Source organism: Pseudorca crassidens, chromosome 13 (assembly GCF_039906515.1).
Source record: "Pseudorca crassidens isolate mPseCra1 chromosome 13, mPseCra1.hap1, whole genome shotgun sequence".
In the NCBI taxonomy this organism is placed as follows: Eukaryota; Metazoa; Chordata; class Mammalia; order Artiodactyla; family Delphinidae; genus Pseudorca; species Pseudorca crassidens.
In genome coordinates, this window is record NC_090308.1 from 14,585,787 (window position 1) to 14,729,965 (window position 144,179).

Here is a 144,179-nt window from a genome sequence, read left to right on the forward strand (position 1 = left end):
TGACCACAAATGGGTCTAGATATTGTCTTATCCAACTTTTTTTTACAAGGAGGTAGAAAAGAGGCTAAGGTGTTTGCCTAAAGATGACACAAATACAGGCTATATAAACCTAGATTATTAAATATTAAGAGGTTTCTACCAATTTCATCTTTTTTTAAAAAGACTACTCTAGTCTCCACTTATCTTCAGGGGATACGTTCCAAGAACCTGAAACTGTAGACAGTACCAAACCCCATATACCCTATGTTTTTTCCTATACATACATACTTAAGTTTAATTTACAGATTAGACACAGTAAGAGAATATCTAAATTGCCAGCATCACTGCTCTTGCATTTTGGGGCCATTTATAGTAAAATAAGGGTTATTTGAACACAAGCACCGCAATACCCTGACAGTCGATAACGCAGACGGCTACTAAATGACTAACAGGCGGGATATGCTAGGCAAAGGGGTGATTGACGTCCCAGGAGAGATGGAGTTGGCGGCACAGTATTTCATCCTGCTACTCAGACGGCCACAATTTAAAACTTATAAATTGTTTATTTCTGGAATTTTCCATTTATTCAGATGGAAGTTGACGGCAGAAAATGAAACCTCGGATAAGGGTTCTACTGTATATTCACATCTCCCAACTTAGATGAGAGTCTTGTGCCTAGTTAACTCCTCTGAATATCTGAAAGGGATAATCAAGGTGTGCCTCCACAGCCCTTCAGGCAGACGGGGTCTTGAAGACCAGAAAGTCATGGGAATCACAAAGGATCTGGTGGATGAAGAGAGAGGGGTGAGTGCCTGCACCCTGATGGAGAAGGAAGGGTAGGTGTTGTGTTCACCTACTCATGCTGGGGTGTAGGGGCTCTTAGCAGCTTGTGGCCACCTCCTCCACGTGGCAGACCTGGACAATGCCAGTTGCCTCCCCAAACCAAAAGCTGAGTACAGATAAGGAAGCCCACCCTACCCTGGGATACTCGGTACCTATTTAATCCCAAGAGGTTATAAACTAATAATTTATTCTGAGTTTTTGATGGTACCAGTTTAAATAAGCTTTGGACATTTCAGTTGATGGTATTGTTCCTGGTGATTTTGAGCTTCTTGACGTCTCGTCGCAGAAAGAATTCAATGAGAGACAGAGTTACAGATAAGAAGTGGATTTATTTAGAGAAACACACTCCACAGACAGAGTGTGGGCCATCTCAGAAGGCAAGAGGGCCCTGAAATACAACGTCGTCAATTTTTATGGGCTGGGTGATTTTATAGGCTAATGAGTGGGAGGATTATTCCAATTATTTGGGGGAAGGGGCGGAAATTTCCATGAATGGGCCATCACCCACTTTTTGGCCTTTTATGGTTGGCCTCAAAACTGTCATGGCGTTGGTGGGTGTGTCATTTAGCATATGCTAATGTATTACAATGAGCGTATAATGAGGTACAAAGTCCTCTGGAAGTCAAATCTTCTGCCATCTTGGACCTAGTTTCTTCTAACCAGTTTTTGTCATGTCCTATGGCTAAGTCATTCTTTTATAGGTTGTGCCCTTCCCCCTTTCCTCCTGTTTCATTAAGAGCAATATGAACACCTAAGCTTTAGAATTAATTTGAGCTGTCATTCTCCATGCTTTAGCCCTTATTAATCCCACTGGTTCTATTACTTTTCCTTTCTTCGGGAAAACAATAAACGACTCATTCAACAGATGTTGCTAAATGATAGATTCGTAAAGAACTGTAGGATTTTATTTTACCATAGGAAATATGGCTTTAATAGGAAGAAAGCATTCCATTAAAATATATTTATCAATTATTCTTCAGTAAAGCTGAAAAATAAATAAACAAGGTAGCTTGGATAATGATAGAAGAATGGAGAGTAGAGTGGACCCCAAACCTCCTTGTTAAAGTCATAAGAACTAGCCACCATTCTTTTTTGTAGTCTCACCTTGCAAAAGAGGGGAAGAGCTGAGACATCCAAAATAAACATTTCAAGTTCAAAACGTCAGACCTCAGTCATGCGTTTCAGGTAAAATACTAAATTGCTTCGTTTAAAAAGATATAGGGGGCTTCCCTGGTGGTGCAGTTGTTGGGAATCCGCCTGCCAATGCAGGGGACGCGGGTTCGTGCGCCGGTCCGGGAAGATCCCACGTGCTGCGGAGCGGCTGGGCCCGTGAGCCATGGCCGCTGAGCCTGCGCGTCCGGAGCCTGTGCTCTGCAACGGGAGAGGCCACAACAGTGAGAGGCCGGCGTACCGAAAAAAAAAAAAAAAAAAAAAAGATATAGGCACTTAGAAGGATGATTGTGGAGGATGGTATGTGCGTGGTACCTCCTGAAATTTGGCTAGGAATTGAGATGGGCGAGGGGGAGCCCTTTTGTACTTATTCACTAGGAGTGAATTCTAAGACAAAATTATGTGTACAGTGAGTACAGTTTATTGTAATGAAATTTAACTTGCTCTTCGGGTTGACTTTGCATTTTTATGACAATTTTTGCTTTGGTTTACTCCTCCATTTTGGTCTAGAACAAATTATTGCTATATATCACTTGCGGGTAAGCAAGATTTAGGCTTGGAAATCTTTAAGTAAATAAAAAACTAATTATCTTAAGATATGATCAATGAAACTCCTTTTTCTAGAACTAGCTCGTAAAACACAACTGGAAGACTATCACTAAACTGTGATAATCACTAAACTGTGTAATAGCTCTCTAAATAAAAGAAAGACTAGGGGCTTCCCTGGTGGTGCAGTGGTTAAGAATCCGCCTGCCAGTACAGGGGACACGGGTTCGAGCCCTGATCCAGGAAGATCCCACATGCCGCGGAGTAACTAAGCCCGCGCGCCACAACTTGAGCCTGCGCTCTAGAGCCCACAAGCCACAACTATTGAAGCCCACGCACCACAGCTACTGAAGCCCCCGCGCCTAGAGCCGGTGCTCCGCAACAAGAGAAGCCACCGCAATGAGAAGCTCGCCGCAACTAGAGAAAGCCCGCGCACAGCAACCAAAGACGCAATGCAGCCAAAAATAAAATATTTTTTTTAATTAAAAATAAATAAATAAATAAAAATGAGACTGAGAATCTCAGTGTGGGAAAAAAAATGGATCAGGATGAAATGATATTGTGGCTTCATTCTCCTCAGGCAGATCAAAAAAGAAATTTTTTTTTGGCGCCTTGTGGGGCATGCCGGATCTCAGTTCCCCCACCAGGGATCGAACCCCGGCCCCCTGCCGTGGAAGTGCAGAGTCCTAACCACTGGACCACCAGGGAATTCCCAAAATATTTTTTAACATAAGGAATAGTTATTAAATTTTTGACTCAAGCTTGTGCTATTCTCTGGAAAATATTCAAAACCTACCCTACCTAAATTCCCTGGTTGTTGTGAAGATCGATCCTTATGAAGAAGGCATTACAAACTGAAGGGCTGAACCTGGGGAAGCAAGATCCTTATTTTTATTTTTATTTTTTTATCATCTTTATTGGAGTATAATTGCTTTACAATGGTGTGTTAGTTTCTGCTTTATAACAAAGTGAATCAGTTATACATATACATATATCCCGGTATCTCTTCCCTCTTGGGTCTCCCTCCCTCCCACCCTCCCTATCCCACCCCTCTAGCTGGTCACACAGCACCGAGCTGATGGGGAAGCAAGATCCTTTATAGGGTGTCTGTGTGCTTCTCCCAACACTACTGTCAGACATGTGTCCCATGTTTACAGTTGAGGGAATTGAGGCCCAAAGAAGTTAACGAACTTTTCTGAGGTTACCCAGACAGGATTCAAACTCCCATGTGGCTCAGATGCTGTATTCCCCAACGTGCAAATATTTCTGTGGGCTAGAAGCCCACAGGAGAGGTGTGGGAATCTGGAAGGGGAAACCTTTTCCACCTGTTAACCTATTCACTCTGCTATTGAGGCGATTAACTTAATTCTGTTTTATTGCCTTTACTACAGTAGTCCTAAAACTTCAGCACATCAGAATCTTTTGGCGGGCTCGATAAAACAGACTGCAGAGTATCTGATTCAGTCGGTCCAGGGTGGGGCTGAAGAATTTGCGCTTTAAACAGGTTCCCAAAAGATGATGATGGAGATGATGATGCCAGAAGCAACATTTTGAGAACAACAGCAACGCTATACAATTTGCGTTGTAGTATTACTGCCTTTTCTTGGTTCTACTTTCTTCTCAGAATTGAAATAACCAGGGGAGGGACTTCCCTGGTGGGCCAGTGGGTAAGACTCCGCACTCCCAATGCAGGGGGTCCAGGTTCGATCCCTGGTCAAGGAACTAGATCCCGCATGTGTGCCGCAACTAAGAGTTCACATGCCGCAACTAAGAAGTCTGCGTGCCACAACTAAAGATCCTGCATGCTGCAACTAAGACCCGGCGCAGCCAAAATAAATAAGTAACCAGGGGAGCTAATAAAGGGCCAGAAAGGGGTCTGTGCCATTTCTAGCATGCTTCTCTCTTTGAAGCAGAGTGCTCCTTAATGAGATGTGTGCAACATACAGATTGATGCATGAACCCTTAAAAATGCATGTTTGAGAGGCCCTAGAATTTATTTTAAACCTCCCTGTTCTCATTCTAAATGCCTTTGTAATCTCTGAGCACAGAAAAGATCATAGCCATAGTAACCAAATACCCTAACTAGTTTTTGAGGAGGTCACCTAGACCATCCTCCTTACTCTAAGAGAGGCAAGGATCTGGATGAGGAAAAAAAATGGTGGTAATTACAGAGTCCACGTCTCCCAATCCAGGGCTCTTTCTGCTATCGTTACTCTGCCTAGGAAACCCTTCCTTGCCGTTAGTCATTTAAATTCATTTCTATAATTTTTTTTGATTAGCAAAAGAAAAAAGACTAAAGAGTCCTTTTATCTTTCCATTTAGATTAAGATGCCCAGAAGCAGACAAAGGTCACAAGGTAGCCAGCCAGAGAGAACTGGGCGCCAGGAGGATGCATGGTCTAGGGAGTCCCGGGAGTGACCCGGAAGAGACTGCAGGTTTGGTCCCCTCCCAGCCAGAGTCCCCTACCCCATGTTGCATGCCCCCCACCCCAGTCTCCCTGGGGAGATGTGCCAGCAGGCCACAAAAGCTGAAAAGGCAACAAAGAGAGGAGGAAAGGTAAGAAATGCAGATGACACACAGAGAGCATGTCTGAAAAAGATGTGTATGATATTTTTAGAAAGATCAGTATCATTATTCTGAATCTTCCAAAATACTTAAGGGCATAACAGTCATCAGGTTGCTTCTAATGGGTGGTTTTACTAAAACTTCTCCTCTAATTACTAATATTAATGTACTATGGTGGATTTTGCTTTTTACTTTGTCAAGCACCTTCACAAGAGGAAAATCTTGCGAAGCACCTTGTCATGGATTCTGAAATGAGGAAACGGCTGTGATGGTAAGTGAACGCAACAGCCTCACCTTTCTTAGTCACCAATGTTGGTGCATGAGCTTTTAGGAAACGTCGTAGGGATCTGTGTAGGTTATCTCCCCCTCTGCGTCTCCAAGGACGTAGAGAGGACAGAAGAGCCATTGATGTCTGTGCCCTGAACCCTTTTCTGTTTATAAGAGCCATATAGCCAGCTACTGGTCCTGCATTTTCCCTTGGGGATCTCACGGGCCTCTCAAATTGAACATTACCCAAACAAATATCATCAGCTACCTCTACCCATGTCGGTACATGGCTCCATACCCAGGTTGTCAACATAGAAACTTCATTTAAAAAAAAAAAGTTTGTCATTTTATTGCTTGGGGGGCAGCGGTGTGTGTGTTGGGGAGAGGGGTGGGGGTTGGTTGTTTATTTGGGGTTTTTGGCTGCACCTCGCGGCTTTGCGGGATCTTAGTTCCCCAACCAGGGATTGAACCCAGGCTCCTGCAGTGAAAGCGCCGAGTCTTAACCACTGGACCGCCAGGCAATTCCCCGGAAACTTCATTCTTCAGGCCAAGCTGTTCCTATGACAAATAATCAGGTATCCTGCCCTGAGGCCACCTCCTAACATCTGTCGACCCCCTCACACCCCTCCAGCCAAAGTGTCGCTACTTTAATAGAGGCCATTTTCAGCTCTTGCTAGGTTATTATAGTAACATGTTAGCTAGTCTCCTCCCAACCTCTGGTCTTTCATTCTTTAGAAGCAATTCTCTAGAATGCTTGGCATTTTAGGTAGAAACTCTCTTTTTAAGAAGGGCTGTTCTGGGGCTTCCCTGGTGGCGCAGTGGTTGAGAGTCCGCCTGCCGATGCAGGGGACGCGGGTTCGTGCCCCGGGCCGGGAAGATCCCACATGCCGCGGAGCGGCTGGGCCCGTGAGCCATGGCCGCTGAGCCTGCGCGTCCGGAGCCTGTGCTCCGCAACGGGAGAGGCCACAACAGTGAGAGGCCCGAGTACCGCAAAAAAAAAAAAAAAAAAAGAAAAGAAAAGAAAAAAAAAGGGCTGTTCTGGACCTTGCAGCATCACAAGCGTTTGGTCCCAACTCAAATTCAGTAATACCCTAGCCATTGCGATAAGCAAAAACTCTACAGGGGAGTGGGGCAGAATCACAACCGCTAACACTGCCTTGGGAATGGCAGAAGGATAGCATCATTTCTCTGCTAAAGTAATGATATCTTAGGATAAATCCCACTTCTTAAAATGGCCCGCTGGCCAACACTGTAAGTACCCTTTCCAAAAGGCCTTTACAAAGAACCCTAATTGTATCCAGGTCTCAAGTCCTAGAGGCAACCCCACCTGCTTTTCCAGGAATCAGGTGAGCTCCTGAGGTTGACAGTGGTTAAGTAGCATCAAGCACAATGTGGGTTTTTTTTGTTGTTTTTTTCGGGGGATTGGGTACACGGGCTTCTCGCTGTTGTGGCCTCTCGCGTTGCGGAGCACAGGCTCCGGACGCGCAGGCTCAGCGGCCATGGCTCACGGGCCCAGCCGCTCCGCGGCATGTGGGATCTTCCCGGCCCGGGGCACGAACCCGCGTCCCCTGCATCGGCAGGCGGACTCTCAACCACTGCGCCACCAGGGAAACCCCACAATGTGGTTTTTAAATTGGCCTAATTTAAAGGATTGTCGTTGTGCTCACAATTATACCAAGTTATTTGGGATTATTAGACAAACAAGAAAACGCACAGGGGTGAGTTAGAGCTAGGACTTAGCACTCAATATCCTGCTGTGGGAAAATAACACCTTGGGTCCTAATTTCATCATTTTTGAAACGTTACTCTACCTCTGGTCTCCAAATATGAGTACTATCTATAAGGAAGCTTCTCTTAAGTTACATGTTATACTTCTCTTGTGTTAAAATTTTTCATGTCAACAAGAAATGGGAGAATACGCAAAGTCATGAGATTACCTCAGTCCTAAGTGTAGGATACTGTACAGATGGCCTGTTATATTTAAATATCAAAAAAGGGGGTTGATTTCTAAGCTGTGACAGCACTAAAAAAAAAAAAAAGTCATGATTATTTTATCTTCACCACCATGCCACCCCCACGTCCTGGTCACCTTAGCTAAAACCTGTGCTATCACATAAGGGCTGGTGATCTATATCTCAACTTCCTTATTTATAAAAGGAGAGCCAGGTCATTTTCCTAATTGTAAGAGATGGTAAGGACTTTGGTGGTGAGGAGAAAACTTGCATTTGCACAAAAATTGTGCCAGGCTATCCATCAGATTCATCTCCAGCGTCACATTACAAATGAAGTCATGTGACATTGGTCACGTTCAGGTGCCAACTTCTTCCTGGGAATCCTTGGACTGTGTCCATTTCCTTTCTTGCAGTTGGATGAGGGGTTTCTAACTCTGGTTCTGGTTACCGTTGGGATTTCAGAGTGTGGCTATCCAAAAAACGACCTGAAACTGTGTTTATTTTAGGGAGTTGGAGGTGAGCCAGAGCTTTAATGAGAGTCTAATTAAAGGGGCCCTGACCCAAAACGGTGAAGAATCACTGAGAGACTTCTGTGCACTCAGAATCCCAGATACATTCCAAACTCCCACGAAGCTTTGTGGCCAGTGTCTCAAAGGATGATTAAGTAGTTAAAAGTAGAAGTGAAATGTGTGATGAATCTCATAACAGTTAAGAGCAATCAAAACTGAATTATGGTGCAATTATAGAAAGAAAATCCATGGCATTTAATTAGGTTGCATTTTATTTAGATAAATGAAAATTTACCCCCCAAACAGAACTAGGAATCAAATACTGTCTCAGATTAAAAAGGAAACTGCTAAGCTTGAAGCTTACACTGAAAAGCTAAAATTTCCAGCCCTTCACTACCTGTAGTTCCAAACATCAAAGGAAAATACCGGAAAAAAGTATCTGTGTGACAGAGAGAGGCAACTCGGGTGTACCATTAGCAAAAGAACCTGAGGGGGAACATTTTATATTCTTCGATTACAAGAAATGGCGAGAGTTTACAAGTCTTGCATTGCTTTCTATTGAACACGGCTCCACAGTAATGCCAAAAATAGCAAAGTTTAGGCACTTGCTCCAACTTCTGCAGTTTGCATTTGATTATTATGTACTTCACAAATTAACAGCAGCTTTACAGTTATAATACAGAATTGTATTTCATGCTACTGTTAATAGCATTCCTCCTGTTAATAAAACAATGATGCTTAATGGACATAGGTCCAGAGCTTGTACGGAAGTAATCCAGGGCACATCAAGGGCACAATCATGAAGCAACCACTACTGGAAGACCAATCGTGATGGCCAGAATGACCTGGCCACGTGTAATAAGACAAGACCAAATACAAATGGGATGAAGTGGCAGGATGGAATTTAAACCCCCCAAAAATGATTACCACAAACTACACAAATCTTTAATCTGTTCAAAATAGCACGAAGTTACTTCCTGCCATAGAAAGGAAGTTAGTTGATATTTAGAAGTGTAATGAACTCCTTAAAAACTGCTACCATCTCCAAATTTCAGTTGATCTTCAAAAATTGACACCAGCATTCGGATTTTTTTAAAGTATCAAGTTGGTGAAAAGAAATATCTTTAGATCAGAGGGTGATTTTTTTAATTTGGGGATTTTAAAGTTTAGTAATTAAGCACAAGTAAGTGGCTATTATATGTGTGAAAAACTCCCAAAAAGATACTAAATGTTTTCCAACTACCATATGCTCTTACCATGAGGGGGTCTTTCTAATAATGGCCAATTTTTTATCATAGTCAGGTTTGTTGGTTTATGAGAAACTACTTTCCAGTTTTGTCAGCAAACTGTCTTTCTGCTAAAAGACTGTTCTAGTTTTGCTAGAATGTTATACTTCAAAATAATTTAATTGGCAGTTGAAATTTAAGTTCTCAAACTGGAGTACTGAGTGTGAGTACAATTTAAGAAGTGTGCACACCAGGCCAGTGCTACCCATGAAAAAGTGGGACTTTCAGGTAGATGGGGGACTGTCCTTTGTGTGTCACCTGACAGAATCCTTTAGGTGTTAACGTGAATCAGAAATCATTTTGACACTTAAAAATTTTTTTCCAAGATCACCTGTTAGGTAAGGCATTTTTACCACTAAGCCTTCTTAAAATGTCATTCTAGAGACATTTGTCATGCACAGATATTAACAAAGAAAACTGACTTTTTCAGGAAGGCACCACCAGATGGTAGCATTGTTTCAGTACCGTCAATCTAAAACGCTCCTGGTTTATTTCAGCGGATCCCCTTCTGCCTTTGACTTCCTCTGATCCCCAACTCAAACTGGTGTAAAGTGGTGACAGCGTGTAGTGACTACGTTAGAAACTTCTAGCTTCTCTGCTTTTAGAATGCAGTAAACATATGTCCCAGGCTTCCTATTATCTAATAAATCCAACAAATCTAAGTGAAGCAAATGTTTTATTGAAATCAGTTGTCAAATCACAATTTATCCAAATGACAATGCTACATTGTTCTTAAAAGAGTGGGCACAAGTATGGCACAGACACGATCCAGCATCTATCAAAATACCATCTGTAAAGAACCTGACTTATTTCGTGCTGTGTGTGGATGTGGTCCAGCACAGAAGGTAGACTCAAAACCAGTCGATTTTTTTCTTGATAACATGAAAAACATTTCACTACTCTGCCTCAAAACCAGTCGATTTGTTTCTTGATAACATGAAAAACATTTCACTACTTTGCCTCAAAATTAAGCACACTCATCTGTCCGTAACAACCGTATAACAATTAGCGGAGAAGACTTTAAATTAATCTGCTACTGAAGAAAACTTCCTTCCAACCTCCACTGGGGGATAGAAAGAAAAATTTCCCAGTAACAATGGAACATTCTGTATGTTTCCCTCCAAAAAACACTTTCTATTTTTAGTGCACTGTGCATGATAGGAAAGTGACCAATTTCAGAGTGATACTAAACACTCTGAAAGGACCTAATCCTTAGTGAATTTTAAAACAAGAAGTGTAGCTTCTGATCAGGAATGTTATTTCTAGGAAGCTCTGTTTTCAAAGGTTGTAACTGAGGCAGACAGCTTCCTGAGACTTCACCGTGGTTGCATGCCCCGTCGTATATTGTGTGATACAGAAGGAATGCACTATACTGTAATTTCCTTAAACATTAAGAAAAAAAATATACAATAGATACAGGAGAATTACTTAAAACATACATATAAATACATAAAGAATGATACTCCAGTTTGAGAAGCAGAACTAGGTATTGCCAACTCCAGTTCCGGGCTAAGAATTAAGGACCTTGAATCAGAAACATTATATGGTACCGAGGGAAAATATCAGGGTGGTCTTGAAAGGAAGAAATGTTATCTGGCTACAGCTCCCGATGAAGCCTCAGGATTGTCAGGGGTTCTCTAGAAATGAGAGCAGTTGTTGTGTCTGTTCTTCCGTTCCCAAAGTTCTGTAAGATTGGTCTCGTCAGCAGCATTCGTTTTCTTCTCCCACTCGTCTTCACATTCTGGTCTTGCAAATACACAACAGTAACTGTAGGAGGAAGCCAGAATCAAAAGTAAATAACATACCCTTCACCTCCCTCATTTATTCAACAACAGAAGAGCTGTGAAAGTGAGCTGCAGCCAATGGGAGCCCTAGTGAGAACCACAGTTTAACTGTGTGAGAAAGAAAGATGGTGAAGGTCCATAATACAGCATCTTTTGCTACTTGAACACCAGTAGGCAGGATCTCACATGCACTGGAAATTTTTTTAAATGCTTCTTACTACTGCTGGAAGAAATCCAATTTTTTCCCAGAGAGCTATAAACTATAAATTTCAAGCACGACCTTATAAACCTACTTTGGACTTCTAGTTATTAAAAAAAAATGCAACAAAGTAGCTGTGAGCACAACGTATTTCTTATGTCTTTGAGCCAAACACACACACAGTCACACTGGGGGTAAAACGAAGTCATTACTTTCAGGACACCAGTAAGACTGAAGAGCATGTCAATGAGAAAAAGGAAACTAACCCTGGGGGCTTCCCTGGTGGTGCAGTGGTTAAGAATCTGCCTGCCAATGCAGCGGACATGGGTTCGAGCCCTGGTCCGGGAAGATCCCACATGCCATGGAGCAAGTAAGCCCGTGCACCACGACTACTGAGCCTGCGCTCTGTAGCCCGCGAGCCGCAACTACTGAGCCCGCGTGAAGCCCGCACGCCTAGAGCCTGTGCTCCGCAACAAGAGAAGCCACTGAAGTGAGAAGCCCGCACACCGCGACGAAGAGTAGCCCCGTTCGCCGCAACTAGGGAAATCCCACGCGCAGCAACGAAACCCAATGCAGCCAATAAATAAATAAATTTTTAAAAAGGGAAACTAACCTGGATCTCCTAGTCTGGTTGGTGGTTATTTCCCCAGATGTAGGTTCTGCATAAAATCCTAATTATTTGAATTCCTGCTTCCCTCATAACAAATCTGCCACCAGATGACAGAAAAGAGGGCAAAATTACTTTCAAAGGAAGAGAAGTTACTTACGTGACATTTTAGGATTCTGTGGGCTCGGGTTTTGCCGGTGCTCTCTCTTGGTCCTGTGTCTCCTCCTGTGTTTGTGTTTTGATCTCTTTTTCTGACTCGCTCTGCACTTTTTCTTCCTGAAATTCTACTTCCTGGCCATCTCCCTTCTCTTTCAGTTTGGGTCCAATTGTATCTGGAGACTCTTTGGTCGAGCCTCCTGATGCCTCAGCATCTTCCGGGGCTGAGGTTTGGTTCCCGGGGTCAACAGCAGCATCACCTTTTTCATCTTCTCGGGATTCAAACGGTGACTTCTCTGTTCTTTCTCCAAACCCGGCACCACCGTCGTCTTCTGGCACAGACTTTGTTTCAGGGGCTTCTCTCTTCTCCTTGGATGGGGAAGCTACCTCTTCAAGCTGCTGGCCATCTACCGGGGAACTTTCTACCCTAGTGGCCGCCATCTTCTCTAAAGCTTCATTCACATCTCCGGAAACATCTGGATGTGTGTGTTCCCCGGCACTTAGCGGGGACTCCTCTTTGGCTTCGATGGTTTGTGTTTCACCCAACGTGCAGGGCTGAAGTTTGCTTTCTTCTTTCTCGATTTTCTGCCCAGCTTCCTGGCTGTCGGCTTCCGTCAGTTGAGCCTGGGTCTGAAAAGCAGAGGCCCCTTCTTCTGTACTCCCCAACTGGTCAACAACTGTCTGAATTACGTTTTGTACAAGCTTGCAGCTCTCTGTCTCAAGTTTCAAAATCTCATCTTCAGCCTTTAAATCTTCCTCTCTTGTTTTGCTTACTCCGCCTTCCTGACAACCAGCCCGCTCACCGTCTCCATCTGACTCCCATTTCTGTGATGTGGTTTTATCTCCTTCCAGGTCTGCGCTGATGCCTCTTTCAGGCGTAACAGATACTATTACCGGGATTGATTTGGCCTGAGACTCAGTCCCTGTGGGCACCGCGTCTTCCCCTGGCTGAGCAGGAGAGCCTTCGTCTTTTTCTGAGGACTTTTCTTCCGGTACTAAACGTGCCTCTGCAGATTCCGAAGTTTCCGCTGTTTCTAAAATCTTGATAGCTTCTCCTAAGACCTTCTCCCCCACTGCTGCAGCTGTTAGAGCTAATGGTGCCTCAGAGCTCTGAACTTGAATTTCTGTGCATGCCTCTTCCTCGTGAACGGGCAGAGAACTTCCTTCAAAACTGATGACTTCCTTTCCCCCGTCTATGACGGTTACATTCACTGCCTGAACCAGTTGCTTACTGAGCTCTTCACATGTGGTAACAGCTGGTTTGCACTCAAGTTTCTCTTCATTTACTTGAGTTGGCTCTAATTCCGTTTTGTCCCTTTCCACTTGAACTACCCTCTCTCTCTCCACTGGGGTTGGAAGAGACTTAGCAGGTCTCTGGAGTTCGAGATCATCATTCTTTTGAAACTCAGCTTTTTTCGTAACTTCGTCCTCAAGGGCAACTTCAGTTATCTTTTTCTCGGTTGTTTCTGTGTCAGCGGACACCACAAGTCCTTCGACAGATGGTTCCTCTTTGGCTTCCTCATCAGCACATCGGCCAGCCTCTTGAATCACCTCAGTCTTTGAAAGGATGGGTACAGTTTCCACTGTTACCTCTTTATCTGTACGTTCTAGAACCTCTTCCATTTTTGAACGCTTTTCTTCCTGGGATTGAAAATTGGAAGGTTCTGGAGGCATCTCTTTCAGTTCAGGAAGTGCCTCACCTTCTGTGACCTGGTATTGGGTACCGGATGGAACCTCACCATCTTCATCGATCTCCATGATCGTGGTCTGCTGGCTTACATTTGTGGCTTCAAAATCTGCTACTGGGGTGCTTCCATTGGCCTCACTGTCTGTGAGGGTTTCAGCTGAGTCAGGAGCAACAGCCTGTTCTGGGACAGTCTCTGGTTTTACTGCAGCCACGGTTTCAGCTGGACAAGTGCTTGTAAGCTCCCTGGCCTCTGCACTCTCTGTGCCTGGAGGAATTTCTTCCAAGCTTTCCGGGGTGGCCTGTACCATGGCGGTCCCCTGTGTCAGAGTCTCAGTTTTCGTTTCTTGTACACGTACTCTGGGTGCTCCATCCATTGCTTCCTTCTGATCGAGTGCGTAAGAATCCTCTTCTGCTTCCTCCACCTGCTCCAGTATTTTCGCTTGTCCTTTCTGGGTTGTCTGGATGGTGTCATCTAGCCCTCTGGCGTCAGGCAGCTGTGATTCCTGTTTAACTTTTTCTGCAACGGCCTGCAGCACCTCTCGGGTCCTCTTCGCCTGGGCTTCCATGTCGGGCATGCTGCCCTCCACCTCCTGAACCGGTGTTGCTTCCTCGGTGGTATCTGGAAAGTCGGTTAACTGGGAAACAGCCGAAACCATGTCGGTGGTCTCTTCAGCACCAGAGGCTTCTGTGGCTTCTTCAGCACACAACGCCTCTGTGGTTTCTGCGGCCGTCAGAGCTTCAGGGGTCAATTCCACCTTGCTGGCGACTATGTCATCAGCGGCCTCCTGGCTCTCTGGCAGCGTTTTGGTATCGACGGGGATTTCCTCTGCAACGACTTCTTTTTCAAACACCTCCCCAGATGGTGGCTTGTCTTCGTCTTCTGCTTGTTCAAGAGGTTCTGTCACCGAAGCAGAGATCCAGGAAGGTGCCCTTTCTTCAATGCTAGTAACGGCCCTTGTCCCGTCCATGACAGCCACAGTCACGGTGTGAACAAGACTCTTACTGAGCTCCTCCGACACGTCGACAGCCACCTTCTGCTCGGGGCCCTCCTCGCTCTTCGGAGCCTGCTGTGCTTCTGTTTTCTCCCTTTCCACCGCATCGTACTCGGACAGAGGCACCACGGCTGGGACGTCCGAATCGTCCTCGTTGACCTCCGTTGGCCCCGTATCTTCCATCGCCGCTTGTTCTTGTTTCCCATCCAGCCTTTTCTTCCTTCGCCCAGGAATAAACTTCCTGATTGAAACCCAAGACTCTTCTTTCCCCAGCTCAGCATCTGAGGCTGAATATTCTAGGCTGGACCCAGCTACCAAGTCTTCGTTTTTCTCTTCCACTTTTGACTTCGGTTTTTTTCTTGAGGTGACTAATCTTTTAAATGACTCCCAGGTGGAGACCCCCTCCCCTTCGGAGGGGCTGCCGGCCTGCTCGGGTGAGGAACTTCCTGGGGGTTGGTCGTGGTCTTGGGAGCCGGCAGGGGGCGCGTCTGGGCCCGACTCCCTGTCTCTCCCTGCTTCCTCTGGTTTTTGGCTGTCTCCTCCCGGGGGTTTTGGTCCCCCTTCGTCGTCAGAAGAGGATGCTTTCCTTGCTCTTTTCTTGGATGACCCCACACAAATCAGAGCTTCCCAGGACACGGAGGTGTCAACCTTGCGCTTTGGCTCTTCCGGCTTCTGCTCCTCTCCGTTTCCTTTCCCCTCCTCCTGCATTTCAGAGGTGGTGCTCTCCGTGGAGGACAGAGTGGCGCTCTTAACCTTTTCCACTTCGTCCTCCTTGTCACTTTCAGAGAGCCTTCTCACGCGTTTCTTGGGTGTCACCATCTTTTTGAAAGATGCCCAGGGGGTAACACCTTCCCTCTTCTTCTCTCCGTCGGAAGTGGTCCCTTCCTCCGTCTCCCCGTCCTGGGGGGCCTCGGCCACGCCTTTCTCCAGGCACGTGATCTCCTCGGGCTCTTCGGGGGACGAGGCCGAGCTCTCACCCTTGGGTTCGTCTGGGCTGTCGGGAGAATCCGCTGAGGCTGGATGCTGCTCCCCGGACTCCTCATCTCCTCCTCTTTTCCCTTTCTGTTTCTTTCCAGAGAGCTTTTTTAAGCCGCTGCTAGTGAACAGTTTCTTTAAAGGGCTTCCCTGCACCTTAGTTCTCTCCTGCGAGGACGGCACTTCCACCTCCCCCGCAACGCCCTCAGGGGGCGTGGGAGGCGCTTTCGCGGCTGCGCAGAGCTCCGGCTGGGCGTGGTCCCCGCTGGGGGCGCCCGCCTCTTCCTGCATCTTCAGCAGCGCCTCCGGGGGCTCGGCGTCCGGAAGGTCGGCGTCCGTTTCAAGCGATCGCTCAGGTGGCGAGGGCTCTACTGCCTCTTCTACCTCGGCTTTCTGCGCCTCCGTGCCCTTCTCTGCAGTGCTGACGTGGACCTCCGCGACAATCTCTACTTTTTCATCGAACACTTCTGTTGCTAACGGGGCGGGTTTCTCTTCGGGAGGTGCTTGCCCTTGGTCTTCGGGGGGCAGCTCCACCTTTTCATACTCGGCCGACAGCCTGGCATCCTGGGTGCTCTCGCGGGCCTCCTGTGAGGACGGCTGCTCGGAGAGATCTTCCGTCTTCTCGTTTTCTTCTGTGTCTGCCTTTTCTGCCTCTTGTTCCTTTTTCTTCTCTGAAGCCTCCAGCTCATCCTCCCGAGGCTTCCTGAAACTGGTCTTTTTTCGCCAGCCGGCCCAACCTTGAGTGAAGAATTTTTTGAAGGGTGATGCGGTTTCGCTGGCCACTGGACTAGTCGGAGAATCTGGAGATCTGGCGGGTTCTTTCTCTTGTTTTTCTTCTCCTTCATCTTTGCCTTCCTCGGCTGGTGGACTGGACTCCGCCTGAAGGGAGACTTCTGGGCGGCTCAGCTCGTGTCTGGGCGTCTCTTCGGGCTTCTCTGTGGACTGTTTGAGTTCAGTGTCTGTGGGTGTCGCGTCCCCCGTCTCCCGGCTGGGCTCCAGGCGGTCACCAGCCTCGTCGGACCCCCCTGGCCCTCCGCCTTCATCCTTTTTGACGGTGAGAAGCTGCACAGTGTCAGACTTCTCTGTCTTATCCTTTCTCACAGTGAATTTGAAGCCGACAAACTTAAACACCTTCTTAAATCCTACGTCGTTAGCCTGGGGATCAGCGGGTTGCATCAGCTCGTCTACACTGCTTTCTGAGGCAGGGATCTGTTCCATCATCTCAGGCACTTCCTCCTGCCCCTCCTTCGTGATGTCTTGAACCGCCGCTGAGTTAGCAGCCATGTCTTTGTCTGAGTCCCTTTCAGTCACATCTTCAGACTCTCTCTGTCCAACTATTAACAGAAAAAAAAAAAAAAAAGAGGGGGTGGGGGTGGGGAAGAAAAAGATTGAAAATGATTACAATTCAAGAAAATTAAATATTTAAAAAACACGGCCAATGAATACTTTCTTTAACATCAGGCAGTTCCAAGATCGGGTAACGGTCTTACCAGTATCTGTAAATCTCAATAGATTGGGCAAAAAATTAGTTATAGGTAAGTGGCCACAACATCACTAAGGGTAGGTCAACCAGATGGCGTATGCAAAATGGAATCACACATCACACCTAGGATCTAGAATCCATCAAGCTTTAAAGATGACTTCCACTTTATAGGAAATATAGGGTTAGAGAAACTAAGCTAAATAAGTACCTAGACAAATCTAAAGGAGGGGCATTCTATGTGATAACTACCTGGCCTCTTCAACAAGTCCCCAAAGGCGACCAGAGCTCCTTGGGGAAATTCTGGACTAGGTCAGGGAAAGTACAAGGAACATTTTATTGCGACAAAAGGGGGTGCTCAAAAGCTTGTGTGTGTGTGTGTGGGGGGGCATATCCAAAGGACACAGGAGCCAGCTTGAAAGGGCTCCTGCTGGCCAAACATTGAAGCGTAAAAAAATAACAATGATAGGTTATAATACATTGACTAAAAATAGAATCTATGAACCAAGAGTGACACTACAAATACAACATTGTAAATCGACTATACTTCAATTATAAAAGAGTGATACCAAAAAATTAAGTGAGGAGTAGGGGATACTTCCTTATGAAAAAACGCCAATCAATGAATTTAGATATAACTTGCACTTTGATCCGTAGGGCTATTTCTTTAGAATTTAGAATTCTACCACATCAAGATTCATATTTATTAAGGACGAGAGTTAAGAAAAACGGTTCTTTTATAGACAGTTGTCCAGGCTCTTCCTAGGCCACAGCAAACAGCCGTTCAGCCTTGAAAACGCAGAGCATCACTGTCTCTAAACACGTATTTGTATCATTCATCAAACAATTAACTTAAAGGAAATAATATAAGTGGATTTTCGCTTGCAGTTAATTTGGAGAGGAGAAAGCCATGTTTTAATTCGCTTCAACTGTAGGGTCAACTGAACTGAACTTTTTCAATTGCTTAGAAAAATAAAAATAATTTCTCATTATATAAAATAAATGCAACACTGTTTCATGGCCAGTGAGGTTACTCTTTTGAATGTGGGCCTGACTGAAGGCATTTGGAACTAGTCATATCACTATTAAAATCAGCTATTCAGAAACACATTTTAAAAAGACAGGAATTAGGGGGAAAGTTTTTAATAGATGAGACTTGGAAGCAAAGCAAGGAAATTGGCTGTAGCTTAAGCGGTTGCCTTATTTGGTAAAGCCTAGTTGGCTGTTCATCAGTAGACTTAGAAAAACCACGTTTACTAATAACACCATTCTAATAACTCATTCAGTCAAGAATCAAGAGATGCTAAAACTTTGGGATGAAAGGTTTCCAGCACACTTACAGTTTTAGAGTATCAACACACAGATTACTTCGTTTCAAAAGCAACAACTCCCTTTATAATGCAGAAACCTGCCAGGCACCACCTTAACCAAGCGATCAGAATTAACATCTCCAATAATGGGACAAAACTGTCATCATGCTTCATGATGTGAGGCACTGAGAAGGCCAATAAGTCAGCTACACAGTACTCCTGACAAAAATGTTTAACAGAATTGAATCGTGTGGAAACAGTCAGACAACAGCCCACATGGAAGCCTGGCCTGAAATATAAATGTCGCAAAGGACAAAAATCAACATAAATACAAACGGATTGTCTGCAAGTAACTTTCAAAAAGTTTAAGGGGAGAGAATGACGGGGTACGGCTAGAGGAGAAAGAAAATGTGGTAAAGTATCAGTGAATGGTGAATAAAGTCAAGTGTATATGGGTGTTCACTGTATTTTTCTTTAGGTTTGAATTTTTTTTCTGTTTTTTTTTGCGGTATGCGGGCCTCTCCCGTTGCGGAGCACAGGCTCCAGACGTGCAGGCTCAGTGGCCACGGCTCACGGGCCCAGCTGCTCCGCGGCATGTGGGATCTTCCCAGACCGGGGCACGAACCTGTGTCCCCTGCATTAGCAGGCGGACTCTCAACCACTGCGCCACCAGGGAAGCCCGGGTTTGAATTTTTTGTGTGTTTTTTTTTAACATGTTTATTGCAGTATAATTGCTTTACAATGGTGTGTTAGTTTCTGTTTTATAATTTAGGTTTGAATTTTAAAACTTGGGGGTTAAAGAAGCAAGTCAATGTTATTTAATAAAGGGTGGGATTCTGTGCTAAATTTAAAAATTTAAGAAACATAACAACCAGAGACACCAGGCACGGTCCTGGGTTGGTATTTGTTAGGGCAAGGCAGCTTAATGACATTTTTGGGTCTACTTGGGATACTCGATGTCAGATTAGAGGAGATGAATTCTTACCAAAATGAAAGGGTAGAAATTTTGACTGAAGAAAAGCAGGTTACCAAACAGTGTATGTACTATGACCTCATTTTGGTTTAAAAACTCTCTCTCTCTCTCCCTCTCTCTCTAGGCTCCAGCAAACAGCCGTTCAGCCTTGAAAATGCAGAGCATCACTGTCTCTCTCTCTCTCTCTCTCTTTCTCTCTCTCTCTCTCTCTCACACACACACCCCTCACATACGACTTCTGGAGGATGGGAATGTGATATAGTTTAGTTTTGCTTATCTGAATTTTTTCATTTTCTATTTAGTATTGCTTTCTGTAATAAACAAAAAGGTCAATTAAAACTGACGCACAAAAAGGTCCCAATAATGTTGGAACAACATACTTAATGCCTGCTGCACAAAATGAAGCTTAATAGTTATAACCAGTTCCAATACCAGTGCTTAGAACGTGGCAATAAGTATTTGAAATACAGAACAATGTGGAAATACAGAAACCATGTGCATATCCAAATCCATAAATTCCTCCAAGAAAATAATTTTATACTTTATGTGAAATATTACAAACCTATGTCTACAAATTTCCATTTTACTATTTATTGGGTTTCATTTTGAAAGCGAAGCCTAGAAAGTTCACTGAAAAGCTGTCCAAAGTACCACCCAAGTGAAGACCAGAGCCCGCGTGCAGAGCCCTGTTTGAACATGCCTTGTACTGTGCTAGAAATCAACCTAAAGTCCTTTGCCCCTTCCTTTTTCTTTTCTAACGTTACCAGATTTATGGATAATCACAGATAAAACCTGTGACCATCTGGACCTCCTCTTCTGCAGAGAGGAAGGAAGGATACTGAGGAGGCGCTCTAACGCTACCCACGTACTTACAGGGCTGGGCGGGGCCTCGGCTTTGGTGACAGTGCGTAGCTGTCTCTGTAAGAGTTTTGGGAGTTTCAGCCAATTTTCATTTTTTTCTAACTGATATCAGCATCTAAGGTAGCATTAAAAAATAATAATAATAAAACCGAACTGAACATTTATATATTTTTTTGGCCTCGCCACAAGGCTTGCGGGATCTCAGTTCCCCGACCAGGGATTGAACCCAGGCCACGCCAGTGAAAGCTCGGACTCCAGGCAACCAGGGAACTCCCCAAACTGAATATTTTTTAAAAAAATTCATTTATTAATTTATTTATTTTTGGCTGCGTTGGGTCTTCGTTGCTGCCCGTGGCCTTTCTCTAGTTGCGGTGAGTGGGGGCTACTCTTCGTTGCAGTACACGGGCTTCTCATTGCAGTGGTTTCTCTTGTTGCGGAGCACAGGCTCTAGGAGTGTGGGATTCAGTAGTTGTGGCACACGGGCTTCAGTAGTTGTGGCTTGCCGACTCTAGAGCGCAGGCCGAGTAGTTGTGGTGCACAGGCTTTAGTTGCTCCGCGGCATGTGGGCTCTTCCTGGACTAAGGTTAGAACCTACGTCTCCCACACTGGCAGGCAGATTCTTAACCACTGCGCCACCAGGGAAGCCCCCCAAACTGAACATTTTAGATAAAGAAGGTTTGAAGAAAAACCAACTTGATTACTTTCAAGTATGCTTCTTAAAGGGAAATTTCTCCTTTCCTTTTTTAAAAAAATCAATTTGAGAACCAAACACTGAACTCTAGTTAATAACATGCATGCTGAAGTGTTTAGCGGTGAAGCATACTGATGCCTGCAGCTTACTTTGAAATGCATAAAAGAGAAGTAAGACGGACTCATGAACAGATACAAGGATGGATAGTTGAAGAGATATGTGAGAAGGCAATTATGGTAAAACATTAATTATACAATCTAGATAAATATACATGTCTAATATTCACTTTTCTTTCAACTTTTTCATATCTTAAAATTTTTCATAAATAAATTTGGGGGGAAAAGCTCCCCAGGTGATAAAAAAAATCACTTTGAAATACACATTTGTGACCAACTTTAGACTTTATAAACAATAAAGGAGGACTTCCCTGGTGGTGCAGTGGTTAAGAATCCGCCTACCAATGCAGGGGACATGGGTTCGATCCCTGGTCCCGGAAGACCCCACATGCCGCGGAGCAACTAAGCCCTTGCACCACAACTACTGAGCCTGCGTGCCACAACTACTGAAACCTGCGCGGCTAGAGCCCATGCTCCGCCACATGAAAAGCCACTGCAATGAGAAGCCCGCGCACTGCAAAGAAGAGTAGCCCCACTCGCCACAACAAGAGAAAGCCCCTGCCCAGCAACAAAGACCCAATGCAGCCAAAATTAAATTAATTAATTTTAAAAAAAGACCCAACGCAGCCAAAACGAAATAAATTTATTTTTAAAAAATAAAGGAAAAATTACAACCCACATTAAATACTGAGGCAAATATCCCAAGAGAAAGAAAAATTCAGACATATGTGATAGACTGTTCAGAGTATCCAACCCTGACATTCCTTTCCTTCTGGGAACACTCTCTCCCCATTATTTATTTAAAAGTATGTATAAACTTCTGAAATAAGAATATGCTGTTTATTTATCTCTTGTAAAAATAAAATACAGTGTGTGTGAAAAAAAATATGCCATAAGTTTCCATTTGTTCCTATTATAATCCAGTTTATACAGTTAAGTCTAAGGGTTTCTTGAAGTTAAGTGCATTTCGATGAAATACTTTACAAATTTTCCCAATTATAAAAGCATACTCTTCAGAGAACTTTCTGCAAACACTTCTAATGCAACACAAGAGATGTGACCTTCTTGTTTTCAAAGATGGATGATATCATTGGAAATACACTAGAGGAAAAAGTCAAAGCCCAAAAGTAAACTCTATTCTACTATAAATTTACTAGTAATGCACACATATAAAAATTAAATTTCCTGCCAGCAAGCAGGAGGTAAAAACACTCATTAACTAACCTCTCTAGAAACCATTAGAAAATGCAGAGACGTTTTGCTAACATAGTAGGAGAAAGTAGGTGTAACACACCATTTCCCCCGTTTCCCCTCCAGGCTCCTAAATCTGTGTTTCAATTTGAAACACCTTTTATAAAACTCTGGGATGACTGGAATGTTTACAGTCAAAGCTCGGGACACAAAGCTGAACAGCTGCTAACTGGTATCACAAAACAACTACTGGTGGTTCCTTATAGCTTAGCAATATCCAGATGTTCTCTTTAGAGTGTTATACGGCTGAACCCATTAAAAAAGAAAAGTATTTAAGATCACAGGAAAATTTAAAATCCTAACTGGTCAACTGGTCTGCAGTCTCTTTTTACCTAAGTAATCCTAGGAGCTACTATTGTCAGAACAATCTTCCAGACTGGGCAAGGCCCCCGCGGGCCCAGATGGCGCCTTTGTGCTTTGTGCACAAGGCTGGACAAACCCAACTCAGCCCTGATTTCCACTTGCCTTCTGTACCAGCTAGACCTGTACAGACCTTACAGAGAGGCCCTGTTTCCTAAAATACCCCCTGGATCACACCACGCAGCTAGCTACCAAACATCCCTAAGCGTTCCAGCATCTAGGGGAGTGTCTTCTACACTACTAACCTGGCAGCCAAGGCTGTCTAAATTACATTCTAACATATAAGCCAACTTAAAAAAAAATTTTTTTATCGGATATATGCATATGTATAACTGATTCACTTTGCTGTATACCTGAAACTAACACAACATTGTAAATCAACTATACTCCAATAAAAATAAGCCAACTTTGATCGCACACTTGCACTTTAGAGGTCTGTAACCTGCCTCAAACCACGTGCGACCACGTGGCTACCCACTCAGCTGGGAACCCGCAGGTAGTGAAACTTAGATCCTTTTTTTTCAGCCTCGTTTCCGATGAATGGGCCAGGCGCTCGGCGTGCTGCAGCCCAAGTAGCAAGGCCTGCTCCGTCCTGTTCTGCATCCCCCATTTTGCTCGCCTGTCTCTGGGCTCTTGGGGAGGGGTGGGGGGCGACTTTCTGGTCTTGGCTAAATCCTTGTGATTTTTCGAGGCCTGTATCGTTTTCTACCTCGCCCGCCTGCCGGGCAAAGACCTTCCTCGGTGACCCCAGCCCGCACAATCTCTATCCCAATCCTCACGCCCCTCCTTCTAGGTCATTGTCTTCCCGATGTGCCTCTTTCTGGCAAGAAGCGACGTGCAGCCTAGGGCCTCCCTTGAGCTGCGGTTCTGTTTTTCAGTTTCCGGGCGAGGTGCTGGCTCGGAGAGCGCAGGGTTCGGGCACATGCTCCACGGGCCTCAGCGAACCGTATGGAGCCCAGAGGGTGGCTCTGCAGCCCTGGGCATGGTGTCCTGTGGTGTCCCTCCCTAACACCCCCCCACCCACCCTGCGCGCTCCTGTGCCGGCAGGGTGATGAAAGCAAGGGAAAGGAGGAAGGATGGAAACCCACACACCCATCTAACTGACACTTCAGGGGGCGCTCCCGGCGATCCGGCCCGCCAGGCCCCGGGGCGAACCGCCGCTGGGGGCGCACGCTACTCACAGCAGAGGATACTCCACCAGGGCCTGGCGCGCGCCGCTGGCCGGCAGGGGCAATCCGACAGAGGCCCCGGAGGCCCCAGCCTTCCTCTGCCGGCTGCCCCATCGCTGCATGGAGACGCCCCTGGGAGAGTCGCGCACGTCTCAGAGGGCTCAGCCTCCTCGTCAGCCTGCAAGGGAAAGCCAGGAGGCCCTGAACATCACCCCCAGGGGCCCCTCTTCCAGGCGAAGCACACTAGATGCCGGAAACCAGCCAAACCTCCCTGGCCAAAGGCGGCCAAACCTCACTGCCGCAGCGTTCCTGTACTGCCTCTCTTATCCGCACAACATTCCATCGAGTAGTTGATCCAAAACCCGCATTGCCTATCAGTGGCCCAGGGCATGGCAGGCACCTGTGCCTGGGTGGGTTTGTTTGTAGGTACTTTAACTTCCTAAGTATTAGAATAAGAACTGGGTTCCCATTACGAAGCTATCATCTCCAATCATAGAGCCTTAGAGCTGGAAAAGCAGAGGTCACCTGGTCCCCCCAGCTGGTTTACAGGGGAATAAACTGACTTCAAACATGGTTGTATGTGGGAAATGCAAAACGGTATAGCCACTTGGGAAGACAGTGGGGCAGTTTCTTGCAAAACCAAACACACTCTTACCATCTGATCCAGCAATTATGCTCCTTGGTTTTTCCCTAAATATTCTTGGTATTTACTCATACCCACATTTGGTATGAGTTGAAAACATGTCCACACAAGAACCCACACATGGATGTTTATAGCAGCTTTACTCACAATTGCAAAAACTCGGAAGCAACCAATCTTCATAGGTGAATGGATAAATAAACTATGGTGGTATATCCAGGCAATAAAATATTATTCAGCACTAAAGACAAGCTAGCAAATCGTGAAGACATGGAGGAGCCTTAACAAGCGCATATGGCTAAGTGAAAGAAGCCGAACTGAAAAGGCTACATACTGTACGATTGCAACTCCACGGCATTCTGGAAAACGCACAACTGTGGAGACAATAAAAAGATCAGTGTTACGGGGGTAGGGAGGTGGGAGGGATGCACAGGCAGAGCAGGGCGGACTTTTTAGGACGGTGAAATACTCTGCATGATACTCTAGATACATGTCATTATACATTTGTTCAAACCCACAGAATGTACACCACCAAGAGTGAACCAATGTAAACGAACCCACACCAATGTAAACTATCGACTTTGAGTGATAACGATGTCAGCGTAGGCTCATGGATGGCAACAAATGTACCGCTCTGGTGTGGGACGCTGATAGTGGGAGAGGCTAGGCATGTGTGGGGTTAGGGAGTGTATAGGAACTGTACTTTCCACTCTTTCTTGCTGTGACCCTAAAACTGCTCTAAGAAATAAAGTCTGCGTTTTACAAAATGGTAAAAGAAAAATAAACTCCATGTACTCTCAAAGCATTAAAATTCTTATTCTCCAAACACTGTAACTTTACAATTTGTAAATGCCACTTATGACAAGGAAAATTATTTAGACATGTCAACACCTACACTTAAGAGAAAAATTGCTATATGTCTGATGTGGACAGCAATTCAAATTCTATTTCAGTGTAAAAAGCGTTTTTTTCATGGTTACAGTCATGCTTTAAAAAAAGAAATAACACATATATCCTATACGCCCACTCAAAGATAATGATTCAAAAGATCACCTGAGTACACCTGTAACTTATATAACATTGTACATCAACTCTACTTCAATAAAAAAATTTTTAAAAATGTTGTAAGATCACCTGACCATCATTTTGTCACTTTGTCAAGGTAAAGACTGGATAAAAGCAAGAATCAATGGGTGCTGGACTTCCCTGGTGGTGCAGTGGTTAAGAATCCGCCTGCCAATGCAGGGGACACGGGTTCAATCCCTGGTCCGGGAAGATCCCGTGGAGCAACATGCCGCGGAGCAACTAAGCCTGTGCACCACAACTACTGAGCCCGCGTGCCGCAACTCCTGAAGCCCACGAGCCCTAGAGCCTGTGGTCTGCAACAAGAGAAGCCACTGCACTGCAACGAAGAGTAGCCCCACTCGCCGCAACTAGAGAAAGTCCGCATGTAGCGACGAAGACCCAACTCGGCCGTAAATAAATAAATAAATAAGAATCAATGGGCGCTAAATGGGGGAGGGGGGGAGTTGGGCTGGATACTTACATGCCTAATAGTCGAAAGGGTAGTGAAATCGAACAGCTCAACATCAACCTACGAGGGACAGATGGACATTGTGTACAATACCTTGAGAAGGAAACAATGTCATCTGCGGCTAAGAATGCACAACCTAAATTCAATTAGGAGAAAACAAACACAAAATAAGGAATGTGGTAGAAATGGGAAAAGAACTATATGCTTGGAACATGCCAATATCTAAAAGACAAAGGTTATACAGATGTTCCAGATTAAGAGGCTAAACAGATTATGATGTAATACCTGACCTGAGGACGGCTCTTGCAGTGCAAGGGGAGAATGCTAAGAAGGACCTTATTAGATAACTGACAAGATGGAAAAAAGAATGGTAGATTATAAAATAAGTATTGTAATAAGGTAAATATCTGACATTGATAACGGTACTATGATTATGAAAGGAAATATCTCTATTCTTAGGAAACACACACTGAAGCATTTAAGAGTGAAGGACCATGATGTACATAACCTTTCCTCAGATGATTCAGAAAGCTCCACATCTCATGCCTACATAAGACATAACAGGAACCTGTATATTGGTTTTTTATTTTGTTTTGTTTTCCAACATAGAGCGAGAGAGTAAATAATGAAACAAATGAGGCAAATGTTAAGAAGTGAATCTAGGTGAAGAGTACATGATGTGCCCTGTACCATTTTTATTTTTGTTACTTCCTCTAAGTTTGAAGTTATTGTTTTAAACAATCAGAAGAATGAACGAGTGCAGATGACTAATGAAAATATAGAGAACAACAAAAATGGAGACGGTAACGATTCACCCTACCTGATTTTAGCGGCTCTTTGCCTCACATTATATACCATAAAACAAATTTTTACCAATGAATTAAATAACAGAAAAACTCTTCCCCTACCCCTCAAAGAAGAGACAGAATTCAGGTAGAAAGGAAGAAGATTAAAGACCAGAAGTTCTAGAGACAGACTGGTGTTTAAATTTCAACTGCACCACCTACTAGCACTGGGCCCTTGGGCACATCTCTTGAAGTTTCTGTTCTCAGTGCCCTCACCTGTAACATAGGTCCCCTCCGCTACTAGCAAAGGCTAGTTAGGAGGGTAAAACATCAACTGGCAGTCTAGAATAAAAATAAAACAAAAGCCATTAGAACGGCTTTTTTTTTTTTTTGCTTCACGTTTTCCTCAGAACAGAAATACTTGCTTTTAATTACTTTTTACCAATTCCAACAGTGATCTATATGAATTGCAGAAGATTTAAAAATACAGAAAATTGGGAGTAACATCCATAAAGACTATGTCCAGTGATGACGGCTATTAATATCTGTATTTTCTTCTGGATAAATTATCTAATAGTCTTCACAACTATGACATACTGGTTGCATAATTTCTTTTTATGTCCCCTTGTTTTTAGACAATTTATGTTGGTCCAGTTTTTCATTATCACACTCACATGTATAAAGCCATTGCCCAAACCCGGGAAGGAGTTTTTGAACAGAAGAGGGCAGTCTTGAGCAGCCTTCAGCTCTCCTGGCAGCCTTGAGACACTCCTAGACCTTCAGCACCACAAGACGCTGCAGAAACCCATCAATACATGACGTTTAGGTGCTCTTTCAAGTTCTGTGAAGTCATATCACACCTGTTTTTACCTCTTCGACTCCCAGCATAAACACTTCAAGGGGGAAAATGGGCATTCTGAGTTAGCTCCCTGTCTGCTCTCTTCTTGTTTATTTGCACCCAGATCTAGATCCTTTTCCCCGATTTTGGACCAAGTTAAGGTCACACGTAGATGAGCTCTACTTTCTGTCTGGAACTCCCTTCCTCCCCTTCCCTGCTTTCCCAGCCCAGCTGTACACAGTACAGCAAAATCACCCCACATTTCCCAGGTTCCGGCTGAAGGCAGAGACTCCCAGACCATCATCCGTCCCACCCACGTTCCAGTTTGTGGTTAGCAGAAAGCTCTTTAAAGGTGTTTCTATGAGCTGTCTGCATGCAGGTTCTAAGTGAGTTCAAAGATCTCAGCTTGGTGAGCAAACAAGGAGGCTGTTAAACGCATAAAAGAACAGATAAATAAATAAATATCAGTGTAAAAATGTAACAATACAGCTTATAATCCATGAAATTATAATCAACTTATCAAAAAAGAAAAAAGAATAACAGCCAAAAAATGTGGGGTGGGGCTTCCCTGCTGGCGCAGTGGTTGAGAGTCCGCCTGCCGATGCAGGGGACGCGGGTTCGTGCCCCGGTCCGGGAAGATCCCACCTGCCGCGGAGCGGCTGGGCCCGTGAGCCATGGCCGCTGAGCCTGCGCATCCGGAGCCTGTGCTCCGCAACGGGAGAGGCTACCAACAGTGAGAGGCCCGCGTAGTGCAAAAAAAAAAAAAAAAAAAAAGTGGGGTGGTAGGGAGGGGCGGACCACGCCAGCAGGTCCAGCTGTTGGGAGTGGAAGAAGCAGATGAGTGACAGGAAGCAGATAATAATGGTGGAGACGGCTTTCGGGGAAGATAGTCCAGCGTTCACCTGTTCAGACTTAGCATAGCAGAATCTACTCACAACCACACTTACAAGCATTTCATTAATACGTTTACTTTTAAATGACTTTAAAACCTGCTCTGCTCTAATCTGACACATCAGCTCCCTATGGAATTGCTGTCTGCCTTAGATTTGTCCAGTTGGATAGGAAGAGGAAAATCAAAAAGCTTCATCATCTAAGCATCACTGATTTGGGGATGCACTTTCTTGGCATCCAAAAAGACCTTCCACAAAATAACTGGTTTAGGGTGGGCCTTTCTGATACAATGTATAATTATCCCGCATGTGGGGCTTTGAATTATCCAGCCATTTTGCAGAACGCTGCTATTAATCCTGCAAGTTTCTCAGATACCCATAAAGTCCAAACACAGTGCTCACATATTCAGTGATGCTGCGGTTTACCTAGAAACTCCACGTTCTCGCCAGTCATCAAAGATGGCCAAAAGGTTGGGAGAGGGAGTCGGTCAATGTGTCAACTGGGAAAGCTCTAGGAGGCGGAACCAGCAAATGCTTCATCTCCATGCAGTCCTGCTCGTCACTGGTCCTCTCCCCACCCCGCAGACACTTCAAAGGGCAAGAAAATACTACAGTTCTTGCAAGGATCCCCACACTCATCGGCAGCACCCTAAACATAGTCTTACCTGGACACGTGATTTGTGTCAACATGGTTTTCCACTAAAACCGTTAGTGGCATCAACATCATAAGTCTTGCTTCGTAAATAAACATCAACATAGAAACCAAATATTTCTAGTCCCTTTTTCTGGGAGGAGATTCTAGTCATATGCCTTTGTGAGTGAGTGTTACTACGTTGGAAACATTACTTGGAAAAGAAAAAGATGATTTAAAAATGACATAGGAAGTGCTTTCACTCACTTAATTTTCTGCATATGCCCCAGAAGGAGCCTCTTTAGGGTGGACATACAGCTTTATAGATGCAGAAAAGATAAAGGCGAGTGACGGGTGAAGCGATGGTGCAGCTTCTGAAGTTTTATCAAAGACTTTGAATAAGCTTTTTGTTTGTCTTTATGTTTTTCTAAGACAAATGAAAGGTCTCCTTTTCTTTTCTTTTTTTAGTCACACTGCGCCGCTTGTGGGATCTTAGTTCCCCAACCAGGGATCGAACCCTGGCCCCAGGCAGTGGAAGTGCGGAGTCTTAACCACTGGACCGCCAGGGAAGTCCCGAAAGGTCTCCTTAAAGAAAAAAGTGTGGAAAGTGAAACGGAGAAGAAAAATGACAGCTGGTAGTACATACTTTCTGCCCCTATATTTTTACTTTTAAAAGTATAAACTATCCTTAGGTACTACATAATAGGAAAACTTATAGCATATCTGTAACAGTAATAACCTATGAGTTGTTTAATGTTTTGAACAGCTTAACAAGCCCTTCCAAGGCTAAAAAAAACTACAGCAGAACATTAATGAAGACAAATAACTGTGAAAATATACGAATAGTTATATCTTCAGTAGCGTCGAAAGAAACCAAAACTTGAAAGCATTTCATGGACAGAAATTCCACTTTGGAAGAGAATTGTCAAAGCTTTTCCTTTTTCGGTGTTATTGTCTACTAAACTATGCTTATCTGCAGATAAATGTCCAGTCAATGCCAATTTATAAAATCAAGCACAGGAGATCTATGAGTATGGGCGAATATACATTTTCCCTGTGAATAATTTCATAATCCTCCACCTTCCAAGTCCCAAAGGGTCCATGATCACAAGAGGTTAAAGGTCCTGTACTGAACCCTGCTTCCCATGCAGACACCCTGCTCCCAAGCTCCACAAAATGCAACAACCATTTGTGGGTCCAAAAGCTGCAAGATCAGCATTCTTTTCTCACTCTTCCAAATACTCAGAGATTAAGAGATAAAAGTATGACTTGTTTTCTTTTACTTTAGAGGTTTAAAAGAAAAAAAAAACCTTTAAGGAACATGTCATATTATAGATTACAAGATGTTAATGTTTTTATCCAAACTTAGATATGTTTGTCAAATAAAAAGTGCAATATTGTAAACAGCTATAACATTGATTCTTTTTTTCGGTTTAGTATAACCCATGCTCTCCGTTCCCCACGCAAATTGGGGCTGCTTGCTGTGACATCTGGAACTGGTTAACTTTCCCCCATGATTTGCAGCGTTGCCCTGAAATTTTTCCAGGAATTCTCCACATTCTAAATCCATCTCTATATCTTACACACCCAACCAACTATTCTCATTCTGATCAACCACGAAACCTCCAAGGGGAGACGTGTAACTGGGGTTGAAACTCAGAGAAGCAGAACCCCACACAGGAGCATACAGGTGATGCTCATCGTCGGCCCTGGCCTTGACAGTGACGTCCCGTGGTCGCTTATACACCTGGGCAGGCACGTAAAACTGTGGGCACCACGAAGTCAAATCAGCATCCGTTACACAACGAGAAAGAGGTCCTTTACAAGCTATTCTACAGCTGTGCTTTTTTTTTTTTTTTTTTTGCGGTACGCGGGCCTCTCACTGTTGTGGCCTCTCCCGTTGCGGAGCACAGGCTCCGGACGCACAGGCTCAGGGGCCATGGCTCATGGGCCCAGCCGCTCCGCGGCAGGTGGGATCTTCCCGGACCGGGGCACAAACCCGTGTCGCCTGCATTGGCAGGCGGACTTTCAACCACTGCGCCACCAGGGAAGCCCACAGCTGTGCTTCTTAGTAGCTGTGGAACACAGAGAAACTTAGTTTTCATGTTAAAAAGGGGGTTACAAAAACCACTTTTTGCAGGATTTTTGTGGGAAATCATGATAATGGCCACCTCAGAGTGGGCACTCGGTACACGGCAGTTACTGGGCCAGAGTTGTGAGGGTATTAATTTCAGGTCTCACAAATCCCTTGATAACTAGTCTGCCTGCACAGCAGAGAGAAGCAGCCATGTGGGGGGGGGATTTTTTTAATCTTGTAAAGTGATTTGCATAAAGAAGTGCATTATCAATCATCTAGAACTTTTGTGAATATTGGAGGATTCTTTCTTCCCAGTTTACTTTAGACATAAAGAATACTGTTGCCCTAATTCCTCATGATAACTCTATATTTGTCTCAATACTGTGTGAGTTAGGGAAAACAGGAAAGAGATTTTCCTAATTCAAAAAGGTGGCGTTTTTTTGTTTTTTTTGCTGGCATGCCACTGATACAGGGGTGGGGGGGGATACCTCTTTCATCATCGTGTCCAATCACTTATTTTCTAGTTCTTAAACTAAGCTACTGCTAACATGATGTGAGGGAAAGACTTCAGGAAAGGCAACAGAATGTGATGTGAATAATCGACCATCTCCTACTTGAAGGTCTGCTGTGTTCACTTCAGGGGGTTGTGCGCACAGGGTCTGAGGAGGGGAGAATAATGGTCAGTATTAGGTGACAGCTTTCCGTGCTTCACAAAATGAAAACTCATTCCTAAGCAGTTCTACAAAAATGTCATCAATCCTGCTCCCTTCCTATTAATTGTGAAACTGAAACACATTCTCACGTAAGGCAGTCCTACTAAAGCAGCCGAGAATAACTTTCTCCTATATTATTTTAAAAATATTTTTATTTATTTATTTAGGCTACGCTGGATCTTAGTTGCTGCATGCGGGATCTTTAGTTGTGGCATTCAGGCTCTTAGTTGCAGCATGGGGGGATCTAGTTCCCCTACCAGGGATGGAACCCAGGCCCCCTGCATTGGCAGCGAGGGGTTCTAACCACTGAACCGTCAGGGAAGTCCCTCTCCTACATTATTTAAATGAGCAATCCCGAAGTTACAAAAACCTTTGCTATTCAATTAATCCTGAATGCCAATTTTAAAAGCCTTCATTGCTTTTCAAGATTCTGACCAGTTATTTAAAGACTATTGATTGTAAATCTTCCTCATCAGAATAACTTGCAGAAGAAAAAAAAAAAAAGACGGTTGAAACTCCTTTTTAATTTTTACTTCTTCCATTATGAAATGTTTATTTGCTATGAACCTTTTGGAGTTTAAGATTTTCTGCACACGTTCTTTTTACCAGGAAAAAACGCAATATTTTGCCACATCCTTCATACCAACATTGTAATAAAACTCAGAAGGCAATTGACCCAATTATTTAAAGCTGCCTTAAAAATCAGACAGCCCTTGCAACTGTTTCCATTCATGTAGCATCCCATTAGGATTATCTGAACCAATTTTTTAAAGCCCCCAAGTATCTCAAGTTTGTTAACTTCTGCTTAAAAAGGATCACCTTCCTTTCCCATAAGAAACTGAGCATGTGCTAAACTCATCAAATAGTGAATATAATAAAGATTACACTGTACACAAAAAGCACCTGGAAAAAGTCATGATCATAGAAGCCCCACCCCCAGCTGTGACACCGCACAAACCACGCCCCCAGGCAGGTTATCTCAGGGTTGAGCATTTATGTATCTCACTCATAGAAAAATTAATGATCTGGGGAAAAAATGAATTTTGTGTTTTTAATTTTTAAGTTTTGTGTAGTCTAATAATACTTTCTAGGTATCGTGTAAATTTTCACGCTACGTACAGGGTAGAAAGGCAAGTTGAGTTAACTTGGGGAAGGAATTTTAAGGAAATTTCAAAGTAAACAAGCTCATCTATAGGACGTGAGAGATACGGAGAAAAATTTTAAGTCCTAGAAATTCTATGCTGCCGTTTTAAGAAAACATGTATTTGGGGAACAAAGATCTCAAATATTTAGAGAAGAGCTGGTCTTATAAACCTAAATTAGCAAATGGAGTTGAATTTTGATGGGGGCAAAAGGCAGAAAGGAGGAGAAAACAGGCAGGTTCCTAAGGAGTCAGGCTACAGTACATCAGCATGAGAAGATCACATGACAAGCAAGAGGGGCTCTGAGTACGTTCCACAAGTTTGATGTCTGTAACTTATTTGCTGGAGGTAGGTATTAAATATTATCATTCACACTCAACAGCCAGATTTCTAGAAAGCAAGCTTAAGAAACATACATTTTTATTATTCACTGCCCAAATACTGTTGCCTGTTAGTCACCAATTTTACAGTAACTATGGCTTTATGAGAACCACCACACAGGCCTTTCTCAACTTCTGAGATGGGCCACACTCTGTCCTGTGGAGTGTGTTTCCCTCTAAATAAATCCGCTTCTTACCTATCACTCTGTCTCTCACTGAATTCTTTCTGCGATGAGACATCAAGAACCTGAGCTTCATTAAGTCCTGAGACCAGGCAAGACTCCAGCCTCCATGACCTTCCCTGAGTTCCAAAGGGTGGATTCGAACAGTTGCTAATCAGCGCAGCCAAGAAACCATCCGAGGCCAGATTGAAGGAACCAGAGAAGCTCCTCAAGATTAGGAAACCAGCCACCCGAGACCCTGCGCACACTCTCATCTTGTCAGCAACCCCGCTCGTGAAGTATCCTTATGAAGCCCCTCATTAAATTCTGTCCTGGGTTGGGACACAGTTTTTCAAGGCAAGACCTGAAGTGTCCCCTTTTGCCTACCAAAGCAATAAAGCTATCCCTTTCTACTCCCCCCCCCAAAAAAAACACCCACCACACAAACCAGAGATAACATTTTCATCCCCTAAATGGCCAAGTGTACCTTCACTGCCAGTTCCTAATAAGCAGGTCAAAATGTCAAATACTGCAGGAATTTACCTTTTTTAAATGACTATAGCAAGCAATTAGGCTTTCACAACCTGTTTTCAAATTCACCCCAATCTAACTTGCATCTGTTGGGGTGGGGTTGTCGTTCCCCTCCACCAGGGGAAGAGGTGCAACCCCTCCCAAAATGCATTCCAGGTCTCCCCTGGGCCCGGGTCAGGAAGATTCCTGCAGAGGCAAAAAGAAAACGTTGGGTTTGCTTGCTGCCTGCTGAGCCCAAAAGAGAATGATCTTCTGATCAAAAAGTCAGCACAGTGAGAGCGTTAAACGCCCATCAGGATGTCCAGCCGCTGCCCTGCGGCCCCCGACCCGCCCATGTCCAAATGCAGGTTCCTCCACCTGCCACGGAGGCAGGACACAGCTGACCCGGCTTCCGCCTTACCTGTGATGGTGATGATCCCCAGCATCTTGGACGGCGCACTCCGAGCGGGAAGAGCGGCCGCCCTCGGCCTCTTCGGGCGGTTGGCTGGGGCCGCACGGGGTCTTGCCGGCGCCCCTCCCCCTCCCCCGGCGGTCTACGCTGTGATCCGCAAGAACGAAGCGCCAGGCCACCTTCGGAAGATCTGGGAGAGCCAGAGGTGCCTGCGGAGCTGCAGCCGGAAGCGGACTGAGGCTGCATTTCCCTGGCTAATTATGCAAGGACTCACCCACCCATCCGGGCCGGCGGGCTGGGGGCCCGGGGCTGGCCCGCCCTCCCTGCGCTCCGGGACTGGGCTCGGCGCTCTCCAGTCATGTGTTTCGCTTTAAAGGAGAGGAGCCCTCCCTGTAGCCGGCCTCTGTTCGTGGTCAGTAAGGCTCTGCAGAGAGACCCAGGGAGGGTTTCCGAGTTGCTGGGATGAATAAGACCAGAGTCAGCGGCATGTTATCTAAACCGTTACTTCATTCCTGGCACCGACTTACTTGTCTCTTAGCTCTTAACATTACTTAAAGGAAATAACCACACAGATATTAAATCCCACTGCCATTAAAAAAAACTGTGTTCCGTACCCTTATGTTTGTTTAGAGGCTGATGAGGTGGAAAAATGCTCTTTCCTTTTTAGTACCTATAGCTTTTTATATTTTCACCACCTGCTTCTCACACAGGCACACACACTGCGCTGATCCGGGGTTGGCAACCCTCAGCTGCCCTGTTTCCTGAACTCTGAGAAGGGCTGTTACAAGGCGAACATGTGTCTTCAACACTTGGTCCAGGCAACTTTTTCGAAGTCCAAATACATGAGCATTACGTCTGTTCCCCGCCCCTCCCCGCCCCACGCCAAGCCATGGTAGAAGTTAGTTAACTTTCAAACTACGCCGTATTCCAACTTAGAGACACTATGGCATCTCTAACATACAGGCACACAGCATGAAAATCAGTCAGAGCCGACATTTAAAGTTCAGAAATTTTCAAGCAGCCCTAAATTTGTAAAATCTTTTTTTCACTAAAACTTCAGATTTGTTCTATATAAAGACACAGGATAAGTTGGGGGGTTCTTACGATTTTGACACACTATTTCCATTTAGGCCCTCCTGGGTTTGTTTCTTTTTTCATCCTTTTTCTCTTTATCTCTTCATGCCTTGCCTGTCCGACCCCATTAGCACAGGCTCTCCCCCTAAGTAAACAAAAGAAAGGTTTACTATTGCTTTTTTTCTTCAGGCAGTGAAGATTTTGTTCATCATTGCTCGGGGGCAGGGAGGAAGGTGGGGGGCTTGGAGTGGACCAGATTGGGCACAGGAAAGAGAGGGGGGAGGGGAACAGAATTATCAAGAAAGGCTAGTAAGGGCTTCCCTGGTGGTGCAGTGGTTAGGAATCCGCCTGCCAATGCAGGGGACACGGGTTCAAGCCCTGATCCGGGAAGATCCCACATGCCGTGGAGCAACTAAGCCCGTGCGCCACAACTACTGAGCCTGCACTCTAGAGCCCGCGAGGCACACTACTCCCACGTGCCACAACTACTGAAGCCTGTGTGCCTAGAGCCCATGCTCCGCAACAAGAGAAGCCACCGCAATGAGAAGCCTGTGCACCGCAACGAAGAGTAGTCCCCACTTGCTGCAACTAGAAAAGGCCCGCGTGCAGCAATGAAGACCCAACGCGGTCAAGAATTAAAAGAAAAAGAAAAGAAAAGAAAAGAAAATGCTAATGAGGACAGACTTGTTGGCTGGCATGGCATGTAGTTGCTCCCTCTGGCCACCAGGGGGCGCTACGCACCCTATCAGGCCTACACCGAGCAAGGTTAAGGCGGCACCGTTTCTGGCAACCAGACCTTGTTACAGAAATCAGTTCAGCCTCCATAGATTGGATTTCCCTCATGTTCTGGCGAACGCCCAGCCTGGCCATACGTCCAAGTGGGACCAGGGAGTGATGCGCCTTGTCCTGAGGCCTGGGAGCTGATTCCCAGAGTGAGCCACTTAGCAGTTTCCTAACCTTTATCTTCCCTAGCTGAAACGTTGCTGGTGTTAATGGTCCCTGTGCAGTCCATAGAGTTAAGGGGTCTGGGCAGCTCCACATTCCTCTCTCCGCCACCCCACCCCCAACCCTCGAGAGTCCTAGCTGTGCAAATCATGGATAAAGCCGACCCTGAAGGCTGCATTTAATGTAGACCACTGTACATTAAATGAGTGGTCTACAGTCTTCCCAAGCGTGTGTATCGGCCTGGGCAACCTCCAGGGTCTGACCTCCCAGCTCTGCATCATTTCTCAGCACCAGCAGTTGGGGACCACAGATGGCTAGCATCCGGCGCCGCCTGAAATACACATATTCAAGTTCTGGGTGCATCTGTTGATTCTCCCCTTGCTTGGCTGTGCCACCAGCTCCTTTCCTTTCTAAAAAGTCCAAATTCTAACAATAGGACAGGCATCAGCTGTTGGCCTGAGCTGAATGGAAGAAACATCACTAGTTACAAATGCAAGGTCCAGGGCTTCCCTGGTGGCACAGTGGTTAAGAATCTGCCTGCCAATGCAGGGGACATGGGTTTGAGCCCTGGTCCCGGAAGATTACACGTGCCGCGGAGCAACTAAGCCCGTGCGCCACAACTACTGAGCCTGCGTGCCCAGAGCCTGTGAGCCACAACTACTGAAGCCTGCACACCTAGAGCCCATGCTCCGCAACAAGAGAAGCCACTGCAATGAGAAGCCCGCGCACCGCAATGAAGAGTAGACCCCGCTCGCCGCAACTAGAGAAAGCCCGTGTGCAGCAACGAAGACCCAACGCAGCCAAAAATAAATAAATAAAATTTAAAAACAACAACATTTAAAAAGGTAAATGTATCACTATTCAGCTTTGGTGCATAAACTTTCTGTTTCTTTTCAAGACATTGGTGAAGACAGTGACACAGCCCGTTTGATATTCTTGGAGTGGTGGTTTAAACCAGAAAGCAGAGCAAGGGATCACGTGGCAAGTTGTTGCCTCTCTTAGCAGACAGTCCTCCTTTGACCTCCATCCACCTTGAAGAGTAATCAAGGACAGGGCATGTGGCAGGCTGCCCGATAAGCCGCTGTGTGTCTTGGATTTACAAAGAAAGGTCATCAATCAGGATAAAAGCTGGAGTAAAGATCAGACTTGAGGTCAGTGTACAATGCAGGCAACTTTCTCTGGTTACTACTTTCATTCCCTATTTGCTTGTTTTTGTTACATCAGAATTTTTAGAGGAAGACGTCATCACCCAAAGCAAAAATGATGGGAAAATGTTTACCAATATCATAAATAGGTGGATGAAAAAAACGTGTTTTCCCAAAACTTCATGGTTCATTCAACAAATATTTACCAAGTTCTTACTCCATGTTAATTATGCTAAGCCCCTAGGGATACAATTGGATACTGTCCTTGACCTCGGGGAGCTCAGTCTTGGGTGGTAGACACACCAAAGGAAGAAGCACGCACGCTCCAGTTTAACCCACCTCAGGTATCATCTCTGCTAGCCTCTGAAAGGATGGGGGATGTGAGGGGATAGCCCTACCTGAGGCACAGAGGAAGGCAGTCCCACAGAGGGAACGAACAGCATCCTGAAAGGCACGACGGAACACAACATTTAGGGAATATAAATGAGTCCTTTATAGCTACAGGCTCAGCGTCTACTTGGGGAGACCAGAAGGGAGGGACAGAGGTGACAACCGGAAATGAGACAAGAAAGATTACATTGGAGGCCAGATTATGAAGAGCTTTGAATGACATCTTAAGAACTTTGTAACAAATAACCCCATTAAAAAATGGATCAGGAATTCCTCAGTGGTCCAGTGGTTAGGACTCAGCGCTTTCCCTGCTGTGGCCCGGGTTCAATCCCTGGTCAGGGAACTAAAAATCCCACAAGCTGTGCGGCGTGGCCAAAAAAAGAAAGGATGAAGGATCTGAGCTGATGTTCCTCTAAGGTAGATAACACAAATGACTGATGAGCACGTGAAAAGATGCTCAACATCGTGAGCCATTAGGGAAATGCAAATCAAACCCCACAATGAGATACCAATTCACACTCACTAGGATGGCTGTAATCAGAAAGACAGACAATATAACAAAGAAAGGAGAAACTGGACCCTCATACATTGGTAGTGGGAAGGTGAAAGGTCAGCTGCTTTGGAAAACAGTCTGGCAATTCCTCAAAATGTTGAACAGAGATTTACCGTATGACCCAGCAATTCTACTCCTAGATATATACCCAAGAAAAGTGAAAACCTACGTCCACACAAAAACTTGTACAAGAATATTGGTAGCAGCATTATTTATAGCAGGCATAAAAGTAGAAGCAACCCAAATGTCCATCAACTGATGCATGGAAGAATAAAATCTGGTTTATCTTTCCAATGGAACATTATTCAGTAACAAAAAGAAATGGACTATTTATACATGTTATAACATGGAGAACCACTGAAAAAATATTGCTAAGTGAAAGAAGCTAGTCACAAAAGAGCACACAGTGTCATATTATTTAATTCCATTAGAAACAGGCAAATCTATAAAGATATAAAGTGGAGTAGCAGTTACTCAGAACCAAAGAGTTGGAAAGACTGCTAACAGGTAAGGGGGTTCTTTACGAGGAAATGAAAATGTGCTAAAATTGACTGTGGTGATGGTGGTACAATTCTGTGAATATACTAAAAACCACTGACATGTATACTTTTTTTTTTTTTTGGCCGCCTTGGGTCTTCATTGATGCATGCAGGCTTTTTCTAGTTGCGGCGAGCAGGGGTTACTCTTCGATGCGGTGCGCAGGCTTCTCATTGTGGTGGCTTCTTTTGTCGTGAAACACGGGCTCTAGGTGCGCAGGCGTCAGTAGTTGTGACACGTGGGCTCAATAATTGTGGCTTGCAGGCTCATTAGTTGTGGCGCACGGGCTTAGTTGCTCCGCGGCATGTGGGATCTTCCCGGACCAGGGCTTGAACCCGTGTCCCCTGCACTGGCAGGCGGATTCTTAACCACTGTGCACCAGGGAAGTCCCAGACATTATACTTTAAATGGATCAATTGCATGGTATGTGAATATTTCATTAAAGCTATCTTTTTAAGAAAAAAAAAAGAATTCTGTATGAGTTCTGGAGGCTGCAGGGAATCATTGGAGGTTTTAGAGTAGAGTTGGTGGCACAAAATTTGAACTGTGATTTAGAAAAAGTAAGCAGGCAGTAATGACAAGGAGGAAGATGCTCGAGAAATAAAATTGATGGAAACCGTGGTGACCAAGGAGAGGAAGGAGTCAAAAGTTACATCACCCACTGTTGGATGCAGGAAGGCAGCAGCAGCCACATGCATCTCTGAGATCATCGGAATGGTATGAGGCAGGTGAAGTCAAAGGTCTGGAACCCTGAGGAAGAGGAATCTGAAGAAGGGCTCTGAGAATGGACAGAGATTAGCAGCCATCAAGGAGAAAATGGCATCAGAAGCCCAGAGTGGAGAGGATTAGGAGATGGAAATAGTGGAAACATTCGGACACAACTCACAAAGTGGTGACTCAGGATGAGAGCTGAGGAAGCCTCGCAGTCAGGGGAGGCTGGACTAGTGGACAAAACGCTGCAATAAAGACAAGGACCAAGACACCAGGATTAGCACTGACACTATGTTCATTAACTTCTTCCAAGGAGGCGTGAGTACTTAACCCAAAACTGAGCATCATCGGAAACTGTTGACTTGGACTCACACCAAATCCAGCCCCCGCCCATCACCCCATCCTTCCGTTTTCTTTTCACCTCAGTTTTACACTCGGAGGAAGATAAACCCAAACCCAGTGAGGTCACTTTTCCTCTGGCTGCAAAGGGCAGGTGAGATCTAAAGGAGCATCTATGCACTGTTACCCCTTTAAAATGCTTCAGAGATAATCTCAGGTTGAGTTAGAAGCTGCTGCAAACTAATAACCATGAAGAAGATGAATATATACACTGAATTAAATGCATTGGGCAGGTTCTCCTGGGCTCAGTGTATTTTCAAGTCTCTGCTGCTCTGCTATGAACACAGACAAATACCAGCTAATTGGATTTTACGGTCCAGTTGAGTTGGACATGTTTGTGTAGACATGGTTATTTTGATTCAAAATCCTCAAGACAAATAATCTGAAGACCAGCTCCTCAAAGGGACTATTGTAATACAATAGAAAAGCTAAGGGGGATTTAAAAGTCACTTAAGATAATTTATCCAAAAAAAAGAAAAAAGAAGAAAAAAAACGAGTCAAGGGGAAAATTATTAAAAAACTCAATCCAAGTAATAAAAGTGATGCAGAATAAGTTTATTTCTCCTCTTACTGAGTTCACATGTTTTTATATTTTTTGCTTTGGCAATTCTGCTTTTATTAGCTATACCAAATGAAAGTATAGATTTATGTATGAAAATTTAACTGCTTGGGACATATAATATTTAAAGAACCTAAGTGTCCCAATACTAGGAAAATAGCACATTTAACTCTTCAGTGGACTATCTGGCAAAACAACATGTTTGAAGCAGTTAATGACAAGGAGAAATGTTTACATGGATATTGAAAGCCACACACCTCTTTGTTCAGTATATAAACTATATATTCAATAGAATCTTTGCTTTCTAAAATGCATATATATCTGCACATAAGTGAGGGTGAGGAAGAAAAGAGCCCAGAAAGAAGACTAACAGAAGCCAACCACAGTGGAATTATGGGTAATTTCTGCCCTGATATTCTCCAACACTTTACACATCTTCTACAACAACCTCTGTTACTTTCACGGTTAGAATGCAGGCACCTTTGACATCCAGCTTGGGGTTGCACGGGGTGGTCCAGCACTGCTGGACTTTGAACCTTAGAGCAATACCTCCGATTTTCCATTAAAAATGCAAGGCAGTCTAAACCATGATCAACTCCCGATCATGGAATATATAAATTAGCAAGCAGATTAAAGTCAAAGTGTGATCTTTTAAAAATTAGGAAATAAGCAAAAAGATGTTTCACTACCAAATTTGGTCAAGTATCTGCATAGATTTCAAATTCTTTCCTGAGTGCTTTGTGTTCAACTCTTCTTTTCCTCTTAGGACTCTGAACTCTCATCTTTGGTTTAGTCTAAAGAAGATTCCAAAGTGTTGAGAAACTAATTGTAGTTCTGGTTCTTCTGATAGCAATGTGGTCGGGGTAAAATATTCTTTTAAATCTCTGGGCTCTGGGCTTCAACTGACGGGGGAATAAATACACCACCCATGTTAATGTTATTCTGAGGTGCAAATAAAGGTTAGCCTCAGCACTACTGAGTGTATTCTAAAAGCATAATAAATGTTAGCTATTGTGCTTACTTTAAACTATACATTCCCCCATGGGGTAAAAATTAGTTCATAGTTCATCTTACTCTTTATATATGAAGCACAGATTTTATATATATATATATATGTATATATGTGTGTGTATGTGCGTGTATATGTATATATATACATACATACATATTTAGATAGATATAGATATAGATATTACATAAACTGATATACAATATATCTCTTCTATTAAAATTTTAGGTGGGGGGCAGGGACCATTAGGGAAAAAAATGTCTGAAAAGACTCAGCGGGGCAGGGCAGCAGTAACGAAAAGAAGGTTGAGAAATACTGCTTTAAATATAGTTAAGTCTCATTTTAAAAAGTCCTTTGAAAAATACTTCTATAAAAAGCAAGAATACCCTTTATCATCAATTTCTCAGAAATGCATCCTAATAAGAGAAGCATCATCTTGCACTAAAAGTAATTAACCTAAGGCTCCCTCTCGATTTTTCAGAAGAGAATGAGACAATCTTTGATTTGCCTGAAGTCTTTCTCAAAAGGAGTGGGAGCGAGGGGCCAGCTGAAGGTTCACACTTGGAAGAAATAATGATAATTACCTACCCAAGACCCACTGACATTCCACAGTTGTCCATCTGAATTGTGATGTGAGCCCGTCAGCAAGCCACATGCAAGGCTTTACATTTTCTTTCTTTTTTTGGGCGCCCAGCATGACTTGCAGGATCTTAGTTGCCGCCCGGGCAGTGAAAGCGCCAAGTCCTAACCACTGGACAGCCAGGGAATTCCCAACTTTAAATTTTCCAGTAGTCACATTAAAAAGAATAAAAATAAACACTTGAGGTTAATTTTAATATATTTTATCAAACCCAGTATGTCCGGTTACGTCAATAGGTACTCAATAAGAAAAATTATTAGGGAAATATTTTACATTCCTTTTCTGTACTATTTCACATGTAGAATCAGCCACATTCCAAGGGTCCAACAGCCAGAGCACCACTTCTGAAACTACAAAAATAACTGAACATCCCTCCTTTATGCTAACTCATTTCCCAATGACAATTCATGTGGGATCTTAGTTCCCCGACCAGGGGTGCAACCTGCACCCCCTGCACTGGAAGCACAGAGTCTTAACTACTGGACCGCCAGGGAAGTCCCCCACAATGACAATTCTAGCCCTGCTTCCATCTCCTTGCCTCCTGGACAGAAACAACCAAGCTATCCAATCACAGAATTGCCCTTACTTCAGCATCCAATCCAGAGATGACTCCTTTGTTTTCTCAGAATCATCCAGCATAAGCCCAAATCCTATAATAAAAGTCCTCCCACCTCCCACATTACTCCATTACTGAGCCACCCATGCCTAGAATCCTCCCTCGGTGCAGCAGAGGCTAAATAAACCTAACTTGGCTTGACTACACATGAGTTCCTGCTGGTCTCTAAGCGGCAAGGAATTAAATTGCCATTGATAGATTTAATTGGTACATCTGTCTCTTTCATTATCTCTTAATTTGAGTGAATATATTCGAATCTATTATTTTCCCAGCAACTTTTACTGTAATCATACACAATGATAAAGTGCTTAAAATGACTTTTTTTTTTAACTTAAAAGGTCAGCTAGTATATTTAGACTGGCTTCAAAAATAATTGCAAAGCAAAAATTTATACTTGCAAGAGTAATACATTTATTTAACCTGTAGTCATATGAATTAAAATTTACTTGTAAAGACAACTTTTCTGCAAATCTAGAGTGTGATCTTTAAAAGTATATCTTTTTTTAAAGTCAAGGTGGAATTCACTGCCTAGACAAAGAGTAAATTCTGGATGACAGAATTTACTTCTAATCCCTCCAGAAAACATAGTCCTGCTCACCAAAATTTATTGCATAAACTCCAAGGTCATGGGAATTCCCTGGCGGTCCAGTGGTTAGGACTCCCAGCTTTCACTGCTGAGGGCCCAGGTTCAATCTCCCTGGTCGGGGAACTAAGATCCCGCAAGCCACTCAGCACAGTCCAAAAAAAAAAAAAGGAATGAATGTTTAGAACAAAAAAATCAGTTCTTAGAAATTAAAAATATAGTGACAAGGTGAAATCTATTCTCGAGGACGTTCTCCAAGAATAAAGAGATGCAAACTAGAGGAAAAAAAAAGTTTTACTTAGAATCATTCTAGTTCTAAAATCTGAACAATAGTAATCTCGAAAAGAGAGCAAAGAAAAAGACGGAAATGGAAGACATAACTTCCTACAAATGAAGTGCATGAGTTTCTAGACGGAAAGAGGTCACACGAACCCAGCATGTTGAATAAGTGGATTCACATGAAGATCCATCATTGTTAGATCTTCCGAACACGGAGGACAAAAAGGACTCCGTGAGATAATGGGCTATCCAAGGGATTAAGATCAGAGTAGCATCAGATGCCAGTAGTAATACATTTATCAAGATGACACTGATAGAATCCTACTGTGTTAGAACACTGATCAGAAATCAACACAACTGGGGGAACGGTCAGGGCCAAGATTTGACAAGCGTGAGGAAGGCATCACATTTCCATACACTGAGCTTTACTAAGTGAGGCCACAGAGCTTGAGATGAATCCCGGGGGCTCTCTGCAAGAGGCTGCTTAGGGGCAAACCGTGGCTCTGCTAAGGGGACCTTTTCGACCTTCCACTTTATTTACAACTAACAATGACTTGAAAAGTGGGATTTCTCTTATTCTTATCTCTAGCTACTGTTATCGTGTAAAGGCTGTCTGCTTATGATCATGCTGGGTGAAGTACCGAAAGGGTGACTAAGGATTCCAGAGTTAGAAATACCCACGTGTATGGGTATTTTCTTCTATTGTCTTCATTCTATGTGGCAGTAGCTCCTTTAGCAACATCCTTGATAGGGGAACTCCTTTATATACTTCTGAATCAATTTACTTCTGGCCTCCAATCAATTCCTCCAGTACGTAATCCTTGGTTTAAAGCAAACTAAGCTGTTCTCGTGTTTTAAAGAGTCTGAGAAATAAACTCTTCTTTAAAAGTGGGAATATTGAAATTAATACCCCGTTATGCTTGGCAAGCTTCCATCAAGCACATCCATATCTGAAATATATATATCAGCCCTGGCATTTTTCTTTGAATGTGAGACAGCTTGTCTTCTCTGGGGAGGTTCTGCCTAGAAGAGAAAAGATTAAAGGAAAGACACGATAAATGTTTTCAAATACTCAGAGGGCTGCGATGTGGAAAAGGGAGGTGAGTTTGTTCTATGTAGCCCCAGAAGGCAGCACCAGAAGCAGGGAGCAGCTGGAGGAGGCATATTCTCACTCCAGTGGAATAACTGGTTTCCTTTTATGGAGAAACTCCCCAAACCTTCCCGTGTTTAAGCAGAAGAGCCTTCTGAGTGGGGGCAGGAGCCTGGCGTAGACAGCCTCAGACTGCCTTCCCACGGAGGCTTCCTGGTCCCAAACCTGGCTTTCCAGCTGACAATCATAAAGGCAGGTGTCCCGGGCTGAACTGCATCCTCTCCACATTTGTATGTTGAAGCTTTAAGCCCCAGCACATAAGAACGTAGCTGTATTTGGAGAGAAAGTTTCTAAAGAGGTGACTAAGTTAAAATGAGACTGTAAGGGTGGACCCGAATCCACTCTGCCTGGTGCCTTATAGAAGGGGATTAGGACACATAGAGACACCAGGGATGGGCACACACAGAGGAAAGACCAAATTCTGGATGACAGAATTTACTTCTAATCCTTCCAGAAAACATAGTCCTGCTCACCAAAATTTATTGCATAAACTCCAAGGTCATGGGAATTCCCTGGCGGCCCAGTGGTGAGGACACAGTGAGGACACAGAGAGAAGCCGGCATCCACAAGCCAAGAAGAGGCCTCAGAGAAACTAAACCTGAGGGCACCTTGATCTTGGTGAGAAAATAAATTTCTGATATTCAAGCCACCCATTCTGTGATATATTATTATGGCAGCCCGACCAAACTAATACAGCAGGATAACTGCCTGGTACTTGGTGTCAGTCTAAATACTGCATGTCCGGTTTAAGACACATTAAAGCAACCAGTTCATTCAATTAATTCAATCCAGCATATATCAATTTTCACCAAAATAACTAATGCATGCATTGTTAACTGGGGGGCAGGGGGGTCTACTTGATATCACATTGTACCGACACATTAATTACGAAAACAGTTGGTAAAAATTCAAAGTATGGTGCTCAAGAATAAGACTCAATTGATAGGCTAAAAAGTTGTAGAACTTAAGCTCAGAGAATACACCTTCCAGAGATATACACAAATATCGATCAGAGGATTTATGTTATCAAAGCATCCTTCCATATAATATAGGGACATTGTGCTCTAGAATATACATTGCCAGGACCATTTGGGGGTTGCTGTATTAGGTGAAACTGGAGCTGTTTTAAGAACGTCCTTCAGACCTAAATGTCAAAAACCAAAATTTTTTTTTGGCTGCGCTGCGCAGCACGCGGAATCTTATTTCCCCCAACAGGGATCGAACCCGTATGTCCTGCAGTGGAAGCATGGAGTCTTAACCATTGGACCGCCTGGGAAGTCCCCTAAAGGATTTTTATTAAATAAATAAAATGCTAAATTTAATGTTTCCTTTCTTGGCTTAGTTACCATTAGAAAACCATTAACTGCCTCGATCCCTCCAAGGGAGAGGGTCTGAATCTTGGTATGTTACTTGGACAAGCTATAGGCCATCTTACCTATGCTCCTCAAGGGGGCCATCCATCCTATTCATGGGTGCCCTGGAGTAGCCTCAAAATTACAGCCGTTTATAGGTAAGTCTTTGCAGTAATTTAAGATTGACTGACAGTCTTTACGGCACTTATCAACATCTTGCACTCATTCTGGGCCAGAACCAACCCCTATTACATGATTCTGATCTCCTCCCATGTAGGCAGAGAAAAACGTTACTTTGTGGCCACATTTATGAAGCTCCTTATCTTTCTTTCATACCTAAATAATTACATATGGAGACATTCTTGAATGTTTTCCCCTCCTGAACTTTTTTTTTTGTTTTAATGTACTTATTTTTGGCTGCGTTGGGTCTTCGTTGCTGTGCGCGAGCTTTCTCTAGTTGTGGCGAGCGGGGGCTACTCTTCGCTGCGGCGTGCAGGCTTCTCGTCGCGGTGGCTTCTCTTATTGCGGAGCACGGGCTCTAGGTGCGTGAGCTTCAGTAGTTGTGGCACGTGGGCTTCAGTAGTTGTGACTCGCGGGCTCTAGAGCGCAGGCTCAGTAGTTGTGGCGCACGGGCTTAGTTGCTCCGTGGCATGTGGGATCTTCCCGGACCAGGGCTCGAACCCATGTCCCCTGCATTGGCAGGCGGATTCTTAACCACTGTGCCACCAGGGAAGCCCCTCTTTTGAATTTTTTGTTCATTAAAGTAAAAACTTCAAATCTAGAAGATGGCTTTTAAGATCAAACTAAAACGAAAAAATGTAAAAGTGTTTTTATAAAAAGGCATAATGAAATTGACAAGTAGATTCCCACCTGCCTAAAGTCACTTGCATATCTTCAACAGTTAAACCATCATTGTTTTTTTTTAATGCCTATATTACCAGTACTGCTGATGTGACTCAGTCACAGAATTTCAGAGACGGACAAGGATGTTCATTTTACAGATGAAAACTGCTGCTCAATGAGATAAAGGGATGTATTCAAGGTCAGACAGAAAACCACTGAGAAAAGCAGTCTCACCAGTGTTTTACTCTCCTGGAATGAACTGATTATAAAAGGGAGGGAGGATGGATAGAAGTCTTACTCCTTCTTCCTTCACCCACCCCACCCCAAATTTTCAAGTTAGAAAAAAATAAAGGTTCATTGCACTGTCAGACTTAAACAGACTTCAGAGGGAAAAAAGCTCTATATAGCTTGGATGTTAGTTACTGAAAAATAAATCTGTGTTTCTTTAAAGATGAAAGCAGTAGAGTATTTGTACCAGAAATTTGTCAATGACATAACTAATTTCAGAGAAGCACGCTAAAAATATTGCTGTGGAGCAGAGGACTGAATTAAAACCAGTTCCCAGAAAGTGCAGACTGTAGGGCTTTTGCCTAAGTTCAAGGCCTATTTTGTGAGTGTTTCAAAACATTACAAAACAGGATACAGCTTGAGACAATGTCATGTATTAATATTGTATTTGAAGTACCAAAGTGTTGGAAGGGAGACCCCTCTCTGTCTATCCAGCCCTCGTATTTGGTAGCATCACTGGGCGTTCTTATTTAATTGCAGGCAGGTCAGGGTCTGATTTCATGTTTCCAGGCAACAACACCTGGACAACCAATGGTGGGCACCTGTGACAGCCCAGCACCGGAAAGTACCAGCTTTGTCAGTGCTGATGCAGCAAAGGAAAGGGAGCCTCGGATACATCTAGAAAGCTCTGGTATTTACGTAGGGAATGAACTGATATAAAGGGAAAAGCAAACAGATCCTCCTCTCCCATATGAGTGAAAATGTAATATTGTGAACTCTAATTTAAAACTGTGTCTTCACTTATTCAAAATTTTTTTGAGCACTTACTATGTGTCAGACACTGTTCCAGGCTCAGGGGATTCAACACTGAAACATATAGATCCCACCCCGACCCCCCCATCCCAAGAAATCTCTGCTCTCTTGGTTCTTATATTTTAGCAGAGGTGGGAGGTAAGAGACAGGCAGACTGAACGCCAGATGTTGACAACTGATGTAGAGAAAAATGAAGGAGGCATGGAGGGTAGTATTTGTGCAACACACATGTCTTCATGAGAATACTAACAAGGTACCAATTATGTCACAAATTGAAGGAGAAAAGGGATTGACTCATAAAAACATTTCTTCCCAGTTGGGAAAACTGTATCACAGAGAAACAAGTGTTTTGGAGGGTCATCTTTTAACAGCATCCTAGAGCAGCACTTGGGGTACTCATTCTTCACATCAAGTTTTTAAATGATCAAAAAGCAAAGAAGAACAACTTTTAACTCCCAGATGGATTTTCTGTAAGGTAACAAGATCCACGGGGAGGGCTGTGATCATATCCCAAAGGCACTGTACACCAGCAAATTCAATAAAGGCCAAGACAATGACATTCAGCACCGTTAGAAACATGAAATTCTCCACAGTGCTGCAGACTCAGCTTCTAGATAACTGAGCAACGGATCCTCCATTTTTGTTACTGTATCTGCAGGGAAAATATCAGGATGTAGAAAAGTAGAACCTTGAGAAGGATAAGGAACACACTCTCTTAAAGACTTCTGCTTTAAGTGACAAGAATTTTTTGGCGCGGGGGGTATTTTTTCTTGGGGGTGAGAGGATGTTTTCCAGGCTCGCCTCCCAGGTCAGAGAAATCACGTGCAGTGATTCACGTGCACAGTTCCTTAAGCAGCCTCCGCACCATTGTGCTCAGCATAGCAAAGCCTGTTCCCCCGGTTTGCCGGCTGATACTTGCGGCTGACCCCAGAGTAGCAAATGCCAAGGGCAGAGCTCTCAGCTGCAGCTCCATCGCTGCTGGTGTAAATGCCCTCACTCAGGGTATGCAAATAGTATAAGGCATATGTGTGCAAAAATTCAAACACCAAGGAGAAGACCACCATTGTGTGTTTATTCTTTCATACAAGCAAATGTGACCTGTGACGGATGGAGAAAACATAACATTCATGGCTTTACAATGTTTGCTGTAGCTACTCTGCAGAAAGACAAATCTCAAAGAACCCCAAAAATAACTGTCTTGTAAATGATACATTCAAATGTACTAAGATCACAGTCACATGATTAACTCGTATATGGCAATGAGTTCAGTAGGCACTTTAACAAATATGTTATTATCAAAATAAAGAGGTCTTGGGACTTCCCTGGTGGTGCAGTGGTTAAGAATCCACCTGCCAATGCAAGGGACAGGGGTTCAAGCCCTGGTCCAGGAAGATCCCACATGCCGCAAGCAACTAAGCCTGTGCACCACAACTACTGAGCCTGTGCTCTAGAGCCTGCAAGCCACAACTACTGAGCCCGCATGCCACAACTACTGAAGCCCGTGCTCCTAGAGCCCATGCTCCACAACAAGAGAAGTCACCTCAATGAGAAGCCCACGCAACACAATGAAGAGTAGCCCCAGCTCGCCCCAACTAGAGAAAGCCCGTGTGCAGCAACGAAGACCCAACGCAGCCAAAAATAAATTAATTAATCAATTTTTTAAAAAAAGAGGTCTTAAGTTTTTTGATTTTGTAATCCTTAATTTCCCCATCTGTTTGGAAAGAAAATAATCTGCCCAACAGATACTAAGACTGAATCAAAAAAAGAAAAATCTAAAAGTTTTAATTTGCAAAAATTTGAAATCTAAAGTTGGACCCGGACTGAGATATAATGTTTTTAACATCATTCTTGTTCAGGCACCCATAGAAACTCATAGAAAACCATATAAACGATAGACCATAGAACAAATGACAATCTGGGTTGGGAGGGGTCTTCTTTTTCTTTAATCTTTCCAGCAGAAGAGATTAAAATCAGCAGAAGCAGATTTTCCACAAAACTAACCGCACTTCGTGCGGCCCCTGTGAGTGTTAGGCGTGGCGTGGCTGGATAGAACCTTCTGGTTCGGAAAAGGCTGTATTTCTGTATAAGCATTGTGATAAATGCTAGATCGCCTAAAAAGAGCTCAGAGAAAAGGAACTAACTCCAAGGCTAAAGTAATTTGTTGTGAATTCTTTTTTTTTTCATTTTAATAAATATTTGTTTTCATGCCTGACTGTATACTCTCTAAAAGATGGTCCCTGAAATTATATAATCAATCTTCAAGCTCCCTCCAAAACACACACACACGCACACGTGTGTGTGTATCTATATCGTCTATATCTATATATGTGTGTATATATATACATATAGATATAGATATATATGTGTGTGTGTGTGTATATCTGAACCCTACTGCATAGTTTTGAAAATATTTAGTAAGCAGATCCCTTTTTCTATCATTGAAAGAAAGTTTACAAGGAAATAGGATTTCATTTTCATTATAGGAAGAGGACTGGTTCTGAATTACCAGGATTTCTGGTTTCAGAAAGAGAGTAAGTCAAGGTAGAAGCACATTTTGCATATTCTACATTTGTCTAAATATTGTCTGTCACTTTATTTATTTTTTTCTTTTGCGGTACGCGGGCCTCTCACCGTTGTGGCCTCTCCCGTTGCACAGCACAGGCTCCAGACACGCAGGCTCAGCGGCCATGGCTCACGGGCCCAGCCGCTCCGCAGCAGCACGTGGAGTCTTCCCGGACCGGGGCACAAACCCGTGTCCCCTGCACCGGCAGGCGGACTCTCAACCACTGCGCTACCAGGGAAGCCCTGTCTGTCACTTTAAATTAAAACCCCTCATGCAGGAATGCCCCTCATTTGTAGTTTTCTCCCATCCAACGATCCACCTATGGCAGGACCAAGTTCCACTGCTGGCCAATCCTCCCAGGGACCAGGGTGGCTCAGGTCTTTCCTTACTGAAGTGGGCAAGAGTAGAAACCAAGGCCCACCAAATCCTACAAATAAGCATCACATACCAAATTATGCCTTCATTTACATTACAGTAAGCCACCATGTAGGACACGGATTCCTGGAAACACATAAAATCTAACCTATGTCAAAATAAAAGCATGAAAAAATACTGTTTAATAATTTAACATAGAGAATTTTCTGCATTTGCATTGCAGACAAAATAGGAAAAGAAAACATAATAAAAACAAGTGTACCAGGCTGCTTCAGAAACACCCTAACAAGCCAAAGCAACAACAGTTCTGCTTAAAACAGTAAAAGCTCATCCCAAAGGCAGAGCCTCCGGAAATGCCTCTGGGGGGAGGGGTGGCCTCTGCAGCCCTGGGCCACACGGGGGTCCTTTCTAGGCCCGCAGGCCTTTTCAGGATCTTGTGAAGGACAAGGTATATTAATCACCACTCTTCCTGCAAGAGGCATCTGTATTTGCTCAGACCCCCAAAGCCATGGTAGGCTCAGGGAGACAATGGAATAATCACAGGGTGGGAACAGAATCACTTTCCATAAAAATCAGTGTTTAAACACATGGCTGAAAAGTGAAAGAAATTACATCTGGACTAAAGGAAGACAGCCAGCGGATCTCCAGTAAACAGGCCACAGATTAGACAGGATTTTCACGCTACCTAGGATTGTATGGAAACAAGGGCGTCACTGAAGCCCCTCCCTTCTCTTATCAACACTCCACACCAGATCAGATGAAAAGGCCTGGCCCGACACTCCCTTGGGGGCATATTTCAGTGATCCCACGTTGCCAAAATACTTTCCGAAGCCACTCGCCTTTCAGAAGAGCCCTCCAACCCAGCGCACTTTCCCTTCTGGGTTTTCATTCTACCCTTGCTCAGAAGATGCCATCCCGGTGGGCAAGCCTGTGGACATGGCCCGCACAGCGGGTGAGAGCTCGAGCTTGGAAATCTGCTGATCTGGGTTTGAATCGAGATAGGACCTGTCTCACAGGGTTACTGCTAGAGGCCATACTGCACAAAAAGCACAGTTCCAAGACCCACAATAAAAGCTTGTGAAGTGTTGGCTGTTCTTATCCTCCTCCCTTCCGGCTGGCAGCCCCTGTCCCAACAAATCTAAACCTAACTTCCCCTCAGTTCCCCAGACCTTACCCCACACCCTGACCTCAAACGAGGGCTCCTCCAGAACTCTGAGCAGCTCTCATCTCTTGCAAAATTCATTAGATAATCAACACGTTGCCTTGTCTTAACCTTTTTTTTTTTTTTGGCCATGCGGCATGTGGGATCAAACCGACCGAGGATCAAACCCGTGCCCCCTGCGTTGGAAGCCTGGAGTCTTAACCATTGGACCACCAGGGAAGTCCCCCTTAGTTTCATCTTAGGGAGCCTTCCATAGACTAGCTTGTCTCCCCTGGTGGACCGTTTCTTAGCTTTCTTCACCCTCCCCAAAGCACAGGGCACGGTGGCTTGCCCATCCAGGGGAGGCTCCAAATCGGCTGTGGCTTGATTTGATTCAAACGTTATCATGGGAAGGACAGAGCGTGGGACTCTGGAATTTGGGTTGGGGCCGTTCCAATTACTTTGGTAGAAATTATTTGAAACTCTCGCACCAGGTCGTGCAGATCCTCTTTCTGTGAGGCTGTATGTACTTCTAGCTTTATATGGTGCCTGTGGTGCTATAGAAAGATCAGGATTCCCACCAACTTCAAAAGCAGCCCCCTGCTTGCAGCAGCTCCACAGGGGCATTGAACACGAGGAGAAACAGGTTCCACATGTTAGAAGAATCTCATCTCACCGAGGCAATGGCCAGTCTCCTTTCACAAGACTTTCCCTTCATTTGTCTTATTCACATTACATGTAAGCCTGAGTTCACTTATGGAAAATGATCATTCTGTGCCTCTTCAATAGCAGTGGCCAAATGATTTCTTTATGACTAAATGGAACAATGAGACAAGAAACAGGAACAGAGGAAGGTTCTTCTCCAACACGTGGCCTTCGCAAGAGACCTACTTGTCAAGGTGCTTGTGCTTGATTCTGACCCCCAGCTGTGGTCCCCAGCCCCTCCACGGGCTGACCGGTGATAGCGTGGTCACAGATTTGCTTTCCAGTAAACACCTCTGAAGGATCTCTGGGCTCAAGAGCTATAACACATGCGCATATCATAGTTTGGGCAAAGAGGTATGCACCTTGAAATGTACGCTACCAGAAAAAGCTTCGCAAGGCCAGTCGGCTACTCTAGAGTGAGAGATACTGACTCTGAAAGCAACCAAGACTTAAGCATTTCCAACAAGAATTCACGTTCGACATCAGACAAGTAGTTGGAATAAGGCAACAATAACAACAACAACAAAAAGATCATGAAGTTTCAGGTAAGGATGCCTAACAAAAAGGAAAAACAACGTCACTTCCGTGCTCAAGTGTTACTATAAGCTCCCAGGGGCTATGCAAATGGCCAGATAAATACTTCTTTTTGCAATCAATTGACTGCTTTTGTTGTCAACATCACCCACCCCCAGGTAGGATGACAGTGCCCATTCTATCCAGGCCTGTTTTTATTGTTCTGCAGGGATCCGTTGCAGGTGTTGTTTGTCCTCCAGCCCCTGGTTCTGCCCAGTCCCCCGCAAGGCGACTTACCATCTGTGACAGTTTCCTCCTCCTGGCCATTCAGGGCTCCCTCCTGGAGGCCTTGCTCGGCTAAGCCGTTCACAGTGGACAGCTGACCATTCTTCTGTAGTAGCTACGGGGAAGACAGAACCATGTAAACTTAATTTCAATCTTCACAACCAAGTTAGAAACGATACTGTAAGTTCGAGAATATAAATCATTTAGAGGAGAAATACAGAGAACTGGAGGGCTAGTAACAGTGAAGAGTTAAGTCTTTTGTGTGTGTGTGTGTGTGTGTGTGTGAATGATCCAGCTATCTTACAAAAGATACAAGGAGCTATGAACAAGCAGATAGGACTCTGCATCTGGATAAAGGTACACACCATTCATGCATTCGTTCACTCTTCTGAAAAACCAGACATAGGCCTGACACACAACACCCATCATTCCAGGCCTGTTGGAGATTTCACAACGACTAAGTCAGGTGTGGTCCCAGACACTTTGAGCTTACAAACTACTGTGGAAGGCAGACAGCCCTCCGAAAAATATTTTTTACTTTAAAATAATGTTTCCTTGTGATTAGACACAAGATATGCATATTTGGCTGGAATATATATCTAAGCGACAATGTGTCCTTCTCGGGGAAGAGGGCAGACATTTAAATAAATAATTACTGAATTGCAGCTATGGAAACTGTCACGAAGAAGGAATACATACAGCAAATGACAACAGAGGGCCATGACCTAGGCCAGGGTGTCGTGAAGGCTTCTCAGAGGAAGTAAAGGTAAAGCTAAGATCTAAGATGCCAGCAGGGGTATGTGAGCAAAAGGTAAAGGGGAGGCAAGTGAGAAGCCCCGTGGTTCAAAGGCCAGTGGATCCAGAGCCCAGTGAACAAAGAAAAGACACCTAACATGTGTGTTCATGACTCATGGTATTTTCCTTAAAAATATTACTAAAACGGTGGTTTACAATCGTCCCCATAGGATAGCCCGTGCAATTGACGTCATCAGATGCAAAAACAGTAGACATATAGACATGCCCAGTTTTTTTTTTTTTCCGCCCCAGGGCTTGCAGGATCTTAGTTCCCCAACCAGGGGTTGAACCCGGGCCCACAGCAGTGAAAGCGTGAGTCCTAACCACTGGACTGCCAAGGAATTCCTAAGACATGCCCTAATTTTTTAAATCCTGAGAATATAGGTTAAAAGTTTTAAACCAAATAAAAATCGTACAACAGGGCTTCCCTGGTGGCGCAGTGGTTGAGAGTCCGCCTGCTGATGCAGGGGACATGGGTTCGTGCCCCGGTCTGGGAAGATCCCACATGCCGCGGAGCGGCTGGGCCCGTGAGCCATGGCCGCTGAGCCTGCACGTCTGGAGCCTGTGCTCCGCAACGGGAGAGGCCACAACAGTGAGAGGCCCGCGTACCGCAAAAAAAAAAAAAAAAAAAACGTACAATAACCGCTAGGAACCTAAGGATTTCAACAATGCTTTATGGTCCACATACATTTCTCATTTTCCTTAAAACCAACTTAGCGAGGTGCTACTGTTTCCATTTTACAGATGAAGACACTGAGACTCAAAGTGATTACAGACGGGAAGGCTGGCCGGCCACGGGTCCCATAGCTCAGCCATGGCCTGAAGGCCAGGGCTCACCACCAACTACTTCCAGAGATTTTTCTTTTTCTTCTTTTTTTTTTTAATACACAGATGGTTCCTTTCTTCCTTTCTTCCTTTCTTTCTTTCTTAGTATTTATTTATTTGGCTGCACTGGGTCTTATTTGCGGCACGCGGGATCTTTAGCTGAGGCATACGGGATCTAGTTCCCTGACCAGGGATGGAACCTGGGCACCCTCCATTGGGAATGCAGAGTCTTAACCACTGGACCACCAGGGAAGCCCCCGGAGATTTTTCCACAATACAACAAAGTGTTGGAGGACCTGTTACTACGCACAATGACAAAATGCCTTAAATAGTATCCCACAGTACGCAGACCCGGTCATGCCAAAGTAATCTCAAAGCTGGACACTCTGTTTGGCATCATTCCATGCCGTTTACAGGCCAATGGAACATGCTGGCCAAACCATAGGCTTCCATCACAGCCTTGAAGGGAGTAGATCCAATTCAAGACGATCAATCCAGAAGGTTCGAACGGTGCTGAAATGGATTTCACCTGGCTGTTCCCTGCTCCCAGCAAAGATGCCCTGCAACTGCAAAAGCTGCCTTCTGAAATACCAGTCACTGTACTCTAATACTCTCACTACAGATGGGAGAGCCGGCTTCAAAATGTCCATGCTGAGTCAGTGTATTAGAAAGGACGCTCAGATTACACTTCCACTTAAAGTCTTCTCTTACCAAAATATGAAAGATGGGAGTTTTAAATGAAACCTAAAGACGAAAGCACAGGAGATGGGGCAGGGGGATATCCCCACAATGCTCATCCGCAAAAATGTCAACGTTTAGGAGTATTTTAACTAAATTCCACTAGTCTTACGCACGAGTTAGACTGAGATTTCATTAATAATGTGATGAAGAGCTAGTGGGGGAAAGCAGGAAACGCATATTCTTGTGGGCTACATGGTCAACCAATGAAACTTAAACCTAAAAAATTTAACACAGATAGCATGGCATGGCAACCTAAGCAGGGGAATGAAAGACAGCCATTCTAATACCTCGATTTCAAGTCAAAAAACGTTGGTCAACTGTGCTCCTAGTTTAGGACCCAAAACTCTGAACTTTATTATAGAGTCTAGAGTTCTACAGAGTTTCTATAATTCTTGAGCTATTTCTCACAATTCTTCGTGAATTGTCAAATCCAAGACATCTTTAGCAGGAGTCAAATTGAGTATTTTCAAACTTGAGGGATCTATAGGACACGGCACAAATTTTCATCTACTCTTTTAGAATTGTTACACGTATACAATGATGTATTACATTAGATGATATAAAATAAAATGAGTCTTTGAGATCACCTGCCAGCCCCCTTTATAGTCAGCGTGATAAGTAAATTGTGGATTAGTTATTCCCCGTGACCACAGGGCAACTGTCTTTCTCAGAAAGGCACTTACTGACTTAACTTTGGTGACAATTTATGACAGCGACATTACTGAAACTGAGTTTTGAGCTTATTTTATTATATGTGTAGCTTGGGTCCAGCAAGTGTGCCCAAGCTCTGACCCATGAGTGATGTCTTGAGCACTCAAAGCCCGTGACACACCAGCCCTCCACACAACAATGGGACATCATTCCTTTCAGGCATACTCAGACACTTCCACCGTTCTGTGTTTCACTTAGAGATGCTTTGTACAAAATCTCACGTGTTCTTGTACATGGATAATTCACTTTTTGGCCAACCCGATCTATGGTGTTTTTGTTTTCCTTTTCTCCCATCCCCAACCATCTAAATAATTCATACTATTGTTAAGGGTTCAGGTGCTTCTGAGAGTTATCAGCACGTTAAAGTCACCTCAAATGGCAAGAAACCTAACCCACAGTTCCTTAACGCTTAAGTTCTTTCTGTCTTTTCTATGTGTTTACATGCACACAAGCTTTCTTTTTTTAAAAAACAAAAATGGGAACTTCCCTGGTGGCAGAGTGGTTAAGAATTTGCCTGCCAGTGCAGGGGACACGGGTTTGAGCCCTGCAGGAAGATCCCACATGCTGCAGAGCCACTGAGCCCGTGCGCCACAGCTACTAAGCCTGCGCTCTAGAGCCCACGAGCCACAACTACTGAGCCCATGTGCCACAACTACTGAAACCTGCGTGCCTAGAGCCCGTGCTCCGCAACAAGAGAAGCCACCACAATGAGAGGCCTGTGCACCGCAACGAAGAGTAGCCCCCGCTCGCCGCAACTAGAGAAAAGCTGCGTGCAGCAACGAAGAACCAATGCGGCCAAAAATAAATTAATTAATTAAAAAAAAAAAAGGAGAATACATGCTTTTATAATCTGATTGCTTCATACACTGTGGATGCATTTCTTTGTCACTAAACACACATCTGGCTCGTCCTCAGTCTTTCTCTCTTTTTTCTGTAACTCAGACGCCCACAGAAGACAAGGATTTCAGTTAAGCCCAGATAGACCCTGAAAGACGTACAGACACAACTCAGTGACACACGGGGTGGGAAGGGCCGGAGCCAGATGAGATGCGAGGGGAGGAAATAGGTATAGGATTGAAGTTTCCAAACGCGTTCATGCTGAAGCTTCCTCACATAACTTCTTTTTTTTTTTTTTTTTTTGCGGTACTTGGGCCTCTTACTGTTGTGGCCTCTCCCGTTGCGGAGCACAGGCTCCGGACACGCAGGCTCAGCGGCCATGTCTCACGGGCCCAGCCGCTCTGCGGCATGTGGGATCTTCCCGGACCAGGGCACGAACCCGTGTCCCCTGCATCGGCAGGCGGACTCCCAACCACTGCGCCACCAGGGAAGCCCTGTCACATAGCTTTATCCATCCACCTTGTTCTTACTTTTATGAACAGTTAGGTCTTTTGAGATGAGAACTAGACTTCAAAGGCATGCTTTTTGCACTGAAACACAGCTAGCACCGGGAAACTTATTTTCCCACTAGATTTCTGCTTCAAAAACGGTAAACGCCCCCTTTGAGCAAATCAAAACCCTAAATGTTTTCAAGCTTATCTCCCTTGAGTGGGTCAGCCAGAGTTTATTCCCGTAAAGCATTACCACATTACAACTAAACAAGCTTTAAAAAAAAAATCTTGAATGCTTCCAGCAACAGTGTTGTCCTCTCATTCCTCTAAGGACAACAACAGAAAACATCAAAATGGTAGCTAAGGCACGGCAGAAAAGCCACCCGATGTCTCTGTCCCCTTTCCTTCTCCACAGGACGGCCCACAACTTGCTCTGAACCCCTTTGCAGAGTAAGCTGTAGGGGTATCAAGCTCTTTAATGAACATGCTAAACCATGAACAAAACGGGTGAGCTCCTGACATGTGTCAGGATGCTGGGGGAAAAGGAGGTGAGCCTGCGAACCATTTCCTCAGAGAGTGATGCTCCCGGCTCCACCATCTCACTGCAGGACCAGCACGGGTGGGAGCGGCCAGAGCCCTGCAGTCCACACAGCAGATGAGGCTCTGAGCAGTGCCACTGGTCCCAACAATAACAGCAAAACCCAAGAAGCAGAACTATTACATGGCTGTAACCAGGAAGGAACCAGAACCTTGTCAATATAAGGAGGACACACGCACAAATGATGAGAATAAAAAAGATAATCTGGAAATGATTTTAAATCCCACGACAGAACTTATAAAGAAGACTCTTCAGGGACTTCCCTGGTGGCACAGTGGTTAAGAATCCGCCTGCCAGTACAGGGGCCACAGGTTCAAGCCCTGGTCCGGGAAGATCCCACATGCTGCGGAGCAAATAAGCCTGTGCACCACAACTACTGAGCCTGCAAGTCACAACTACTGAGGCTGCATGCCACAACTACTGAAGTCCGTACACCTAGAGCCCGTGCTCCGCAACAAGAGAAGCCACTGCAATGAGAAGCCTGCGCACTGCAACGAAGAGTAGCCCCCACTCTCTGCAACTAGAAAAAGCCCGTGCGCAGCAACAAAGACCCAACACAGCCAATAAATAAATTAATTAATTTAAAAAAATGGTATCAACAAAGCACATGTAATAGTGTAGAGATGTATTTTATGTTGTAATATTAAATTTAAAAAGCAAACTAGGGGCTTCCCTGGTGGCGCAGTGGTTGAGAGTCCGCCTGCCTGCAGGGGACACGGGTTCGTGCCCCGGTCCGGGAAGATCCCACATGCCGCGGAGCGGCTGGGCCTGTGAGCCATGGCCGCTGAGCCTGCGCATCCGGAGCCTGTGCTCCGCAACGGGAGAGGCCGCAACAGTGAGAGGCCCGCGTACCGAAAAAAAAAAAAGCAAACTAAACAGTTATAGGTACAATATGATTACAAATATATATAAGAACATACCCCAAATAGCTAAATAAGTGGTGATAACAATATTACCAAATTGTTAATATCACAGTATACCAAATAATCATCGGGGAGGGAACTATGAATTTTTCATATCCTTTGTTTTTCTACTTTTCTGTGTTCTGTTCCTTGTCTAATACACCTGATTACTTTTATAACTGGATGGTGGGAGAGAACCTTTTCCTTCACACGTTCTCCTGTCTTAGTTTGCTTATTGTTAGTATGGCTGGGAGACAGTTCAGAAAACTCTGCTTCACCGATTGCCAGTCACATGGATTTTCATGGGAAACGAGAACTGCTTTAAGACAGGAACTTGACACTGAGATCATATTTCAGGAGACTTTTAATACAAACTAAGCCATACTCACTCCTCCACCGTGGAGGACATGGTGGACTCAGAAGCAGAGGGGAGGGCTGGGTGCTCTGGGGCAAGATGAAACGCTTCACATCTGGTGTTTTATCATTGTCGTAGGCTGAAACTTGGTAATTCCAGGTCAGCAAACAGAAGGTGGCTGGGAAAGCAGGGTCTGATCTGCCATCTACTTGATCTTTGGCCTTGGGAACGTTATTTAGCTTCTCACAGCCTCCTCTCTTTTTCTGTAAGCTGGGGTAAGAATTCATTTTCACCTACCATAATGAATAACTGCAGCTTCACCCCACACATGTTAAGTGGCTAATAAGTCAACTACTAACGTAAGTTTTAGCAATTTTTGTTCTACCATTTGGTCAACAACTGCGATCTAATGGGAATGAATTGTCCTGTGCCCATTTCCCCTCTAAAATGAAACCTCCAAGACTTCCTTCCTGTTGCCTCCAAGCTCTGCACCCAATAGAACATCTGGTGTGAAGACTCCTAATTAGACTTCTTCTAATGTTCTAATGGTCTGGGTGGGAGAAGAGAAGCAATGCAGTTTATACAAAGGTCTAAATGGAGGGGAGCCACCTGAGTTTTTTCTTTTCTTTGTTCTTTTCTTAACCCTAGAAGGTACAGGGGAAACAGCAGACAGAGCACAGTCAGGCTCCTGTCAGCCATGGAACCTTATCTCTGAGCTCATTTTCCCAATTATAAATTGAAACTAATACCATCTCTATTTTCAGGCTGGTTGAGATTCAAATGAAATATTTGGGAAAGTTCTCTCTCTAAATGGAAAAGCTCTCAGAAGCCATTTTATGTCTGTCCACTTGATCAAATCAAGGCAAAGCTTGGACTCCAGTATTTTTCCAGCCCTTATATCACACTAAGGATGCCTTTTAAAAATTGTCCTCATGTTTGTGTTAAAGAAGGTTTCTTTCTTTCTTTTTTTTTTAATGTGATTGGATTATAGCTGATTTACAATGTTGTGTTAGTTTCAGGTGTACAGCAAAGTGATTCCATTTTCAGATTCTTTTCTCATACAGGTTTTTCAGATTCTTTTCTCATATAGGTTATCACCGAATATTGAGTCGAATTCCCTGTGCTATACAGTAGGTCCTTGTTGGTAGTGTGTGTATGTTAATCCCAAACCCCTGATTTATTCCCCCCGACAACCCCCGCCGCAAGGAGGGTTTGGAAGGAGGCAGCATTAGATGTGAGACGATAAGAAATCCAACAAAATGAGACATCTGTGTACAGGGACCGCATCTCACTACACCCACTCACGGGCACTTGAACAGGGTTGTAGCGCAAGACTCAGGCAGCCCTACAGTAAAATGGCTGTAGCCTTGCTTGGTCACAAGAAGAGAAAACAATGGCTGGAGAGAGGTAGCCTTTTCTGCCTAGGATTCCTGCTTGGTTTGACCCTCAGGTAGCAAAAGCAACTTATGCTGCTGTGGGAATGGGGCTGTAAATGACATACCACGCATCCACACCTCCACACCCAGAGCTGCGTGGGAGCTGTGAGGGAGCCCATCCATCAACACCGACTAAAGAGCTGACCATCCTTCTGGCTGAAGACTCACTATGTTCAATAGCCACAGCTCCAAACAGTATATTCACTCTAGAGCCACGTTGTCCAAACAGCAAACATGAGGACCATGGTGAAAGCATTTCATTCCCCCTTTTATTTAAACACAGGCACGCAAAGCATTTTCCAATGTATTTTAAAATTTCTAGAAATAGGCTGAAAATAAGAGGCTAACGGCAGAAACTGATGACTCCATCAGCAGTCCGTGTTTATAAGAATTTTAGAGGCGCAACAGCCCTAACTGTTGTGAGCAAACTGGATTGAATTCTTTAATCCCTCTATGCCTTCCCCTACACAGCCATGCTTTCCAACAAGTTAGCTTTAAGATGCTGTGTCTTGATATGAAACCTCTCTACCACAAGGACACGTCTCCTCTGAGATGCAGAAATAAAACCGTATGAAAACATCAGTTGTTAAAATAATTTTTAAAAGATTTTCTTTAAGATTCTAAAAAATTATTGTTAATTCTATAAAGAGTGACAATAACGTGGTTAGGTTTTTATAAAGTCCTCAACTGGGGACTTCCCTGGTGGTGCAGTGGTTAAGAATCTGCCTGCCAATGCAGGGCACATGGGTTCGAGCCCTGGTCCGGGAAGATCCCACAGGCCTCAGAGCAGCTAAGTCCGTGCACCACAACTACTGAGCCTGCGCTCTAGACCCTGCGAGCCACAACTACTGAAGCCCACGCACCTAGAGCCCATGCTCTGCAACAAGAGAAGCCACCACAATAAGAAGCATGGCCACCGCAAGGAAGAGTAGCCCCCGCTCACCGCAACTAGAGAAAGCCTGCATGCAGCAACGACGACCCAACGCAGCCAAAACTAAATAAAATAAATTTATAAAAAAAAAAAGTCCTCAACTGTTAGAGATATATAATAATGGATCTATAGATGACATACCTTGTATTTGTTTTAAAATAGGCAAATAAAATTTAAAAATTGAAGTTAGACAAAATAAGACTGGCAAAATGTTGATTACAGTTGAAGCTAGGTGACGGGTACTTGTTATTCTCTACTCTTGTATACATTTTGAAATCTTCCAGAATTAAAAGAAAAAATAAAATTTTCTTTCGTGAACCTTCTCAGAGTTAAATTTTGGGGTGTAGCCGATGAAATCTGTAGACTCAAGAAAACCTCAGTGCCGTCGAGAAAATTTCAAGATTTTTATATTTTAAACAGTAAAATGCTTCACCCCTTGGTAATCAGCTAATTTCTAATTAGCTCAAGATATACAGTAAGCAGGGCTAAGGCAATTCTTAAATATTAAGAAAGATATATTTCTAGTCTATGAATTTTAAAAAAGATTTTAGGCAATCTATAAAAGAAAATTGAGCACTTTTAACTTGCAAAGCTTTTCAGAGAGAATATGAACTACTTATCAAGTTTCAGAGGTATTGTCAAAACATCGGGCCTAAAGCTCTCTCAAACCACATGAAATTGAGAAGAGCATGTACCCCAGGTCAGGGGTGCTTCTAGCAACCTCTAAAACGGAGAAGTCCTTGTCTCCAAGAAACTGGCCTTTAGAGATCTCTTTCTGATGCCAGTTTTCCTCCTGAAAAGGAGGACAGACCCTCCTGTCAGTGTGGCAGCTGCCCCACCTCTTAAAATCCTGGTGCCCTGAAGCCTCTGATCTTTAAAGAAAACCTCTGTTTATTTTTAATTTCATGCTACTTTTTTCCACTCGTATATTCAGCAAAACAAAACCGACAAACAAAAATACGCCCTTACTGGCTGGTAACTTTGCTTTAAATATGAGTGAGTTCATTTGAAGGACCAGAAAAGGGGGCGGCATCTCATCACCATCACCCAGAGTCAGTGTGGCCCCCTTCCTTCCAGCCCCACCCAATGAAAACAGTGGTCCAGCTGTCTGACCCTGCACATACTACCAATTTATCCTGCTGGTCTTTACTTAGAAATCTGACAGTGAGTCTACAGTGCTGTTCAACTAGACAACATCCCCCAACCCACAGCCAAAGTAAAAATATTGGCCAGAAAGCCACATTTAACCAAGTTTATACCTAACTGGCTGAGAGCAGTTTTGTTGTGCTGCTGTTTATTTTATTAATTTAATTTAATCAAAGTGGAAAAAATTCTGATGTTCAGAATACAAAGATTAATCTTATTTTGCTTTTGAAATTGCATTGCTTCCTATTTATGGAAAGTTTCTGGAACATTATCTGCACAGCACATGAGGGTCCTTACATGCCACTTGGTGAAGGGTGTACATACCAGATAGACAGTCTCTGGTCATTGTCTACAAATCACTAATTTTCCTGTTTCTCGTAGTTTTCAGTAAAATTTGTGAAAATTACTTAATATAGTTTTAGGAGGAGTAACACAGGCTCACCCCTAGACATGAGAAAGAATGAAAACTAGGAGATAGCCATTAAAGTCCCTAGTTTGCTTTTAGCCTGCGAAATTAAATTTCAATTCAATTGAATGTTTCTACTCAAATATTCAAATTGTTGAGTGTCTTAGAAAGTAATATCTCTCTTATTATTTATTTAAATCCCAAGGGACTTGGCCACTACAGGTGAAGTCATTTCATGAGGAATGGTGTCTACAATTTAGGCCTCCAAATCTCAAAGATCAGCAGTTTTCAAACTGGTATCCAAGAATATCAGTATACCAGGTATATCAACACCTGTGTATTACCAGGCTTCTCTCAGAAGCGTTCTGGGCTCAAAATCAGCTTGCGAAACTCTGACCTAGACAGTTAAGCAGATTTAATTAGAATTTAGAGACTCTTGAATGTGCATTCTGAACCTCTAAGGAACAAATCATTACAGCATTTTCTCAAGTGACTTGCCCACAGAACCCTTTTTGAACCACATCCATTAACATCTGCCATAAGTAAAGACACAAAGATAAATGCAATATGTTTTAACACACAACATTTCAGTCAAATATTCCCCTACATTAAAAAGTTATAGTTGTTTTAAAAAGTATTAAAACTCCTGGGTTCTCTGGGAAAGTATGTAAAAGAAAACAAAGAGCTCTAAATCTGGTGAGGTAGGAGATCAGCCATGCTGATTTCAAGCAAAGGGAATTTATAAGATCTCTGCTTGAGATGAAGGAAGTGAAAAGCACCACCGACCCAAGATAGCAATTCACTGAGCGAAGATAGGTCACCGCAATTCCATTACGTGAAACGCCTACCTGCACTGTTGGGAGTCCTCACACAATTGAGGTCTGTATCATACTTAGGACAGAGAGGTGCTTGATAAACACAACTTAAGAAACCTGTGTGGACAGCTAAGTCAGAGGACTGATACTACCTAACTTAATATAAAACTACAGTAATCAAAAGACAGTACGGTACTGGTGAAAGAATAGACAAACAAATCACGGGAACAGAATAAATTGCCCAGAAATAGACACACACAGATATAATTCTAATCTTTGACAACGGAGGCAACTTTATGGAGAAAGGAGAGTCTTCTCAACAAATGATCCTGGAAAATCCTGATGTCCACTTGCAAATAAAGCTGTGTGAACATTCATGTACAAGTCTTTGTTTAGATACATGCTTTCACTCCTCCTGGATAAATACCTAGGTGTATTGCCTAGGTATTTATATATTTATATACCTAGGTTATATTGTCGGTATATGTTCAACTTGTTAAAAAACTTCCAAACTCGGAGCTTCCCTGGTGGCACAGTGGTTAAGAATCCGCCTGCTAATGCAGGGGACATGGGTTCGAGCCCTGGACAGGGAAGATCCCACATGCCACAGAGCAACTAAGCCCGTGAGCCACAACTACTGATCCTGCACTCTAGAGCCTGCAAGCCACAACTACTGAGCCCACGTACCACAACTACTGAAGCCCACAAGCCTAGAGCCCGTGCTCCCCAATAAGAGAAGCCACCGCGGGCTTCCCTGGTGGCGCAGTGGTTGAGAGTCCACCTGCCGATGCAGGGGAGGCGGGTTCGTGCCCCGGTCCGGAAAGATCCCACATGCTGCGGAGCGGCTGGGCGTGTGAGCCATGACCGCCGAGCCTGCGCGTCTGGAGCCTGTGCTCCGCAACGGGAGAGGCCACAACAGTGAGAGGCCCGCGTACCACAAAAAAAAAAAAAAAAAAAAAAAAGAGAAGCCACCACAATGAGAAGCCTGCGCACCGCAACAAAGAGTAACCTCTGCTTGCCTGCAACTAGAGAAAGCCCGCACGCAGCATCAAAGACCCGACGCAGCCAAAAATAAATAAATTTAATAAATTAAAAAAAAAACAACTTCCAAACTGAACAACGTGGATTAATTTTATTTTATTTACTTTTTCTTAAGTTTTTTTTTTTTTCATGTAGACCATTTTTAAAGTCTTTACTGAATTTGTTACAATGTCGTCTCTGTTTTATGTTTTGGTTTTTTGGCCCGGAGGCATGTGCGATCTTAGCTCCCCAACCAGGGATCAAACATGCACCCCCTACACTGGAAGGCGAAGTCTTAACCACTGGACCATCAGGGAAGTCCCAACATAGATTAATTTTAAAATAATTATGCTGAGTGAAAAAAGCAAGAGAAAATTATACATGTGGTATATTCCATTTATATACATTTCTAGAAAATCCAAACTGATCACAGTAACAGAAAGAAGATCAGAAGTTACAGAAAGGAGGGGGAGATTACAAAGAGGCATGCAATTTGGGGATGTGTTTGATATGCTCACTATCTTGATGGTGACGATGGTTAGACAGAGGTAGATATGCGTCGAAATTTATCCAACAGCACACTGTCAATTATTTCTCAGTGAAGTTGTTAAATGCAATGAGAAAAAAAAAAAGAAAGAAAGAAACCTGGGAATCCTAGGCCAAGTCTCTGAATCACCAGCGTCCTCCTCTATGTGGAAACTATGCAGAGGAAGTAGGACATGAGGCTTCCCTGATGGTCCCCACAGCACACCCACGTGTGCCATCTCTCCTCAGGGGGTAGTGCTAACACTCGTTAAGAACCAGCCAGTCCTCAGCCTCATAGAATCAGGAATGAACTCTAAGCATTGAACTTGAAGAACTGTTTTTTTTTCCCTCCACCAACTTGTCCTGAACTAAGAAAACACAATCCTTCTTCTATTATGTTGGATCAAGGATACGATCCATCTTACTTGAGTGAACTACGGCTGAACTGAGGTGTCCAACTGGGGGAAAAGACGAAGCACAAGCAGCCCAACTCGAAAGATTCTTGTGTTAGGACAGGGAACACGTCCCACTCAGGTTACTCCGTAAGCTCCCAAACCTGCTGAAGTTCCCGGTTTTACAGAAAAGTGAGCACCTACCATCTGTTGGTTGGTTATTTGACTGTGGCCCCAGTGGGATGAGGCTCTACAGCTCTTGTCAAGTTAGACATCTCAGGATACAGACCCGGAAAGCTTATATTCTCGTGTTATGACAGAGCACGAATGTCAAGTTACTTTCTTCCCTTTTGACCTGTTGCACCTGTAAGATGTACAGGGCAAAGCACCTGCCTCCACAAATCCCAAATGCAAAGTAAGAAAAATATTACTGTGAAGAGAACGATAAAAATGAGTAGCCTAAAAACACAAGATTGGTGTTTTGAAACTCTTCTGACAATTGTCACATGTCTAGTTCCTTTTGAGCCCTTGCACCGGAGTTTCATTCTTGTAGATTTAGAAGTCACGATCCCAATTCCCACCTAATCCCTACACACCATGTCATATTCCGGGAATTACTCTCTTGTTAAATGGCTGCTTCTTTCAAAGGATGTGCATTCGGTAGTAAAATAATGACGTCACATCCTTGCTTAGGAATTCGATAATACAAAATGTTCTGAAATCCACCACATGCCATAGGAAGGCTAAATAGTTTCTGAGCCTGACAGATAAACAATTTTGACAAAGGAGGAAACCAGCGTTATCTCAAGTAAAGTTTAGATTTTAAGGTTAAAAAAATTGTAGATGCTAATATTACTTCTTTTTTTTCTTTTTGGCCACGCCCCACGGCTTGTGGGATCTTAGTTCCCCGACCAGGGATTGAACCCAAGCCCTCCACAGTGAAAGCGAGAAGTCCTAACCACTGAACTGCCAGGGAATTCCCTAATACTACTCCTTCTGATGAAAGACTTGTCCCTAAGACACAAGCGTCAGAAACTTCACCACGGAGGGAGTCCCAAAAATACACAGTGCCCAAACTTTGCACAATAAACTCCAATCGCCAATACAAGATGCACATCTGGGATTGAGTACGGGTCCAGTGGTAGAGGCTCATCATTACCTGGTTATAGGAGAAAAGGCAGAGATGAGAAAAGGGGAAACACAAGAAAGTCTCTTAAAAGAAGCTCTTCTCAGGGCTTCCCTGGTGGCGCAGTGGTTGAGAGTCCGCCTGCCAATGCAGGGGACACGGGTTCGTGTCCCGGTCCGCAAGGATCCCACATGCCGCGGAGCGGCTGGGTCCGTGAGCCATGGCCGCTGAGCCTGCACGTCCGGAGCCTGTGCTCCGCAACCGGAGAGGCCACAACAGTGAGAGGCCCGCGTAACGCAAAAAGAAGCTCTTCTCCTATTCTGAGATGTTTATTTGCTCGTTTAAGTAGCCCAAGGGAGCATGCATCACCTCCGTTGGCAGGTACTTCTACACCATGTTATTGTGGTAGAGAGAGATGGAACAGATGTTTACTCCAAATTTTGCCCAACACAAACAACATACTTTTTTTTTTTTGGCCACGCCGCGCGGCTTGCAGGATCTTAGTTCCCCGACCAGGAATTGAACCCAAGCCCTCAGCAATGAAAGCACCAGGGAACTCCCAGCGACATACCATTTAATTAGGAATATAATTGAGACCACTGTCAAAGTTAAATAGCATACTTTATCAGTATGCAAATTTAGTGGCCATACTGCTTTTGAACCACATTGCTTAAAATGACTGCTGATTTAAAAAAAAAAATCCAGTTAGAGAGAACATATTGATCATCTCGTTGCTACTTCAGTTCTAAGCTTGTGATCCATTTGACTGAAAAAGAAAACAGGCAAAGTTGCTTGCCTTATTTTCAGTAAAATGAACTTAATTTGCAAAGATGGCCCATCTAAGATAATATGATTTAGAATCAACAATTGCTATCCTATAATGTTCTACCCTAAATATTTCTAGCACAATCACTGGAAAAGCTAAGATACAGAATAGAAAACCTGCCAACTGCTACTCCACAAAGAGCCGCGCTGCGTTTGCTAAAAAGCATCTATTTCTTCCTGGCCTGAATTCGAAACTGCTTTTTGATTGATTAAATGTCTGCCTCACATCTGCTTCTTTTTGAAGCCTGCTAAGCAGGGGGTTTCACTGCTAGAACCTCTCCTGCCTGAAGCTTTTAGGAGAGAAGGCAACCCAGCAAGGAAGGAAGGGGAGGGGGCCAGCCAGCGGCCAGTGAGAGCTATGTGAAGCCATCCCCAGGGACGTCCAGAAATGCCTCCTTCTATGTGAAAGACACTAAAGAAAGTTTCCTATACTCCGTGGCATGGATTATTTCACAAAGTTATTAAACATTTAGCTCTGATAATGGGCTTGAAGATGCCATTCTGGAGGAATCCATTTAGGGTCTGTGATGGTTAACAGCAGAATTAAAATGATAAATTGAAATGGGTTTCTCTGACGTGTGTGCTTGGCCCTGTACTCCCCGGAATTCAAATGGCCTGCTGCATACCAGAAGAAGTGACGCGATCCAGTCCTGCAGCAACTGCAGCATGGCTACTGTTTATCAGTAAGTCTGGTCGGACTGAAACAAGGCCTTTGTCTAGGCCCACGGATTCATAAAGGCAGTTAATGGCAGAACCCTTCCTTAACCGGTAGAAATGCTACAAAGCTTCTCTGGAACCACGTAGCATAGTGCAGCAAATGAAAAGCGGACATTACAAGCAGACAGATGGGGAGGGGTGCCCAGATCCGTTGCTTATTAGTTGTAAGAGCTTTGAGCACATTTGCCATCCTCTGAGCCTCTGTTTCTTCACCTATACAATGGCGATAACACTATGCAGAGTTGTCATTGTGGCCACACCCCAACTCAGTTAGGCCAGCATCTCTGGGAATGGGACCCGGGAGTATAATATTGACAAAGGAAACTGATCATTGGTGAATGGGGATACCGGGTTCGGTCACTGGCAGAGACTGGAACCCAGCTCTCAAAAGGAAAACAAGGGGTGAGGGATAAATTAGCAGATACACATTACTATATATAAAACAGATAAACAACAAGGTCCTGCTGTATAGCACAGGGAACTATATATACTCAATATCCTGTAACAGACCATAATGGAAAAGAATATGAAAAAGAATATGTATATATTACTGATTCACTTTGCTGGACACCAGAAACTAACACAACATTGTGAATCAACTATACTTCAATTAAAAAAGTAAAGACAGGGGTTTCCTTGGTGCCACAGTGGTTGAGAGTCCGCCTGCCGATGCAGGGGACACGGGTTCGTGCCCCGGTCCGGGAAGATCCCACATGCCGCGGAGCGGCTGGGCCCGTGAGCCATGGCCGCTGAGCCTGCGCGTCCGGAGCCTGTGATCCGGAGCGGGAGGGGCCGCAGCGGTGAGAGGCCCGCGTACCGCAAAAAAAAAAAAAAAAAAAAAAAGTAAAGACAAAAAAAGGAGAAAAGAAACAGTGACTATTCTAAGAACAGGTTGATGCTGGTCCATACGCTTCTTCGGTCTCAATGGTAGGCTTCCAAACCATCTTGTTCAGATGCCTCTTCCCAAGCCATGCCTCCTGGACACATAAAAGCATCTTCAAACCAGACAAAGCAAAACCAAACCCAAACTGACGCAAACCCTAAACACGCTAGTCATCGTGCTCCCTAAGGAATAAAGAGTCACAACCAATGTCTCTGCAAGTTAAGCATCTCTCAGCCTTTACTTTGTAAATTTATTTATTTCATTTATTTTTACTTTTGGCTGCGTTGGGTCTTCGGTGCTGCGCACAGGCTTTCTCTAGTTGCAACATGCGGGGACTATTCTTTGTTGCGGTGCGCAGGCTTCTCACTGTGGTGGCTTCTCTTGTTGCGGAGCACGGGCTCTAGGCACGCGGGCCCAGTAGTTGCAGCACATGGGCTCAGTAGTTGTGGCTCGCGGACTCTAGAGTACAGGCTCAGTAGTTGTGGCGCACGGGCTTAGTTGCTTGGCAGCATGCGGGATTTTCCCGGACCAGGTGTTGAACCCCTGTGTCTCCTGCATTGGCAGGTGGATTCTTGACCACTGCGCCACCAGGGAAGCCCCTCAGCCTTTACCCTGAATGAGCTAAGTGTCAAGCCTGTTACTAAAACCTCGGGAGGGAAGGTGACGGGGGCAGCCCCACTGCCCTCACTTACAAAACTGGCCCGGCTGCAGCATCTACATTCAACAGCCCTTGTGCCCCCTTTCTCCAGGAAAACCTAGGCTGGCCAAGGCTGTACTAAGGAAGTCATTCTGAGAGACAATGCCGAGACTGAAAAATGGCAGCTCTGGTTTCTTTTCTTTCTTATTTTCCTGGGTTTTAAAAATTACTCAATATGGGGCTTCCCTGGTGGCGCAGTGGTTGAGAGTCCGCCTGCCAATGCGGGGGACACGGGTTCGTGCCCCGGTCCGGGAAGATCCCACATGCCGCGGAGTGGCTGGGCCCGTGAGCCATGGCTGCTGAGCCTGCGCATCCGGAGCCTGTGCTCCGCAATGGGAGAGGCCACAACAGTGAGAGGCCCGCGTACCGCAAAAAAAAAAAAAAATTACTCAATAAATGTATGTTATTTACACTGCACAGAACACCAACTTTCTTATCAGGATCAAACTCTACCCAAGGGAAAGGGGAGGGTGTTTCTAAAGAAGTAGGCATCGCACAGAGCCTTTCCACTGGCAAAGCCCTGTAAATACCACATCAACTACAAGGTATGTGGAGAGTTTTGCATTGGTTTGACTGGTTTTTGCTACCAAATCTATTCCCTCACGCTTCTGCTTCTGACACATACAGGTGGTCAGCACATTCACGAATATACAAACACCCTAAAAAGCATCACGTAATGAAAAATGCATTCACAGTCTAACCAAGCATCATGGTGAATTTGCAGAGGAACTTAAAGCTGTATAACGCTCTCTCTCAGCATTTGGGGTGGAGAAGATCAGCTTGAATCTCTTAACCTGCACTCAAAGAGAAGAAAAAAAAAAATGCCCCATGCCTAGTAAAAAAAAAAAAGTCCTCCAGAATAATACAAGCCTAAGAGGGGAAAGCAGTTGCAGTAGGTACTTACTACTACTTGAATAAGTGATCTTATACAAGTGCATTTCCCATTAAAAAATATTCCATTAACCTAATTTATAATTCATGTTATACCTGTCAAAATAGCTTTTAGAGCTGCCAGTTATTACAGAGAACATCTAGTAATGCCATTAATACTTCTTCTTCTTCTTCTTTTTTTTTTTTTTTTGCTTTATCAGTAATACAGGGGAACACAGAGTGGGCTTAATTTTGCACATAAACACACTCAAGGAATCTGTCCTAATTCAGGAAGCAGAAGGTATTCATTTGGGAGAAACCACTCTATTCTCCATTCTGAATGAGGGGTGGGAACAGTGAGAGGCAATTCAGGTGCAACGCAAAGGCAACAAAAATATGAATTAACTATTTCAGGAGATCTCTGTCATCCTGAGTTATAACTTCCAAATTCAGAATAGCAATTAGCTTATCACAGCAGCTACTGTTGAAAAGTCAGTTTGAAGAATGTGCTCCTCATTCTTTTAACCTAGGAAAATATATTTACCCCCAACTCAGCTAGCCTGTCCATCCCAACAACGGTGGTGTCTTGATCAAGTCAACAGCTGCAGTTCTGGTTCTTGTTTGATTGTTTTGTTCTATAAAATATATAAGCCCTGACCTCCTTTGAGCTCTGAGCTCTAACCTTATTTGAATCCGATCTTATTCAGGACTCAGTCAAAAGGAGCAAATTACTCTGTTTTGAGACCTGGATAGACAAAGAGTAGGAAAGGGCTTGTTTCCTCCACAAGCGCTTCAATAAATAAAAATGAGCATCTAAGTGGAGATGGCTGATTCTTTTACCACTTGGCAAAAGATGTGTAAGCAAAGTAAATGGTTTCCAGAAGTACAGACTTTTAACTGCTGGTGAAATAGTCTCCAACACTCCCATCTGAGTGACTAGAGAGGGAAAGCTCCTTTGTTTTTGCTTTTTTTAGAATGCAAGCAACACCTTGTCTAACTAGGGTGAGGACTCCTCATGAAGCAGTGAGGGCTTCTGGGAAATGCCTTGCCCACCGTGCCATTGATCTTGAATCTTGAAAGCAAGCAAGGGAGAAACTACCTGGCTATCAGGACACAGAGCTGGGCAGACAGGTGCCAGCCCTCCCTGCTGACTTTATTTGAAATACGAACAAAATCCTTTCAACTTGATGCTATTCTTCCGCAAGTTTGCTTCCCCAGGGAAGAGAGCTGTGTCTAAACAGTGTCCTATCAGCGACCCTCTCTCAAAATCGCCTTCATTGTTTCTAAATTACAGCCTACAAAAGATGATCGTATTATACATGTCAATGATCACAAAGCCTTTGCTCTTTTTGGACTAAATGCTGACTTAAATGAAACAATTTGCTTTAAATTCACAGCATGCAAAAATTACTAGAGGGCTTCCCTGGTGGTGCAGTGGTTGAGAGTCCGCCTGCCGATGCAGGGGACACGGGTTCGTGCCCCGGTCCGGGAAGATCCCACATGCCGCGGAGCGGCTGGGCCCGTGAGCCATGGCCGCTGAGCCTGCGCGTCCGGAGCCTGTGCTCCGCAACGGGAGAGGCCACAATAGTGAGAGGCCCGCGTACCGCAAAAAAAAAAAAACAAAAAAAAAATTACTAGAAACTGGAAAATATATATGGCTTTCTTCACCATATAGACTGTCCAAACAATTTCCCTTTCCCTCTACAACTCACCCAAACAGTAAACAGTAATACTTTGAATATTTTTCTGTTTTCTTTACATAATCGACTCCTCCCTTTTGGCATGAAACTTTTTTTTTCCCTAAAAAAGAGTAAATTGCTACTGGAGAAGTTAGTATAAAAAAAACACTTTTGATTGTCTTAATACTCATTTGTCTCAAACTTGTGCATTGTTCTTCTAAAAAAATCCCCTTTTCACCTTTTCCATAAACTCTCCATTGAGGATCAGAAGCTTTCTGGTAATCAGTAGTTTGAAAAAGACACACACAGAAAATGAAATGCAGTTTTCTCTGATGGGTACTATTACCTCCTGGCAAGGAAAAAATAGTTCAATAGCAAACAATAATGTGAATCATTGCCAGGACGGGAAATTATTTGGTATCCATTCATATAATAATGGAGAATTGTTTTGAGATTGAAAAGTTTTTATATCAATTAGGTTAGCAAATATCCTATAAAACTGTCTCTAGTTATTGCCTCTGGGAAATAGGGGACGACATTTTGCTTTAATATGTAAGTTTTTACGATGGAATAGTATTACTTGAACTCAGTAGACTCCCCACTCTGTTGCTTCATAAATTATGTTCTTCACAGTAATTATTCTTTCTTTAATATAAATTTATTTATTTATTTTTAGTTGTGTTGGGTCTTCGTTTTTGCACGCGGGCTTTCTCTAGTTGGGGCGAGCGGGGGCGACTCTTGGTTGTGGTGCGCGGGCTTCTCATGGCGGTGGCTTCTCTTGTTGTGGAGCAGGGGATCTAGGCACGTGGGCTTCAGTAGTTGTGGTTCGTGGGCTCAGTAGTTGTGGCTCGTGGGCTCTAGAGCACAGGCTCAGTAGTTGTGGCGCACGGGCTTAGTTGCTCCACAGCATGTGGCATCTTCCTGGACCAGGGTTGGAAGCCATGTCCCTTGCATTGGTAGGTGGATTCTCAACCACTGAGCCACCAGGGAAGTCCCACAGTAATTATTCTAAAGGTCACAGAATCTCATAACTTAGACCACTACACACTCACATCTTGCACTGCAGTCTCCTGACTGACCTTCTAAGTTCACTCTCCAAAGTCAATTGTATGAGTCTTCTTGAGCTGCTATAACAAAATACCACAGACTGGGTGGTTTAAACAACAGAAATTTATTTCTCATGGTTTTGGAGGCTGGGAAGTCTAAAATAAAGGTCCTAGCCAATTTGATTTCTGGTGAGGGCCTGCTTCTTAGCTTGTAGATGGCCACCTTCTCACCATGCGCTCACACGGCGAAGGGAGAGCACTCCCTGGTATCTCTCCTTATAACGACACAAATCCTTTCAGGCCCTACTCTATGACCTCATTTAGCCTTAATTACCTCCAAATACAGTCGCACTGTGGGTCAGGGCTTCAACACGTGAATTTTAGGAGGATGCAGTCTGTCCACAGCAGGAAGTAATCACTAGAAGGGGCCACAGGGAGGTTTCTGGGACGCTGGGAATGGTCTACAAACTGACGTGGAAGCTCTTTACACACGTGTGTTCATTTTGTAAGAAGGCATCAAGCTGTACACTTAAGGTTTGTAGGCTTCACTGGATGTAAGTGGACCATAAGCAAACAAACCTAAAACCCCCTCAAACCGCAGGACAGGAATAAAGATGCAGACATAGAGAACGGACTTGAGGATATGGGGAGGGGGAAGGGGAAGCTGGGACAAAGCGAGAGAGTGGCATGGACATATATACACTAACAAATGTAAAAGAGATAGCTAGTGGGATGCAGCCGCATAGCACAGGGAGATCAGCTTGGTGCTTTGTGACCACCTAGAGGGGTGGGATAGGGAGGGTGGGAGGGAGACGCAAGAGGAAGGAGATATGGGGATATATGTATATGTATAGCTGATTCACTATGTTATAAAGCAGAAACTAACACACATTGTAAAGCAATTATACTTCAATAAAGATGTTAAAAAAAAAAACCCTCAGACCATCAATCTGGCTGCCCAGCGGACAATGGAAAGAAGGAGGCCAAGAATAGAGGCAGGGAGACTGCTGCTGCTGCATCCAGTGCAGAGCTAGAAGCAGGGAGGAGACCCTGGGGACAGGAAGGATCAACCTGAAATAATGGACATGAGGCCAGCAGGACCTGCCAATGGAAAAAGAAGGACTCCCAGACTTGAGGCTGGGTTATGTCAGTGACAGTTCCTAAGTTTAGAAAAAAAAAACTTGTCCCTGTTCACTGCTTAAAACCCTGAGCTTTTGGTCTTTATATTGAATTTCTCTCTTACACACACACACATTCTCTGAGCCAGAATGTCTATTCCTGACAAGAGACCCTAGCTGCATGGTTCCTTAATCTCTACATAGTGCCTGTTTCCTCATTGGTAGAAAGAGAATTTACAAGTTTACTTGTACAAAGCACTTAAGACAACACCTGACACGTAGTACACACTCAATCAATGTTAGCTATTAGTATTACACAAATGACAAATCATGCGTTTGTCACCCCTTCCCTCGGTTTTGCTAGCCAACAGTTCATTCACGTCTTTTCTCGACACTGCTCTCTAGGAGAGGAATAACATCTCAGATGCAAGAGCCTAGACACTTGGGGATCACCTTGGGCTTTTCTGCTTCTCTTTCATCCCCAAGTGCCATTCCACCAGCTGCCATCATTTCTTATGTCTTCAGTGCTGTCTACACCCATTCCTTGATCTCTGCCCTGGCTCAGGCTTCAACGTTTCATTGAATCAATGTCTGATTTAACGCAATATCCTAAAAGCTGATCTCCTGACTCTGGTTAGTTCTCTAACTCAATCTGTCACGCCAGTCTCCTTTAGTTCCTAACCGTAATTCCCCACCATCAGCTACAGAGGCCCAGCCTCCTTATCTAAGAGCCTCTGCCTTGCCATGATTTCCTACTACCCTCTTCCTTAAAGGCTCCGCCCTGAGCTCATCAGGAAGAAATTCTCAACGTTCTTCACCAGTCACCTCTGAATTTTTATACAATGCAGGCTATGCTGTGGGAAGCTTCAAGGGCTAAGCTAAGATAAAAAATCTACTCCGTGAGGATGGGGGACACACCCAGCACCTTCCACATGATACGCTTTAGGTAAATAGTTATTGAATTCAAGTGTGACTAGCTTGAACAGAAACTGGAGGTAGACAGCAGGGAACAAATCTAGTCAACAGACAAGAGGCAAAAGGGAAAAAGCAATTACATCAAAGAATCCCTACGAGCGATAACACCATTAGACCCAGGCCAAAGAGCCTCTCACTTTGGACAGTCCATTCTGGCGGTCCTCTGGCCCTTCCCTCCCCTACAGGAAGCAAGAGGGCAAACCTACCTGAAGTTACCATCCCACTCACCCGGGGACCCAAGACTGTGGAGTTCCCAGGGCACCCCAAGGCCAGGGGCCTGCCAAAGGCTGTTTGTTATGATGGAGTTTGGGGGGTAGGGACAAAGCTTGGACAGTGGGCTGGTTAGTCACATCCATGTGCTGAAGGCCTCTCAGGGGCAGCCAGGAGTGGGAAGAAGGCAAGCTGGAGGCTGGCCCTCCCTCCAGCCTGCCTCCTTTCTGGTAGGGAAGGTCTAGGGGTCTAAGAGTTCTAAACTCAGATCTGGCCTTCTAGGTCATTATGAAGGTATGTTTTCCAAGATAAGACAATAGCCTTTCATTTAACAATGTGTTAGCTTGATTAATAGTTTTTAAATACTTTGACATGTAGTACATGTGTCTTCATTTGTATTCTTGTCCTGGGCCCTGCAAACATGAGGGATGAGCCTATGAGAACCAAATCCGGGTTACGAGCAGCCCAAGGCCTAAAGGGAAAAAACCAGCACCATCCATTAGAGTCAGCCCAGAGGAGTGAAGAGCCAACCTCCAGGATTCTGCTCAGGCTCTGCTGCCTGGAGCTGGGTGACCTTAGCTAAGCTGCTTCACCAGTCAGCCTGTGCCTCAGTTTCCTCATCTGTAAAACGGATCTAATAGTACCTACATCTCAAAAGGTTGTTGAAAGGATTACATGAGTTAATATTTGTAAAGTTCCTGAAACAACCCCTGGGACATAGTCAGCACTATGTAAGAGTTCGTTAAAGAAACAAAACGTATGTGGAGAAAAGGAGCCACAGGAAATCAGGTCCCAACCTCACAAAGAATGCATTAACCACAAAACCCAAGACTTAAAAATCCATGGTATCATTAGATAACAAAGGGTTAAGTTCAGGATTGGGGGCTTGGCCTGTAAACCCAATCCTTATGTGTAGGAAACTTCTAAGGGAAGACACTTCCAGCAACTCAACTCACCAAAAAAATTAGAAAAAATTGTTTGCCCAGGGACTGCCCACAGATGTGAAAATAGAAACCGTGAGTTTTGAAGCATATAATAAGACCCCAATAGATAAAATGGGCAAAGAATACCGTTCGTAACATGAAACTAAATCAGTAAATCAACACATGGAAATACATTCACCTGCTCTAATCAAGTAAAAGAATGCAAAAACCAAAGCAAACTTAAGATGCCATCCTTCACCTGTCTAAGTAAACTACCAGTATCAGTGACATGGCAGCAAAATCTGAACACTTATTTGTTCCCAGCGGCATCAAAATTAGCATCACTTGTGAAAGCACGCCCTTAACCACCAATTTGTAGAGGAAGGCTCACAACGTAAGCCACTTATCTTGGGTAAGTGGCAGACCTAGGATTCAAATCCATATCTTGATGACAAAACATTTGCGTGAAACCGGGAAGTTTACCCTCAGGAAATAGGAGAAGAAGGTCACAGAAACAAAGACACTCCCTGCAGAATGGAAATCAGCTGTCAGTGTGTTCCCTGGCAAATAAAAAGAATGACTTCGTTAGCTGTAATGTATTTTTTAAAATGACATGGAAACACAGGAAATTCTATAAGTGAATGCAAAATGGGAGTGTTTTCAAGCTAACTGCAACGCAATAAAAATTCATATGCTTATGAATCACAAATTATGGATTAAATATATTGAATACATATAAATTTAAAATTCTTATGCCAGAAGGGAGGGAGTGTTCTGAGTATTTTTAAAGTATCTAATATTATAATATCTTTAAGAAGGAGGGAGACAGAATACGATTATGAAACATTAGAGCTTGACGTGTTCATCTTCGAGACCATCCAGAACAGTCTCTCCATTACACTGCTGAGAACCCAGCCCTGAAAGAACGCTATTTGTCCAAGGTCACAGACCTCATGAGGAATAGAAACCACACTAAAACACTCTCGGCTTCAAGGCCACTGTTCCCATCTCCTTCTCTATCTCTACCTTTCTTTTAAAAAGGTAACATTGGGCTTCCCTGATGGCGCAGTGGTTAAGAATCCGCCTGCCAGTGCAGGGGACACAGGTTCAAGCCCTGGTCCGGGAAGATCCCATATGCCACGGAGCAACTAAGCCTGTGCGCCTCAACTACTGAGCCTGCGCTCTAGAGCCCGCGAGTCACAACTACTGAAGCCCACGGGCCTAGAGCCTGTGCTCTGCAGCAAGAGAAGCCACGTGCACCGCAATGAAGAGGAGGCCCCGCTCACCACAACTAGAGAAAGCCCACGCAGCAACGAAGACCCAACGCAGCCAAAAATCAATAAATAAAATAAATTAATTAATTAAAATAAATAAGTAAATAAATAAATTTAAAAAAAAAGAAAATAATAAATGGCTCTTGGATTCTCCCTTATTGTGAGTCTATCCACATTCATACATTACAGACCCAAAGATTTCCTTCCACATAGAAATTAATATGAAATTGGAATTCCTGGGAAGTCCAGTGGTTAGGACTCTGAACTTTTACTGCTGAGGGCCCGGGTTCAATCCCTGGTCAGGGAACTAAGATCCCACAAGCCATGTGGCGTGGCCAACAACAACAAAAAGAAATTAACATACAATTAACTCATGAACTTTTCAAATACTATCTGAAATGATACATTTCATTTTCATCATTGTAGGTGTCAGGTAAAATATGAAAATCTGAAAGAGAAGATGAACAGTGTTTACTATCCCCCTTTCACAGTAGTAAGAAAAAAGAAATGCTTCTTCTCTACTAGGAACACACACACACAGACACACACTCACACACACACCTATTAGCTGTTCCCTAAGGATCTGAAAGGGAAGTCTTAGCAAGTCTCATATATTCCAGTGATTAATGCTTTATTTAACATTACCAAAAATACCAGTACCAGGCAAACCAATGCAATTGAAGAATAAATTCTTACAAAGTCCACACATTACTCCTAAAATCTGTTCCTATGTATATTCTTATTAGCATTGAAAATGACTTTTATCTCTGTTCAAAAAGAACAGAAGGGAAATGTTAAAAAAGTAGGATTTATAGCCCTGTTAAAATACAGTATACTAAAGAAAATGCTTAAATAGGAGGCAATAGTCTACTTGCAGGTTAAGCTTGCTCATTTTATTAAGGAAACAGGTTATTTTTAAGACCTAAGAATTAAACTCATTCAATAAATACCTACTGAGTGTCCATTACTTATCAAGCATAAATTTTCAGTTAAAGAAATGTAACGGGAATATTTTCAAAGTATTTCAGTTCTACAAAGTTCTCTCGTTGTAAAACTCTAGATGCTTAGAAACTATATGTGTCCTCTTTCCACCCATTTTGCATTTTAAAAACTCTCCTTCTTCAAGGAGTAGATCCAGAAAATGAGTTTTATCTGTCTGGGTGTGGTTATCTTAGGAGGATTCCACCCCCAAAGAAAAACTCAAGGCTTTCCCTTAACTTAGGAACATACACACTGCTGAGGAAAGCACTCCAGTCTATGTAACATTTACAATTGACAAATGATTCTTGTAGCCCCGTGGATTAATAAGTGATCCCCATCTGCTCCAACGGAAATCGGGAGCCCCAGCGTACAGAACCCACCTTGAAACAGCTGCAGAAGCAATTACCCCTAGGAAAGGACGGATGCATTTTCTTCTGTATCTTCGAGATTTTATAAGTCGCTGTATTTGTTTTTAGGTTTGTTTTCGTGTTCACTAAATGACCACAAGCAAGATTTGCTTAAAATGGCTTAAACTGAGTATGTGCCTGTAGAAATGCACACACAAGGAATTCCACCTCAAAACCGCCAAGAAAAAGGCAATCCTTCCATATCAATCCACGAAGCATAGTCTTTTAAACAGCAGGTCCCCTTGTATTCTTACTAATTGGATAAATCAACAAAAAGGGCTATCTAAATCTTTCACAAAAAGATAAGATTGTGATCAAACACAATCAGAGACTTCCTAGGAGGAAAAGGTAAAATAAACGATAAGTAAATAAAATAAGTTCCTCCAAATCTTCGGATCTCCCGGTGTACTGTGCTCCTGGAACCACTCCCAGCCCCGCTGGCTTCCCTTTGTGTGAGCCACCGGGAAGCTCTGTCCACAGGGAGAGGCGACGCAGTGAGTGTGAGGCAGGTTCAGCGCTGGGAGGGAACCGTATCCCTTCAGCTGCCCGGACCGCTGACAAAGTTAACTTGAAAGAATGCTCAACATCATTAATCATTAGAGAAATGCAAATCAAAACTACAATGAGATATCATCTCACACCAGTCAGAATGGCCATCATCAAAAAATCTATAAGCAATAAATGCTGGAGAGGGTGTGGAGAAAAGGGAACCCTCTTGCACTGTTGGTGGGAATGTGTACAGCCACTATGGAGAACAGTATGGAGGTTCCTTAAAAAACTACAAATAGAACCACCATATGACCCAGCAATCCCACTACTGGGCATATACCCTGAGAAAACCATAATTCAAAAGGAGTCATGTACCACAATGTTCATTGCAGCTCTATTTACAATAGCCAGGAGATGGAAACAACCTAAGTGTCCATCATCGGATGAATGGATAAAGAAGATGTGGCACATATATACAATGGAACATTACTCAGCCATGAAAAGAAACGAAATTGAGCTATTTGTAATGAGGTGGATGGACACAGAGTCTGTCATACAAAGTGAAGTAAGTCAGAAAGAGAAAGACAAATACCGTATGCTAACACATATATATGGAATTTAAGAAAAAAAAATGTCATGAAGAACCTAGGGGTAAGACAGGAATAAAGACACAGACCTACTAGAGAACGGACTTGAGGATATGGGGAGGGGGAAGGGTAAGATGGGTTGAAGTGAGAGAGTGGCATGGACATATATACACTACCAGATGTAAAATAGATAGCTAGTGGGAAACAGCTGCATAGCACAGGGAGATCAGCTCGGTGCTTTGTGACCACCTAGAGGGGTGGGATAGGGAGGGTGGGAGGGAGGGAGACACAAGAGGGAAGAGATATGGGAACATATGTGTATGTATAACTGATTCACTTTGTTATAAAGCAGAAACCAACACACCATTGTAAAGCAATTATACTCCAATAAAGATGTAAAAAAAAAAAAAAAGCTAACTTGGTTTCATTAGCCATCCTTTCTCAGTTCCACTAACGCCCTGAGCAAAAACAGAAACAGCAATCCAAGGCATTGGCACCTATGAAAATGTCTTCATCACTTTGCAATGTGTAGCGAACATTTGGAGGAAGAAACCTACATTTTCAATTCCTTCCTGGCTCTGCTAGCAAGACTTTGCAACAATGACTAACCAGCAGAACACCATGCTATTAAACTGAACTTTTACAGCTATAGCTTTGCTACATTTAAATTCTGTGCAAGATTTAAAAAGTGTTCGGGAGGTCCAAGAGGGAGGGGATATACGTGTACATATAGCTGATTCACTTCGTTGTACAGCAGAAACTAACACAACAATGTAAAGCAATTACACTCCCAAAAAAAAAAAAAAGTGTTCCAGGAACATGGAAAGATAAAAAAAATAGGAGATTCATTGTTCTACACTGAAAATTGTATTTCAAGGTCTCTTTAAGCTCACCACTACCCTAATGACGTTTATACACAAAATTTCAGTCTGATCAATTTGTTACCCAACAATTGTTAGACCAAGAAAAATTGTCAGGGGTGTCATCGATTAATATTATGGTCAATCTAATTTTTATCCTTTAGTAGCTATTTTCTTCCTGCAAAGGTGAATGCTAATAAACACTTAAAACCAGTCTAGATATCTAGATAAATAGAACAGTTTTCCAAGTCAATGAGGCATTCTGATGGTTTAACCTGCATAAAGTCATTCAACAAAAATAAGACTAGAAACCGTCCTGCAATCCCCACAGTGGAGTGAAAAATACAAATGCACAACTTGCAGGCAGACAATGAAATGCAGGTGGTTTTTTGAGACAGATGCCAGGAAAATATTTAAAATCTTACTCCTTCCAGCGATAGTCATAGTATAAGATTTCTTGTTTTTAACATTCAAAGTACTAAATCAATATAAAACGTATAAATGTATAAATGTTCTGATTTTTTAAAAAAGACTGTTACTGATTCATTCAAATGTCTCCTACAACAAAAATACAAGCCTAGGAAATGTGGCATCTCCTATAATGGAGTTTCTAAGGGAAGGTCTCAGTCAGGCAGTTTTTTGGATCACCTTGTTGGAGGGTAGATTCATTTTGCAAACATCTAGTCTTCAACAGGGCTTCCCCTTTTCTAGATGTAAAATGTACACGCATTCTTCAAGGATTACTCTGAGGGTTCAACATGCAAAATGCAAATAACATAGGAGACCTCAAACTTGACACAAGGGACACTACCCAGTTCTAGGTTCTCTCAGATGCAAAACCTCTGCCCTTTCCAACGCCTTCCAAACACAGCACGCTAAGGAGCTAGGAAGATGACGGTTTAGGCACCCTTGCTGCGAAGCTCAAAATGGCCGTCAGGGTGATCCATCCGCAACACTGCTGGACCACGTTTGGGTCAAACAGGTTTGTGAGAACTGGCTTGGAATTCTAACCTCTGCTTTCGTACATTGTCTCTATGAACCTGAGTTTGTGTGTGTGTGTGTATTTTTAAGGCTTTTGAAGTTAGAAACTATAAAATTGTGAAATGGCACCGAGTCACAAATATTCCTTTTTTCTAAGAATATGCAAAAGAGATAACGGTTGTGTTAACTTGGAATTTCCACTTTTTTTCCCCTCTGCTACTTTTTAATCTTTCTACAGTTTCTAATTTCCTTATTTATAATACGGAAAGGCCATTACCTGGTCAGGGACAGAACTTTTTTTTTTTTGCGGTACGCGGGCCTCTCACTGTTGTGGCCTCTCCCGTTGCGGAGCACAGGCTCCGGACACGCAGGCTCAGCGGCCATGGCTCACGGGCCCAGCTCTCCGCGGCATGTGGGATCTTCCCGGACCGGGGCACGAACCCATGTCTCCTGCATCGGCAGGCGGACTCTCAATCACTGCACCACCAGGGAGGCCCGGGACAGAAATTTTTTGTTTTGTTTTATAATTGACAACTTCCTCCGGAAAAGAAAAAAAAAAAAAAAAAGAACACTTCTGACAAAATATTTCTAATTCATTTTAATGAAATTAAGGCCTATTATTCTAGTCAACTGCCTTGCTTCCCTGCTACGCTACCCCTCCCTCGTCTTCCATAACCACCACTCACACCCAGGTGATCGTCAGGAACTGAGGGTAACGACCATCTTGATCCCATTTTTTTAACCAGTCTAAGCAATAACTATCTAACCATTCTCTTGTTCTGTTAAATAAATATGCTCATAACGTTTCTACGGGGAAAAATTTTTTTACCTTTAAGAGGAAAACGAAGGGAGAGAAGAGGATACAAAGGAAAAGCTCTTCTCTACAGAAGAACGCCAGATGGAGAAATGTAGAAAGAATGATGGATGAGAACGTTACCATTTTGTATCTCCCAATGTGATTCAGTCGAGGATCATCAACGGATGCTAAAACACTGTTTGGCAACAGAATAATCAGCATCGAGCTCTCATATTATCCCACAGGGAAAAGCATACCTTCCTAATGAAGAGATCTGGTGGGAACCATTAATCAAATCATCAAACTCAGCATCACCTATTGATATAATCGGGCAGCCAGGCGTTATACGACTCCCGGGGTGATGTAATAGTAGGTACTCAGTAACACCTAGGTGTATTCTTGCTAAGACTGTTCAGCCTCAATCTAATCATAGAAAAACAAATCCAATGAGCCCACTATCCAATAAACTGGCCTGGGCTCTTTATAAAAAAAAAATCCCACAAAAAACAAAAAGGCAGGAGAAGTATTCTAGTTTAAGAGACTAAAAGAAACATAACTGAATGCAATATGGGACTTTTGATTAGATCCCGGATCCAATTTTTTGAAATGCAGGTATAAAATATGTTTAAGGAATAGCAGAAGTTTGAATACGGACTCTATATTAGATGATATCATCAATTTTATGTTAAATTTCTCAAGTGTGATCATGCTACTGTGGTTAAGTAGAAGAATGCAAGAATTTCTTCTTAGGAGGCAGGGCTAGACTCCTTAGAAGTATTTTGATGTGTAAAAGAGTTCAGGAACCACACATACCACAAAAGTATACAAACAAGGCAAGGGCAAGCAAATGTGGCAAATGTTGATGACTGGTGAAGTTACACAAGTAACTGCTACTACGTTATTTGGTGAGAAACATATTTAACCAACAGAAATTCTCACCACCTTCTCACCATGGAAACATTTAATTATTCCATCAACTCCCCCATCTAGAAACAGTATTTCTTATCTATTAAGTCAGGACCGTAAGAACCATTTTTCAGAAGCCAGAACGTGCTTTAACTGCCAAGGATGCACAATGCATACTGTTCCCTTGGATCCGCTGTGCTGTTTGCTGTACAAACATTGATTTCAGAAGGCATCTTTAATTTTTAGCTTTACTTGGCTGTATAAGAATACCAGATATTGGGCTTCCCTGGTGGCGCAGTGGTTGAGAGTCCGCCTGCCGATGCAGGGGACGCGGGTTCGTGCCCCGGTCCGGGAAGATCCCACGTGCCGCGGAGCGGCTGGGCCCGTGAGCCATGGCCGCTGAGCCTGCGCTCCGCAACGGGAGAGGCCACAACAGTGAGAGGCCCGCGTACCGCAAAAAAAAAAAAAAAAAAAGAATACCAGATATTTATTTCACTAAAAACAAATGGGATCAACATGATTGGCCATCAGGGAAATGCAAATCAAAGCCGCAGTGAGATCCCACTTCACAGATTACAAGTTACTGGAGAGGATGTGGAGAAACTGGAACCCTCTTATATTTCCAGGGGGAAGGTAAACGCTGCCTTGGAAACCAGTCTGCTAGTTAACATATAACCCAGCGATTCTACTCCTAGATAAATACCCAAGAGAAATGAACACATACGTCTAAGCAAAAACTTGTACACTAACGTTCTTAGCAAAAAGTGGAAACAACCCAATGTCCATCCACATGGATGGATGCATGGATAAATAAAATGTGGGGTAGGGCCACACAATACAAAATTATTGGGCAATAAAAAGAAATGAAGTACTGATACATGCTGCAACATGGATGAACCTGGCAAACATTAAACTAAGTGAAAAAAGTCAGAAACAAAAGGCCACATACTATGTGATTCCATTTATAAGAAATGTCCAGAATAAGAAAATCTTTACAGATAGAAAGGAGGTTAGTGGTTACCAGGGACTGGAGGGAAGGGAAATGGGGAATGATTGCTAATGGCTATGAGGTTCATTTGGGGGGTCAAAATGTTCTAAAATGGACTGTTGTGATGGTAAGTGTACACAACACAGTGAATGTACTAAAAACCACTGAATGGTACACTTTAAATGGTAAACTGGGGACTTCCTTGGAGGCGTAGTGGTTAAGAATCCACCTGCCAGCGCAGGGGACATGGGTTTGATCCGTGAGATCCAGGAAGATCCCACATGCTGTGGAGCAACTAAGTCCGTGTGCCACAACTATTGAGCCTGCGTTCTAGAGCCCGCAAGCCACAACTACTGAAGCCCACATGCCGCAACTACTGAGGCCCGTGCGCCTAGAGCCCGTGCTCCGCAACAAGAGAAGCCACGACAATGAGAAGCCCTTGCACCGCAATGAGGAGTAGCCCCCGCTCGCCACAACTAGAGAAAGCCCGCGCGCAGCAACGAAGACCCAACGCAGCCAAAAATAATAATAAATAAACAAATAAATGGTAAATTGTAGGGTATGTGAATTACATCTTAATAAATTCTTCCAGCAATTGAGACTAGGAAATATTTCAGAGGAAAAGTTACCCATGGATGTCTTCCTGGGGTAAATATATCTGTTCATTTCCTATTAATCACAAGCTAAGATCTACAATGTTTCTTGAGCAACAGTAAAATGTCATGACAAATCAGAGTTAAGTGGTGTTGATTCCTGAAGGAAATAAAATACATCCTTTTAATTATGTAAGCCTCCCCAGATGTTTTGGCCAGTTCTTATGGTAGAAATAAGCTCCTTTTCCACTAAATTTGGAGGGGAAGACTGAATAGGTGACAAATGAGTCTAAAGTGCTATTGAAAGATATTCTGCACTAAATTTTAAAAATTTAGGAAGGATATATAAAACAAAAAAAACCCCTTAAAACTCTGGTGACATTTTGGGATTATCATCCATCTTTGAATGGGCTGTCTGACAGGCCATAGGTGTCTTTAAAACGACAGTGAAATCTAAAGAAAGCCATCTGTAGCGTCTATATTCGTACGTCTCCAGAAATCTTTTCACCTAAGATCGAACATCCTTCATCCTGACCATGAGATTTAGTTATTAGACATTAAATATTTTCCACACCTAGTACTGGGGACAGCTTCCTTCCAGCATTCTTAACACAGAACTCATATTATACTAAACTTCGATATGCCCCAAGTTCTAATTTTCTTTCTGTAATATTAAAACAAGGGTTTGAAAGCTGGTCAAATACCCTGCAAATTATAAACATGGGTCTGTTCCAAAATTGAAAGTTTCCATATAATGTAGGTATTTGATTAGATGTCACACCCTCTCTTGTAAAGCAAAAAGAACAATATTGACAGATTCACATTAAATTTAGTTAGATATATGTATAGCTGCCAAAGTTTTAGTTTTGTTTTAAATACACGTATTTGAGAACATGTCCCATTGTTTTAATAATGGCTACTTGCTTGGTCCCATATGAAGATTCCTGGATCTCACTTAGTAGAAAAGAAAAAGATAAAGTGGGGGTCTTGCAGGGGGATAGGAGTGGGTGGCGTCAGTCAGGCAGAAAGGTGATGCCCAGTGAGTGTGGGTAGGAATCAGAGTACCTGGGGAGGCCTAAAGGATGATCACTTAGCTCTCTCCATCAGCAATACCTGAAGAGAAAGTTTCAGAGAGCCCAAAGAATGGATGTCTCCCTATTGGCAATGGAAAAAACTGGCAGCCTGGAGACCTTGCCTTTGAACTATCTCAGCTGCCACTAAAAAGAAACCACATCCCACACCTTCCTGGAACTTGTCACACTCTGTTCCTGCCATTATCCCTGTTATGTTTGCCTGTGAAAAAGCCTTATTAAATTAACAGTGATATGTTACCTTGCCAACCTGTGAGAACAGTTATGGCGTCTTTCCATGGTTGCATTCTAGACGTTTAATAGGCCCTGATAACAGGAATCAAAAATGGTATACAATGACTACAGATGCAAAAGCAGGTCCCTTGTTCTGCAAATCTATAACTTACTTGCAAAACTTATCACAGGAAACAAAGCTGGCACTCTGAAGAACACTCTTTTCAAAATAACCCTGCTCCAAACCCTCCATTCTCTCTGTTCACCAGGGTTTTGTGGATTCTGCTGCGACAACTGTCTCTCAAGGCCCTGAAAATATTCATGAGTCTTTTAAGGACCAAAACCTACACTTCTGGCTTTAATGTAGCATATCTGGCACTAAAATGGGACTCTGAGGACTAAGTGCTATACTCCAAGTAGACACTGACCAGTGCAAACCACGGTACACTATTTCTATTTATATAGCATAAGAGGGACTTCCCTGGTGGTGCAGTGGTTAAGAATCCGCCTGCCAGTGCAGGGGATGTGGGTTCAATCCCTGGTCCAGGAAGATTCCACATGCCGCGGAGTGGCTGGGCCCACGCACCACAACTACCGAACCTATTCTCTGTAGCCCATGCGCCACAACTACTGAAGCCGGCACACCTAGAGCCTGTGCTCGGCAACAAGAGAAGCTACCTCAATGAGAAGCCCGCGCACCGCAACGAAGAGTAGCCCCCTCTGGCCACAACTACAGAAAGCCCACACCCAGCAACGAAGACCCAATGCAGCCAAAAATAAATAAATAAGTTAATTAATTAACTTATTAATTAATATAAGTTATATATATAATATATATATATTATATATATAATATAAGTTAATTATATTAACTTATTAATTAATTAATATACTCTTAAGAGTATATTTGGTATTTATTAGCCACCCGCTCTCATTTAATACTATAGTTAACAGAAAATCAATTAAACCCCCAGTGTTTTACTTCCCTTCTGTTTTGGGGTTTTTTAAAAAAAATTTTTGGCTGCATTGGGTCTTCGTTGCTGCACGCAGGCTTTCTCTAGTTACAGTGAGCGGGGCCTACTCTTCATTGCAGTGCGTGGGCTTCTCATTGCAGTGGCTTTTCTTTTTGCGGAGCACGGGCTCTAGGCACGTGGGCTTCAGTAGTTGCAGCACATGGGCTCAGTAGTTGTGGCTCGTGGGCTTTAGAGTGCTGGCTCAGTAGTTGTGGTGCACGGGCTTAGCTGCTCCGTGGCATGTGGGATCTTCCTGGACCAGGAATTGAACCCGTGTCCCCTGCATTGGCAGGCGGATTCTTAACCACTGCGACGCCAGGGAATTCCCTCCTTCTGTTTTTAAACTAGATCCTCTTTCATCCTAAATTCCCTCCCATGTTGATCTATCTGCTGGTTATTCAATAAGCTTAAAAAGGGAAAATATTAAAGAAAGTTTTTAAAAGTTGACCTAAAACACTGTCGTCCTAACACCTCTTCATTTTCATGTGCTCCCTTCAATTTTTAGCCACATACATACACTTGGATTATATACGGTTCCGCATATTTTCCCCAATTTGAAACCATAACCGTTTTCCCAAGTTGCTACCAATTCTCTTCACGTATCCTTTAACGACAAAGGATCAGGTGTATGTACCACACATAATTCACTTAACAGGTCTTTCAAAACCGATAAACATTTGTAACACATTTTATGTAACATAGTTTACCTTCCTTTATATTATTTATTTGCTGAATTTCCAGAACCAGGTGCACTGGAAAAAAGGATGTGAACACTTACATGGTTCAATGCATTGCCAAATTGCTCTATAATTTTTTCTTTTTAAGCACGGGAATGGATGCATTTCATGGATGTTTCAAAGATGTTTTCCTTCTGTCGTATTAGAGGCCCTCCTTGCTCCCCATTCTTCCACAGATCCAGTGCCCTCCTCTGTCTCTACTGGATGCCCTGGGTCTGCCTGCTCCAGTGCACTGAGCTAAACTGGGTATCTTCTTGATCCCATAACACTGTCACCATACCTACGTTTGAAAAAAGACGTCATCCAGCGTTTGCTTTCTATCCTAACTTTAAAAAAAATCTTTTGTCAATTTGAGACATCTGCCTTCAGTTCTGCTGCAAGGTGATGAAATAGCAGGCAACTCTTACCAGGATGATCAATCGATTATGTTTATTCAACTGTATGTGTGACTAGACCACATTTATAACAACTCAGTTTTGTCAGACCTCTCTCGTGAAATCCAGAATCACCATCAGTCCATTCCCCTGAAATCTTATAGTTCAGGAACCTGAACAACAATAAAAGACCAAGAAAGGAAGGGAAAAAAATGAAATTAATTTGATTATTAGGTTTATTCTTAATTAAGTGAACCCAAGCTGACCCCTAATGATCACCAACTTTTTCTCACACAACTGTTGAGCAATCCATTCTAGGCTGGGAAGGATGTTATAATCGCCATTATCTGTGGTTCTTTCTGATAAGGAAGACTGACTGATGGGGGGGATGGATGGGTAAGGAGAAAGAAGGGCTTTTATATAGTTATGTATGTACTATCAGATTTTTAAAAGCACTATTATTCTTGAATTTTAAAAACATGAATTTAAGTGGGCCTTTCTCCAGAAAGGGAATATATTCAAATGTTTGTCTTCTGCTATAGTCCTCTACTAGATTTAAAATACAGCAGAAGAAAATGAACTTGAAAGCTACTGGGTTGAAGTTGTTTTAGCTAACTGATTTAATGGGTCATGAAATCCCTACAGTGACTAAAGTTCAGACAGTAAATGGGAGTTCCCTTCCTCTACTTCGATTTTTGAAATATTTTTTAGCAGGGGCCAACTGGATTCCTATGAAGGAAAGTACTAAACAGTCGTAAGAACCTAAGTCAGATCAGTTAACAAATATCACTTCCTTTTAGTCATTCAGCAATAACATTTTTTCAGTAAAGAATGTTTTGATTACTAAAAACCATTGAATTGTACACTTTTTTTTTTTGGGCCGAGCCTAACCACTGGACCACCAGGGAATTCCCCTGACCTGTAACACTTTAAATGGATGAAATGTATGTTAGGTGAATTATATATTAATAAAACTGTTGCAGAAAGAAAAAAATGCTTTCATTTACATGTATAAATTTAACTTTGTCCTTAAAAACGTAAGCTTTTACCACAAATTCTATTTACTACAGACAAATTCGGTCTGTATCATCCAAATAAATGAGATTTTTGAGTCTGAATTTACTTTTTTTTACCAGAAATATTACATACATATTTATATTATATAAAAATCTATCTTTAACAGGCATTTGTGATTCCTACTATCTTGATGTAGAATTTGTTGGCAAAAGAACCACCTAGAATTTTGCATTCAATATAGATCTTATTCCTTTATGATGTTAGCAAGCAAAACTAGTAAACTGCTTTCAACACGTATTTTAGAGCTAATAGGTTCTTGTCTATTGTCCTTAAGGCATTCAAGCCTCCTTGCAGGACCACACTTTGCTCGAGCTTTCTTCTTGGTGCACTTAGACTGTTGGGCCATCTGCCAAGCTGATGTTCTCTCTTCCCTTCCTCTCTGTCACTCAATCCCTTCTGCGTACCACTGGCTTTTCTCCCAGAAGTCTCCTCTCCACCCATCCCAAGCTGGAGACTGCATGGACCATCAGGGAAGAGAGCAGGGAAGCTACAGACTTGGGGTAGGTGGGCTCAGCTTGAAGGGGCAAAAGACAACAAACTAGAGGTGTTCTTGGCAGAGAGATGGATAGTTTCAGGATTCGGATTCGACAGCATGTAGTTGTATCAAAAGCCAAGATGGTGCACAAGATATCTCCCGAGAGCTTGTGGAGCAAAAACAACTGAAGAAATAGCAACAGGAGTTTAGTATGTGTTGAATGGATGCCCCAGTGACCAGTTTTGCATGGATACAGCTAAAAAAGAACTGAGTTAGAGAAAGCCCATTAAGTAAGTGGTGATTCTAGTTCAGGAAGTAATGATAATTCTCCTGCCATTAAGTTATCCAGACTCTCAGAGAATCACCATGTGAGTCAAAGAGAAAATTTAAGAGAAGACTCTGAAAAAGTCACATGAACACATTTTTCACCTGTAAGGAAGAAATCTGAAGGCTAACAACTTCAATTAATAAACTATCTTTTATATCCAGGTGAAGAAAATGGGCTTAAGCTCTGAAGAAAAAGGAAATTAAGACCCAAAAAACTTGTTAAAGCCTTAGACTTGAAGTTGTGAAATGTCTCTTTAGCTTAAAAAAAAAAGAACTGTTAATAGTGTCCTCCTGGGAAATAGTCCTGATAAAGAATGGCTTCAACTGTTTTATGACAAAAATTATAAAAAGCTTTAGGAATTTTCTCTTTTTTGGAGGTGGGAAGAGGAGAAGGAAAACAAAGAATTTCTAAACTTTATTTAATTCATACCAGATACCTGCTCGTTGAAAATGAAAATGCCAATAAATCAAATGCTGGAACATTTTAAGCCAATTGGCCACGTTTCTGCTTCAGATAGAATTCCAAAAATAAAAACCAACCCAAGAATGGAATAAATTTATAGCCCAAACTATGTTTCTATACAAATATGATGAAGATACCATAGTTTTCATTTATCTTAAGATGCCCGCGGTGGTAGAAAATTGACTTCAGTTATGTAGACATTTCTCGGAGGCCATGTTACTGCAGTACATGGAAGAGTATTTAAAATCAAACAAAGGCAATGAAAAGAGCTTCCATTTATTGCTACATTCACTGACTGAATGGGAAAAAAATATATAGAAGAGCAAAAGAAAGCACCTAACCAACCACTGGTTTTTATCTTCTCTCCCAACCCTCAAGGTGCAACCTGGGGAATGAAGGATAACAAATACATAAGTGTGTGACTGGAGGCAAAGAGGAAAAGTCTGGAGAACCCTCTCAGATCACAGGGTTCCAGGTACTTCTACTACCTAACTATCTACGTCTATAAAGCAGTCATACACAGAGAAAAATGGCTAGAAGCAGGAAGACTAGTTTGAAGACTAATGTTGCAGTATATTGCATGAGATAATTAAAATTTGGGAATGAGAAAAACATCTGAGGAAGCAAGTGAAAGGAAAAGCCAGTAAGACAAAACCATTCTATAAGATGCTAAAGGCACCAGAAGAGAGTTCTCTTACGGCAGGGGTCCCCAACCCCTGGGCCACAGACTGGTACCAGTCCTGGAGGTGAGCGGCGGGTGATCGAGCAAAACTTCATCTGTATTTACAGCCGCTCCCCATCGCTCACATTACCGCCTGAGCTCCACCTCCTGTCAGATCAGTGGCGGCATTAGACTCTCACAGGAGCTCGAACCCCACTGTGAACTGAGCATGTGAGGGATCTAGGTTGCGTGCTCCTTTTGAGAATCTAATGCCTGATGATCTGAGGTGGAGCTGAGGTGATGCTAGTGCTGGGGAGCAGCTGCAAATACAGATTATCATTAGCCGAGAGGTTTGACTGCACAGAGACCATAATAAATTGATTGCTTGCAGACTCATATCAAAACCCTATCAGTGGACTCCCCTGGTTAAGGGACAGTGGTTAAGAATCCACCTGCCAATGCAAGGGACACCAGTTCGATTCCTGGTCCGGGAAGATCCCAAGTGCCATGGAGCAACTAAGCCTGTCTGCCACAACTACTGAGCCTGCGCTCTAGAGCCCGTGAGCCACAACTACTGAAGCCCGTATGCCTAGAGCCTGTGCTCCGCAACAAGAGAAGCCACCGCAATGAGAAGCCCGCGCACTGCAACAAAGAGTAGCCCCCGTTCGCCGCAACTAGAGAAAGCCCACGTGCAACAACAAAGACCCAACGCAGCCAAAAATAAATTAATACATTAATTTTTTTAAAAAAAAGAAAAAACAACCCTATCAGTGAGTGGCAAGTGAAAACAAGCTCAGGGCTCCCACTGATTCTGCATTATGGTGAGTTGTATAATTATTTCATTATACATTACAGTGTAATAATAATAGATATAAAGTGCACAATAAATATAATATGCTTGAATCATCCCAAAACCATCCCCCTCCGCTGGGTCCATGCAAAAACTGTCTTCCACGAAACTGGTCCCTGGGACCAAAAAGGTTGGAGACCACTGTTTTATGAGAAGAGGAGGCAGGCAAAGGGGACAGAAGAGAACACTGTTCTTGAGGTAAACTTGTCCAGTACATAAATGCATATGTGGGACTGAAACTTGGTGGATATAATTGAGTATTAAAACCCTGGGAGAGGGCTTCCCCGGTGGTGCAGTGGTTAAGAATCCGCCTGCCAATGCAGGGGACACGGGTTTGAGCCCTGGTCCGGGAAGATCCCACATGCCGCAGAGCAACTAAGCCCGTGCGCCACAACTACTGAGCCCGTGCACCACAACTACTGAGCCCGCGCACCACAACTACAACTACTGAAGCCCACGTGCCATAACTACTGAAGCCTGTGCACCGCAACAAGAGAAGCCACCGTAATGAGAAGCCTGTGCACCACAACGAAGAATAGCCCCCGCTCACTGCAACTAGAGAATGCCCGCGTGCAGCAACGAAGACCCAATGCAGCCAAAAATAAATAAATAAATATTTTTTAAAAAGAGAGAGAGAAAAGAATCAAAATAAAATTAAATTAATATTTTAAAAAACAAAACAAAACAAAAAAACCCTGGGAGAGCACAGTATCCCCGAAGGACAAAGCCTTGATCTGGGCTGGCATATCCTTAGAGAGGAAATAGAATGGGGTTTACACGGGTACAGTAGGATGGATGATGCCCTGGGAGGTCTGGTTGGCAGAGCAAAATGGGAAGGGAGAAAACGGTGATTGTAAGTGCCTGGCATTCAGTTAAACCCAAATGAAAGAGAGGAATGAGTGGTATCGATTCTTTAGGTCCTGTGACTTGCCTCCAAGCCCAAGAAGCCCTTACAGCCTGGCATCAGCTATCTCCCCTCTCAGATGGGATGGGAAGAGTGCGGACAGGGTCTGAAATAACCGGTTGGCCCACAAAGATGAATCGTTTGCCATTTACTTGACAGCAGATGGAGTGATACATCCTAAAATACCTAGAGAGGCAGAGAGTCCTGGGATCTGAGGAGGGTCTAGTGTGTCAGAAGTTATTAGGAGCCGTCTTCTCAGCATCACAGCCAAGGCCCATTTCACATTGCAGTGGTCTCATACCCAGCAGTCCCAGCCCGGGAGCTGACCAAACCGGGGGAGTGCGGGGAGGGGGGTACCCTCAAGAGCTAGTGAATCCTCCCAAATGTAAACTAGATAGCTAGTGGGAAGCAGCCGCATAGCACAGGGAGATCAGCTCGGTGCTTTGTGACCACCTAGAGGGGTGGGATAGGGAGGGTGGGAGGGAGAAGCAAGAGGGAGGAGATATGGGGATATATGCGTACACATAGCTGATTCACTTTGCTATACAGCAGAAGCTAACACACCATTGTAAAGCAATTATACTCCAATAAAGATGTTTAAAACAAGAACCTGCTGTATAAATAGATAAATAAATAAAATTCAAAACAAAACAACAAAAGAAGAGCTAATGAATCAGAAGCTCCATAAGTATTCACTTTGTTGGCTCCTTTTTTTTTTTTTTTTTTTTTACGGTACGCGGGGCCTCTCACTGTTGCGGCCTCTCCCGTTGCGGAGCACAGGCTCCAGATGTGCAGGCTCAGCGGCCATGGCTCACGGGCCCAGCCGCTCCGCGGCATGTGGGATCTTCCTGGGCCGGGGCACGAACCCGCGTCCCCTGCATCGGCAGGCGGACTCTCAACCACTGCGCCACCAGGGAAGCCCTGTTGGCTCCTTTTTTAAATGGGGATGCCACCACTTAGCTCATAGAAGTTATAAGTGACTGGTAAGGTAGGAAAAAGCATGTACACGTGCCCCCAAAACTGTCTGGTACCTGGTAGATACTCAACCCGACAAATGAGCTGACAGTCAGTGAGAGAAGGGACTATATTTTTTAATATTTCTACATGTACCTGACCCTTAAGGCTTTGGCATCAGTTCATCCCCTACAGCTTTCACCCATGTAATCAACCCAGAAACACACAGTAAAAAAACTGTGTGAGGAGCCTCGGACATGGGCAGAGCACACAAAACTGGCGCAGCCAGGCTCCTCTTCCACTCACAGAAAGTTCGTGCTTTGTTTGAGAATAAGCACAGAAAGTTACACTGAAGAAAAGGGTCAATGCGTGGGTATATTAAACATGTTTCTATATGAGCTAATTTTTAAAGTAAATGCAGTCTTACTAAATGTTTACTAAGAAGCAGGAATCATTACTTTATGCCTAGATTGAGTCACTCCCACTTAAAAATGGCCTAAAGCAATCTTACAAGAACAGCCCTACATTGATTTTTAGGTTTTCCAAAGGAGCGACTTACTTAAAAATTTAGCTTCGTTAACAATCCCAGAAAACAGTTATTTGCTTTGATTTGCTTTGATGAGACTCAAGGAAAAAAAGAAATCAGTGTGCGTCCCAGCTTCTTATCCAAAGCCAAAATAAGCCAGCTGGTCAGCTCATAGCAAAGGAATCAGAAGCTTTGGGGATTTTTTCCTTCTTCATGACCATAAAAAGCAACAAATGGGTGACATTTCCCTTTACTCTTATTTGCCAGAGGAAGAATTTGCAACTCCATTCAAGAAGGCTCTGCTTTGACCTTCCCCTGATCTTCGTTCAAGTTCACATACAGTTACAATACCTCCAGTATTCACTGCAGGAGCTGGAAAGGGTTTGAGGAACACAATAATTTACAGCATTTAACTCCACAGTAGTCCGATTGTCTTTGGCCCCAGAAAATCTGGTTAAGGGAAAGTTTCAGGACATGATGTGGCTTGTCCCAGGATGCTCAGCTCTACGTGCAATTAATTAAGTGCCATAGAAACTGAGTCAATAAAGTTATTGGACTCACTGCACAGCGAAAATGAAAACTAAACCTGATATGCAATTATCTGGATTATCTGAACAATGAAATAACTCCAAAGTATATTCAATTTCCAAATTTTTAATCATCCTTATTGTTGCTCCACACAACCCCCCAAAATACATCAGAAACTCTAAACGTAACTTAATGAGGATGTAAAAATATGAAATATTTCATCTCAGGATAATCTGAGGCATTTCCCAATAATGTACATTTAAAAGCTGGGCTATATTCCATATTTTTCCATTTTAATCTGAGAGTAAGAATCTCTCTACATATGGTTCATTTAAAAATTAGATATAAAAATGCTATCATTTTTATATGAAAGAAATGAAAATCCATCCTCCTTGCTCCCCTCCTCCAAAAGAGAACAAATTTCCTTAATATCTCAGAATTATTCTTTGTCTCAGATTCAAAACAGAAAGTTAAGTCCCCGCCTCCACCCTAACAGATGTAGATCCCAATTAATTATTGGCTTCACATTGCCAATTACAATAAATGTAGAAGTCACACTCTGGTATTCAAATTCTCCATGGCAGAGCCACAAGATACCTCTCCTGGCTTCTCAGTCACCACTCTCTAATTGTGCTCTCTTCACTAGCCTGGCATTCCCCAGTTGTATTTGGGTAAAGATGCATACTATATGTCTCCTTTGGGAGAAGCATAATCAATAATAACGTATTAAAGGTTCTGGGGGCTTCCCTGGTGGCGCAGTGGTTGGGAGTCCGCCTGCTGATGCAGGGGACGCGGGTTTGTGCCCCGGTCCGGGAGGATCCCACGTGCCGCGGAGCGGCTGGGCCCGTGGGCCGTGGCCGCTGGGCCTGCGCGTCCGGAGCCTGTGCTCCGCAGCGGGAGAGGCCACAGCAGTGAGAGGCCCGCGTACCGCAAAAAAAAAAAAAAAAAAAAAAAAAAAGGTTCTGGGACTTCCCTGGTGGTCCAGTGGTTAAGATTTTGCCTTCCAATGCAGGGGGTGTGGGTTCGATCCCTGGTCAGGGAGCTAAGATCCCACGTGCATCACGGCCAAAAAACTAAAACATAAAACAGAAGCAATATTGTAACAAATTCAATAAAGACTTTAAAAGTGGTCCACATCAAAAAAAAACTGTAAGAAAATAAAATTAAATATAATAAAGGTTCTGGGGGCTTCCCTGGTGGCGCAGGGGTTGAGAGTCTGCCTGCTGATGCAGGGGACATGGGTTCATGCCCCGGTCTGGGAAGATCCCACACGCCGCGGAGCGGCTGGGCCCATGAGCCATGGCCACTGAGCCTGCGCGTCTGGAGCCTGTGCTCCGCAACGGGAGAGGCCACAACAGTGAGAGGCCCGCGTACCGCAAAAATAAAATAATAAATAAATAAATAAACGTTCTGCAAAAGTCCTGCAATTAAAAACCAAAATCTTTAACCCAATTTTTCTTAGACTATTTTTCACTCAGTATTTGTCCCAACATGATGAGGTTCTCTCTTGCCTCCTTATTTCATTATTTATTTTTATTATTTTAAAAAATTACTTAGGCTGAATGGGGGCTAATAAGACATTGCTGGTTTACTCTATTATGCATCAGTAGATTCTGCTAAATGAAAACACACTTGAACCAGAGGACTTAATCACCCAGCTATTGGGATACCACTTCTGGGGGGATTTCAATAAACATAACTATCTCAGGAAGCCAAATTATTCTGAAGAAATGAGCCTCTAGCTTCCAACTCCAGGTTAGGATATTCTCTGGTTTCTTCTCTTCAGACAATTCTAGAATAGCAATATTTATTTACATTATGCTTTGGACAACACTACTGTGCATCAAAAAATTCTCATTTTATTCACCTGTGTTTAAAATGCCCAGTGACTAACTTAGAGCCATTTGGGTTCTAGAAACTTTCAATAAAGTTCTCAGATTTTAAAGAAAAAAAAAAATTACTTAATTATTTTCTTGCCTCCTTCTCTCAAGCATCGCCACTCTTCAGCAATTCACCATAAATTCCATTTCCTCTGTCTTAGTTCAGACTGCTATGACAAATTACCATAGACTGGACAGCCAAGACAACTAACATTTATTTCTCACAGTCCTGGAGATTGAAAGTCCAAGATGAAGGTGCAAGCTGATTTGGTTCTTAGTGAGAGTTCTCCTCCTGCTTTGGAGAGGGTATCTTTTAGCGGGTGGGGAGGGCAGCAAGCTCTCTGGTGTCTCCTCTTATAAGGGCACTAATTCCTTAATGAGGGTTCCACCCTCATGACTTAATTACCTCCCAAAGACTCCATCTCCTAATATCATCACACTGGGGATTAGAGTTTCAACATATGAATTTTGAGGGACACAAACACTCAGTCCATACCATCCTCCATGCCACCTTTCCTGCTACCCCAGTATGTGCTCTCTCTCTTGCCTTTGAACCCTGTCATGTTAGTGTCTCTTTGTCCAGCACTCAGCTACAATTCAGGGCAAGATATGGTTTCCACAGGGTTAAGTCCACAATAAACTGTGGGCACTATGGTCACACTTAGGTAGAGCAGACTCAGCTGGTTCCTGCAGCGCTTAATCTTGGCAGCAAAGAAATACCCCCAGTTCACTTAAAAGGTACTCTCTAATTTTCCTAAGTAAACTTACACATCATCTGCCTATTTACTATTTAAAAAAAATTTTTTTTTTTTTTTTTTTTTGCGGTACTTGGGCCTCTCACTGTTGTGGCCTCTTCCGTTGCGGAGCACAGGCTCCGGACGCGCAGGCTCAGCAGCCATGGCTCACGGGCCCAGCCACTCTGCGGCATGTGGGATCTTCCCGGACCAGGGCTCGAACCCGTGTCCCCTGCATTGGCAGGCAGATTCTTAACCACTGTGCCACAAGGAAAGCCCACATCTATGGTTTTCCAGTCACTAGTCTATAGCCCTAACTCTTTTTGGTGTTGGGAGTACAGGCGCATGTGGTGAATCTGTTACTTTTAGTTCAACCCTCCTAGAAACTAACAAGTTAATTTAGCCACCTAATTTGCCTAAGACTAAAGAACCCTGAGTACGGAGTTAGGGGGGACCCAGCAATCATAAGGACTGCTTGAGAAAAGTTCTCTGACAAATGTAAGGCTTTAAACCATGACCTACTTCCCTGAAGCAGAATGCATTCTTCGCATTCCTCCCTGTCCTGGAGGACTGTTTATCAGGCACAGTTCCAGAAGTGACTTGAAATCTCTGTCACTGTTGCAATTCTAGATAACATTGTAGGTTCTCTTAGCTCCATTTAGGACAAAAATCCTTTCAGCATTCAAAAGACCTTAGTGTGCCTTTAATTAATAACAAAAGAACAACCAATCTGCATTTTAATTGAAGTAAAACAAATTTCCTATATTGCAAACAAAACGGACAGATCTAACACTGCCATCACACTGAATTTAAAGGAAACTTAAACTCCTGAAGGTTTAAAAAAAAATCAGATATAAAATCAAATCAATTTGAGTTTTGCTCCCGGTACTGTCAAGAATTTTTTGTTTAAATTTTATACACTTTTGTCAGGATTGGAGAAAGGATCTTAATAATCAGGACTGATTTAGTAAACTTTAGTGGTGACATTTTCCACTGCTTTTCAGTAACTTACTTCATATAAAACAGAGCAGAACAAGAACAAAAATTTCCACTCAAATATTTAGATTAACATTATAGGAGTCAGGAACTCATGTCTAAATATTGGTTAAACGTGTCATTTCTGAAATAATTAAGAAAAATCCGTCATAGAGAGACTGTCTAATTTTTAGCAATTTCCTGTAGATTTCAATCCCTTCTCCACCTCCCCCATCCCACCCCAGTTGGTACTGCAGTGTATATCAATTGTAAATTCAACCACATCTAAGGTTGAAGTTTGCATAGCATTCAACGTTACTGGTGTGGAATAGACTGTTTTACATACATACCCAAGTGAAGGATAATTTCAAACAAAAGTTTCTTAAAAAGCATTATGCAAGCAGTTTGTTACCTTAGTGAAAAATTAACACCCAGAACTGAAAATGTAAAAAAAAGCTAACAACCATAACATACATCAACAATCTTGTTTTATGCATCACAACAATATGTATTTCAAAGAGTAAGGAAAACCATCAAGGACATGATGGAGCATGGCTTCAATAAGGGTGGTCAATATCTGAGCAAGGACAGAAAATTGATCATGAAGCAGACAAAAGCCAGAGCCTTATGTAATGGTTCAATTCAGTAAGAAATCATACGCTCAGACATGAAGAAAAATAGCAAACCATAAATCGTCCTCCGAACGACACACCAAAGGGCATACACTGGAGATGGAAAAAATTGCGAAGAAGAAGTATCTGCTTTGAAAGTGAAGATAAACCTTCCCCAAGCCACCTAGATTCTTTGCCTACAAATGGAAGAAATGCTAGTCAACCATCAGTCTCTTTCATTTTCAGGTGGACCCAGATGTGCTGGGGTAAACCAGTCACTGTTGCATGATGAAGCGGTGACCCAATGGCTGGTGGAGCCAGTGCCATCTGTCTTCTCCTCTATTAATATTCACTGTTGGTTCCACCTTCTCCCCAGCCGCCACTCTCAGCCCCTTCGGTGTCATCATCTCTTATCCTGTGATATTTAATCTTTCCCTGTGCCCCCGACTCTGCAAGCCTGGATTGCTCACAGTGCCAGTGATCTGGGCTCTGAGCACATCACTACTTAGAGAAACCCTATTGATCTCATGGATGCCCTCTGTCATTCCCTAGACTCTGCTGCAAACCTCTTCTTTACATTAAAAAAAAAAAAATCCCAAGCTGTTACTATCAAGTGATGTTCTCTCTTCTAAAGATACTATCGGTTTGAGCAGTTGTTTGGCACAGTTGGTTACACAGCAATAGACAACTGAAACCAACATCCTGAGGGGAACGTCCTTGTCTACTGGAGAAACTGAGGCACTCCGTATTCCAAGTCTTGAAACCTCAATTGTTTTTGGCTGCCCCCGTGCCGAGCCTACACCCTACACCCATCCCACTGCATGGGCTAATATCTGCCCCCCAAGCTCCTAGGGGTGTCCTCTCTGCCGAGTGTGAGAGGGTCTGCCTCTTTGCTTTGTTTTTTATCGGAAGTCTTCACTTCACTGGCTCTCTGCTGCCTGTGCAGCTCTTACCATGATTGGCTGCAATTCTATCGGCATCTTCCCATTATCCTCTTACAACATTCAGCTCTTTCATATGCCCTGTACCTCCTGGCCTCCCGACTAACGGTCTTTATCTGCCTGCAACACTTGCCAAGATCTTCTTTTCTTTGTACATCAGTTTTCTGGACAATTCACTGAATAGACACGTACCAACTAATGGCAATTCTTCTATTTGTCTACTCAACTTATTTGAATCTTTCTTATTGAATCTTTTCCTCTAGAGGGATCCTATACTTCAGCTAGATCCTGAGGTGCTCAAGGATAATGCTGTGTGTAATTTACCTCAGGAAGCATCTAGACCAGGGCCTTTCATAGGCTAAGTGGTTAGGAAATACTTGAGTGACTATTTTTAATGCATAACGTTATCACATGCCAGGAAAATAAATTCACTTCTGAAGACAGCACAGGCTCCCCACTTTTTTATATTTATGTGTGTATAAACTTACGATAGCCACAAGACAGAGGTGAGCCCAGAGATGTAGGATATAAAAGTATTTTAAACCAAGGGTCTGCCATTAGAATCAATTACATTTTTAGCCACTCTCTTAATGCTTTTAACTACGTGTACAAATAAAGAGTAGGAAAAACTTTTTAAGTAAAAAGAAATCAATAAACATATATGCATACGGAAACTCGAGTTTTAACCGGAGAGACTATTTAGTCAATGGTACTGGAACAGGCAACCAGTATGGAAAATGAATTAAATTTCTCCCTCTAGACAGAAAATAATACATTTTAGTGCACTGGGAACACTTTAACCTTCTTTTTAGCACCGAGCTCTTGGATTTCTCTCTTCTTCAATCCCCAGTTCCTGGAGTACAGGAGCCAGTAAAGAAATGTGAATGAAATCAAGTGGTGGGGAAAGCCACACAGCCCTCTTCCTCTTTTTTTTTTTAATTAAAAAAAATTTTTTTTAGACAGCCCCCTCTTCTGACCTTCAGCAACTTGGTTAGGTGTTAAGATTTCTTCACGGATTTTCGGACCAGCCAAAGGCCATAAACTAAGCCATCAGCTACTGTCTACTTACCCAACACAAGTGACGTTTTAAATTGATAAATGAGGGTTGAGGATTAAGGTTGAGGATTAAGGTTGAGGATTAAGAGGCAATCAGGTGGGAACGAAAAGTGAACTTTGACAAGTAGCTCCTGGCTCAGAAACGATGAGAGCATTTGATTCCACACCTATTTACCCTGAAGAGCACATTCCATTAAGAAAAAGCCTCTACTAGCTGCACACTTGGTTTCAAGACAGTAGAATAGAGACTACTCTGGTGGCGCAGTGGTTAAGAATCCGCCTGCCAATGCAGGGGACATGGGTTCGAGTCCTGGTCCGGGAAGATCCCACATGCCGCGGAGCAACTACACCCATGCGCCACAACTACTGAGCCCGTGAGCCACAGCTACTGAAGCCCTCGCACCTAGAGCCCGTGCTCCGCAACAAGAGAAGCCACCGCAGTGAGAAGCCGGCGCACCAGAATGAAGAGTAGCCCCTGCTCTCCTCAACTAGAGAAAGCCCACGTGCAGCAACGAAGAGCCAGTGTAGCCAAAAAAAAAAAAAAAAGGCAGTAGAATAAAGGAGGGAAATTATGTAGGAAATGTTTCCGTTTATTTTCTCCTCTGTTGTGAGAAGGGGAAACACCTAATTCTTCTAGCATCATCTGAAACCCTCCCTCCCACCCACACAAGCACCAATGTCAATCAGTCTGTGCTGCTGTTACCTCTGAATGCCTCGCCCAAGTCTACACCCCAAACCGCTTCCTCCAGGCAATAGTGGCCTAACTAGGCAAATTAGGATCCCTGATGAGCATCAAGGCTACAGAATCTCAGACGCTGGGGTGGCCTGGGATTCTGACTGAATAATCTAGAAGGGGGCCCAGTGGTGTCTTTAAAAAGCTCCCCAGGTGACTCAACTGCACAACCAGGTTTGGGAACCACAGAAAATCTAATCTCTCCAAACTCCACAATTTGCAATGTCTGCATATGACGGACAGAAGATCTGCCAATGATTTATAGTTACCTCCCCTTCTTAAAAGTTGGCTTACCTCATTTACATAACATCATGAAGAAACTGTAGGGAAGATGAAAACCTTTGAACTTGAATGAATACTTGTATTAAGAGAAGCCTAACAGTGTCTGGGAAAGACCCTGCAGTTTCCAGTGCTTTGAACACCTACGTTTTCCTGGGAAAACACATTTATTCCAGTTAACAGAGCCAGGCTGTCATTTGTTATGAGAACTGAGAACAGCACCCAGGGGAGGGGACTACTGTTTTCCCAGGAGGTGGATTTCTGCCCACAATCCCTGATTCCAACATTTCATGGATCAGATGTATGAAGAAATTTCTGGCAACTGGATGATTTTAGATTGTTCCCAGAGGAGAAATTTTTAAACTGATAGCTAAAGAAGTAGGTCATTGCAAAGTCAATCCAAGCAAATAAAATTAAAGACAGTTTGCTAATTTGGGAAGGAAAGGGAAAAATACCTCAGCCCCCTTTTTACTCTAAACTTGCTTTTCCCCAATTTTGATTAATGTCTGGAGGGGAAAAAGTCTTTTAAAGTTAACTAACAATAAAATAAACTATACCCTTTAATGCTCTAAAAGCCAGTCCAGTCCCTGATGGAGTGGTGCACAGAAAAAAAGCATATGGTCAATATACCTGACAGGGCACCCAACTTCATAATTAAAAATGCATCGAGGAAACTGAGGTGCCAACTGAGGTACAGATTGGCAAATACTAGAAAAATCTTCTATCCACTGAGGCAAGGGCAAGGGAAAGTGAGCGCTGCTCTCCACAGAGTAGGGATACAAAGTGGATGAATCTCTTTGGAAAGTAAATTTAGCAAGGACTATCAAAATTTTAAATGCATGTAAATCCTGTGATCCAGCAATTCCACTTCCAGAAATATATCCTAGAGATACATTCGCACACATACAAAGATGTCTGAACTAGGATATTCCCTGTGCCAATTTAATATAACAAAAGACTAGGAAAACCTAAATATAAACACAGGGGGATTGCTTAAATCATTATGGTACTTCAATCCATAAATGAGAAATTTATGTAGCCAATAAGAATGAGGGTAGATCTTTATGTCCTGATATGAAAAGATATCCAAACTCTAAAGTTTCAGAATATATGTTATGATCTTATTTGTTGAAAGCAAAAGATAGAGCTATTCTTATCTATATACTTGCACACGTATAAAGGTTTTAAAAGAATATGCTAGAAACAACCAACATTGATTTCAAACTATTGTTAACAGTGAGTACTTTAAGGGGTGGGGAGGAACACGAGGCTTTCCCTTTTTACCATACTCTACAAATTAAGGTTCTCAACCATTAACATTTTTAGAAAAATAAACATTAAATGAATCCTGTTTGCTATGACTTTAAATAAAAATCATTTTAATAAGAGTAAGCAAGTGCTTTTGATTATCCTTTTATAAAGCCTTTATTATTCAAGAATGATGATGTCAGGTCTACAGTCAGGTTTAAATAAGTAAACTTAATTATTCACGATAAGAAATAAAAATGTATATATAATCAAAATTATTACAGATTAATATCTTCACCTTAATCCTTTTATTAGATGTACTAACAAGTAAGAACATAGGTATAAAACCCATACCCATTCTCTAATAAGGTGCTAACTTACAGGAAAATAGCCCCAAATCTAAACAGACAAGACAAATAATTATAATTATAGATTTTTAAAGAATTTATTGAAAATAAGCTTGCTGGGCTTCCCTGGTGGCGCAGTGGTTAAGAACCCACCTGTCAATGCAAGGGACAGGGGTTCGAGCCCTGGTCCGGCAAGATACCACATACTGCGGAGCAACTAAGCCCGAGCGCCACAACTATGGAGCCTGCGCTCTAGAGCCCGCGAGCCACAACTACTGAGCCCGCATGGCACAACTACTGAAGCCCGCGCACCTAGAGCCCGTGCTCCGCAACAAGAGAAGCCACTGCAATGAGAAGCCCGCGCACCACAACGAAGAGTAGCCCCCGCCCACCCACCCGCGTGCAGCAACGAAGACCCAATGCAGACAAAAATAAATGTAAATAGAATAAATTTTTAAAAAAGGAAAGTAAGCTCGCCTATTTACAAGACATAATGCATCTCCCTCCCAAACCCAGCTTTTTCCATATATTTCTATTGTATTATTTTAAAATGAAACTTCTTCTAAATTATAATTTTTTAGGTTATAAGAGAACTAAGAATTGGCTTCAAGAAGTTTTAGTTTTATATATATATATATATATATATTTTTTATTTTTATTTATTTATTTTTTTGCGGTATGCCGGCCTCTCACTGTTGTAGCCTCTCCCGTTGCGGAGCACAGGCTCAGCGGCCATGGCTCACGGGCCCAGCCACTCCGCAGCATGTGGTGTCTTCCCGGACCGGGACACGAACCCGTGTCCCTTGCATCGGCAGGTGGACTCTCAACCACTGCGCCACCAGGGAAGCCCTTAGTTTTACATTTTTCATGTGATAAAAGTACTGATATATTTTTCTCACAACGCTAAGTGCTGTAAATTCTAATTTCTCACTTCATGAATGACTACAGCAGTAAAAATTATAGAGGCCAAGGACGAGCACCATTTAGCTGGATTTTCTTTTCATTGGCATTCCTGTAACACTGAACAGGTGTTAAAACTGGTAAAGAAAAAGAAACCATTTCTTAGTGCCTTTTATTTTATTTTTCTTTCATTTAAAAAAACCCATTTATTTATTTATTTGGCTGTGTAGGGTCTTAGTTGCAGTGTGTGGGCTTAGTTGCCCTGCGGCATGTGGGATCTTAGTTCTCCAACCAGGGATCGAACTCGCGTCCCCTGCATTGGAAGGTGGATTCTTGACCACTGGACCACCAGGGAAGTCCCCTTTGTACCTTTTAAAACAAAACATTTTATTTCCATTTTATTAATTATCCTGTAAGATACCAAGCTGGAATCATCCTTTTGATGTAGTTTAAAGCTATCCCGGCACAGAGATTAGTCAAGGCACAGCAAATTCAAAGAGGACGCATGTTTGGGGCCTTTTCCTCACCAAGGGAAGTATTTTAAGTGGAAATCTTCACTGATCTCACAAATCTAAGAGCTTGAAAGGCTATAATGGATTAAAGGAAGGCACTGCAGTCCCCACAGGCTATCGGTACCCTAAACGACCATCTCCACACCCACAGCTCCAATTTCTAGACTGTGTTCTAATCAGAAAGTAGTACCTCTTGTAATCTGAGGGAAAGCCATATGAATACAGGTAGTCACACACAAAAAAACCCACTCTGTTAACATATAATTCTCTCGAAATCATCTTAAATTCTGGCCCTTCTAGTGTAAAACTGGTGGCAATCACATTACAGCCATCTCCATTCCTATTTTGTAAACACAGGGTAAAAGGGAAACGGCACATACCTTGTGTTGGGAGAGGAATTATGAAATGCAGCTGGCCAAATCAATTGTCTGTTTTAATGCACAAAAGGTAAGGGCGTCCTCAACTTTATTCATCGGGACGGTGGACGCTTCTATATGAATACATCTGTTTGAGTCACAGCTCTTATAACCAAATGGAATCACAGCTTGAAAGACTGACAAGGGTCCCAGTCTCCCCACCTGCCAGGGACCTAGGCCTCACACTGCTGCAACTGAGAACTGTTCCATTTCTAGCTCTGAGTCACTGAACAGAAAAGACAGAAAGGCTAATTTAGAGGATTGGGATTGTTCAGATTTAGCCTGAAGCTTGGCTCCAGAAATCAAGATTTGCCAGAGATAGGGAAGTTTGTCACTGGCCACCCCACCCTACACTGCTACCTGAGTGAAAACAGGCTTTTCAGCTTTTAAAAGCAGATGACTTCAAATGTTTAAAAGCAGATGACTGAGGAATACCACGAGGCTTTACTTACCACCTGTGTTCAGGTGCTCTAATCTTCCTGCACCCTGCAGTGGCCAAAATGGCAAACTCTCAAAATTAAACCTGGAAAATAACTGATCAAGCCATTTCCCTTCAGAATTAACATACAAAGATTGTAAAAGATTGACTGGAAGATAAGACTCCTTCCATTTCCTTTAAAATACATCACAGATAAAACCAGGACTTGTCTCAGTGCATCTAAACTGTGAGGCTTCAGTAATCAAGTTTTACCAAGGGGGGAAAAAAAATCTAACAGCCTTTAATTAATGATCAGCATTCTACTGGGGGGAGGAGGGAAGCATTAGTCTAAACCTCCCCAAATGTCCACAGACCCAATCAAAAAAGCTCAAGATGTAATTCATCACTAATCCAATGTATGAAGTGGTCTCCTCTGAGTAACCTGCATTTATAATGCATTTGTCTATCTGAGATTAAAGGCAATTTGAAATTGCAACGGTAAAAAGCCCTTCTAAAGAAACAGAAATCAGAGTCCCCAAATCTTAGTTTCTTGCTAGATATTCACCTGGTCTGTGAATAACCAGACTCACTTTGACTTAGTCACTATCTGATAAGTGACACAGATCATGATGATGAGAAAGTCAAAGAACAAGTAGATGGGCCAAGGTGTTCCCCAACTTGACCGTCTGCGATCAAAATCAGGGAGCCAGCCTCATCCTCCCGGCCAGCCACACATGTCACACATGGGGCAACACCTGTTATGAGCCAAACCAGATATGGTCCCTGCCCTTGTGGAGCATTCAGAACAGCCAGAAGAACACAAGTCACTAAACCCACAAATATGGAAACTGCTGGAAAGAAGGGTCCGTGGTGCTGTCGGAACCTAGAATGGCAGATGAGATTACTCAGAGGTCAAGAACTGGGGCTGAACTGGGGCAAGGAGGGGAGGCAAAAGCTATGTGCGGAATCGTTCTTAATTAGACCATCCTTGTGAAAAGACTTAGGTCTTCAAAACCTGAGAAATAAATGTTGCTAGTTGAAATGAAAAACTACATACTTTCTAAGGATACATGTAAGTTTATTGATTTGTCTCCAAATTGATAACTGGGCCGTGGGCCAAAAAGTTCAATGATATTCCGGATGTCATTTAGGTAATTTTTTAAAGGAGGTCATCTGGCTGTTTCAAGATGGTGGTGACTAAGAAAAAGGGAGGATAAGGTTATGGAAGAAAGATAAAGAGAACAGAAAGGAGGGAATATTTTAAATGAACACACTGAAGTTATTGGGAAGGGAATCAGTACCATATCTCAGGGTGAACTGTTGATAAGACCTGAAGGACTGGTAAAAGCCAGGGAAAAAGATGTTCCCCAACTGCAAGCTTTTAGCAACGACACCTTAAAACTGCTTTCATTACTGGACTCTAAATACTGGTTATACAGCCATTTTGACAGTAGTCGGCATCAAAAAGTGATGTACAGTAAATATTAAAACCTAACTGAGATCTCAAAAGGATAGTACATTTCTTAGGCATCTCAGAAAATCTAGGCATTCCAGGCACAGTTGGTACCGGTGAGCACCTACAGCTCTAGTACAAGTAGTTATGTTAACGACTAGAGGTAATCTAGTCAAGAGCGGTCTCTCAGCCCAAACTAAACTAAGACAGCTAAAAGGTCAAGGCGATTAGGTCATATAATTCTGTGATTTTTACCTAGATTTCAGGGTTGTTTTTTTCCCCCCCGCACTGTAAACATCTATACTTCCTGAGATAACTCCTAAAGGTCCTCATGTACTCCGTATACCCTCAAATTTGACACAACGGGTTTTCTTTTTTCCTTTTAAGTATTAAATGTGGTTATCCACATCTTCTATAAAAATATCACAAAAAGGGTTGGGTGAAGCCTGCCTAAGGAACATAGATGCTGGAAAATAGATCTAAAAGACAACGATCTGAACAAGTCACAATCTTGGCGACTGTAGTCGCCAAGAAGAAATATTTCAGCCTTGAAGACTACGACTATAAAATGCAAAATGTCTAGGAGGTTCAGCACTGCCTCCAGAGACCAGAATAGAGGGAATGCTGGCTTACGCCTCTGACCGCATTTGAGAACTTCTAACTACTCCTCCAGTATTTGTTTATCCAACTGAGTGCAATGAACTGAGCAAAAAGGAGGACGCCGCCGTGTTTGCGAAACCTGTCATTCCTTTTGGAAATGCAGCGTCGGCTCAGATTTTCTTTGGCTCCGAGCGAGCTACACCCCAGGCATTCTCTGCATCAGGAAGGCGGTGTCTGCTCGAGCCGCTGCCGCAGGAGGACTGGGTACCAAACCCGGGTCGCTCCAGACACAGCTGATATCACGGACGGTGCGCTGCGGGGAACCCATGGGTGGAGGGCTCGCCAGGCTGCAACACACGTCAGGGCCCAACAGCGGACTTTCCGCTTGGGGAGATAGCGGGGCGGAGGCTCGACACGCTCGGCTCGGGGGTCAGTTCTCCGCGGACTCCCCCAAGCAGCTCGCCGGTATCGGGCTGGGTCGCTCCCACCGGAAGAGCGTGGAGAAAGGCTCAGTTAGCGGCGGGCAGCCGGCGGGTTTTATTACTGCGGATGGCGCAGTCGCCACCCCTGGAGACCCACTACAAAGATGCAAGCCCCTCGCCGCGCTCGCCGCTGCTGTGGTCCCGCCCCGGCGCTAAAGACCCTGAAAAGCCTAGAAAGAGGGATTCATGCTCCCGAGTTTGCAGATGGGCTGGACCGGCCGGGAAGTTATCGCAGGCGGAGATCAAGGGACCCCACACACACACACCCACACACACACCCCACCCTCCGCCACCCCGGGGCAGGTGGCTCCGCGCGCCGGTACCTTGGTGGCGGGGTCCGCAGCGGCGATGGTCGCGTCCGCCGACGATCCGGGCGCCGCCTCCGCCGCAGAGCCTCCGCCGCTGGGCTCGGGCTCGGGCTCGGGCTCGGCCGGCGTCGCGCTCCCCGCCTCCGGCTGCTCCGGGCTCCTCTGTTCGGTGGAGCTCCCGGCGCCCATGGCTTGTCTGCGGTTCTCCCGCGTCCAGCAGCCGGGTTACGCCTTCCCCAAATAGCAGGGACGGGGAGAAGAGCCAGGAGCCGTGCGCCCGCGAGGTCTCAGGAGCGCCTTCCTCTCCCGTCGTCCTCCTCCGAACCCGCCCAGACAGCGAATGAAGGAGACGCGCTCGCTGCAAACTCCTTAAAAGAAAAAAAAAAAAAAAAAAAAAGCCACCTCTTTGCCTCCTCCTCCTCCCCCTTGTTTTTCCCTCGCTTCATCACATGAGCACAGCCCCAGACACGCCTTGCAGCAGCATCTCCTGCTAGGCTGCTAGGACCCGAGGAGCGGCCAGAGCCTCGAGCCAAGGGCCAGGCGAGCCGCCCACCCCGACCCCTAGGACCCCTCCCGTTCCTGTACGGGGACAGGAGCTGGGGGACCACCACCCAGGGCTGCCTCCACGAAGGGGAGGGGAGGGCGAGAAAGAGGGCAGGGCAGAAAGCCCCCCGAGGAGATCGGATTCGCTGGGGTTTATTAAATGATTGATGACCCGAGGCAGGGCTTCTGCTGCAGCCCACTTTCAGCTGGCCCAGAGGCGAGCCCAGATCCCCGTTTGCTTACCTTCAGAGTGTTTGCTTCCTCCCCATTAGCAGGAGAAAGGCAAGCGCTCCTGGGCTCCTGCGGAGTCTGACCATATTAGGACATCTCACGTGGCAGGAGCCGGGAACCGAGAGGTTAATGCAGTCAGACCACGGATGAGGTGGCCCAGGCAGCCCCACGCTCTCCTATCACCCGGAACAAGTGATATCAGGCGATGCCGTGGGCAACACCGGCTGCCCTCATTCCCCGGGGAATCTGGGGAATGGAGCCTGTTACTGGAAATGTGCCTGTCCTTAAGGGCCTGATGCTGGAGGTCCAGGCCACCTCTCCCTCACGCCACCGCTGAAACAGGATGACATGGATCTGCTCGTCGTTTGCTGTCAGTATTTCTCCATAGATAAGGGCTTTCAATAATAACGCCTAAGTGGCTTGCATTCTGTCCCTTCATACTCTTGAATATAATACTTGTCATATGAACATAGCAGGCAGTCACTATATATTCGAACTAAATTAAAGTGTTAGCTGAATTATCTGGACGTAAGCATGAAGGTAGTGGGGCTGAAAGAAAAATTATCCCAGTTTTAACCGACAACTAAGCGCCTTAGTTTTCACAAACAGAAGCTCATTAAAAATGAAGAAACTTTTGGAATATTGCCACTAGATGCCAGATAAATATCCCATACCCAGATTTAGGACAATCTAGTAGAGAACTGATGTAAACAATAGTTCAGCACCAGGATATTTGTGCCCAACTAATTGCATGTAGTAAAAGGGCTCCTTGGGAACCATAGCTTAGTTATCCAGCATAAAATTTTTCTGAATTTATCATTTTTATTTGAAAGGAGTACAGAACGGCCACCTTCTCTGGAATCTATCCCTTAAGAAGCAGTATATTTGGAAAATGGTTGGTTTTCCGAAGTTTTAAGCATTTCCCCCATTTTGACTTAAATATTTAGGAAACATTTGAGTACTTACTCAGTACCAGACATTGTGAATGCACTTTGTGTGTATAATCCCATTTCATCCTTACAGCAATACTGCCATGCTGATCCTATTGTTCTCATTTTACCAATGGAGTGGGGAAAAGTAGGCCCGGAGAGGTTAAATCTGGCCTTCAAGGCTTCAGAGCCGGTACATGGAAGACAGATTCCTCCCTGGCCAACCACTGGGCAACATTTCACTCCCATTCTGTGGGAAGCTTGGAATATGTTCTCTCTTCTTCTCAGGGATGTCAGTGAAAAGTGGCGTTTAGACCTCACCTGGGATGTTAAGAGCAAAACAACGCTGTTAAAACCTATTTGAGGGGCTTCCCTGGTGGCGCAGTGGTTGAGAGTCCACCTGCCGATGCAGGGGACACGGGTTCGTGCCCCGGTCCGGGAAGATCCCACGTGCCGCGGAGCGGCTGGGCGTGTGAGCCATGGCCGCTGAGCCTGCGTGTCCAGAGCCTGTGCTCCGCAACGGGAGAGGCCACAACAGTGAGAGGCCCGCGTAGTGCTAAAAAAAAAAACAAAAAAAAACCTATTTGAGAATGACTAACCTCAGCACATATGAAAATGTACCATTAAGTAGTACAAATACTTTCAAAATTCCCCATTCTGTGAGATTATATTTATTCAGTTCTTGGGAAATTCTTAAAGCTTTTCACATCACACTAGCCTTTGAATTTTCAGAAGAGTTTGCAAGGTCAAAGATTTCAAGCTGGCAGTGTACACTTGCATGCTGAAGAAGACAGTGCCAATGTCTGATTAGATTAGCAATTGCTTGCTTTGTGTTTATTTTTCAGTGTGAAATGCTCAGATACTTATTTTTTAATTGCAAAGTCTTACTTTAAGAAATGTGCATGTGGGCTTCCCTGGTGGCACAGTGGTTAAGAATCTGCCTGCCAATGCAGGGGACACGGGTTCGAGCCCTGGTCCAGGAAGATCCCACGTGCCGTGGAGCAACTAAGCCCGTGTACCACAACTACTGAGCCTGAGCTCTAGAGCCTGTGAGCCACAACTACTGAGCCCGCATGCCACAGCTACTGAAACCCGTGCACCTAGAGCCCTGCTCGGCAATAGGAGAAGCCACGGAAATGAGAAGCCTGCGCACTGCAACAAAGAGTAACCCCAGCTCGCTGCAACTAGAGAAAGCCTGCACGCAGCAACGAAGACCCAATGCAGCCAAAAATAAAATAAATTAAAACTAAATTAAAAAAAAAAAAGAAATGTGCATGTTCTAGTACTCCCTATTCTTCCTGAAACAGCACCATGATAAGGAGGTATTAAGGATAACAGGCTGCTTTGTAGATTCACACAAACACACACATTAAGTATCTTTGATTTTTAGACTGACCAAAGAATCCTTTCCATCTTACTCAGAGACTGTGGAATTACTCTTTATTTTTTTTAAGATGCTTCATTCTTTCTTAAAAATATTTCTTTATCAGATCATGCATTCAGCTTTGTTGTTTTTTAATTTTTATTGAAATATAGTTGATTTACAATGTTGTGATACGTTAGTTTCAGGTGTACAGCAAAGTGATTCAGATATGTATATATATACTTTTTTAGATTATTTTCCATTATAAGTTATTACAAGATTTTTAAAAAAATAAATTCATTTATTTATTTTTGGCTGCCTTGGGTCTTCGTTGCTGTGTGCAGGCTCCTCATTGTGGTGGCTTCTCTTGTTATGGAACACAGGCTTCAGTAGTTGTGGCTCGCGAGCTCAGTAGTTGTGGCACACGGGCTTAGTTGCTCCGCAGCATGTGAGATCTTCCCAGACCAGGGCTCGAACCCATGTCCCCTGCTTTGGCAGGTGGATTCTTAACCACTGCGCCACCAGGGAAGCCTGATCAAGGTTTTCTTTTCCAGAGTTTTGGAGACACCTTCAGAATTGCTTGCATCAGTGTCAGCGATGGAGAGGAAGGCAGCTGTTCTCTGTTTTCCACTTCTCAGTCCAAGGCTGTCAGTTATCCCGATTTCTCACCAGCAGCCCTTTCTCTTCCAAATAGCAGGACGCAGGTGTCCCCGCACATCTTCTCCCATGGGGCAGTTGGTGGTAGAATCGTTTCCCTGAGAGAGTTAATGCTCTCATAAAAACAGAGATTTCTCAGAAACAAATACACATTGCCCATATAGCAGGCTGAACTTGTTTGTCTAATGCTTACTTCTCCAGAAAGGCAGGTCACGTGAGATTTGCCAATAAAATTTAGAGTCATAGCTGGGCATCTTGTGCATATAAAGCATTTTCAAATATGTTTGAAAATAATTCACGTATGTTAATACAACCCCTCGAAAGCACAATAATAACTATAGTGATTAAAACAGAATCTAAAACCAACACTCTCCCATGGATTCATTCTCTCGATTGCCTTCAGACAATTTCACTTAAAACTGGCAACTCTTCACCCTTGAAACTACCACTTATCACTTGTTTTCCCTAAATAAAAAGTCTACTTTTTTTCTGAAGCAATTACTTACATCAAGTTATCTAAGAGCCCAATTCTTACTCTCCTCTCCTGTATTTGCTGATTATTAACTAGAACACCAGAAAAATTAACAACTTTATTCAATTCATGAGTAGCTAATAATCCAATATTTGTATAGAAACTACAGAAAAAGTTCAACATACAGATTAAGTTCAAAGGTCATCTTCCGGTAAATATACATTATGTATATAGGCAAATATTATTCTTCTAACTTTTTTTTTTTTTTTTCGTACGCGGGCCTCTCACTGCTGTGGCTTCTCCCGTTGCGGAGCACAGGCTCCGGACGCGCAGGCTCAGCGGCCATGGCTCACGGGCCCAGCCACTCCGCGGCATGTGGGATCTTCCCGGACCGGGGCACGAACCCGCGTCCCCTGCATCGGCAGGCGGACTCTCAACCACTGAGCCACCAGGGAAGCCCATTATTCTTCTAACTTTTAAGGAATGTATTGCTTTGGGTTTAAGTATAAAGCCTGCTATTCATATATTTATTTCATTTACCAAGATTTAAAATTGGCTCCTGACTCAAATCTAAGATTACTCTAAGGTAACAAAGCGAGGGAGCCGAGCTGAGGGTTGCGGAGGTGGGGTGTTGGAAGGGGACAGTTAGTTCTTTCATTCATGTCATGTATATATACATATACCTTTGTTCCCCCTCCAGCCACTGTGGAAGGCTTTCCGGAAGCAATTATTTACAGAAAACTGATTTAACATAGCTCCCATCACTTTGTTCAAAATGTGTCTTAATGTAAACAAATAAATGAATACTATTGAAATGTAGTCCCCAGTAAGCCCATAGAGCTTTGGCTTCTCACTGCTCACTGAGTTGGGCTGCTCTCCACCTATTATGGAGTGACTAGAACGCAGATACAGTAAATGATGTGCCCAATATGGAGGGAGAGTTTCTCAGGATACATTTATGGAGGGTGCCTGAAGTTATTTGGAAGGTTTCTGCACTACAGGGCAGATCAAGTTACCATAATCCAACGACTTCAAATCCCTTCACAAATTCTTCAAAGGGTCCTGTAAATATCCAACATTTAAAAAAATATTTTGACTTATTAATTCGACAAACTTTTATTGAGTTAAGTGCCAGGAAAAATGCTTGGGGCTTTTCAAAGCTGGAAACTGGTTTCGTAAGTCAACATTGCTTACTGGAAAAATAGACATTGTAGAGACATACATTTTAAATCATTGAGAGATTTTTATGTTCCCCTATTAACTTGAATACCTTTATGAATTTTTAATCTTAGATCTGTTATATGTTGTCTCTGACATTAAAAAATACTTCAGTTATTTTTTGCGTGTGATTAAGAACCCAATGAAAAGACCAGTGCTTGATCTAAAGAATTACTAAAATTGTATAGAAGAGAGGTTGACTATCTTATCCCATGTTATAGAGCTCCCATCCAAATCTCAGATGTCCTGAGATTCTGTATTTGAATTGATCTCAGTTGTATTGGGATTGATCTCAAGTCTATCAGCTGCTTTTTGTTTGTTTGTTTGTTTTTTAATGACTTCTGTCACTCCTACAAATGCAGTATTTATAGGAGAGGTGGTAGAGTCAATGGTAACTTTGAAAAGTGAAACAATCACTTGATATGTTGTTTTGAATGTTATTATGCTCTTTGACAATTCTATGGAAGAAATCATGAGTAAAATATTTGAATTTTCCTTTCTGTTGGAGAACTTGAAACACTCATTATTTCAGAGTGTGAAATTATGGGGTGTTTTCCTGAGTAAAAATGATGGGTTAGTGAAAATAATATCCAGTAAGTGACTGCAATATCCAGGATTTCAAGCAAAACTTTACAGAACAAATTCCATGACTGGAAGTTGCCAACAGTTCCTTATTGTTTTGACAGCTTTATGGAGGTATAATTGCCATAGAAGGAACTGCACACAGTTAAAGTGTACAATTTGATGGGTTTTAGGACAAATGTATACATCCTTGAAATCGTCACCACAATCAAGTTAATAGGTATAACCATTCACCCAAAAACATCTCTGTGCGTCCTTGTAATCCCTCTATTCAGCCCCTCCCATTCCCCATCTTGCCTTCCCAGGCAGCCGTTTACTTGCTTTCCGTCACTATAGAATAATTTGCATTTTCCACAATTTTATAGGAATTCATAGAAATGGAATAATCTACTATATGCTCTTCTTTGTCTGACTTCTGTTACTCAGCATAATTATACTGAGATGCATTCATAATTATATAGTGTTGTTGCATCTAACAGTAGTTACAGGCGATTTTTATTTTTAAAAAATGTTGAGGGGGTTACTTCCTTGGCAGTCCAGTGGTTAAGACTCTGCGCTTCCACTGCAGGGGGAAGTGTGGAACTCGTTTCCACGGGTTCCATCCCTGATCGGGGAACTAAGATCCCACATGCCATGCAGTGCGGCCAAAAAGAAAAAAAATTTTTTTGTTGTTTATGACTTTCCTAAATATTTAATAGTGAATATGTATCAGTTTTTTCTCTTGTAATGCAAAGATTTAGGCATATGCTCATGATATATGCATACATATCTCCTCCCAATGAAATCTAGAGAATAAAAATTCAACTGGCATTTGAGTCTGAGTTAGAGGAACGCAATTCCATTCCGTATTTAATAAGTCACATTTAATAAACATATTCACTTTATATGCTTTTCCTGGTTCATATTCTTATTCTAGTCTGAGTAGTTGAAGGATTTAGAAAAAAAAATTAACTTTATTATCTTTACACAATAGTCATCAGTTTGGCTGGTAATGATACATTTTTGGCCATAATTTCAAAACTACATATGATAGCAGTACTTTGTCAACTTAGGGGGAAAATATTATGGGAAGTATAGTCATATGCCTTAAATGTTGTTTTGTAGCAATGTAAAATGACTTATTAAAGGGTATGACTTACCTGCTTATATCCATGGCCCAGATCAAGGTGTGTGAAAGTGTAAAAATTATGACAGTTGCAAACCAATACTGATTTCACACTTTCTGCTATTGATACTAATTTTTGCATTTATTTATGAGATTTCTAAAATAACATATAAAGCTATATTTTCAATATCATCTCAACGTTGAAAGAATAAAAGGTGAATGTGTGTGTGTATATATATATATATATATATATATATATATATATAAATGTATGTGTATATGCCTAATAAAAAAAACTAGAATGTTACAATAATTCTTTCTGGATGATAGAATTTAAAATGATTTTTTTTTCCCCTTCATTATGCTTGCCTGTTTTTTCCCCAAATTTTCTTCATTGAATATGTATTACTCTTGCCAACAGAATAAAAAGAATGTTAGAAATTTTTAAATTATCCAAGGAAGAGTGAAACCTGAAAGATATAAGTTCACATAGTATATTATGACAACCCAGTACACTGTATTCACAGTATTGAGTGATAAATTATAGTAATATAAAGTTTCATAAAGAAATAAACAAAAGAAGAGACCTAACAATTGAGCAGTATTCTCAAACTTGGCTGCATACGGGAATAACCTGGGAGCTTTAACAAATACTAATACCTGCATCCTAACCCCAGAGATTCTGATTTAATTGGTCCAGGGTGCAGCATGGGTATTGGGATTGTAAAAATCTCCCCAGGTGATGCTAATGTGTAGCCAGAGGTTGAGAACCACTGCTCTAGGGCCTTGAAATTGAACCGATTTTCTTGATGCCACCTGGCTTCCTGATGGGAATTAATAGTCAACTGTAATAAGCAAGGATGTGGGAGAAAAGCAATTTCCTTTTAGCACAGTTTTTAAATGACATTACGGGAGGCGAAGGTCTATGCTCTGGAATCATCATAATTACATATATTCAATCTAATCCTTCCAAGAAAATCAATCCACCTGAAACGGGTCCAATGTAGGGTTTCACGGCATAATGAATTTTGTTTTACAGTGGGAATATCTTATAGTGAGACTGTATTTTTTAAAATCATGCCAAAGAAGATGGTTGTTCCAGTATATAGTTACAGATAAATATAAAATTATCTATATTCAATTATATACTACTTATCATATTCCTAGGGAGAAAACCATTAGGTTATGAAATGTTGAATATTTTCTCTTAAATATAGAATTTAATCACTATAGAAAAATATTTGGTCAGCCAAAACCCACATGCCTTTAGTCATGAAAATAATCAGAGTGTGAACTGATAAACATCTTAACTAGGAATAAATTGAAGAGAGGCAGCTAAGTTCATCTAACATTTCTTTTGTATTCTTTTAAGTTGACTTGCTATAATATGCTTTTAAAATAAATGTAAAATAATTTTGTAACAATTTCAGTAAACCCATCCAAATATGAACAACCGATTTTTTACAAAGGTCCAAAAGCAATTCAGTGAAGGGAAAATACCCTTTTCAACAAATGATGCTGGAACAATTGGACATTCACAGGTAAAAATATTAACCTTGACCTAAAGCTCATACCTTATTTAAAAAAATTAACTCAAAATGCATCGAGGACTTAAATGTAAAACATAACACTGTAATACTTTTAGAAAACAAAATAGGAGAAAATCTTAGGGACATAGGCCTCTGCAAAAAGCATGATCCATGAGAAGAAAAACTGATAAATTATGCTTCTTCAAAATTAAAAATTTTGCTCTGCATAAAACCCAGTTAGAGAATGAAAAGATAAGCTACAACTGGGGGAAAATATTTGCAAACCACATATCCAATAAAGAGCTAGCATATGGATGTACAGATATCACCAACTTATGATGGTTCGACTTACAATTTTTGGACTCTATGATAGTGCGAAAGTGACATGCATTCAGTAGAAATTGTACTTCAAGTTTTGAATTTTAATATTTTCCCAGGCTAGCAATACATAGTACCTGCCTCTCTTGTGATGCTGGGCAGTGGCAGGAAGTTGCACTGACTAGACTAGAAGTAAACTATGATATTCTGTAGGTAAAGTGTATTAAATGCACTTGTTTTTTTTTTTTTTTTTTTTGCGGTACGCGGGCCTCTCACTGTTGTGGCCTCTCCCGTTGCGGAGCACAGGCTCCGGGCGCTCGGGCTCAGTGGCCATGGCTCACGGGCCCAGCCGCTCCGCGGCATGTGGGATCTTCCCAGACCGGGGCACGAACCCGTGTCTCCTGCATCGGCAGGCGAACTCTCAACCATTGCGCCACCAGGGAAGCCCTAAATGCACTTTTGACTAATGATATTTTCAAGTTACCATGGGTTTATTGGGATGTAAGTTTATTGTGAGTTGAGGAAGACCTGTATAAGGAATTCTCAAAACCCAACACACAAAAAACCAAACAATCCAATTAGAAAATGGGCAAAAGAATTGAAGAGACTTCACCAAAGAGGATATAAAGATGGCAAATAAATACATTAAAAAGTGTGCAACTTGCAGGCTTCCCTGGTGGTGCAGTGGTTAAGAATCCGCCTGCCAGTGCAGGCGACACGGGTTGGAGCCCTGGTCCGTGAAGATCCCACATGCTGCGGAGCAACTAAGCCCGTGCACCACAACTACTGAGCCTGCGCTCTAGACCCTGCAAGACACAACTACTGAGCCCACGCGCCACAACCACTGAAGCCTGCGTGCCTAGAGCTGGTGCTCCGCAACAAGAGAAGCCACCGCATTGAGAAGCCTGCGCACTGCAATGAGGAGTAGCCCCCGCTCGCCACAACTAGAGAAAGCCTGCGCGCAGCAACAAAGACCCAACACAGCCAAAAATAAATTAAAAGCAAAAAAAAAGAAACAGGCAACTACCACATGGTGCAGCAACTGCACCTTGGACCTTTACAGACTTATGTTAACACCAAAACCTGTACATGAGTGTTTATAGCAGCTTTATTTGTAATAGCCCCAAAGGAAAAACAACCCAGACATCCTTTAACACATTCAATGGTTAAATAAACTGTGGTATGTCTACACCATGAAACGCTGCCCAACAGTATAAAGAAATAAACTCCCCATATGTGCAGCAATCTGGACAAATCTCCAGAGAATTATACTGAAAGAAAACCAGCAACCCCCAAAGTTATATACTGTATGACTCCATTTACATAACAGTCTTGAAATGCAAAACTGTAGAAATGGAGAAGAGCTTGGCGGTAGCCAAGGGTCAGGGAGGGGTGAGGGAGGAGAGAGTGGGTATGGCCATAAAACTGCAACAAGAGGGGTGCTTGTGGATTGGGAATGTTCTGTACTTTGACTGTATCAATGTCAATATCCCGAGTGATATAGACTACAGTTTTGCAAGATGTTACCATGGGGGAAACTGGGTGAAAGGTATATGGGCTCTCTCCTGTACTATTTCTTACAACTGCTGTGTCTACAATTAACTTAAAAAAAAAAAAGTTTGAGCTTCCCCGGTAGCGCAGTGGTTGAGAGTCTGCCTGCCTATGCAGGGGACACAGGTACGTGCCCCAGTCCTGGAGAGGCCACAACAGTGACAGGCCCGCGTACCGCAAAGAAAAAAAAAAAAAGATTCAATTTTTTAAAAGAAAGAACAATAAAATATATATTCTTGGATGGGCTAAAATAGAGGTCTAAGATACCTGTTTTTATTCAATTTACAGTCTCCTCAACTTTCCAGCATCCTTGAAATGCCCTTTAAAATGAAAACTAAGCCAAATTAGATGTCAACTCAGTGTTAGTATTTTGTTTTGCTTCTAAGCTTGTTAACTCTGAAACAATCAGACTTGATAAAATACAGAAACAATAGATTTCCTGACTCTGCCCTGCTGTGTAAATACACTCTTTTAACTCCTTAGCTCCATCTGCCAATGTACTTGTGGACCCACCTATAATTATCCTGGCCAATATCATTTCCAAATTCTCCTGCTCCTGAAGGGCCTCAAAGGAACCAGATCAAACAAGAAATGAAGCAAGGAACATCTTAGACTCAAGAACAGTTTCTGCGAAGGTCCCTCCCTTTTCTGCTTCTCTCATCACCAGCATTTAGCATGGCTTTAGTTAGCAAAATACTCATAGGAATCCAGCAATATTATATCAGCTATAAGATAAAGAAAGATAGAAAAGATCAGATAAAGAAAGAACAGGAGGGGGCCTTAGGGTTTAAAATGCTAATTTCTAGGGTAAATTTAACTGGAACAAAATTGGATTTTATATGGCTTATATTTTCTGGATTTTAAAAAATGCACATCCTTCTTTGGCCTATATTTAATAACGACTATTATACATTTGCTTTTTTAATAAACATCTGCAACATGCAAGGCAATGCAGCAAAGCATTCCCCAAGATTAAGAAACTTATAACTTTATAATCATGTTTTTTTGCTGTTTTGTTTTGTCTTGTTTTGCGGTACGCGGGCCTCTCACCACTGCGGCCCCTCCCGTGGCGGAGCACAGGCTCCGGACGCGCAGGCTCAGCGGCCATGGCTCACGGGCCCAGCCTGCTCCACGGCATGTGGGATCTTCCTGGACCGGGGCACGAACCCGTGTCCCCTGCATCGGCAGGCGGACACTCAACCACTGCGCCACCAGGGAAGCCCTATAACCATGTTTTTTAAAAACTCCAGTAATGTTAAAGCTCTCAGTCAGCACTTAACAGCCACCAATATTTGAAGCTGATATTTTAGCAGAGTAAGACTCCAACCCGGGCAGTGGAGCTAGACTTACCCCAGAAATGTCCACATGAGAGTTTTTACTTCCCACATTTCATTGTATTCAAGTAAAATGGTTCCTGGATAGTTTAGAGATTTGCAGAGAAAAATCCCATCTTAGCCTCTTTTCAAAATAATGCTATGCCTGACTTTGGTGGCCGAGAGAAGAGGTCAGAAGATTTTTAAAGATCTCAACAGTGTAAATAGCTCTTTTGCCAGTCTGGGCAGGAAGACACTGAACTTTCCCCATTCCTGAAAAGAAACTGCTCAAGGCACTAATTTCCCGTTTGTCTCTGGCTCCCAGGTTTCTTTGATATCTGGGAGGTGGGTTTGGTCTGAACAAATTAGCAGCTGAGGTGAAGAATGGTTGCTTTTATTATTAGATAATCTTTCTCTTACTGATTTTTCTCAGCATAAGTTGCAAAAGCAGCTCCTTTTAAATGCATTATTGTCCAAAACTCAAAGCCAAGTGGCTAACTAAACAGGAGTCTCTTCCTTCCCACCCAAGCCACAGTCAGGATTCAGAAAAGTGTGTGGAGCTGGTAAAAATGTTTGGCCTTGACCCTCACTTGGGTTTTTCTTTCCTAAAACTGCGAAGTTCCAGTTTGTGTCCTGTCACTCCATCTTTATAAATTTATTTGGTTTTGATTCATAATTCGCTGTGGAAACTGCTGTTCTGATTTGAAGTCCCTTATCTGTTCCCATCCGACCCCACCACTTTCAGCTGCCGGCTCTTGGGTTCTCCTGAATTCCTTTGCCAGCCCTGGGACTCTAAGGATGAGGGAGGGACTTTACTGTGGGGGAAACTCAACTGGGACTCCCTCGCTCTTCCTGGGGCCTCTAACGGCCTAAGCCAAGGGTCCTGGAACCCCTAGACTCCTGGAGGAGCAAGCGCAATGGTGCATCTCTTCGGAGGGGGTGGAGGTGGGGGGCTTAGAGAGGAGGAGGGGCCCAACCGGGGCAGGGCCCAAGGACAATGAAATGGCACTCTTTTCTTTCTTTCTTTTTTTTTTTTTTTAAACATATGGAATTTATTGTTTTCTGGTATTCCCTCCTGACATACCATTTATTTATTTATTTATTTAAAATTTTTCTTTAACATCTTTATTGGAGTATAATTGCTTTACAATGGTGTGTTAGTTTCTGCTTTACAACAAAATGAATCAGTTATACATACACATATGTCCCTATATCTCCTCCCTCTTGCGTCTCCCTCCCTCCCACCCTCCCTATCCCACCCCTCTAGGTGGTCACAAAGCACCAAGCTGATCTCCCTGTGCTATGCAGCTGTTTCCCACTAGCTATCTAGTTTACATTTGGTAGTGTATATATGTCCATGTCACTCTCTCACTTCAACCCATCTTACCCTTCCCCCTCCCCATATCCTCAAGTCCATTCTCTAGTAGGTCTGTGTCTTTATTCCCGTCTTGCCCCTAGGTTCTTCATGACCTTTTTTTTTTCTTTTTCTTAGATTCCATATATATGTGTTAGCATACGGTATTTGTTTTTCTCTTTCTGACTTACTTCACTCTGTATGACAGACTCTAGGTCCATCCACCTCACTACAAATAACTCAATTTCGTTTCTTTTTATGGCTGAGTAATATTCCATTGTATATATGTGCCACATCTTCTTTATCCATTCATCTGTCGATGGACACTTAGGTTGCTTCCATGTCCTGGCTATTGTAAATAGAGCTGCAATGAACATTGTGGTACATGACTCCTTTTGAATTATGGTTTTCTCAGGGCATATGCCCAGTAGTGGGATTGCTGGGTCATATGGTAGTTCTATTTTAGTTTTTTAAGGAACCTCCATACTGTTCTCTGTAGTGGCTGTATCAATTTACATTCCCACCAACAGTGCTAGAGGGTTCCCTTTTCTCCACACCCTCTCCAGCATTTATTGTTTGTAGATTTTTTGATGATGGCCATTCTGACCGGTGTGAGGTGATACCTCATTGTAGTTTTGACTTGCATGAAATGGCACTCTTGATAAACCTGACACATAAACTGGCACATCTGGCTTTTTTCTTGTTTGCTTTTGTTTTTTTCTTTTTGACTACGAAATAGGAAAACTTAAAAGTGATTTATTTCACCAACCACTGTGGGGTCCATAAAGAATATCTTGACCAGTTGTTAAGTGAGGATTTTGTCTGTGGAGCAATAACACACAAATAAGAGGTGAGATAAATTATATTACAGGCTTCACCACCTGGAGGACTTTTTTTCTAGAGGGAGCATTGGCGGAAACAATAGAAATTAAACTGTCCTTAAGGCCAAGAAAATGAGGAGCACTACTTACTTTGAAAAGAATCATTTGGATATGATCCTTACAGCACTTTCATTCAGATTCTCTCTTCCAGGCGCACCCTAGCGTCAAAATTTGCCACTAACTTGAGAATTCTGAGACTGAGATTCTCCAAGAATTTTCCATGAGCAACCTTTCTGAGTGGCACAAACGTGCATCTTGGGGGCCTGCCCCTAACAGGCCAGTTCTCAGAGGACTCGTGAAGTACAGCAAGAAAACAGGAAAACCTCTATTCACATGTATTTAACCTCAACCTATCTAAATTACTAATTGGAGTATATGATATGATATACCTAACATATTAGTGCTATAGCAATATAAGTATAATATTTATAAATAAGTACAAATATGTATATTGGATCTGAATGCTCAAGTTTAAAAAAGTTGACATTTATGATTTCACACTGTTTCGGAAGCTGGAAATGGCTTAGCTGTGTGATTCTGGCTCGGGGTCTCTCATGAGGTTGCATTCGGGCTGTCGGTCAGGGTTGTCGTCATCCCCAAGCTCATAGGGAGCTGAAGAATCCACTTCCAACTCACTGTCTTGGTAATTGGTTAGCATCATCAGTTCTTAGCTGGCTGCTGGCACAAGGCTTCAGTCTCTCGTTTCATGGGCCCCTCCACCGGGCTGCTCACAAGATGGCAGCCTGCTTTCCTCAAAGTGACAGATCAGAGAATGAAAAGCCTTAAAAAGGCTGGAGACCACTTTGCTAAAGGCAAAGAAAATCAGTCTTCTTCAATCAAGCCCATAGAAAGCAACTTGTGCTTTATAACCAGAAATTCATAACTGGTATTAGCCGCTGACTGTGACACATCACACAGCTCCCCAAGGATGGGACCACATTTCATACCTTTTTATTTCCCCATGACCTAGTATCGTCCTTGAGAGTGTAAGAGAATTGTTAATGAAGGGTAAACTGGATTGTGAAAGGAGGTTGAGCGGGATGGAGAGGAACTGTTCTTAAGTTAGTTTACTTGGATTTGAGTCTTGGTCAGCCACTTGGTAGCTGTGTGACTTCAGGCAAGTTGTTTAACCTCTCTGTGCTTTGGTTTGCTCAACTCTACAATAAGAATAATATTAATGCCTGCCTTATAAGGTCATGAAGAGTAATTGTGAGGATGCATATAAAGGGCTAAGAACAGTGCCTGGCACCTAGAAAATATTTCCAAAGCAGGATTTCTTGTTTTCTGGGGCAGTGGTCTCCAGCCTTTTTGACTATATGCTCCATCAATTAAAAAAAAGAAAAAAAAAAGCATTTAGCTTCAATATATGTCTACATTATTTATTTAAATATTCGTATCTATAATATATTCTTTCCATTAATTAACCCCTTGGAGCACTAGCACTACAAGGCAAAATGTTATGTGAAGTTTTACCAGGATTGGACTGCATGCCTGGTAGAATATGGCAGAAGTGATGGTATCACTTCTGAGATTAGGATACGAGAGACCTCTGCTTCCACCTTGGATGCCCACTGGCTCCCACTCTCTTGATCATTCTCTCCTCTGTCACTTTGAGGAAGGAAGGCTGCCATCTTGTGAGCAGCCCAGTGGAGGGGCCCATGAAACGAGAGACTGAAGCCTTGTGCCAGCAGCCAGCTAAGAACTGATGATGCTAACCAATTGCCAAGACAGTGAGCTGGAAGTGGATTCTTCAGCTCCCTATGAGCTTGGGGATGACGACAACCCTGACCGACAGCCCAAAGGCAACCTCACGAGAGACCCCGAGCCAGAATCACACAGCTAAGCCATTTCCAGCTTCCCGAGACAGTGTGAAATCATAAATGTCTATTGCTTCAAGGTGTTAAAAAAAAATGCTATGTGTTTAAAGGACAAATAAGCTACATTTTTTTTTTTTTTTTTTTTTTTGGCCACATCGTGCTTCCTGTGGGATCTTAGTTCCCTAACCAGGGATGGAACCGGCGCCCCCGGCAGTGGAAGGCGAAGTCTTAACCACTGGACTGCCAGGAAAGTCCCCAAATAAACTACATTTGAATTGGCAAGCCCAAGAATTTTTAGATGCTTATAAAAGAAGCAGATGGTAGATTCTTGTGATTTTTAGCCAATGTTTATTCCTAGTGGTCACTTGACCTATCTGAGTCGAGGGCTCGGTATTTTTTGTGTCACAGTTTGGTGACAGCCATACCCTGCAAGGCTGCCACACCATTTACTTTCTGAACAAGATATAGATCAAGCTCTCAGAGGCAGATGTACAACCAGAAAATGAGCTCATTAAATGGCAGGCAGAGCCACAGAACAATTTCACAACAAAGATGTTGCTACAGAGTGGGCCTGTGCAATGACCACAGAGGCAGAGGCAGGATGGGCTGTGATAATCCCATGTGCAAATAAAAACCCAGGAGGTGCTCAGTTCAAACCAGTTTAAATAGGACCGTAGGTATAATGGCCTTTTTCTTATACCTGGGGGCTGTTTGAGAGGCTCCAGAATTTTATATGATGACACTAAAACAATACCTATTTTCAGACCTCATAGTGGAGGGGAAAATATATGTAAATTTAAATACCAAAGGGGCAAGGTAGGGGTAGAGGATTAAGAGGTACAAACTACTACATATAAAATAAATAAGCTACAAAGATATAGTGTACAACACAAGGAACATAGCCAATATTTTATAATACTTTTTTAATTAATTAATTTTTTATTAAAGTATGGTTGATCTACGATGCTGTGTTAGTTTCAGGTGCACAGCAAAGTGATTCAGTTAGGGGTACATATATATGTATTTTTCCCTTATAGGTTATTACAAAATATTGAGTACAGTTCCCTGTGCTATACAGTAGGTCCTTGTTGGTTATCTATTTTATATAGAGTGGTGTGTATATGTAATCCCAACCTCCTAATTGTAATAACTTTAAATGGAATATAATCTATAGAAAATATCGAATCACTATGTTGTAATATCATGTTGTAAATCAACTATACCTTAATTTAAAAATTAAAATAAATAAATAACCAATTTTAATGTGGAATAGGCTTAGGATCTGGGAGAGTTTCCCTGGAGGGGCAGGAGGTATCTGGAGTAGCAACCAGGAAAGGTAAAGAGGCCACCGTGGAAGGGGTGATATTGCCAAGGAGGCCAAGCACAAGTCGAACGTTTACCCCATACGGATGAAACTGCAAAGGAGTATAAAGGCAGCAACTGAAATCAATATTTGTAAAGGACACGACAGGTTGGCTTGAAGATGATTCAAGTAGGTCTCTCAGGTCTAGGTGGAAATTTGTAGGGTCCCATCTTTTCATCGAAAGGAGTGATTTTAAACATCTCTGGCTTTTAAATGTGAGATTTCTTTTTTCTTTCTCCCCCCCAACCCCAGCCCCCGCGTGGCTTGGGGGATCTCAGTTCCCGACCAGGGATGGAACCCCTGCCCCCTGCAATGGACGCGCAGAGTCCTAACCACTGGACTTCCAGGAAATTCTCTAAATGCAAGATTTCAATCATATTCAGTTCTAATTTAACAAAGACAATGATTCTAGGATATGACCTTCCTGGGCACTGTGATCTTTAATAACAGGTGGCCCACTTTTGGATTCTCATAGCAAAATTAAACAGTAGAACTCTTATGTGACACTGCTATTTTAATTTGTAGACATTAGGCCTTGTACTTTTGTTCCATGTTGCATTATTGCATCCTCCACTGTAGATAGCTGTGATAAGGAGGCCGTGGTCCCTGCTGCCCTCTCTGTGCTGCTAGTGGACCACCCTGGTCCCCCATCTACCATAGGAGGTGTGTGTCTCTGTGTGTGTCCAGTACCATCTCCCCAGGTGGAGACTGTTAATATATTGCAAATGAATCAGAGTTTTCTAATTTTTTTTTCCCCCAAAACAGCATCTCCTGTCCTTCCTTGTCACCGAGATCCCATTAATTCTCCAACTTAGCTGTTTAAGCAACTTCTCCTAGTATCCTAGCAGATGGATGACAGAGGCCCCTATTTAAACACTGGGCTACTGCCACTCTATGGGCTCCACACATAGTACCCCTCCCCCGCACCCAGCATGTCTGAATTCTCTTCCTCTGTTGAATTTTCTTTTATGCAAGTGCTTAAATCTATTTGAGATTTAAAAATAAACAATCACTGAGCTTTGCTCAATGCCCTTAGAGATTGCTTTTCTTTCACAATCCAGTTTCTTGGAAGCACAGTCTCTACAGCATTGATCTTCACCTTACCCTCTTTCATTCCTCAACTCTCTGCCATCTGGCATCTGTCCCCACCGTGGCAGTGGGCTGTGCTCTCTTGTCCTGGTCGCCTGCAGCAGAGAACAGGCCCCAGCCCCTATCTTTGTTCCCACTGTGCAACTTGACACTGTGGACCGCTCCTCCTGGGAAATTTCTTCGGCGGCCTCCCAGCTCTAACTTTTTCTCAGGCCACTGCATGTTGATCTCCTGCAGACGTACTTTCGACTGTCTTTGAATGTGGCTGCTCCACCCGCCTTGCCCCAGGCCCTCTCCTGTTCTTTTCTCACCTTGTCTCACACTCCATGTCTGTCCTGAGTGGCTCAGTGCATTCACAGCTTCAGTAGCCACTTCATGTCCAAATGTGCCCCTCAGCCCAGGCCCTTTCTGTAACCAGGACAGATTATCCAACTGTGTTTGGTACATCAACAAGTACAGGCAGACCTCGGAGATTTCCAAGGTTCGGTTCCAGATGACAGCGATAAAGCAAACATCACAATAAAGCGAGTCACATGAATTTTTTAGCTTCCCAGTGCCTATAAAAGTTATGTTTATACTATACTCTCTATGGAGTGCGCAATAGCATTATGTCTTTAAAAAAACAATGTACATACTTTAATTAAAAATACCTTTGGTCCAGTGGCTAAGACTCTGTGCTTCCACTGCAGGGGGCATGGGTTCGATCCCTGGTCAGGGAACTAAGATCCTGCGTGCTGTGCGGCACAGCCGAAAAATAAAAAACAAAACCCAAAAATATCTTATTGCTAAAGATGCTAACCATCACCTGAGCGAGTCATAATCTTTTTGCAATAATAACATGTAAGATCACCATTCACAGATCATTGTAACAAATATGATAAAATGAAAATTTTGCAATATTTCGAGAATTACCAAAATGTGACCCAGAGACACAAAGTAAGCAAATGCTGTTGGAAAAATGGCGCCGATAGACTTGCTGGACACAGGGTTGCCACAAACCTTCATTTCGTACAAAACGAAATCTCTGAGAAGTGCCGTGAAACAAGGTATGCCTGTAGTTCAAAATGATCTCACTTTGGGCTTCCCTGGTGGTGCAGTGGTTGAGAGTCAGCCTGCCGATGCAGGGGACACGGGTTCGTGCCCCGGTCTGGGAAGATCCCACATGCCGCAGAGCAACTAAGCCTGTGCGCCACAGCTACTGAGCCCACATGCCTAGAGCCCGTGCTCTGCAAGAAGAGAAGCCACAACAATGAAAAGCCCACGCACTCCAACGAAGAGTAGCCCCTGCTTGCCGCAACTAGAGAAAGCCTGGGCACAGCCACGAAGACCCAACACGGTCAAAAATTAAAAAAAAAAAAAAAAAAATTTATTAAAAAAAAAAAAAATGAAGTAGGCACAACAGGGAGAAACAGAGACCACTGCTCAGCCTTGGAGAGGGAGAGAGACCCTGGGGGGAGAGAGAGAGCCACCTTCATCCTTTAACTGGTCTGGTATTCTGGCTCCCTTTCCCCCCCCACCCCGCCCCCAGAAGCAATTAAGCATTCTGTTCTTGCATCCTGGGAGTGAGTCTGAAAGCTCTTTTGTAACCAGCTGCGTCTTGACCAGGCAACCAGGTCTTCAGGGTCACCCTTTCCTGGGCTGAAGCCAGCCCACCTATACTAGAAGAACCGCTGTGGGGAGGGGGGTGACATTCTGTCCCTTCCAGAGCTGGGCAAAAGGATTTTGAAAGCACAAATAAATTGTTAATAATTTCTTCAAGAGGGGCATATATAACCTCAAAACGAAAGGAAAGTTAAGAGCGTAAACTATAAGGATTGTTTGCCAGGGACACGTTAAGCTGGACCAACACACGAAAGCTAACGTTCATATGGTATCTCTTTGGGTAAGTTCTGGACAAGCATTTCATTCTAGAGTCTCCATTCACTTACACTCCAACCTGAGGCTCTTCTTAGGAGCTTAGATAAGACTGGAGGGCTTCCCTGGTGGCGTAGTGGTTAGGAATCCGTCTGCCAATGCAGGGGACATGGGTTCAAGCCCTGGTCTGCGAAGATCCCACATGCTGCAGAGCAGCTAGGCCCGTGTGCCACAACTGCTCAGCCTGCGCTCTGGAGCCGGCGCTCCGCGAGGAGAGAGGCCACCGCAATGAGAGGCCCGCGCATGGCAATGAAGAGTAGCCCCCGCTCACCGCAACTAAAAAAGGAAAGCCCACGTGCAGCCATGAAGACCCAACGCAGCCAAAAATAAATTAATTAGTAAATTAATTTTTAAAAAAGCTTTCAATTGCTCAAAAGCATTTGTGTAAGACATTAACATTAAAAGAAAAGACAACCTCAACTTTTACCAAAATCTATGAGTTTGGAGTATCCTTTAAAAAAAAGAAGAAAACTGGAAATGTGAGTAAGCAACATTTTGGGGTTTTAATTTAATAACAGTAGAAAGATCAAGAATAGAATCTTGATGAAGTCAGTACTAATATTCGTACGGGACTTCTGTTTGTAGCTGATTTCCAATGAGAAACCGAGGGACTTTTTGCTGTCCAGCTGCACATGAGAACAAGAGGGGTCTAATCCGATGAGCGTCCCCCAGCTGTGCCAAGTCAAGCCATCCTCACCTGATCCTCCAGAAACACCACCTGTGGCCTGCAAGCTGATTTGCCAGTGACACAGAGGCACCTAGCAGAGGCCCTGCCGGAGCGTCATCAGGTTGCAGGGCGAGCTGGGCTCCTTGGGAAAGGAGCGTGGCGGGGATACCAGGCAGGGGAGAAGTGCATTGAGAACCAGGGCAGGATGCAGAAAACGAGCAAAAACCAAGCCTGAACTCAGTCTCTGTTACAGTAAGTGTCAGCCACCGGAGAGCAACTTAAAGCAGAAGGCGGCCACCTCATCTGGCAACGCCTGCAGGCTCTCCTGAGCAAGCCCGCGCTGCGTCGCTTTTCTTAGTCCTGGTTTTTCCCAGCCCCACCTGGAGTAGAAGTTCAAAGACTTCTCTACCTATAATAAACGGCTGTCCCTTCCCCTTTTATTTCTTGATTTTTACCCTTTGCTCTGTAGTCTTTATTAGTGTGTGTTCTGGACGTAATAAAATATGGATAATTCATGTAAGCAAAAGCTTGTGGGGAGCTAGCAAAGCATTGCCATTAATAAGATGACTAGCTGAGGGTAAATAGAGGTCAAAACTGGTTTTCTTTGTTTTAGAAAGTCCAAACTCCTTACCGATTATCCTAGGTAGCTGTGAGGGTTGGTTTGTTTGTTTGTTTTTTAGGCCTCTTGAATTTAAACTGGGTAAAACTTTTTTTTTCAAATGTATAGAATAACTGGGACTCACATCTACTAATACGTACAAGGCCTCACTGTGTAGTTTCAATGACTGTAAATGCTCCCTTTAAATTTAGTGTAATTTCTTTTTTTTTTTTTTTGCGGTACGCGAGCCTCTCGCTGTCGTGGCCTCTCCCGTTGCGGAGCACAGGCTCTGGACGCGCAGGCTCAGCGGCCACGGCTCACGGGCCCAGCCGCTCTGCGGCATGTGGGATCTTCCCGGACCGGGGCACGAACCCGTGTCCCCTGCATCAGCAGGTGGACTCTCAACCACTGAGCCACCAGGGAAGCCCTTAGTGTAATTTCTTAATCAAAATGTTCGGAAACCAACAGGAATGTTTACCCGTAGGTAATAAATTAACTATGGCTCCAACAACTTTGTGATTTTATTTCGGAAGGGATTCTTTCTTCCTTAGTAACACTGGCTGGGTTGTGTTGTTATAAAAGCAGCAATGTGAATTCGTGAGATTATTTGGGATTTTCCCGGGTTGGGAGCGTCTCACTAGTCAGTTGGAGGGCAGAGAGAGGAATTGCAGTGTGAGGGGCAGCGCCTGAGTCTTGGGGGCAGCGTGTACGCACAACAAGTGGAGACTGGGGGTGGAGAGAGAAGGAGGTGTCACACCGGGGCCCAGAACACAGCCTTCGCTGTCAGACAGACCCAGCTCTGCCGCTGCGACCTTGGAGGAGCTGCTTCTTGTCTCTTAGTCGTCGTTTTCTGTTTTCTCATGTGTGAAGTGGGGATATAAAACCCAACTCAGGGCTTCCCTGGTGGCGCAGTGGTTGAGAGTCCACCTGCCGATGCAGGGGACACGGGTTCGTGCCCCTGTCCGCGAGGATCCCACATGCCGCGGAGCGGCTGGGCCCGTGAGCCATGGCCGCTGAGCCTGCGCGTCCGGAGCCTGTGCTCTGCAACGGGAGAGGCCACAACAGTGAGAGGCCCGCGTACCGCAAAAAAAAAAAAAAAAAAAAAGAAAACCCAACTCATATAAGACTGTTAAAAGGATTCCATGAGATAAGATGCAAGGCTTTTAAGCCCAATAGATAAAGATTTGCTACTGTTACTGTTCCATTAACAGCTTCAATACTTACTGACTCTGGAAGGTTGGGCAAGGCTGAGGAAACTTGGTTCCTCATGTGTAAAATGCAGCTATTAATACCTGCTTCTGGGGTGACTGTGAGAATGAAAGGATAGAATAGTGTACGTGACGAGTGCCTGACACATAGCATATGGTCAACTTGGTCCTGGTGCCTCCTTTCCACCCCGACCCCCTCGTGGACTCAGAATTAGATGGAATTCTGCCCACTAATTGTTTAGATTTATCTGGAATAGGTAGCCATTGTATTTGGAGCCCGATAGAAGGACTGGCCAGGGAATAATAGAAAACACCATTTTCAAGTTCCCTTCTAATGTGTTTTGGTCATATCCGTGAGGTTACAACATCATTTATTCATTCATTCATTCATTCCTCAAACTGTAACAGTCTACTACTCCCAGGCCTTGGGTTAAACACTGGAAATAGCATGATAAGCAACAGTTTCTGCCCACTGGGAGTTTACGATCTGTGGGAAGACTGCAGAGGATTACAATTCAAATAGATGGAGATGGGCCTGGGATCCAACTGGCTTCTGAGGAAGGGCCGGGGAGGATGGGTCAGGGAAGGCGGGCTTGGGCAGGTTGCAGGCTGAATCCGGAAGGGTGATGGGGTGAAGTGTAAGTCAGTGACAGCCACATGGACACGAAGGGGAATAGACTATGAAAGGCATCCACAGAGGGACGAGCATGGACAGAGGCACGGGTGAATGAGAGAAAGCTTGTTGCATCCAGGAGCTTTGGGCAGATTGCCAGGACTGGAGCACACAGTGTACATTCTGGGGGTATCTGCGGGTAAGGACTGAATATGGTGTTAGAGGGGTGGCCCCAGAGGCAAGCCAGGGTCAGATCATAAGGGATCTTATAAAGGTTAGGATATTTTCAGATGGCCTTTAGGGAGTCATTGAAGAGTTTTTGTTTTGTGTTTTTCTGCATCTGTAAAAATTATTAATGTGTATATTCCATTCATTTATTGGGTAACAAATAGGATTTTCATTATAATTGTTTAATTTTATTTTTTCAAATTATCACACCCAAAATGGACCTTTTGGGGGGCATATAGTGTCATGCATTTGAATGCACGTGGAGTTTCTTGTGATCATCACCACAATCAAAATACAGAACGGTTCTATTACACACACCCCGAAATCCCTTCTGTTACCTCTTTGTAGTCATACCCTCCCCCCACACCCCGACCACTTGCAACTATCGATCTGTTCTCCATCACTATAGTTCTGTCTTTTTGAGAATGCCATACAGATGGCATCTTATAGTGTATAAACTTGTGAGACTGGCTTCTTTTATTCATCCCAATGTACTTGAGATTCCTCCAAGCTGTCCTACGTATCAGTACTTTTTCCTGTTTACCACGGGTAGTGTTCCACTGTCTGCACGTAGAAGTTTTTTTATCCATCCCTCGGAGAAGGACATTTCACTGAAGAGTTTTTTAGCTCTCAGGAGAGATGGGAAGAGGACTTGACTAGGGGGAGGGAACAATTTCAGGAAACTAAGACAGTGGCCACGAAGCCAGAATAAAAGGGGACAGGTAGAGAGATTTCTGGGAGGGAGAATGGACAGGGCATGAATGACTAATTGGATATGAGCTGGAGTGAGGAAGACAAGTCCAGGATGAAGCCCAGCTTTCCGGTTTGGAAGATAATTGGGATTATAAACTAGAGAACTCAGAAAGAGGAGCGTGAAGCAAATCATGTCAGAGGCCCAGGTTTGACTTCGCTGTGAAAGTCCTTCGTGGAAGGATGAAAATATGTGCACATGGCACATAGCAGAGGCTCAATAAAGGGCAGATAACTGGGAGCCTCCCACGTCCCAGGCACTGGGCTGGTGCTACAGGCACAAAGGTGAAAATAACACAGTCACTGATGTTAAAGAGTCAGATCTGTAAGTGGGTCATTTTAATATAACTGTGACAAGTGCTAAACTGGAGATGTGTACTGGAGATTTCCAAAGTATGCAGGAAGGGCCCTGAGCTGAGCCTGGGCTATCAGGGATGGCTTCCTGGAGGAGGAAGTGGCTGAAAGCTTGATGCAAAATCTTTCCTTTGAGAAAAACACTCTCTTCCAGATGGAACCACTTACTTTGCAAATATCGATGGGGAGGGACGACAGTTTAACTCTTCGGCATCAGGAGCACGCTAGTCTGCAGTAGATAACCAGTTCATCTAAAGCAAAGGATGCGGGAAAAGTTTGAGTGGAGGTTGGGATGAAAACCTAGCATCTGGGAGTAGGGGTTGTTGAGTTACCTAATTTGGGAAAGCTGACTAAGCAACTAGAACCAATCAGGAGTTTTTAAAAATTCAGGTAACTGAGCCTTGTCACAGACCAAAATCATAGGCTCTCTGGGCATGAGGTATTAAAAAACAAAACAAACAAACAAACAAACAAACAGAAAATGGGGCTGCCCTGGTGGCGCATTGGTTGAGAGTCCGCCTGCCGATGCAGGGGACACGGGTTCGTGCCCCGATCTGGGAAGATCCCACATGCGGAGTGGCTGGGCCCGTGAGCCGTGGCTTCTGAGCCTGTGCGTCCGAAGCCTGTGCTCCGCAACGGGAGAGGCCACAACAGTGAGAGGCCCGCGTACCGCAGAAAAACAAAACAAAACAAAAAAACCCCCAAAACAGAAAATGACTCTGCAGATGATTCTTAATGTCAAGTTGGTTAAGACCCTAGAGCATCTGGAGAGTCTGGCGGCACAGCCCGGGGATACTAAAAGCTACTCACCCTGATCTTTGCCACAGACACAGTCTAAACCTCCATCCTCACAAATGCCGGCCATTTGTCATGAGGAAATAGAGTGTGTGAACGATTCAGTCCAGCCCATCCTTGTTCTTGAAAAACCAGCTCCAAGAACAGGCTTCACTGACTAGGGGTTAGTTGTCCTTATTTATAGCCAAATAACCCTGGGGCACCCAGTAAAAAATCATAGGCAAGTTAAATGCATGAGTTTTATAAAACAGCAATAATAGCTATAAGTTTTTGAGTTCTTACTATGTCTCAATTTTTGCATATGCATAAAAGTTTCTCATCTTTCTGACAACTTGGGGAGAGAATTGTGAAATAGGCCCATTATTACTCGTTCAAGTTTGTGCATCTCCCAGGGGCTGAACCATCAGATTCCAAATCTCTTCTTTCTGTTATAACAAATAAATGACCTTGAAAGATCTGTAATGAGGACAAGAGTAACCAGTCAGAAAAATGCTGAAGGAACCAGTAAGAAAAAGGAATATGGTAATTAAGTGCATAATCAATCGGGTAGAGGAGATAATGAAAACGAAACAAACGAAGGAAGAGCGAATGAATAGAATTTAGGACAAGCATCTGTTAACAAAAGAGACTGAAAAGTCTGAGGGAACCTTTTGTGAAAAATAATGAAATAGGCCCAGCATGTCCTGACCCATGTTTTATGTGTGTGCAAAGCTGGTGATTATAGTTATTCCTGAACACTCCTTACCCTACCCCACTTCCCGGGTTTTTTGACCTCAGGAAAATAGGTCTAAAGAAACTGTTCCTGTTCTCTCCAGCTGTCCTAATTGTCCATCAAATCCAGCCTTTGTTGCTCTTGCATCCTCTCCGCCTCTGGGTGCAGCTTCAACTTGGTCTCGAATTGTCTTAGATGCTGAGGGCTGACAGCTGAATCCAAGTCCCAGAGACACAGACCTTGACCTTAATAACACATTGACCTACAAAACACATCAATTAATATACATAGGAAGAGATGGAAGACAGAGAAGGAAAAAAGCAGGCAAAGGATCATCAAAAGAGGAATAAAGGGACTAAAAGGCAAGCAAGCTGACCAAAGACATCTGGATTAATGACAACATGGCCAAGATATGGCTTTAACACAGACTGTGAAGCGTCATGGTAACGAGAGCTCACAGCTACTTTTTTTTTTTTTTTCCCTATCTAGGCCAAAATAAAAGAGTTAAATATAGCCTGGAATTTTTTTTTTTTTTTTTTAAAGAAGATGTTGGGGGTAGGAGTTTATTAATTTATTTTTGCTGTGTTGGGTCTTCGTTTCTGTGCGAGGGCTTTCTCTAGTTGTGGCAAGCAGGGGCCACTCTTCATCGCGGTGCGCGGGCCTCTCACTATCGCGGCCTCTCTTGTTGCGGAGCACAGGCTCCAGACGCGCAGGCTCAGTAGTTGTGGCTCACGGGCCTAGTTGCTCCACGGCATGTGGGATCCTTCCAGACCAGGGCTCGAACCCGTGTCCCCTGCATTAGCAGGCAGATTCTCAACCACTGCGCCACCAGGGAAGCCCTAGTCTGGAATTTTGTTAGATATAAATAAAAACTTTTCAGGAGTAAGATGGGTTTTAATAAAGGAAAAGATTATACACAGAGCTATATAAGTCACCCTTCTGGATAATTTTTGTTTGTTTTTATTGAAATATAGTTTATCTACAATGTTGTGTTAGTACAGCAAAGTGATTCAGATATGCGTGTGTGTATATTTTTATATTTTAGATTATTTTCCATCATAGGTTAGTACAAGATATTGAGTATAGTTCCCTTTGCTGTAAAGTAGGTCGTTTTCCCAGATAATATTGAGGCATAATTATTATTCTCCAGCACAAGCTATATGCATGGCAGAATACTGGGCACTTCAAATACATTCATTGCTTCATTTAATCTTTTTAGGAACTCCCAAAATAAATATTATTACCACATTTTATAGAAAAGTAAACTGAGGCTCAATAATGTTAAGGGGACTTTCCTGGGACACATGTAGTGAGTGACATGGCTGGGTTTAGACCAAGTTATTTTTACCCTAAAATTGATGCTCTTGCCACCATATCGGCAGGAAACATGGTCTTGAGTTGGTTCAGACTAGGTGATGACTAATTCAACATGGGTGGGCACCAATCCTGTCTTATCTTAGAGACTGGATGGAAGAAGAGAGAAAGGAGAAAAGAGGAGCTGAGGACCTCACATGGGACAAGCCTCATGGTACTGCCTCCAGCATAAAGGCCAAGGAAAACCTTCACCCATTTCCTTTAGGTAAACCCTTTTGGATTTGTATAGCTGATAGTAGCACTGCATTGTGTGCCTTACAAGCACTGTCCTGAGCACTGTTTTCTGTATTGCCCCAGGCCATGTGGACAGCACTGAATACAGAGGGAACAAATCTCTCACCCAGGTTCCAAATGTAAGGAAAAAGGATGTCAGCCAAAATGGCAGAGAAAGGACCTCTGAAAATTCTCTTCTCCCTAAAAGTAATAAGAAAACTGGTCTGTGTTCTAGTGTACAATTTCAACTCCCTAGGGTAATCCTAAAGAGAGTCCTTTAAAAAACTCTAAAGCCAGGTTGAAATGAAAAGACACTAGACAGTAACTTGAATTCACATGGAGAAATAAAGGGCACTGGTGAAGGTACCTACATAGGTAAATATAAAACGCAGTACAAATTTATTTTTTGTTTGTCACACTTTTCTTCTCCTATCTGATTTAAAGGAGAACTTCATGCAGCAATAATTGTAGATCTGTGTGGATGGGCACACAAGGCGTGTGTATACATCGTATAAAAGTGTAATTTGTATGACAATAACAGCACAAAGGAGGGGGAAGGAACAGGTCTATATATGATTGTGTATATGATTGAAATTAAGTTGTTGTTCATCTAAGCTAGGTTGTTATCAATTAGGATGTTAATTTAAATCCCCAGGGCAACCACTAAGAAAACAGCTAAAAAAAAAGTTAGTAAAGGAAACAACTAGGGACTTGAAATGGTACACTAGAAAAGAACTTTATTAATTATTATTATTTAACACACAGGATGGCAATATGGAGGAATAGAGAAACAAAAAGACGTAAGACATAGAAAATAAAGGACAAAAATTACAGGCATAAATCCTACTTTGTCAGTAATTACATTAAACATAAATGGATTAAACACTCAAAAGGCAAATATTGACAGAATGGATGAAAAAAACCAAAAACAACCCTATGATCCAATGTTTGCTGTCTACAGGAGACACAGTTCAGATTCAAAGACACAAGTAGGTTGAAAGTAAAAGTTTGAAAAAAAGACAAACCACACAAACAGTAACCAAAAAAGAGCTCGAGTGGCTATACTAATACCAGATAAAAATAGACTTTAAGACAAAAACTGTTAATAGAGACAAAGAATGACATCCATCAAGAGTGTTCTTAAGGGGCTTCCCTGGTGGCGCAGTGGTTGAGAGTCTGCCTGCCGATGCAGGGGACACGGGTTCGTGCCCCGGTCCGGGAAGATCCCACATGCCGTGGAGCGTCTGGGCCCATGAGCCATGGCCGCTGAGCCTGCGCGTCCGGAGCCTGTGCTCCGCAACGGGAGAGGCCACAACAGTGAGAGGCCCGCTTACCGCAGAAACAAACAAACAAACAAACAAAAAAAAGAGTGTTCTTAAGAACAATTGTTCTCATGAGATTGTTATATCTTATAACAATTGTAAACTGTTATGGACTAAATTGTCCCCACCCCCACCCCCTGCACTTTATATTTTGAAGCTCTAACCCCCAGAACCTCAGAGTGTGAATATATTTGGATATAAGGCCTTTAAAGGCATAATGAAGTTAGAGTAAGGCCTTTAGAGTATAATCTTATTTGACTGGTGTCTTTATAAAAAGAGGAGATTAGGACACATGGAGAGACACCAGGGTGGGCAGAGGACAACCATGTGAAGAAGCAGCAAGAGAGTGGCCATCTGCAAGCCAAGGCGAGAAGTTTCAGAAGAAACGAGCCCTGCTGGCACTTTGAACTTGGACTTCCAGGATCCAGAACTTAAAAAATTAATTTCTATTGTTTAAGTCACTCAGTATGGGGTATTTTTTAGGCCAACTCTGGCAAACGAATACATAAACATATATGCACTTAACAACAGAGTCCCAAATAAAAGAAACAAAAACTGACAGAAATGAAGCGAGAAATAGACAATTTAACAATAATAGTTGGAGACATCAGTACCGTACTTTCAATCATAGATAGAACAACTATACAGGAGATCAAAAAGAAAACAGAAGAATAAACAAGACTAAAAACTGTTTAGAACTAACAGACAGATGTTAAATTAATCCTCCTAACTACTCCAACCAACAGCAACGGAATGTACATTCTTCTCAGGTGTACGTGGAATATTCTCCAGGATAGGTCATATGTTAGACCATAAAATAAGTCTTTTTTTTTTTTTTTGGCTGCACCATGCAGCACGCAGGGTCTTAGTTCCCTGACCAGGAAACAAACCTGTGCCCCTTGCTGTGGCAGTGGAGTCTTAACCACTGGACTGCCAGGGAAGCCTCAACAAGTCTTAAAAAATTTAAAAGGACTGAAGTCATACAAAATATATTCTCTGACTATAATGGAATGAAATTAGAAACCAAAAACAAAAAGGAATTTGGGGTACCCACAAATAAGTGGAAATTAAACAACACAGTCCTAAATTAGCAATGAATAAAAGAAAAATATCACAAGGGAAATTAGAAAATACTTTGAGATGAATGGAAATAAAAACATAACATAGCAAAACTCATGGAATTCAGCTGGAACACTGACTAGAGGGAAATTTATAGCTGTAATGCCTGTATTAACAAAAAAAATTTCAAATCAATAATCTAAACCTCCACTTTAAGACATTGGAAAAAGAAGAGCAAACTAAACCCAAAGAAAGCAGAAGAAAGGCTATAATAAAGATAATAATATAAATAAGTGAAATACAGAATAGAAAAAAAATAGAGAAAATCAACAAAACCAAAAGTTTATCTTTGAAAAAAATCAACAAAACTGACAATTTAGCTTGACTGACAGAGAAAAAGAGGGAAAATTCAAATTACTAAAAGCACAAATGATAGAAGAAACATTATTCTAGGGCTTACAGAAATAAAAAGAATTGTAAGGAAATATGTATTTTGAACAATTGTGTACCAGCAAATCAGATAATCGATATGAAATGGACAAATTTCTAGAAAAGTACAAACTATCTAAACTGATTCAAGAAGACAGAGAAAATCAAAATAGAAGATTGAATTAGTAGTAACAAGAAAAAAAAAAAAAAACTTCCCACAAAGAAAACCCAGGACCAAAGGCAAGAAAAGAAAGGGGTAATGGACTCATAATAGACCAGAGGTAGGAAAAGGAGGGAGAATTCCAAGCCCTCAATTATCCTAAATTTCCTTTTTAAAAAAATTTATGAAGAAAAACACATAAAATTTACCATCTTAACCAATTTTAAGTGTAAAGTTCAGTAGTGTTAAATATATTTATGTTGTTGTGAAACAGATCTCCAGAAAATTTTCATTTTGAAAATCTGAGACTCCATACACATTAAACAATAACCTTTCCTCCCCTGTTCCAGCAGCCACAATTTAACGTTCTGTTTCTATGAATTTGACTACTTCAGATACCTCACATAAGTAGTATCATACAATATTTGTCTTTTTGTTGGCTTATTTCATTTCACATAGTGTCCTCAAGGTTCATCCCTGTTGTAACATGTGGTAGGTTAGCCTAGATTTTTAAAGCTGAATAACATTCCACGGTATGTATATACCACATCTTGTTTGTTCATTCAACCAACAGTGGGTACTTGGGTTGCTTCCACCTCTTGGCTATTGTGAGTAGTGTGCTGCTGTGGACACAGTGTGCAAAAATGTCTTCAAGATCCTGTTTTCAATCCTTTTGGATGTACATTCAGAACTGGGATTGCTGGATGCTGCAGTACATTTATTTTTATTTTTTTGAGGACCCTCCATCCTGTTTCCCATAGGGGTTGCACCACTTTATAATCCCATGAATACTGCACAAGTGTTCCAATTTCTCTGCATCCTCACCAACACTTGTTATTTTCTCTCTCCCTCTCTGCTTTTAATTGATAATAGTCATCCTAATGGGTGTGAGGTAATATTTTATTGTGATTTTGATCTGTGCTTCTCAGATAATTACTAACGTTAACCATCTTTTCATATACTTGTTGGTCATTTATATATCACCTTTGGAAAAAATGTCTATTCAAGTCCTTTGCCCTTTTTTTTTTTTTTTTTTTTTTGCGGTACGCCGGCCTCTCACTGTGGTGGCCTCTCCCGTTGCGGAGCACAGGCTCCGGACACGCAGGCTCAGCGGCCATGGCTCACGGGCCCAGCCGCTCCGCGGCACGTGGGATCTTCCCAGACTGGGGCACGAACCCGCGTCCCCTGCATCGGCAGGCGGACTTTCAACCACTGCGCCACCAGGGAAGCCCTTTGCCCATTTTTTAATCAGATTGTTTGATTTTTTGTTGCTGTTGAGTTGCGGAATCCTTTATGTATTCTGGATATTAACCCTTATCAGATATATGATTTGCAAATATTTTCTCCCATTCCTGCGGTTGCCTTTTCCCTCCACTGATTATATCCTTTGATGCACAAAAGATTTTAAGTTTGATGTAGTCCCATTTTTTTCCAATCTTACTTTTAAAGCTAATTTCCCACCCCATGCACCCCCAGGTGCATCCACCTTTATTTAGTGACTCTCAAACTCAAATATGCATCAGAATCTCCTGGAGGGCCTGTAACACCACAGATTGCTGAGTCCCACCACAGGGGCTTTATTTTTTTTGTTTTTTTAGCTATGCCGTGTGTCTTGTGGGATCCTAGTTCTCTGACCAAGGATCGAACCCTGGCCCTCGACAATGAAAGCACAGAGTCCTAACTACTGGACAGCCAGGGAATTCCCTCACCACAGGGTTTTTGATAGGGTAGGTCTGGGTCTTGGGAACTGACAGGTCTGACAAGTTCTCAGGTAATGCTGATGCAGATGGTCTGGGGACCACACCTTGAGAACTGCTTTTCTCGTCAAACTCAATCCCTCCATGTTCTTTGGAAATTATTGTCATGCCTTCACGCCTTTTCTATGTTCTCATGTGGATGTTTCTCATCCACACACCTCCTCTGTGAACTTTCCCTGAACCCTCAAGCTGGAAGGAAATCTCTCTCCTTCTTAGTTTCCATGGCACTTTATATATTTTTTGTCCCTTACCATCTTTTTTTTTTTTTTTTTTTTTTGTGGTACGCGGGCCTCTCACTGTTGTGGCCTCTCCCATTGTGGAGCACAGGTTCCAGATGCGCAGGCTCAGCGGCCATGGCTCACGGGCCCAGCCGCTCCGCGGCATGTGGGATCTTCCCAGACCGGGGCACGAACCCGTGTCCCCTGCATCGGCAGGCGGACTCTCAACCACTGCGCCACCAGGGAAGCCCCCTTACCACCTTTTATACTTATTTATGTACCAGTCATATGCTCTACTAGGATAATAAACTTTTTTTTAAAATTTAATTTAATTTTTTCTTTGGCTGCATTGGGTCTTCGCTGCTGTGCACAGGCTTTCTCTAGTTGCGGCGAGCAGGGGCTACTCTTCGTTGCGGTGCATGGGCTTCTTATTGCGGTGGCTTGTCTTGTTGCACAGCACGGGCTCTAGGCGCATGGGCTTCAGCAGTTGCAGCACGCGGGCTCAGTAGCTGTGGCTCGCAAGCTCTAGAGCACAGGCTCAGTAGTTGTGGCACACGGGCTTAGTTGTTTCGCGGCATGTGGGATCTTCCCGGACCAGGGCTTGAACCCATGTCCCCTGCACTGGCAGGTGGATGCTTAACCACTGCGCCACCGGGGAAGTCCTAGGATAATACACTTTTGATGTCAGTACTCACGTGTAA

At 43.2% G+C, this 144,179-nt stretch overlaps 1 protein-coding gene across 2 annotated transcripts; it reads right to left on the minus strand.

Annotated features, from left to right (window-relative positions):
* Nucleotides 1-9,776: 9,776 nt before the first annotated feature.
* Nucleotides 9,777-111,709, minus strand: AKAP12 (A-kinase anchoring protein 12). Of its 2 annotated transcripts, XM_067701762.1 has the most exons (5): nt 111,579-111,709; nt 110,808-111,160; nt 53,862-53,964; nt 11,868-16,851; nt 9,777-10,884 (listed from the first exon to the last, which is right to left on the minus strand). In XM_067701762.1, exons 2-4 carry the CDS (start codon nt 110,979-110,981, stop codon nt 11,876-11,878), a joined length of 5,253 nt encoding a protein of 1,750 aa, XP_067557863.1. In that variant the 5' UTR covers nt 110,982-111,160; nt 111,579-111,709; the 3' UTR covers nt 9,777-10,884; nt 11,868-11,875. The 2 variants fall into 2 exon arrangements, with proteins under 2 accessions (XP_067557863.1, XP_067557864.1); XM_067701763.1 differs by lacking the exons at nt 53,862-53,964; nt 110,808-111,160; nt 111,579-111,709 and adding an exon at nt 34,451-34,817.
* Nucleotides 111,710-144,179: the final 32,470 nt, after the last annotated feature.

Coding starts and splice junctions, on each gene's coding strand:
- AKAP12 (XM_067701762.1), bottom strand. CDS start 110,981: ATGGGCGCCGGGAGCTCCACCGAACAGAGGAGCCCGGAGCAGCCGGAG. Junction 53,965..110,807: donor CTGCGGACCCCGCCACCAAG/GTACCGGCGCGC, acceptor TCTTCCCCGTAG/CTACTACAGAAGAATGGTCA. Junction 16,852..53,861: donor GGAGGAAACTGTCACAGATG/GTAAGTCGCCTT, acceptor TTCTGTTAATAG/TTGGACAGAGAGAGTCTGAA.